Source organism: Lathamus discolor, chromosome 19, assembly GCF_037157495.1.
Source record: "Lathamus discolor isolate bLatDis1 chromosome 19, bLatDis1.hap1, whole genome shotgun sequence".
NCBI lineage: Eukaryota > Metazoa > Chordata > Aves > Psittaciformes > Psittacidae > Lathamus > Lathamus discolor.
In genome coordinates this window covers 189691-307884 of record NC_088902.1, presented here as the reverse complement: position 1 = coordinate 307884, position 118194 = coordinate 189691, and the positions used below count along the sequence as shown (strand labels likewise).

Here is a 118194-nt window from a genome sequence, read left to right as displayed (position 1 = left end):
ACAGGGAAAGCTCCAGAGGAGCCAGACCCCTCTCCTCAATCTCTGCAGCTCCCATCACCCTCCAGCCCCTGCTGCCGGTCCCCCTGCCCAGCCACACTGCAACGGATGCACGAGCCCAGACCCAGGCTGCTGCAGAGCATCCTCTTTGCCTTGGACTCTGTTGTGTTTCCACCTTCCAGCCTGATGAGCAGAGGCAAGTGCCCCCCCTCCTCCCAGGCAGAGCTGGTGATCTCGGACGGGGTTCAGCAGCTTTGTCTCACCCATATCCACCCTGGCATTTCGGGCTTCCCGTATCTGGCAAGGTTTTCCCTGCAGCTGCATTCACGTGGCATTTCGGGAAGCGTGGCATGCCTTCCTCTCACATGGTGGCATTTACGTTCTCCTGTGCAGTGGCCTGATGTCACATTTAGAGAGGCAGAGTGAGCAGCTAAATAGATCAAGCTGCATCTGTGGCTAGTTTGGGAAAGCTCAGAGTTGAATAAATGTTGGGGGGAAATGTCTCGACCCGGTTGGGTTACACAGAGAAATGCATTATATGCAACAACACAGCCCTTGAGTTGCCTTTGAAACAATCACTTCAGACAGGGCCACAAAAGGAATCAAGAGACTGGCTTTGGTTTGCACCAGTCAGAGGTTGCACCCACTGCTCATAACCAAGACTGAAATCAGTGCCATCATCATCATCTGAGAGTGAGCAGATGGAGAAGGGACGGGGATTTCCCTTCAGTGAAGCAGAAGACAAGCACCGAAGACAACACAACCACAAACATTTGAGACACTGGGAAGTTCTGGAGCGCACTGCAATTGAGTCCATTGGGTCAATTGAGTCCATTGGGTCGGAAAGGACCTTAAGATCATCCAGTTCCAAGCCCCTGCCATGAGCAGGGACACCTCACACCAGACCATGTCACCCAAGACTCCGTCCAGCCTGGCCTGGATTGGTAAGAGCGTGTTCAATACGTGTCTCGCTGTGGGATATTTCTGCCTGACGTCTGAAGATGCCAAACTCTACGTACACGTTTTTATAGTCAGTGTATACCTGCTCACGTCTGCCAAGGTGGAGCCGTAAACATATTGTTCAGCTGGGATAGAAATGCTCTTCATTTAGCTTTGATGAGGATCTATTTGAAGCTGATGATTTATTCTTTTTTAAATGACAATGAAGTCTGGAGAGGGAGCAGCAGCATCTCTCGATGCCGGTTCCGGGATGCCGGTCTGATACTGTTTACTCTCCCAGTTAATACGATAATGGGAAACAGCTCAGAAATGATTCAGAGCTTCTTGCCAGGAAAAAGGAGGTTGATCTGATTCCTTTGGCAACATCAATGTGCCATCTGTGCACCTTCACACGCCGCTTGGATGTGGGGATCTGCGGATACTGACGCTGTGAGCAGCGAGCAAAACCAGCATCCTCCCCTCATCTCTGTGTGCACAGAGAGGGGGACATTGCCCTGCTCATCAGAATAGGGACAGAGCTTTAAGAACTGGTTTAAATCTAAGGGTAGGAGCAAAAATTGAGCTCAAACTAACTTCAGACTCCTCTGCTCATGTCCAGCACAAGCAGTCGCCATCACTACGGTCTCCAGAACCCTGCTCCCTCACACTTCTTAGCAATGAACCCTGCCAAGGCTTCGTTTCTTGCACAAAGCAATAGCAGAAGCACAGCAGAAGAGCTGCTTCCCCAGTGGTGTGGGCCCGGCCGCTCTCGGCTGCACAGTGGCTGCTCATTCCCTCTGGAAGCTTTCTTGGGAGCAATCGCTCAGTTCCAGACACGCTTCTCCTTGAGCAGCCTGGCAAGACAGGGAGGGAGGAAGGCAAAAGTAATCCTGCATCTGGAGCCTAAGGTGCCAGTCCCGGCCTGCACAGGCAGCGGCACCAGAGGGGTGAAGTTTGAAGGTAACTCGTTCCTGTCCTCAGCACACGATGAACCTGCACAGCACAAAGGCCACCACGGCGAGGGTGAGCAGCGGCTGCTGCTGGCTCCTGTCCAGGGTGTCTGCAGGGTATCTCTGTGTTGTGTTGGCTCCATTGCTTCCATGGCAAGAAAATGGGGCTTGGTGTCCTGAGAAGGCACTGACTCCAAGGAGCATCACAGCTTATTGCACAGAAAGATGAACAGAGCTCTTTGAGGCTGAGTGTGTCCAGGCAAGCAGCTTTCCAGGGGCAGGACTGTCATCAAACATTGCTTTCTGGCGATGGGACTTCTGAAACACGTTTTATTGACCTGGAGTCTTCGCATAGCCTCAAGGTGAACACTCACGGCGTGATTTGGCAGGGCTGGGAGCTCTAAAAAGCCATTTCTGCTCCAGCAGCATCCGGTGGCAGAGACACATCAGATGAGATGGTATCGGGGGGACGTGGCTGTGTTGCAGCTATCAGCCATGCCCAGAGCCATTAGCTAAATAGCTTGTGGAACTCCGACCTTCCATTCCCCAGGCACCGGCATTTAACACGAGGCACAATCTCAATGAAGCTGCGGAAGTGGGAGCCCAGGGCCCACACCGAGGTACCTGCCCAAGGACTTGGCTCCACCGGCGCAGCCGAGCCAAGGGCAGAGGTGCAAGGCACGAGCCCTGTGCGCACAGCCCTGGATCGGCCTGAGGAGCCCGGCTTGTGCAGGACCGAAGGTTCCGGGAGCTGACGGCAGCAAATCCTGTTACCCAGGCAGGGGCCGACAGGGACGAGCGCGAGGCTGGGATTGGACCCATTTCACTTCCTCGACCTGATTGATGAAGTTGGTCCCTGTGCCCCCCCAGGGCACATGCGTTTCCTGCGATGCTGCCAATACCTCGCCTGCGGCTGCTGGCCGGTACTCAGCTATTGGAAGGATCCAGCTGCGTTTGCATAACTGTTAATGACAGATTTAATGCATCCTCCTTTGAGAACCAATGAAAATCAGCTGCTTTTAAGGTCTCGTTTCAACCCTCTGTGCCTGGACACTGTTATCACTGTCAGGGTGTGATTTCCATTAGGAAGACTGCGCTTTCCTCAAAGGCCAATAAAATGCTGGTGTCAGAATGCAGGGAACAGATTCAGATTTGGCTTCGGGTCTGAAGCGCTAAAGATTCCCGAGAAGCTGCTGCTCTCACACGCTCCTCAGCCACTATAACCATAGGAATTACAGCATTTCTGTATTAACATGAAAAGGAAAGCAGGAGGAGGCCCCTTTCAACGTAACCGTTTGCACCTCCAGGTCCTCCCTTGTGGCACTGGGTGTTTCCAGAGCGGAGCAAGAGTTTGGTCAGTGCCTGCAGTGGCTTTGGACAAGGGCCTGTAGGGACAGGCCAAGGGGAATGGCTTGAACCTGCCCGAGGGGAGGCTGAGATGAGCTCTGAGGCAGAAGCTCTTCCCTGTGAGGGTGCTGAGGCGCTGGCACAGGGTGCCCAGAGAAGCTGTGGCTGCCCCATCCCTGGCAGTGCTCAAGGCCAGGCTGGACACAGGGGCTTGGAGCAAGCTGCTCCAGTGGAAGGGGTCCCTGCCCGGGGCAGGGGCTGGGGCTGGAGGAGCTTTAAGGTCCCTTCCAACACAAACCAGGCTGTGGGTTTTCTGCCACTGCCAGGTCACTGATGCTTCCAAGTCCATAACATGCACACAGACCCACAACCATGAGGTGGGCAGGGTTTAGATGTGAAACAGCCCTGGACCACATCACACGCAGCTTCATCTCAGCCCAGTTTCCATCAGGGAAGAAGATGGCGAAACACTGAGAGAGTGGGATAAAAGGATCTGGATAAATCCCATGTGTGTGCACAGCAGAGACTGAACACATCCATCTGCAGCCGCCTTTCTGTGCGCTGTGGGCAGTAACACCTTGCAGGGAGCTCAGGAGGTCACAAGCCCAACCCTCCTTGGAACAAGCACAGGCTTTAAACCACAATTGTTTTCATGGAAACAGAAAAGCAAAGCAGAACATATTTAATCTCAATCTTCTGGAAGAAACAAGCGGAGCCGTTATCTGCAGTGGAAAATGAGGAGTTATAAACCTGGTTTTGCCTCTCGTGCGCTTACAAAGTATTTGCCTTATTCCAGTTATTTTTATGCCTCCCAGTGGAAATACAAGTAATAAAAATAGCAGTTTTTCTGTAACAGAGAAAACAAACCCCGTGGTGCCCAACTGTGCCTCGGAGAGTAAACGCTGCCGTGGGTTTATGTCAGGAGAAAATTAACACGTGGAGAGAAACCCAAGCGCTCTTTGATTCACTCCATCAGCCCCCGCGAGCCAGAGGCCTGCCGGAGCGCTCCCTTTGCCGGTGCTTCCCCCGAGGGGTCTCCTCTCCAGACGGGACAGCTCCTGCATCCCACTGCCCGACAGCACCAGGGCTTCGGCCAGAGTCTCGTTTACTCCTTGTCTCTCCTCCCCGCCAGGTGCCTCCCTGCCCTCTGGGCCTCTGGGGCTGGGTGCTGGTGGGGTCCTGCTGCTGCAGTACAGCGAATCCCAGCGCATCCTGGACCGCGATGCCAAACGTCCTCCGCAGATCCACAGCCCTCAACCCAAGTGATTTTCTAGCTAGAGACGTAGAAATCGGCATCAAAGTGCTCATGGGCAGCTTGTCCTCAGTGCATCCTCTGCAAGGAGCTCCCCTGGGAGCCCACAGTGGCATTTGCAATACCCCTGAAGAAGGAAAGAAGAAAACCCTTTGCCAATCACTTCAGTGCTTGATAACCTCCTTCCACAGGCGACAGCGGACAGCAAAGTCAATCCTCAATGACAGATGTGTTGGCAGTCGGCTCCGTTCCTGAGGATCCTCACAGAGCAGCCCCCAGTTCCCCCATCGGCCGTGAAGCATGGGGGACTTTTCCAAACCGTTCATTTCTGCTGCATCTTCTTGTCCTGCAGGAAGAGGAGCATCAGGCCCTGCAGTACGGACTAGGGGAGTCCCTGCCAGCTGCCCGTAGCAGAGCTGTGTAACAGAAGAAAAGCAAGAGGCTGCTCTCCCCAGGCACGAGGGTTCGCAGCCCAGCACCAGCACCCAGGAGGTGAGACATGGGGAAAGAGGATGGTGCCTGCCTCATAGCAGGGCTTTGCCACTGCTGCCGCCACCGCCAGCATCAACCCCTCTTGGCCAGTAGACTTCACTGTGTTGGTTTGTTTCTGGGTTTAACTCTATTTCCTCACTGATCAGGTTATTTCCCGAGGCTCCAAGTGGGGCAGGACACAGCCATTAGCACCGGCAGAGCCGTTCGCTCTGCAGGTCTGCTTAGATAAGAGACAAACACGCTCCCCACCAGGGCCCCCAGCCAGCGAAGTGCCCTCCACCATCACAGCCGGCGCTGCCGAAGGCACTAACAGCAGCCGTGGGCACACGAAGCCCCTGTCTCTGTGGGTACCTGCCCCCGGGATGCCGGTGGTCCCAGCCCCTCACAGCCGCCCTGCCAGAGCCCTCCGTCATCCCTGTGCAAACTCAGGAGCAAACAAGGCAGAGCACTGCTTAAAGGAAGAAGCGGGTGAGGGGATCGGCTCTCTGCTGGCCCTGGTGAAGCTGTGTTGAGAGCACCATCTGGTGACACATCCCATAGAGAGCCTTTGAAGAGCTAACAGTGACTTCACCAGACTGAGCAGAACGAGGGGTAACTCACAGCTCACGGCCTCTGCTTTTGTGCAGGACACGCCGCATGGCAGAAGGACGATTGTCCACAGATTGCTCTGTGCTTCTTAACGGAGTTGGGGCAGCTCTGACTTACCCGCACCTTCCCTGTGGCGCTGAGCTGATTAACGCTCTGATCAGCAGATAATCTGTCTTCATCCGGAAAGCAGAATCCATCTCTGGGCATGGTCCCTGCAGCGTGCGGTCAATAAAGACCCGCGGCTGCGACACCTTCCGTCCATAGCACGCGAGGGCCGACGGAGCAGGTGAATGACGGGCATCTGGGGCTCCCCGGAGACACGGAGTTCAGTTGGGCGCTTTGCATCTTGTCCTGAAGTCCACGGCAAACCTGCTGTGGAGGCCCACAGCACAGACCCTGCTGCAGAACCGCACTGAACACATCTCCAACCCCGCTTCAGGTGGATGGGGACCCCCGTATCAAACCCACAGCTTCAGCACACCCCAATGGCACATTCCAGCCCCTACTCCCTGTCTTGTGATGCCACCCCTGGAATACTGGGTTCAGTTTTGGTCCCTGCTGTGCAAAAATGATGTGGATGGGCTGGAGAGGGTCCAGAGAAGGGCAACAAAGATGATCCAAGGACTGGGAAGCCGTGTGAGGAAAGGTCAAGAGCTGGGTTCATTCAGCCACTGCCCTGGGGTTATGGGTCTCTGACCTCAGCCCTCGGCGGCAATAATCGCAGGCACACACTTGCCTCCGGAGCTGCAGGCGTGGGCTCTCCAACGGCAGCAACCGGTGAGAGGGTCCAGGGGCAGGCCCCGGCTCTTGGCAGTTTCAGGATGGGAAGGTCCCCCACGGCAGGAGCACCGGCAGGGACCTGCAGCACTGACGCGCTGAGCAGCGCAGTCCGCGCGGCTGGAGCAAGCCAGGAGGAGCTTAGGACGCAGAGGGAGGGAGCCAAGCGAGCCGGGGGAAGCAGGGGCTGAGTGAAGCCAGGGCGCTGAGGGCGGCAGGTCCCGGTCCAGCCGCACCGGCAGCGATGGAGCAGCTGAGGCTCCAGCAGGGGAGCGGCTGCGCGGGCAGGGCCGGGCTCGCCGGGCCGAGGGGAGCGGAGCAGCGCCCGGAGCTCCCGCTGCTCCCCTGCCAGCAGCTGCAGAGGGCGCGGAGCACCCCGAAGCCAGCACCGCCTCGCGTAGGCAGGGCTTGGTCCCGCAGCAGAGCCCGGCCGAAGCACAGCGGCTGAGGTTCAAACCCTTGCTCCTTCGCTGCAGGCACGTTGAAGCGCTCGCAGGTGGCCTCAGAGTCAGCGACGATAACTGGGCTGCAGTGAACGCAGCCAGGCCTCTGCCTAGAAGACAGCTCTCTCACACGGTAAGAGACGTGATACCAAGCAGCCACAAGCACTTAAACAGGGAGAGAAAAATCCAACTTCTTTAAAGCTACAGCCCAAAGTCAGGGCTCTGATGTAACGGACATTCTGCAGTCAGAGCCTTTGCCAACTGCAAACACTATGAAAGCACAAACATACCTTCGAGGTGGTTGGCATCCCAGGACACGAGACCTCTCCCATGGCTTGAAGGAAAATCAGTCAGAGGTCATTTTAGCTTCTGTGCGTGCTCACTTCACCTCTTGCAGCTCTGGTCAGCTCGAGTCCAGTTGAGATCGATGCCTGGAAGGACCTGCCAGGGTCCAGACTCCTGTTAAAACAAACCGGACTGGATCCTACTTTAAATTGTTCAGCTCTAGCTGAACAAGGCCATACCCCAAGGTAAGCCCAATTCTGCCTTTAGGTTGGAGACGGTAAGTCATGAGGCTGCTTCAGTAGCAGTACAAAAGATGGGTCGATCAGTTGGAGGGAGCAGCTCGAGGCACTAAACTGCAGCTCAAGGGTATGTAACACAACAGCGTTGCTTGTGCACAGCCTTTCACTGCATGCAAAACAGAGGATGAAGGAGAAACCACCTCCTCCTCACTTATAAAGACTGCCACAGCCTCACTCCCAAGATGAGCACGCTGACCCCAGCTACACATTCACTACAGACTCATTTCCAACAGGCAGAATGCACCACGAACCTCATAGAGCAGAGAGACAGCAGATGAGGAGCATCATCCAGCTCCGGGTGGGATGTTAACAAGTTTGCTCAGCTCCCTTCGCATTTCTCCAGTGCTTACTGGGAGCAGAAGCAATGCCTCAGAGCCATCCCCTATAGGTTGTTGTCTGGTCTGTTGGGTCTTTGGAAAGCATCCCAGCTCCTGGAATGAGACACCCATGAGCTGCACACCTTCTGCACCAGTGTTCATAGCATCCCAGCCTGGTTTGTGTTGGAAGGGCACTTAAAGCTTCTCCAGCTCTAACCCCTGCCACAGGCAGGGACACCGTCCACTAGAGCAGCTTGCTCCATGCCCCATCCACCCTGGCCTTGAGCACTTTAGGATGACAGGAGCACAAAAAACACTAGAGAAAACCTTAAAATACTTGCATCTCATGAACTAGGAGTAGATAAAGGTCATTTTATGGGTAAGTAAGCACCGAGTGGTGAAATTCCAGCATCTCCAACACCTTTGAATCAAGTTTCAGTGTTATCCATCTTGGAACATTACGCAGCTTCGGGTGGTCACACCTGAGCTGCTGCCCTTAAGCTTTCATCATGGTACTTCCACGCTGCAAGCACCAGAAAAGCCTTTTGCCAGACACGAACCAGGATCTAAGGACCTAACGCAGATGCGCAAAGAAGAAACTCAAATTGAAAGAGTCATTTCTCTAATTTAATAGAAATAACCAAAACAAAATGGTTTTTAAACAATGCTTTAAACTGACCTAATACAACTTCTACAGCACATTCCAGAGCACTTAACAGGAAGTATTTACAGGCAGGTAATGTATTAAATAACCAGGTAAAGAAAAACTTTTTATTACACACCAGCAAAAAACACAGGAACAGAACAATTAGAAACAGTAACTCGGTTTAAAAAAAGTTCCATATGATTATTCAGGTAATACAATACCACAGAAACAGCACTTTTGTCTGAAGAATCATATTAAAAGATGAGAGGAGTTTACTATGTGCAAAAAAGAACCAGTTCAGTTACTGGAAGCAAGAAAGAATCAAAGAATGGTGTGAATTTAACCCTTCCATGAGCATGTCAACATGTAAAACAGGCTTTCAACTGCACGAGTCTTTATAGGCTTATATACATGTTTGATGGTGTCTGAACCGAAGGAATACCCCGTTTGTAGGCCATCAGCAGACATGCACCTCCTTTTCTGACACGTAGCTTACTCTAGAGTGGATGCTGCAACAAGTTGAACTTATAAAATGCTTTAGTACCTCTCCTCGTAGAAAGTCCATAACTCCTAAAGAAAACAGCCTTGAGCTGTAAGATCACTCAGTAGGAAAGGCCAGAATCGCATCTCGCACATTGAACAGTTCCTTTGTAATAAAGGTGGAAGTTACTGCATCCACACTTTGAGAAACAGGAACCCTCCCTGCCCGAGGATACAGCGTTCACGCTGAAATACGGCTGTGTAAACTGCGGCGCAGAAACTGGTTTCTAACAAAAGAAACCTCCATTATTTTACCCAAACACCTCCTTGTTGGAAAATACGGAACTTTCACCAGTTTGTAAACTCAAATGCCACACTCCCAACAACTCCTGGACAGTTGTGGTTTTAAAAGCTAGACGTGGTGATATCCATACAAGCCACTAGCCAAAGGGAAGGATGCCTGGCGTGCTAATAGCCAGCAGACAAAGCAGGTTTATTGCTTTTTCCAAGGAAGAGAGTAAGGAAAACAAATCCACAAGAGCTTTAAAATGCTGCTGCCATTCCCCAAACTTCTAAAGGCCAGCCGCTGAACTCGGTTACACAGAACACTCCATCTGGGTGGATTTTAAGGCCTAAATTTAAGGATTTCTGTTTCACAACTCCTTAAAATCCACCCAGATCTGCAGAAATGTCCATGGAACATTCCAGTGATCCAGCACTCAGTGTGCAGACAGTCAGATGCACCAGCAGTGGCGACATCCCCACAAACCCCAACCCAACTCTCAACATTTAACAGAGCATTGCTATTTTCAAACAGTTGGGAACATCTTTTTTGGATAATAACTCTGCCTTATGTGCTACAGACCACTTAATTCCAGGGCACAGCTTACTACAAGACCCGAACCTATTGAGCTAGTTAAATCATCACTACTCACTAGTAATTACATGGCAGGATACCTGCTGAGGTAATCGAGAAACCCACAAGTAGCATACCGTACACTTCTCACTCTTCTTTCAAAAGCAAGTTCTCTTTTACTTCTTTGGATTAACTTAAATGTCAGGGTCATTTACAACAGAAAATTGAGACACAAATGGGCTTTTTCACAACTGTCTTAAAAGAGAGCATATAGTTACAGCATGTGCCAGATTAACTTCTTGTGAGCAAGTCAGAACATTGTGACCATGAGGACAAAGGAGATGGGACCCAGAGTGCACCCACCGCACCTTTGGTCTGGAGAAGTTGTATCAGTGTAAACATGCTCTAATTCCCAGGGTGAGACACAATCACTTGCACATATTGCACACACATCATCTGGCACAAAGAAGATGCTGAGTAACAGCAGCCTAAACCCCATTAACCTGCTCTTGAACAAGTTGCATACAGTGTCGCACCAAAACCTTCATTTGACTGAGCAAACCCTTACCAGCTCTATGATGAACAAGTACAGACTAGAGGATCCACAAACAGATTAACAGAACTTAGCTAGCTGCAAAACAACCACTGAATTGTCCTGGGAGCTCAAAATGGAGGGGTGGGAAGAATAAAAGAGACTGTTGGCTTCCTTTATAAAGAAGAAACACACTTCCTTGCACAAGAAGATTCAACCTCTTGAGCGCTGATGAACTGAATGGAAAGGCCAATTCTGAAGTTCAGTGGGTTATGTGCAAGAGCAGGGCTTGAACCCTCAGCAAGGTCAAAGCTCAGCATCACTTGTGGCTTGCAAGTGAGCTAGTGGAATACCAGCAAGTGGCGGGTGAGCCTCTTCTATCTTGCTGTAGGGAGTGAACCTGTCAGAAGCTCTCCCAGAACAGACACCAGCTCTGGGGTGTGGTACCTGGAGTCTGCATGGCCAACAATGGCACCTGCCGGAGACAGGAGCATGTGCTACCCCTGAACTGCAGCTCTGTGGCTTAGCCTAGGGTGCCACCACACTTGTCCTATGCTCCGGTGTCTGCAGTACTTGAATCCATGACTGGTGCCTTACAAAGTAAGCTGAAGCCTGAAGGGACAGAACCTGCTTAAGTGCCATAGAAACTGCAACCCCGATAGAAGAGAATTCACAAAAATCTTATTTTCATTATAATTTTAATATTCTTCCTTTGCAAAATGAAGCTGTGAAACTAGAAATGCAGAAATAGGCAATATACAGAGCTATTAAATGAGCCTTTGTTAATACTAGTGTCCTATTCACATGTCATCCTTTCTATGGGCAAAGGTTTTGGTATTTGTTAATTTGCTTAAGTAGGTTTACTTTTCCTTTCACATACAAACTGGTAAAAACCCAACTGAACCTGGCACTATGTTAACACCTGAGAACTGAAAACAAAAAACCCACCAGTCTGAGTTTTAAGTGTTAACATCTGTGTAACCTAAAGACATGAGCTTGAAGGTACAAATACCTTCAGCTCCCTCGTTTATTATGAGAGGTACAGTCACAATGTACATATACTTTGTTCTTATAAAACAATTGCTGAGAGCATATCTCAATTTGATACACTGTGCTACAATATTTACCTTTACCATTATGGTAAAGCTTATACAACGTCACAGGAATTGCTCACACTGAGTATACCCAAACCCCTGTGATTTACCACAGAAGTGCTGCAGTCACACAAAACCTCATGGCAAGTTTACAGTCTGTCCACTTGAGCTTATCTGATGACATTATTTCGTCAGCTTCCTTTACTTAGATCTATGTGAAGGCCAGAAATTACAGTTCTTATTTCTAGGATGTCTGTCAGTAAAGGAAACAACTGTTCAAACTATAATTCCGTTGTGATGACCTAATTTGAGCCAGAAATACTGGAATGAAGGCAGTGTGCAATGGGAAGGCACTGCAGAGGTGCCTGCCACAGGGTTTAGGGAAACTGTTCTGTTTTCACTATTGACCAGAAACCACTCCAAGCCAAATCCTGGTCTCTGCAAGTTCTTTGTTCAATAGATGGACAAATAACCCAATCAGATTCATTCCAATTCTTTAGAGACATTTCACTCCTAAGCTGCTTCTGAAGAAAGTTCTGAGTAGTACTCTGATAAAAATAAGACAGAACCTCAAAATGAATGCAATGTTAGAAATAGCATATATTACAAATCTTTTCTTGATAGGAACAATTAATAAGAATACATATTAGCTTAAAAACAGGTCAGCAAATGTTGCCGATCTGCAAGAAATCTCAATTCACTATTTACAAATAAGACAAAGTGAATACAAGAAATTTTACACATTTGGTAGTTACTAGGTTATTGTCTGCCAAGTGGTCTATTTGAAACTGATATTTAGGAAGACTGGAAAAAACACCCCAACCAGTTACTACCTCTTCAGTCGATACCTGAAGTACAGAAAAAGAGCTGATAAATACTGGAGATGACATTCTGCCTCATTAGGGGGAGCAGGGACAGATGACATGATGCTAAGACTTCTGCCATTAAAATATTTTGTGTACAGGACGCATCATAAATATACCTAGCCCTACTGAAAAGAGATCCTTGCTACCAGTTTAGTCTTTCATCTGTCAAGAACTCACACTCCTGCACTTGCCAATTCAGAACAGTTTAATGATATTGTTTTTTTCTTTTTACTATACACAAAATGTTGTAAAGAAAGCCAAATTTAGGTAACTGGATCAAGACAGAAGATCAGTTATTCACAAAATCACTTAAATGAGATGAAAAAAAAAAGCGACTGAACAACACGCACTAAAGTTCATACAAAGAGGGGTGCTCAGGGACATTGCTTACAGTTTACACTGCAGTCCAGGATGAATGCAAGACACTGTAACTGTGTTGTTCCAGTGCTGTGGAACATTTTACCAAGGAGTCTTATCTGCAAATGGAACATCTTTTGTCAAATCTGCTTCTCTTCTACATTCATCCACCTCTATCTGTGAGACCAGGATGAGTGTGTCCCCTCCATTAGGAAAAGAAAGCATACAGTAAATCAAGAAAAAAAAAATCACAAACAAAAAAAAGAAATTAACCACAAAAAATTTACAATACAATTTTTCCCCTTTTGATGAGAATGCTTTTCTGTACAAGTGGGTTTTTTGTCACCTAATACTGTTTAAAAAGCTATCAGCTTCTTCAAGGTGGCCACTGTCGGCATGATAATATTCCAGGAACACTTAAATAACAGTTTTTACAATAAATTTTAGGTCCATATCATTAGATTACTTTATATGCACTGGTCTGTCATCTGATTTTAGGCGTTTTCTACGTGGCTGTATAAAATCTTCATCGGAGTCCTCAGTTATTTCACCATCATCCTCTTCCTGTTCAAATTCAGGCAAAGGCTGGAAGGTCCTGTCTGGGTAGATTTCTGGAAGTTTATCTTCAAAGTATAATGCAACTGCCTTCCCTGCCTGTGCTACTTCTGAATCAGCCTGTAAACAAAAGAAGACAGGAATATTCACCTGTTGGAAATGCACATCCGTTCACCAAGTGTGCATGGTCTGAAACGCTTACCTTCAAATTAATCTCTTGTGTTTCTGCATAAACTTGAACAACTTTCATCATCTAAAAAGGATACCAGAGTCAAAAAAAAATAAATTATAATCCTTCCTAAAGTTATGAGATTGCATAGGATTGGATGACTAAAGTCAGCCATAACAACAGAACAGTTTGTTATGGACTACACCTCTTTAGTTCTCCAACTTAGCAGAAGCAGGTTTAAAACAGTCTTAGGAGAGGGGCATGAAGTAAATAAATTTCAACAAAACACACAACTTTGGTACAAATAAGTGTCTCCCAGCCATTTCAGAACTGTGCTCTACTCCTGACTGCTTTCTTCAGTACAGATCTCAGTTGTCTGGACATTAATGTGGAGAAGTCTCACTTGAGAGAGAAATGCTCCATGAGACTTTCTTGGGGATCTTACCCCACTTTGATTTCTAGTTTTCAAAAGCATATGGCTTAGAGACACTAGACATGATAAGAGGCCAGGATGACCCATCTTTTGCCATAAGCTAGCATTTCAAACAGTGAGAAAAGTCCAAAGCACCTTTTGTTTTAAAAAACACCAACAAAACAAAAAACATATCCACGAGTCCTTGCTCCCTTATTTTACTCTTGTCCCTAAGAGATGCAGCATATTTTCCTCTACAGCAGATGCTTCATTAATTCCCTTGATTGAGAAGTTCACATAATTGCAACTTCTTCCACAGTGCTCATTAACTTCCACCTAATACAGAGACATAAGGGAGTCGAGGGTGTCAAAGTCCCAAATGCTTGTGAGCATTTACAGCATTAACCTTGATTTTTACTAGTGCACTTGTGAAACAGTTGAGATTTTAATTATAGGTTTGTGTAATTCCTTCCATTTACTTTTTCATCCAGGCAGAAATGCAGCCCAAACACTGCAAAACTCAGAAAAATACTGTCTGGTTTATGCATTTCTAAGGTCTGAAGGAAGCCATTCCTTACAACACCTTACTTTTAAGGCACTTCAGAAATGAGGATACCCTCTGATCGCAGCTCCCACTCTCTGTTTCAGCACAATACAAGCATTCTTTCTTTAGACTCAAAATATTTTCCCCATTGTTCCACCTAATAACACTGAGGTAATTCCTCCTGAAGTCATATTTCACATTAAGTGCAAATACATCATTATCAGATGGGCTCATTGCAAAATAAGTCAACTTCCCACATTCATCAGAAAAAGGGCTCCATACAAAAGTTATCTACTGAGAACTATTTTTGTGAGAGCCCAACTACCCATGAGCTAAAGCACTAAGCTTAATTGCAGCCACAATTAACACAATGCTTTGCAGGTACTAGACCCAGCAGAACAATCTTCAGAAAGGCATTTTTCCTCAAGTAAAGGAAGTTTCTTCAGTAAAGGTCTCCCATGTTTCATCACTGAAGGAGCAATTACCTGTATAGCTTGAGACAGTTTTAAGGACTGCTTAATTATCTTTATTACCACACTTCCTAAGCACTTCTTCAGTCTATTTGATGTACAGAAACAAGGTCACCCTGCTCCTCAATCATATATATCCATACCAGTGAATGCACTTTAAAAAGCACCTTCTGTTAAAACCTGATCTCCCCAGTTAGCTAGAACTGAGAGGTAGTTCTGTAACTGCATTCGTTTCATTTGCGTGTCTGATTCAGCATCTGCTCCATAAGCAGAAGTTAAAACTGGAAGCAGAGCCTTTAACTGGAGAAAAACATTGAAACCCATTAAAACAGATCTTCATGTAAAAAAACATGTACAGATTGGAAGTTAACATACTTCATTAAACCTTTCACAGTTCTTGAAGATCAACCGCACATCTGCCACAAAATCCTCAGGAGTCTGGTAGTGTTGGGAATGCTTCTTTTGCAGTTTCTTTTTCACTGTAGATAAATCCATTGGTTTCTTTATGATTTTATAGTAGTTTGGTATCTGCAAAACACAGTAATTTATCACTATGATGACTAAACAGTTCAGAGAAGCAGCTGAATTTCTTCACTTGTCAGATTAACAATCAACTAATCCCATCATGCACTGTATGCATGTTCCACAAGTGAGAACAACTGCCTTTCCTCAAACTGTTTAAGAAGTTCTTTCTAACCTTCAGTGTCTATCATAGCACAACAATGCTTTGCAATATAGTTACTTCTTTTACAGCTGAAACAGAAGTAGTTTCATTCCTTTTTAATTTAAAAGATTGACCAAAACATCCTACAGCATTTTTAATTTCATGGCTATCCCAAGACATTATGTTCCAATTCAACAACTGCTCAATGAAAGTATCTAACTATCTGGGTTTGAGACTAGGAGCAGAACCTCTGCATGGAGAAGCAACAGAATCAGCTCCTGTGTCTCTCAGCATCATGAAATACTGGATGACCACCAGAACTTTTAGGTTGATGAAGGGGGACATCCTTCAAGTAAAAGCTGCCAGTTCCTTCCTGAACCCAACTCTAGACTTTGAGGGATGTTATGCCAAAAATAAGTCACTGAATCCCAGATTGGTTTGGGCCGGAAGGGACCCTAAAGACCATCTGGATCCAAATCCCTGCCACGGGCAGGGACATCTTCCACTAGAGCAGGTTGCTTCAAGCCCTGTCCAACCTGGCCTTGAACACTGCCAGGGATGGGGCACTAACCATCACAAACCAATCCATCTAAACTATCACTAAATCACCAACTACTTTTCAGGAGACTCACCGAGGCTGGGACTGGCTCTTGAAATTCAATGCTCAGCTCATGACAATACAGGTAAAGCAGGAGACGTTCACATTTCTTAAGGAAGAAATAAACAGCTTCACATTAATATGCTTAATTTATCCTTGGCCCAGAAGTTCCCATCTCCCTGTTTTAAGCAGGTTTGTACTTTATCAGCTTAGTACTAGAAAACTGAAATGCAACCCTCACAAGTTTAACTATCAAATGCAAAGGTTTTTACAAATTCCCTGTTGAAATATTTTTATCTCCATTGCTTGTAATTCCTTTGGAGGAATTCAATTTCATTATGCACAGACTGACAGGATAAAGCTCAGAACAACTCTGACCATCAAGGTCACTACACCTTCTACAAGAATGCACCTCAATATTGCTAGCACCTCTCTCAGCATGAACTTCATGCACCAGACTCACATAGCTATTTATAAGGTTATATCAATGTTAAATGCAATGAACTTCTAATTAAGAACACTGAAGACATTCATCCATGTTAAAGGATGCATTTAAATACAAAATATGTGTTTACATGGAAGTTTTAGCAACGAAATGATTACAGTGCCAATGTGATGGAGCACTCCCACATTGTCACATCTGGGTACATGGTGACAGCAGAAAAAGTCCCACTACTCATGTCAGGGCTTTGTTTGCTAAAGCCACAACTATACTTAATTTCCTGCAGCCACAGCAAAAACATCTTCAAGAAGCAGGGGGGGGACAGCTAATGTGAGAAGACACATTTGCCTATGCAACAGATTCCCACAGATGTGAGACATACCCTTTGGTCCACAGGACTCAGGCCTTGTGCTGTTTTCCCTTTCTTGCTGTGCTGTGAATTGTCACAATCATATTCTACTTCTGGTTTGCTCAGATCTCTGCAGAACGTACATATCCACTCTCCACTAGACAGAAACAAATGCTGTTATTCCAGGTATCCAGGGACAAAGTCTCTTTAGTGATGACTACAAAGGTTCTTTTGTTAGCCCTAACAGATTCACATCTTACTATAGTAAACGCTTGGGATACCCAAAGATAAGAAATAACCCTTAATGCTCAAGGTAATTCTGCCAGTCATGGGCATTTTTCCTGCCCTCACATTTCTCTCCCAAGTACGTACTAATACTTCACAACACCTTCTTTACCATGACTTTAAAATTGACTCTCAATAACAGAATCTTACTTTGAGAGACCATGTGTTTATCAGATAAACACCGACCAGTTACAGGCAAAATTAAGCAATTCAAGCAGGCCTTTGAAATATCAGATTGTTTTTTACTGACAGGAAGTCATTCAGAACTAGCTGATGCTGAGGATGAAGCACCAGTTTTGACACCGTGTTGAGATATACCATATGAATGAAAGCACAGAGCTGCTCTCAGGAAACATTACACTCTTTCTGGTACCTTGGAAAGCTGAGGAGTGTCGGGACATGACAAGTCAGGTGAAACACCTTTGGGCACTTTTCACAGCATAACAGATCCCCTCCGTTTTGGCATACGGCACACCAGTCTTCATTTGGATCATCATCTTTGTTATTGCCTTCTCCTCCAACTCTTGCTGCTCTGTGCATTAAACTCCGCACTGGGGATTTTCCATTTACAAGGCTATGTCCAGACTGTTTGCAGCTTTCACTTAAATCTGCTGGTTCAGTTTTTACATGATTTTCAAGGCTTCCTAATGCTTCTAATTCACTTTCCAGATGCAAGTTAGTGGACAGTGGTGGTGTCAAGCTGCTCTCAGGACTGCTAAGCTGAAATGAAAGTAGCACATGAAAATCAGAGTCAATTTTACACGGGCATCTTTCTTCATACGTTGCAAGTCAAAAGCATTCCCACCATTTAGAGGTACTATACTCATCTTCCACAATACATGGCAAATCATGAAGACCTGATTCGCATACAGTATTGAATACTACTTGTTCACAAGTCCACCCTTTTCAAGAGCAGACTTATTTCTACTGATATAACGTGATCAAACTTTCAAGACAAACACACCAGTAAATGGTTAAAAATATACCTTCACTGTCACTAGGAAAAATCCCCAAAAATCCGTCACCCTGCTCCCAGTACATAAACCATATTAAATCACAGAATTTGATGCTTAAGGCAAGCCATTACATGCTGTTGCACAAACTAACTTTACCATGCAAGCACTCCTTCGGCCATCCTCTGTTTTCTCCTGTTTAACTGTTCCTGAGAAACTGCATATCTCTTCTTCCATCCCTGGCTCTTGCTTGACTTTCACTTGGTCAGACTTGAAGTTAATGCTTGTTTTCTCAGCAGTTCTGCCTGAGGAGCCACAGCTAGAAAGATATCAGTGTGTAAATAAGAGGAAAACTCACCACAGCTAAAAAAAGTGACTGTTTCCTGTACAATAACAAAGTCAAAGCATGTCAGAACATTCACAAGGTAGATTAAATTTAAAAGACAGCAGAGAATCATAGTGAAAGGGGTGAGGGAGGCAAATCATTGTCCTGCAAGCATTCTTCCATTACTGGGTCACAGTTATGTCAAAGCCATACTGACCCACTGCCAATTCATTATTTCAATTCACGTCTGATTTTTCAGCCTGGCAGTGTTAACACACTCACCTTCCTCTGCTCCCTGTGCTGGAGGTACTAGGTGGCCTCACAGGAGTGTGGGAGTTGGATAAACCTGCAAAGCAGCAGCATACAAGTTGACTTGGTACAAATCTATTTCACCTAATCCAAACAGTGCTGTAGCCCTCAGCCCATTAAGTCCTCAAATGTTGTCCACTGACATCCACCAATAAAGTAATGAAAAGCAGATTGTTTTACACTTAGGTTTTGAGAAACATAAGTTCCGCTGCTGCAACCATTCATTCACAGAGTTTTACAATAATCTTACAGAGAGAAGACTAAGAGAAACACATTATCAAATGAAATTGGCTTCTTACTAATAGAAATGGACATTTTCAATGTTTAAATAACTCAACATTAGGTACTGGTGACTTACTTTGTTCACATCTGTAACGAAAGCTCTATCATCCATCTGCTACTATTAGTGTGACCTTGCTGAAATGATATTCCCGTGACTAAGAATCATAGACCCACAAACTGGTTTGGGTTGGAAAGGACCTTAAGATCATCCAGTTCCAACGCCCTGCCAAGGGCAGGGACACCTTCCCCTAGAGCAGGTTGCTCCAAGCCCCTGTGTCCAACCTGGCCTTGAGCACTGCCAGGGATGGGGCAGCCACAGCTTCTCTGGGCACCCTGTACCAGCGCCTCAGCACCCTGACTGGGAAAAACTTCTTTCTTATATCCAACCTAGATTTCTCCTGTTTGAACTTACACTATTGCTACACTCCCTGATGAAGAGTCCCTCCACGGCATCCTAAGCTATTCTAGAAACTTACTTCCCAAACCTCAGAATGGTCTAGCCAGTCATCATGGTAACATGTGATAAAACAATGTAGTCTCTACATGTATCTGGAATACGGCATTCATGTCCGGGCAGTTTCTTACTATAAAGATATTTCTGAAGGAGGGTAACATCGATATTTCCAGAAGAATTTATTTCTGAGCAAATTAAATTCTAGCAGAACTTCCCTGGTGGCAGGAAATGGAAGGTAATTGTTTTCAACTTAAATGCCAGAAATACCCATTTGCTTTTTAGAATCATTAGAAATCCCCATCACACTCACCTGATGACCCTGGCGATAGAGCTGAAGGTCCTGGGGAGGGATTCATGGTACTTGTGGGTTGTGGGGGTAGGTGGCTGCCTGTGATATATCTACTTAGAAGGTTATCTAAGCTACTTGAACCAGCATCTTCAAGCTAAAAAGAAAAACCAAAAGTCTGAATCAGTGAGGCCTAAGTAAACCTTTCAAATAGTTCCACATCTTCCAAGTGGGATCAGTATCTTTACCAGAATTGCACCCTCTGCCCACAAGGTTTCAGGACATCAGCAAACATTTCTATCAGTTTCATATAGAGATAAGACTTTCAAAACAGAAACTCACAGTCAGAAACTTAAAGTGAGATTTCTCAATAGCTCCCAAATATCTGAGTTCTTCCAGTATGGTCATCGGCTACACTTACTCTAGGTCATTCCAAACTTTCTGGTTCCCAGATGCTCAGTGTGTTAGTCATACAAACGGTGGTCAGTCACATGAACTACCAAATTACTAATGTGATGAGTTATTCCACAGTTAAGATACTAAGGGAAACCATGAACTAGTTTTACCTCAGGATGATGTGAAGTCTTGCTCCCTCCCACTCACTTTTACACAGATTTTGATACATTTAAAACATGGGTACCCTATTACTTACTATCTCCTTAAAGCTTAAAACTATTAACTGCAAGACAGCATAACTGCAAATGATGTGTTTGAAATCCATGACAGCCATAAACAGGTATAGAAAAAGAGCATCTGAACGAAATTCTGCTTTTTCAGTGTACCCAGAAGCTGCATGCCTATATTTTACACATCCCACTACCAGAAGTTTCTAGCTTGGTGTATCATAAACTTTGGACACATACAGGTGAATCAGTCATAACCGGTTGGTTATACTTGTGTTTTGTTCTAGTGACTAAATGAAGCTTCAGCACTGCACATAAACCAGATTCAGATGTGATCCTTTTTCCCCCTTCACTATGTTTACATGCAAATTACTTGTAGCCTTGTGAGAAAACATGAACATACAACCCCCTGAACATGACTCTAAGAGTTAAACAAGTTGCTATGGTATTACAGCAGACAATCTACATGGATGTAAATGTTGGATGTAAACGGCTTCTTGCACACAAGGAAATTATTAGAGCCACTCTACTGTGGTACAGAGGAAATGGAGAGGAGACAGACAAGTAGGACAGGGGGACACCTTTTCTCAGTACTTCCTACGTTTGAGTGCTATATTTAGGGACATCACAGAGAAGTGCCACATAACTTTAAATAAATCTCCATTCAAGTCATTCAACATATGTAACTATTCAACTTTTCCAGTGGTATCTTTGCATACAGTAGTCTTGTGGAAGAAAGGAAGCAAACACAGTAGTTGGGATTAACTAATCCAAGTATCAATTTCACTATAGGACAGCCATTAAGTAGTGATTAATCTAAAGATTAAAACATGTCAAGCAGGTCAGCCCTGTATAGTGAAATAAGTTACATGCACAAGTCAAGGGCTGAAGATGTTAATTCTTTAACTCTAAATGGTAATTTATACCATTCCACAGACAAGTACCAATAACCAAATAAAAAAAGAGAATGGAAAGCAGATCGTTACTTCACCCACAGCCTGATCTCCTCCACTGACCTGGATGGGTGGGATATCTGGCAGGGAAGGTAAGTTCTCAGGGTTTGTCACAGAAGGAATGAGTTCAATTGCAGTAACGGACGGACTCGTTGGACCACGGTTTGCACTCGCCATTGTTGCTGTAGTGGGACTGGTTGGATTAATAGTGGTGTTGTGCACAGAAACAACTGGAAAAGGCCCCGCGTGCCCAGGGTTAGAATGCTGCAGGAAAAGAGAAGAGACCATGACTGCACTGCAGACAAATCAGACAGACACTGCATGTAAAACGTGCATTATAGGATAGTCCTCAATAAAGAATTAGGGGGGAATATATAAACTTACATTTCTATCAACGTAACCTGATAGCACAGAATGCAAAGCAACTGCTGTTTTTATTTACTTGGAAAGAAAAAGCACTTTATGTGGCTAGATGTTTAAACATACAGCACGTATTCCACCAAATCATGTTCATATATAGTTACATTTTCTTAATTATTTCCTCCAAAGACAACTTCAGAGTCCACATGTCTGTCTACAAACTTAAAGAGTAATTGTTTGAAGTATTAGAGTAATTTTTGGTTTTCCAGTCACATTAACATTCACCGTCAAGAACTTCCATTCTGAATGGTATGCAGAGCTCTGCATCATGCTTCAGGTTTAAATTTAAAATCACTTTGAATTTGGTTTCATTAGAAACCCTCGACTACATCACTTTGAGCTTCACTACTCTTTGACTGTTCTCCAGGAAACCTAAAAGCTGAATGTCACTGAAAAATGAAAAAGGAAATGTTTTGTTTCCCGGAACTAAAATGAAACACAAACATTAGAACTCATTTTCACTCCTATGGTTTGGATTTTCTGATGTTCACAGTACAATATGCCACATGAAAAAGCACGTGTGTAGCTGAGAGTTCTACACGCTACATAAACACATTTACAGCTGAAGGTATCATCTATTGTAATGACAGATTGGCACAATGGCACAAATGAAGCGTGTACACAGGATATACTTGTCTTTGAAGGTGAGGCTGCATCATGGAGTATTGTGGTCCATTGTGGCGTGGTATTCCTGGTATACGAGCAGCATTCTGAGCCATTCTCATCTGATGTGCTTGGAAAGCCCCACAGTTCATGTTACCCCTCTGCATGGTCTGCATGCTGATCAACCTGGGAGGCTGCAAGGGTTTTTTGGTTTTAAAATTGGTGCTTTGAACATGTTAAAAAGAAGCCAATCTCTTTCCACAGTAGGTTTATTAGTTAAAAACATCGAGAAAAGCCAAGAGCTGTCACATTTCAAGTATGGCAAATTTCAAAAGAATTTCATGTTCATAAACGGCTTTGTAGATTAATATTTGACAGAGCTATTTTAACTCTCAGCGCTATTGTAAAACACGAAATAACAACATACAAGATACTTACCTGCTGCTGTATGACTTGTGGACTCGTCTGCCTGGGAACTGACCCAGTTGGCTGCGCCATCCTCATCTGCTGCATCTGCTGATGCTTTTGTGCATACACCTGCTGCTGCATATGCTGAAGGCGAAGCTGCGCTAGATTGATTTGTCCTGGAGCTTTGTTGACATGGTTTGTTCCTGGAGGAGTTTGTCCAACAACTACATTAGGAGTGTAACTAGGAGCTGGTTTATTTTCAATGACAAGATTACCTAAAGAAAGCCAAAAGAAGAACTAGTAAACAATTAAATCTCTATGATCATCCGAAGGTTAACAAATGCAGAATATTCAGATGTTTCTAACATTAGTTTTGCTAATAGGAAGAACAGAGCAGATACAGAGTAACCAGGGCTGGATGAGTTATGTCAAGAGAGTTTTGGCCTTCTGAATTAAGAGATGCATTGCACTCCAACCCACTCATGTTGGATGAACACCCTCAATTCAATCTAGTTTTTCAAGTAAGTAGTTTTTCAGAATAAATAGACACCATTTTCTCACCTAAATTGACAACGTTCTTGGCCCAGAACGTAGGGTCACAATGGAAGCGGATTGCTCCATTGGCAGCCGGGACGGGATCGCAACGCGCCTTTAAAATATGCCGTAACTGGAATGTTATCTAATGCGAATCAGAAACAACAGTGGTGAGAACAATGAAATAAAGAATGAGGACATCAAGAAGTGTGTGTTTGCCCAGCTAGATTAAACTGCTGGATCACCAACAAGGAATGTCAATAGCAAGTTTAGTTCCTAGCTTGAAAATTCACAATTCACCAGGAAAAACATCCCTTGTACAATTAGTTTTTTTACTCAACTCAGAGGATTATGGAGAAGTGCTGTTACACAATACTACTACAATGACTCAAGTAAAACACTGAGGTGCCTTTACAGAGCTTGACCCCATTCCCTTCTATGATCCTATTGTTAAGTCCTTACTTTACAAATGAAAAGCGGTGTGCAATTCAGGAAATTCATTCCATTATTACAGAGGGTTTTTTTTTTCTGTTTTGTTTTAATTGAAGCATGAATAACTCATTGTCTCTTCCATGGATATAATCTAGTGAAGCTACAGGATACTTCAAACACTTTTGACTGAACATTCTCTGTACTGCACAGACAAATTAAAGGATGTTTCCTTACCAGCCGTTTACTGTATAGCAAAGCAGTGCTGCTCCCACTTGCAATAGCCCAATTAGTAAAGTTCATCACATGCTTCACTTGTCTGGAAAGTCCAGTGATGTCATTCTGTTGTTGTATTAACTTCATCTGTCTCTCCTTTGTTACATTCTACAAAGAAACAAAACCCTGATTACAATGGAAGCTTCAGACTTAAGAGGAAAATGTAAACTCCTATAACAGGTCTTGGAGCAAAAGAAAACTGTCATAAGAAAAGCAGCTTATGCTAATGCTCATATTCAGAGGGGCTAGAACCAGCAAGTTTGCTATTATTCTTCTCTACCATTCTTCACAAAGGTATCAAAATAAAGGGAAGCTCAATCTTCAGGACTGGGCAACTGTTACAACCTCACAACAAAAGGCAATTTTCCAGTGGAATTTTCTAGCCTGTACCAAATGCTATGTCAACAGAAAAAGCTAAAATTCAGTTACTCGTCTAATGTTAAATCCTGTATTTCAGTCCTGATCAAACACTCTTTTCTTCCAGGAATATTTTATGTCATTGCCAAATAGCTGTTCCTTAACCAGGAGAAATCTACTGTAATTAAGTTGGTCTTATTTTTTTCAGTCACACCATGCAGACTGGCAGCGTGCTCTGCACTAACTTCTGATGGATTTCCTCTCTTCAGATAAAAACTGAAACCATAAGTTAAATTTCTACAGATTCGAAGTGAATCTAATTATTAATCAGAATATTCTGGAAAGTATGCTTAAAGTCACTGCCTCCTTTACAATGACAATCTGTAGAACTTAAAATACCTTTACATACAAACACGTATAACTACCACGCCTCTGAAAACCTAGGGGTACTTAAAGGGTCAGGATTTGTTAGCAGTCAACACCAGTTGTGAGAATTACTAAGGAAACAAATACTAACAAGATCCTGCCCCTCTACTCTGCTCTTGTGAGACCTCACCTGGAGTATTGTGTGCCATTCTGGTGTCCTCAACATAAAAAGGACATGGAACTGTTGGAACAAGTCCAGAGGAGGCCACGAGGATGATCAGGGGACTGGAGCACCTCCCGTATAAAGACAGGCTGAGGAAGTTGGGGCTGTTGAGCCTGGAGAAGAGAAGGCTGCGTGGGGACCTAATAGCAGCCTTCCAGTACCTGAAGGGGGCCTATAGGGATGCTGGGGAGGGACTCTTCATCAGGGACTGTAGTGACAGGACAAGCAGTAACAGGTTAAAACTTAAACAGGGGAAGTTTAAATTGGATATAAGGAGGAAATTCTTTCCTGTTAGGGTGGTGAGGCACTGGAATGGGTTGCCCAGGGAGGTTGTGAGTGCTCCATCCCTGGCAGTGTTCAAGGCCAGGTTGGATGAAGCCTTGGGTGGGATGGTTTAGTGTGAGGTGTCCCTGTCCATGGCAGGGGGGTTGGAACTAGACGATCTTGATCTTTCCAAACCTAACTATTCTACGATTCTATGATTCTATTAGGACACCAGGAGTGAAAATGACTACCTGTCACTTCCCTGCCTTTTTCCCCTGATGCCACCACCCTATGCAAGCAAAAGGAGGAAATCTGATTTTAACAACAACCAGGAGAGGAAGTCATGATGTAAAGCTACATCAAACACATGGCATCAATTTGTTGTGTGCTCAAGACAAATTACAGACCTGTCCCTGGGAATTTACACTGTAAAGAATAACTTTAAACATGGAATATAAGTTCTCAATAGGGAAAAGGAAACAGCAAACAACACTACTAGTTTTTCTCTTAACTGTACCTCAAGGTGCTGTAAGAGGGATTTTCCCTTTTTATTGATCTCATTGATGAGGGTGAATATAGCCACTTTGATCTCCTGTTCTACCCGCTTGTTTGTTTCATTTACTTCTTTTATCCTAAAAAAGAGAAATGTATTGTCAGGCAGTCAATACTTAACATCACTGACCCCTGGAGAGTGAAGGAGCAACTTCTGTTATTGAAGGAGTTCTGATACATGCAAAACATATAGCTTGTTTGATTTCTAAGAGAAATAATCACTAATCAGCTTTATCAAAGAAGCCATCTAAAATTTCAGGTTTGGAAAAAAATGGTATAGCCTGAGATCAAGATGGTGTCTCAATTATAACTTGGGTTTTACTTAAAATTATATGAAACAGACCTTGTGGTTTATATGCTTTATACAGAGACATACCCAGCCAAGACGTGTGCATATGTACACGTCTATATTTATCTCTATATCATGTCTCTTTCATTGTGAAGAATTTATATATGATGCCATAAGCTTTTATGCTATTGTATATTAACCAGAAAGGAAGCGAATCATGAGTTTCAGATTGATTCCTCCACCTCACCCAGAAAATCCTGTAACAAAAAGGTTATTACATGCCTGTAAGGCATTACAGGCCAATACACAAGGACAAACAATTCACTAACAATTTGCTTGACATTAGGTTATATTCTCTTGTGCTTTATTACTACTGCCCTTCTATCTCTTCATTTCCATCACTGCCATTCTTCCTCAGTTTTAGTGTCTTCACTATTCTCAACTTCAGTCTCAAGCAAATCATCTTGAGCTCTGTCCACAGAATTCGAAATAAAGCATTCCTTAAACCTCACTGCAAATTCAGGATTTACTTGATGCTGCCTTAATCTACTGATGACATAATGTTGCAGGAGGATTCTCTGCTTCACTTGTAGGCGGCAGAGCACACCACCTTGCATGAGCCAGTCTGAGTGTAAAGACTTCAGCTGTCCTTTTGTGAAGGGCTTCTTCACTCCTAGATCAAGCATCTGAACTTGCAATGTCATTCATCCTGACAGGATCACAAGACCAATATTTATTTGGCTGACATCTTCATGATAGGTGTTAAACGCCCTTTAAGGCACCTTGGACACAGGTTGTGCTTTTTCACAGCACAACCTGGTCTTCAACAAGCATTCAACCAACCCCTCATTAAGTCAGTAGACATCCATCCTTGGCACCTACCAATTATTCCAGGCAGTTATTCTTTCTACCTTGTTTTATGCTTCACAATCACATAGGATGGCAATTTCATACCATCTGCTAACACTGACAACATTATTGTAATATACATTTTTTTCATTCTCTGAAGATTTATGATAACGGATTTTGTGCCCTACACTTCAACACTGAATAGAATGGCAAAGTAGCCTACTGTCTCACTTGCAAAATCCATTTGGCTCAGTGGATAATCATGAGCTTTACACAACCCAACCACATGCTGCAGAAATTCACTGAATTTTCAGAGAAGCCAGAAACTCTTAGGCAAAACCCACCATTATGTGTTACTCATATATGCACCAGCCATTACTGGCCTTGAATTCTTATCACAGAACCTTTCGTGAACTTCCCTGTGAGGGTGTGGCAGCGCTGGAACAGGCTGCCCAGAGAAGTGGTAAATGCCCCATCCCTGGCAGTGTTCAAGGCCAGGTTGGACAGAGTCTTGGGTGACATGGTCTAGTGGAAGGTGTCCCTGCCCATGGCAGGGGGTTGGAACTGGATGATCTTAAGGTCCTTTCCAACCCAAATCATTCTATGATTCTATGATTCCTTGACCTTTTAGTTTAATTATTTCTCATTAAGCCGAGTCTCTGTCTCTTCTTCAAGGATGTAACAATTCTACAGCTTGTCCTTCTCCTTCACGATGGTGTTCACCTTTGGGAAACTTCAAAGAGTTTCATTCTGAGTCAATGCAAAGAATTTAATTTCCATTACTTCCACCTTCACACACTTGCCTCTGCCATGTTCTATGTTCTCCTTCCCTTGCAAGTCTTTTGGGGATTTTTTTAAATGTACATGTTACCACTAGGAGTTAAAAATTTGCAGCAGAAGTTCCCCTTCTATCTTCGGGGCACTTCCTTCTCCCTTATACTTCCCATCTCCACGAGGTGTCATTCTGCAAGTGACCTAAAAGGTGCAGAAGGCTCATGAAACCACTGGAATCACAGTGGAATTCCCTGACCTCCAGCACACCACATCACCATGAGAGGGTGAAAAAAACAGCAGTGATCTTGTGCTCTTTCCATCCCTATATTCAGTGTTCTACCTGACATTGAATTTAAACTCATTCTGGAATTCTTAAGTTAAGCTACCTAAGGGAAAGCTTGTCTTCCTGTCAGTTAATGACACTAAGTTTTGCTTGCCTGCTTAAACCAAACTAACCACAATTTCCTACTCAATTTCCAATACCACTCAAGATGCAAAATCAATTAAAATGTGAAGTATTATTCTAGTTCATCACTCATCTTAGTACGCTGCATTCAAAAGAATGTAATAGTAACAATTCATCATTTTGGGTACTCACCTATTCTGAACTTGGGCAGCTGCAAAATTTACATAGTTCTTCTTCTCAAGAAGTTTGGCCAATAGGTTCTCAATTGCACCCTTCTGGTTCTGAAAAGCCTCTTCCAGAAACTGATACCTTTTCAACATGCAAAAGATAGCAATTACCAAGGAGGAATGGGCTGAAACTCAAGAGTTCCAATTTAGATGTAAAGCTTTTTGAAAAAATATGACAAAACACACAGAAAAATCAAACTGTGTACACCAGTGTGTAAGATGCTTCAGTACTGATAAAATCCTTTGTAAGTGTCCAGAAGACCGAACCTCTATGGGCCACATTAATTCCAACTACACGGGGAGACAACATGCTGCATCGTTTCACCAGACAGCAAGCAATGGCGCCCCAGCTAAAGCAGACAGCAGAAGCTTCAAAGCTTGGCAAATCATTTTGCTGGTGTTAGATGAGAAAAATGCACTAATAGCTTAAACATACATTAAATGATACAGAAAACCCGTATCACAGAGAACCATTTTTTCCAGTTGCTATTATACTGCTCATATTTGACTGAATTAGCTTAATCTGAAAGAAAACAGTCCTATTTAAATAAAAACTTAAACTCTTTGGTACTTCCATGTGAAGAACATATCATTCCCTTCCAAGTCCTTCAAGCAAACAGCTTCTATATCAAAGGCACCTTCCATTACTTCATCTGAAAAGAGTGCAAGTAGCTACATCAAAGGAAACTAATGAAATTAGTTGCATTTTCCTAACATACAAGAGGAATGAACAGTGCAACAGAAGCAGAACACCGAAGCTGGAAATGGCAAGGCGATTTAGGTAGCTCCAAGAGTTTTCATCTTCTCTGGTTCTTCCCAACTACCCAGAGATTCCCTTCAAGCCCCAAGATTCCTATCGGTCACTTGCCAGTTCTTGTCTTCACTAAGCAAACTTCATGCTTTCTACAGAAATACCAGCAATTCTTTCACTTGAACATCTGCACTGAACACTGGACCACACTGCTACTGAGGTGGTGATTCACCCTCCTTTCATGCAAACTACTAGGATTTCAGGTAAGAAGTAAACAGATTAAAACTAATCTTTGTTTCCACTTTATTTAGTGACCTTCATAAAGATCTCAGTTGTACTTCATGGCAGATGAAGCAGGCACCCTAACCACCTGTAATTCACATCTGCAGACAGAACTCATTTTAAAAGCATATTCTGCAAGGTAGCATGTTAATAGCAAAGTATTCTCTTACTAGAAGACAACAGGTCAGTAGAACAAGATACATCTATTAGTTAGCATCATGCACAAAACAGATGCAAAGAAACCAACTACAACAAGTTAGTTTACATATCCTAGGAGACCACGCTATTTTGGACACATCTTTCAGGGTATTTATGATCAAGTCCATAGAATAGGCTGTTAATAATAGTCATTTCAGAAGTAAAAGCTCTCCTTTAAGCTGCTGTAGCAGTCTATGAGAGCAAACACTACTCTGGAAAATACACACTAAATTCAATATTGCAACATACTGATAATCCCTTTGACAGAGAAATCTCCCTTGCAGATTGACTAGCAAAAGCAGTGCTTCAGTGGCTGATAAATACATATTTTATTCCCAGGTTCTCTATTACAACACTGCAAACTACTTTTTCAAACATTCAAACAACTCTACAACACAGCTGCTAAAGAGCAGGAAGTTTTAATGGATCTTAAGAAGTTCCAACCTTTTTCTACCAGCAAGCTCTGGAAACAAACCCCAGCATTTCTTTTTACTTGGAGTGAGGCAACGTTCAACAAACTAAAACCATGCAATTTTTCCCCTCTATACCGTAAGAATATATTCATCTATGATGCAAAATTTATACCTTTACAAAAATACCCTAAATTGAACAACTGGTGCCTAAGAAAAGATGCCCTTTTAAGAAATTACCTCATCCATGACTCACTATTTCACTTTCTGCTTCTTTATAGCACCAGGTATTCAGGGCTGTAGCAATTTCTATTCAAGTCCTGACAGCACTGGTAAATGCCAGTTAACAATCACACCAAATCACCTCAGCCCATGCTGGTTTGAATCTGCTCTTACGATACTTCACGAAGCTCAGCCAACTGATGGCTCAAAGTTTCCAGCACTCCACATAGGTTCTGCTTTGCAAGGGATCATTTCAGCCCAACAAAGAGTACATACAACAGTATTTAGGACATAAAATGCCATTTCATCCTCTGAGAAGCACACCACAGGAATTAAGACATGGTAATATTTGTACCTGTGTTCTTTGTGTTCCAGTAACTGACAGTCTCTGCATGTCAGCCTGTCACATGTTTCACAGAAAAGTTTTAACTGCTCTTGTTTGTGGACAGGACAGAAAACAGGACGTTGACCAGATGCTCCCACGGCCTCTGTTTTTAAAAATAAACCAGTTTTGCATTGTAAAAATCAAACTGACACCATCTGAAGAGCAAAGCAACTCACTTCCAAGCTCAGTAACAACCAAGAATGTGGACAAAGACAACTACAGACCTGTTCTCATGCTAAGGTTCCCACAAATAGGTTCTCATTGAAGTATTTACAGCGCCAGCTGTTTATAGCTGTTTCTGCTTTATTGTATTGAAAGAGAAAGAGAAATTCCTCTCTTATCACAACCACTCAAGACACTGGCACCTGTAAGAATGCAAAGCCTGTACACAACACCAGGATTGTGTACACATGGTCACAGTTAAACTGTGTGCAATTTCACCAGACGCACTGAAGGATGGATCAAGCCTCACAGGCTTTTACACTGTCAAACACCATTAGGTTTTCTAAATTGTTGCTTCAAACCCTTTATAAAGCTCATTAAGTCACATGCAACTGAAGTGGTAAATGGAAAGCAAACATTGCCCATGTTAAGAGTTACTTAAACTCCAGCTGATCTGCTTCACTTTTCCACTTAAGCAAATAATAGACGATAATGTCAAAAAGTAGTTCTGAGTTTACAAAGAAGTGTTGCACAGTCTTCTAAGGATACTTTGCGCTTAGCACAGAGGAAAGCAGCCTTTGGAAGATACAGCAGGTAAGGTTTAAAACATGAATGTCTTAAATGTCTTAAACATGAATGTCTCCAACATTTCTGAAGCTTGTTATATCATGCAAGCTATTGCAAAGAAAAGAGAGCTCATGAATCTACAGCTGACACTCAGGCATTTAAAGTCTCCAGGGTGTATCTTTGGTTCTTATAAGAAAGAAGGAACAAGCTCCTCCAAGAAAATACTGAATTGCCATCCCCCACAGTCAAGACAGTTACTAAGGATCACTAGGTCAGGTCAAAGGAAGGCTACATTCTTGCCATATGCTACCACACCAGCTCCAGGCTGGCTTCCCACAAAAACCAACCTACATTTCTGATACAAGGTGTATTTTATTGGAACAGTCAATTTTTGGCACTTCTGCCTCAGGTTTAGTGAAGGGGAAGCAGAGCTACAGTATCACTTTGACAGCGGCAATACAGCACTCCTAATGAGGAACATCAGTAACTTTTTGTAGGGCCCTATACTTTGATTTCACCTTAAGCGTTTCTCATGTGGTAGGATTAATACGTTTAAACTTAAACTGATAATATTTCTTTTTGAACAACACCCAATAAGACATACACAGAAACCTCTCCAGAAATGAAGGGTTTTTTACAGAGCAAGTGAAATAAGATCACTAAAAGAACTAAGCTCAATAGCAAACTTTAACTATTAATCTGATTTTGATGAGAGCTGGCAGAAAGCAAAGCAGTTACCCTTTTGAAATGGCACAATGAAACAATCATGAGGATCTTAATTCCAAATGGAGAGAGAGCAGAATGTGAAGATCTCTCCTCAGTAAGATCAGTCTTCATGTACATTCAGCTTATGTAGAACGCCTTTAAATCTGAATCCCATTTACAAATAATGCCTTCTAAGCTAAAATTCAGCTTCCTTTTACCTGTTTTGGGAATGCTTTCCACATCACCTCAGCAGGTTATAAACAACACAGAGTCAAATAACAGTTTAAGAATTAAGTTCTATAAAGCTGTACTTCTAACCAAAGTGCACACACACTTCACACATTAAATTTTGTTAACCTAAAATACATTTGAACTCCACATTTACTCAGCAATATCAATACAACAGTAACATCACACTGAATATGGCTATGAGCTTATCTGTGCATACTTCTCTACTGGGAGAACTGTAATTGTTCCTTATACATTTTGCTGTAGTTGGTTAATTTCCTTAGCCGATGGATGTGTCAGTACTCTCCAGATTTAAATCCTCCATTTAGTTATTCTCCTGAAGTAAAGGATTATTAAGAATAGATCTAAATTCTTTCCAAAGACTGCTCTCTCATTCTCTTCCTTCTGTACTTAAGATATTTCTTTCCTTTGGACATCATACTGTACAAAGTGTGAGTAAATAACCTACTTGAGTTTAAAATTTCATTATTCCTCAATTTTAAGAGCTACAAATTCTGCACTGGCAGCTTTTTACTAAACTTTTCCGAAATCTTTGGAGAAAGCCATATATACAGTTGGTTCTTACTCAAATAATCCTCCCTGTCTCTTTTTATATGTGCTAAAGAAAAAGAGCTTACTACAGTGATACCCACACACTCACCTGAAGAAACATCCTCTTTTTTTCTGATCATATGATCTTTAGTAAATTTTACTCGCTGATGAGCTTCTATGCAAGTCTTGCACAACCATTCCCCACACTCTACACAAAATCCAACAGCACTAGCATTATCTTCACAGCTTGTACACACCTGTGAAGGGAAACAGGCAGTTACCATCATTTTCCTGGAAAGCATTAACATATATAGACAAAGCCAGCAAGTGAATTCCAGCAAGCAGGAAAGTGCCATACCTGTTCTGACTTCTCATCAGAGCTACTTGGTGCTTCTGACGTGTCTTTTACAAAGTAGTTATCCACCAGATCTATCTGTCTGCATTCTTGGCGGCATATGGGACATCTGATGACACCAACTGCAAGACAGAAAGTGTTTTCCAATTTTAAGATAAAGAACATAAAAAGCAACACTCCCAGAATCAAAAGATCACAAGAATGAAAACAAACCCCCCAGACTGCTCATTTCACTTGGCTAAATTGGAACAGGCTTCCCAGAGAAGCGGTGGAATCACTATCCCTGGAAGTGTTCTCACACCATGTAGATGAGGGCCTCAGTGCCATGGCTTAGTGGTGGCCTTGGCAGTGCTGGGGAATGCTTGGATCTGGTGAGCTTAAAGGTCTTTTTCAACCTGCTTGATTCTGTGATAAATGAACAGATTGCACAGTTGACACTACCCTTAAAAGCAGCCATTACCTAAAGGTAACAGTTTAACCTAAAAAGCACCCCAACAACAACAAACCATGAACAAGAAACCCCCCCCAAACCACATGCACCTCTCTTCAGAAGAAGCTCCATTTCCTAAGATGAGGGTGTGGTAATTTCTACATCATACTCGGGTTTTACTACTGATTTCTTCCCCCCAAAGTATGTATAAACCATGTATTTTTAGCCCAGTGATTTGTTCTTCCCAAGCAAATATCTTCATTTTCTCCCATTTTAATTTGATAAACTCAAGACACATGTTAATAAATTTTTATAACCATCTATTGCACAGTCTGTTTCAAGATAAGCATTAGGAGAGGGATGCAGATGAGTAAGATCAACTACCTGAAGGTTACAGGGGATTTTCCAAGTAGTGTTTTGCAGGGAAGGCAAATACCAAAAGCCACAATTTGACAGCAAAAATTCCTCTCACGCCAACTACACCTACCTTTCTGCAGGACATACAACACTTTGCACATATAGATGTAAATGCATACACACATAGCATTAACACCAGATATAATGAGACTAGTTCCTTTCCAGTATCCAGCTTTGTTATCCTCTGTAATTGCTAAACTAGAGCTTTAAGTCCTCAGTGGAGCACTAAAGACGCTGCTACATGATCCAAACTGACATTTAAAGATCTTTTGTGAACAACAGACATTAAAAGTTTGAAAACCTAAGTTACCTCTGAGGTAGTGGTTAACACCTAGTCTTAAATCAAGTTGCTATACAACTTCATTGTCATCACCATTTTCAAGGAGAAGCTTTCAAAGCAATTGGGTATTTTTATACACAGAGACACCTGAAATGACTTTGGAAAGTAAGTGTAATTAAATGATGCTCAACTCCTTTGTGGATATGCAGTTAAAACAGCAGGACTTACTTCAGGGAGATTAATTACATTAGTAGTAAATGAGTTAATTTTTTCAAGTGCTAAAATTAACAATGGCTTCAGAACACACTAGATTCACTGCAGAGCAATATGAATCCAAGTAAGAAGTCCCTGTATCATCAAACCAAACATGCTTCAAGTGCAGGACGTGAAAAATAGCCAGTATTTCAGTACCTACACGTACAAAAGCTTTCACATATACAATGAAGCTTCCACATATGCAGAGCCTTGAGGTCTTCTTGCTACTCAGAGACAACATTCTTTAGGGAATACTGTAATGAAAGTCTATCTGCTGATGTGCATATACTTACAGACCAAAAGTTTCTAACCATTAAAATGCTTCATCTAAAACCAGGCCACAGTTAAATCTAATTTTTAGTGCTGTCTTGGGCTCACCACACAAAAATCCTGCAGGAAGCACAAAAGCACCCAAGATCTATAATCTTTACACAAAGCAAAGTCAAACTCCACCAAAGCAAAGCACTTCCTGTAAGGCAGGTTTGCATTTCAGTTTTAAACCAGATAAATCATTAAAAGCGTGAATAAATTCAAGCCTTTTAATGTCAGAAGAGCAACACAACTGGCAGCCCATGGGCTGGATTTAGACTACGGGTAATTCTACCTTGCCCGCTGCATCTCTCTGGAAGGACACAGGGAACAGGGAGTCCACGAACACTGTTGACAGTCAAACATCCACATTCTGCAGCTCCATATTCAAGCACACTTTGCACACCAGGTACCCACTGGCATTCTGCACATATCTCAATACATCATAACCCTAAGACGAGGCCTTGCAATTCTTATTCAGCATATACGCTTCATTTTCACATCTCAATGCCCTCAATTATTTTCAAAGTAGCTTTCCAATATTATATGAGTAACTCATACTCATGTCCTGCTCTTTGAATCTAATATAAGCCAAATTAATGCAGCATCATTTGTACTAGAAACCACATGGAAAAGACACAGATGTGGCTGATTTTGCAAGGGAAGAGGGAAAAGCAGATAAAGATCATGCTGAAATAACACACACATAGAAGAAAACCAGAAGGAAATCCTTACCTGACAAAAGTGGAGGTCATTTGCTATCTAATGAAGTTTATGGCAAGGATTTCATGCAAAGGCATTTTAGGACAAGCTATGGCTCAAATGTTTACATAGCCTACTAGAAAAACAAGGTTCCATTGCCAGTTTCAGTCTGAAATACTTCTTATGTAAGAAAATTGAAATAAAGCACAAATATCATCCTGCAGCAGAACTTACTGCACTGCTTTTCTGCACCATTTAAATTAGAAGCTTAATACTGATAAAAACCAAACCAAACCAACCACCCCAACACAAATGTATTTAGCCCTAGTACACACATTTCCACTGTAACCCTGCTTTCAGAAAGGGCATGTACCTACATCCAAAGAATGTATCCGATAGCGCACAGAAAAAAACAAACCACCCTATTCTTAAAAGATCAATCGAAGTTGAACTAGAATCAGACACATTCATAGAAATTAGGAAGCTCAGACTGGTTTATGATCTCCCCCAATCCAAACTATTACCATAAAGATACCCCACACTTTCAAAGATGGCTTCAAAATAGTACAAAGCCACATACATCAACACTCAAGAGGTTAACGGCAGCAGTGAAGAGTTGAGAATCGGCAAGTTTCTTTCACACTTGCCATTTCAAATCCCACACAACTCAGTTTTGCTTAACCATAAAGCAGAAATGCTTCTTCCCTGGCAAAAATACTAGGAGATATAGTAAGTATTGAGCACATGACGTGGAACTCAGAGGGCCTGTTTTGAACAGCAGTTCCCATCTGATTTACAGTACAATGGCATCAAAATACCTTCATCAGCATTAACTCCAGGAACAGTTATACTTCAGGTGCCAAAAAAAAAAACCAAAACAAAAGCCCCCCCCCCAAACTTCACCGTCCACAGCTGCTCTTGTGAGAAATCCAAGAACAATCAGCCTTTGGACCTCAAAGGCCACAGAAAGTAAGGAACTGTTTTACAAGAGCTGCAGGTAAGGAGTGGACTTCCAGCTTCTTACACTGCATTGAGGAGGACTCACATCACCAGTTTTTCTACTTGTTTAATCACAAACCTCATAATAAGACCTGTAACAACCACGAGTACAAACACACCATACTTGACATACACAGCTGTATGTAAGATGTTTCCCCTTCCCTGCCATTTCGAGTCACACTGTGAATTACATCCTATTCCCAGTCAATTGTGCAGTTCAAATCAGATTCTACTTTTTGTCACACACTTCTTCAGACTTTATCCAGAACAGCAAAAACACTCAATCACGTTTACTGCCCCTCATCTGCTGCATGTAGCATAAATCAAGTTTTGTTTCTCTCCTCTTACCCTATGTGAGGCTGATTTCAGTGAGAGCAGGAATAATTTCTTACCTGAAGATTTGGTTCGAGCACCACCAGTTCAGTACGTATGAAAAGCCCGCCTTGCATTGCTAACCCCACTCAAAGAGAGGTAGGTTTGACTTGCTACCTTCTCGCATCATGAGCCATTCCTCCCTCCCAGAGTTTACAAAGCCTGCAAAAGAGCCTTCATCCTTGCAGACCTTTATAGTGTTGTAACGATAAAGCTTCCCAGTGCAGGAAATATTTGCAAGCACTCATGCGATTTAATAACTCAAACTTCCGTCTGAAGTTCCGACTTGGCACATTTGCAGTCCTCCAAGGAACGAATCTCTGCCAGGTTTCATTTACTGGCTGAGAGCACCAAGAGTAGTTACTACACGTGCATAATATTTACTTCTCACAGAAATGTAAGGGTCCGAATACGCTTCTGTATATCTATACATTAACAACCTTGTCCTAGTGTCAGGGGTTAGACCTTGAAATAAACCCTCCCAGGTCAGGTAAGTGACATAATCCCATTGAAATCTATCAGAATATAAATAGATTTGGAAGAAAAATAACTGCTTTGAAGGTCCACTCCTAACTCAGCTTTTGCTTCTGACAGACAATCCTTGCTTGTACCACAAATGTCACACATTGACCTGACAACACGCTATATTTAGTGAAGAAAACCAATTTATACCAGTCACAGACATCTATTTTTATAAAAATGACACATGCTCTAGAATGTTACCAGACAAAAGCGTCCTTTTAAAATACACTGAAATTACATTTAGAACGAAATCTAAGTTTCAGACCAAGATTTTAATAAGCCCAGATGAACTGAACATTTCTCAGGACTTGGCCTTTGCTGGGCTCCAGCAGATATAAATCCATGACCCTCACTCATCAATACAGGAGAAAGTCAAAGAACCAAGAAAATTCAGGTGATGTATACTAACATTTCCTAAACCTAAGACAGTATGCACTGAGACAGCTTAAAGCAGTCTATTTGATGCAGGAGTTTTCAGCTTTTGAGACTGAAAACACAGTAACTACAACTATATTCAGTTCAAGGGCTACATCACACTCTCCCAGCCATCATACTGGTTTTAGGTCCCCCTCCCAAGCCAAATTAAAACTACTTCCTGCATAATTTCAGGTGTGACTAATATATGTTTCTAAATACACAAACAGTGGGTACAGGAGTTGAATTCAGCTATCAAAATAATTTACAATACTAGGTATTACAGCACTCAGTAGTAAATGGATTGCTCCTCAGATTATACATACGTGCACATTAAGTTGTGGAGGTTTCCCTTAGGCTCCCCAAAAGCATCCTCCAGCTCTTTTTTAGCCTAATGCAGATTGTGCCATTCTCAGGGAGCTGGGAGAGCCACATATTCCCTCTGTTGAGATAATCTTCTTACAAAAGATTGTAAATATCTCAGTGAGGCAGTGAAACCTCCAAACAAGTCTCTTCCCAGGAGCAGCTGCAGTGGTGGGTGCAGAACAAGGTGGTTTGTGGGATCTGTAACAGTCTGAAATCTCTAACTTCAAAGTAAGCCTTTTTCAAAACACTGTGATACAAACAGAAGGTGGCATTTTCTTGTAACCTGTTCACTCTGCAAGGAAGAGCGCAGCTGGACAGCTGAAACAACAGGCTTTAAGCAATCAGCTAGCCACCAAATAAACACACACTCCAAAGACCTAGAAAGTCATAAAGCTGCATATGAGATGTTACTTTTTATGTTTAACAAGTGGCATAAAAGTATGCTTTAAACACACGAAACAGAACACTTTTTTTCCGCCAATATAAACAACAGCCAAAATAATCTCTCACTAGTGCAATGGGTACGAACCCACCAGTGACTTCTCTATAACAGAGCCAGACACAGCCTTAGATTGTGGTTTTAAATTTTTGTCAGTTTCTTAAACTTTCGGGAATTGAGACCATTCTTCTGTCTTCATCAGCAGTGTCTCTCAAGGGAGTGGCAACAGGGTAGGAGAAGAGATGCTGATATAGACCACAAATTCCTGCCTTCGAGCATCCTTGTTTTCCCCAAGAGCAGCAGCATGTTTTCACTAGGAGAGGACACCGAACTGTTCTGTAGGTACTGAGGTTGCACTCAACTCCTGGTAAGTGCCTTCCACAGTTATTACCCAATCAATACACGTATCTATTACTATTAATACTGACAACTCTTACAGAGCAAAATCTAAATATAATTAACAAAGAAACCAGGAAAATGACAAGAGAAACCCTGGTTCTTTTCCACAGCACTTGTAATTATGTTATCTAGGTGTAGAGACAGTAAAATCGGCAGACAAATTTAAATGCATATAGAATAGTACAGCAAATAAACAAGAACTGAGAGCCCGCAGTGAAGTGTAACCTGTTCCAGGTATAGCTACAGGTACCACTTCTCATTAATTTTTCCTTCATGAAAAAATACCTGCTCGTGGTTAAGGAGACTAGAGAAGCAGTAGAAGTGGAAGTAATAGGTCGTGACCATCAAAACTCATACCAGCAGGGAAGGAACCTGCATGATTAAGCTACGTAGTACTTCTCTGGATGCTGAGAACACTCATTTTGGACCTGGCTGACTGGTAAGCGCTTAAAGTGCCATTTAACTGATTCCATTTACAAGTGGCAAGCACTGTCCACAAACCTGCATCTTCTGTCTGGTCAATGCCTCGTTCTTAAGTGACCTGCTGGGCTAATGCATTTGTGCATGCAAACATGCATGCATTTCGTGCATAATGTGCATTTGTACCACCGTGACAGATCACACACGTCTCTATCAGCGTAGTTTCCTGGAGCAAAGATGCCCATGATGCTCACATCACCCAAAAGTTTTTGATGCATCAACCTAAAGGGGAATTCTTACTTCAAAGAACAGATTAAAGCATTCTTAAGAACTAGATGATCTTGAGGTCCTTTCCAACCCTAACTATTCTATGATTCTATGTAACAAGAAGTGAAACTCCAGTTTACACATACTTCAGAACCTAAGGCTTTGTGTTGTTCCTACACTCGTATCCTGACAGACACACCAAGATGCAGATAATCCTGCTGATGGCCATAAAATCAACTTAGCTTCAAGTTCTGTACCTTTCATTTGCACCTATAGTGCAAAATATAAACTCTGGAATTTAAAAAGAGGGATCACAAGACCAAGTGCTTTAGTTACTGCATTTATGAGCAACATTGAATTCATCAGCTTTTTAAAAGCAATGGACTTTCAAAAACCACATCCTAGATGAACTGCTTCTGGACAGTCTGGATGAAAGCATCACTACCAAGCCAGGTTAATTACCTCACTATGCAACACAGGAAAGGCTGAAGTCTTTGCTAAAACCAGAAAGATGTCACCAAACAAGGTCTCACTGACCACAAGGCCCAATTAAGAGTTGCAAAACCACTTCCCAAGGCCCTAATTTGGTCTGCAGACCCCAGCATGGGAGTCGCTCTATGAAGAGCTTCAGAAGCTTTTCAAATCTATCTCTGAATGCTTTAAAAGAAAAGGAAAAATCAAGCTGTGATTTCAATACACACACTTGGAAGGAGCAGTTTACACTCGTTCCACGGCACAGGAGTTATACATGTGTACAGCACACAGGCACAGCAAGTCAAGTGACAAACAGCACTGCAGTGGTTTAACTAGGACCACAGGACACACGAAACCGAAAGCAGGTGTACTCCACACACCACTGCCAAGCAAGCCATGTCATACTGTAACAACAGTGAGTTACACCTCACTCCAACAGTATTTTTCCTCGAGTACTGACCAGCCGAACACTCCCTCACAGACACGCACGCCTCTGCTGGAGCACCCCTGAAAGCCAGAACACAACGTACAAGGCAGCTCACGCCGTAAATCCAAGACCTCCCAAGTTTCAGCCGTCGCTTACAAACACGGAGCAAACTGCTGATGGGCGTGGTAAGAGAGATCCCGGAGGATCAGAGCAGCAGCGGCAGCGGGCACGGACGCAAGCTCTGTCCGTAGAGCTGTCAAACGAGGCCGAGACAAACTGCGGGCTCAAGCCCGGAAAAGCTGAAGCTCGCTCGACGCCAGAGGCAAGAACCCGCGAGTAACGCGGAGGAACCTCCCGAAGAAGCCGGCAGCGCTGCCGGCTTCCCCCGCGCTCACCTTGCTGGATGTCGCCGTTCGCCCCGCCGGGCACGGGCACGCTGAGCTGCCGCTCGGGCTCGGGCAGGCAGCGCCGGCAGAAGGAGTGCAGGCAGGGCAGCAGCTTCGGCTCGGCCTCCCGCCGGCTCTGCAGGCTCTGCGCGCAGACGGCGCATGTGTCCAGCAGCGAGAACGGCCCCGGCGCCGCCGGCGTCAGCGGAGGCACCGGGCTGGGGCCAGGCCCGGGAACGACACCGGGCCCCGCCGCCGCTGCCTCGGCCTCGGCCTCCCCGAGACCGCGCTCCACCGCCGCCGCCGCCCCGGGACTCTCCCGCTCCTCAGGCGGCACGGCGGCCGAGGGGGAGGCGGCCGCGGGCTCCACGCCGCCGCCTCCGCCCGGCCCGGCCTCGGCAGCCCCCTCCCCGCCGCCGCCGCCTCCTTTGTTTTCCGCCATGTTTCCTCCTTTGAACCCAGCTCCCCGCTCCGCGCACGTACGGCGTCACCACGCGCCGTGCGCGCGCCTCACGCCACGGAGGCGGGGCCCGGGAGGCCGTGCGCAGCGGCGCGTGCTCCGGCGGCGGGTGTGGGTGGGGCGGGAAGGGTCCGGAAAGGACCGGCCGTGACGCAAGCGGGCCCGCCCCCGCGCCTCAGGGGTTATCTGCCATTGGTCCGTGCCAGAGGCCTTCCAGCCAATCGAAAGAGGAGGCTTTAGGGCGAGGGGCGGAGCCTGCAGCAGGGAGTTGGCCCCGCCCACCGGGGCGCTCCTGGGGCAGCAGCGGGCGCAGGGGGGACCCCGCGGGCGGGGGGTGCGGCTCCCGCCGAGGAGCGCGGTGAGGAGCCCTCTGTCCGCAGCGAGCGTCTCGACGGCGGGAGCCGTGACCCTGCGGCTGATGGCGGCGGAGCACCGGGGTCAGCGGAGAACGCGGGCGTGGTCCGGTGCTGTAGGACCTGCAGGCAGTGCGCCGTGCCGGGCTGCGGCGGAGAGAAACGCAGGTGAGAAGGTAACGAGGTTCCGGTGACAGCCGTGTAGCACGGGGCACAAAACCCCGAGGGAAAAGGGGTGTGAAGCGGCTGCAAAGTAGGCCAAGGGGAATGGCTTGAACCTGCCCGAGGGGAGGCTGAGCTGAGCTCTTAGGCACAAGCTCTTCCCTGTGAGGGTGCTGAGGCGCTGGCACAGGGTGCCCAGAGAAGCTGTGGCTGCCCCATCCCTGGCAGTGCTCAAGGCCAGGTTGGACACAGGGGCTTGGAGCAAGCTGCTCCAGTGGAAGGGGTCCCTGCCCGGGGCAGGGGTTGGGGCTGGGGGAGCTTTGAGGTCCCTTCCAATCCAAACTAGGCTGGGATTCTATGAAAATCCCTCAGGCATGGCACAGTCCGACTGGCACCCCTCACATGCACAAGTACCTGTGCAATGCTGTACACCCTGTCCCAGCCTCTCTCCCAGGCTGGCATGGGTCAGTTACAAACACTGTAACAGCAGCAGCCTCCTCCCAGGCTCAGTCTCCCACACTGGTTTCAAATTCACATACATCAGCCATGCAGTGCCAGTCAGTGGGTTCAGTGAACAAGGCTTACTCTGCTGACTGCTCGCAGGCTGCCTTTTGAACACATAGCAAAAGCCATCCAGATAGCAAAACCGTGTTTATTAAAGGCATAGGGGAAAATGTAAAATCATGACAAGGTTTTCCTTTAAGAGCTCCTACATTTGGTGTTTAAAAACAAAACAGAAACCAATTAAAATACATTTAAGTGTGCACATAACTCATTTAAACAGCATTTTGAGTCCTAGAAATGAAAACAAAAGAAACAATGAAAATAACATCACACAACTGCAACTCGAGATGTCTACAAAGACACAGCATCTCCAAAGGTTTTTGTGTTAACCCATGCTGCAGTGAGACACCAAGGGTGAAGTCACTGGAAGTCTTGCTGGATGTTCTCCTTGTTCGCCTCACCGTGCTGCTGTTTGATTTGTGAGATTTCGTTTTCCAGCTGCACGATGGTTCGTTCAATCTCATAGTTTTTACTGACAAGAGACACCCATCTGGAAGGGAAAAGAAATTGAAAAGCCTTTAAGTTTTATGTAACCACCCTCTGCTTTAACATAAAGACAATTACTGTTCCAAAAATCATAAACACATGGAATAATGCAGTGTTTTTCTCAACACATGATAAATATCCATCAGTAGCAATGGTGGTTTGAACAACCCAAGTGACAAAATGTAGGTTTTAACCCTGTCAAGATTTTGTATGTAGAGACTTACTAGAATCAAACCCAGTGACTGCCAGTATTTAAAGAGTTTAAAAAATAGTTTAGACACTCTGAAGGAGCTGATGTGCCCTCCTTCCACATCTGTTGCTCACCGATTCACTCAACTGTAGTAACTCTTACACAGACCTGAATTACAAACCCTTTGTGCAAAGCAACAAGCAGTTTTCCCATGGTAACGTCCCACAACAGTACAGAAAGATCACAGACGCTCTGCATGGAAGAATTCCAGGCAGAAGCTTTACTTGTGGAAGGTTTAACAGAGAACTTGAGATACTCACGTGGATTCCATTTCTCGGAGCTTGGCCCCAGCTGTGAGTTGCATGTTCTTTCGTTGCCAGTTCAGATCCTGAATGTTTTTCCTGGGGAGAAAAAAGATGGATTTCTTTTTATCTCCTTTCTTTACAAGCTGTAATTTCTAATTTAAAAATACACCTGATCTCTAGAAGTACTATCATAAAACATTTGTGTAGCCAGGGCTGTAACTGCAACAGACAGATGGAGAAATCCCAGTACAGAACCCTGAGACAGACAGATAGACAGATAGATAAAAACAATAAAACCACAGACACAAAACCTCCACTGTACTACAAGCAAAACTTCCAACATTCAGACCTACTGCTTGAGGATGGCAGGGTCAGATCTGTTAATTACTGTCATTACTTTTTTCCTGTGACCATGGCAGCAGCACACACACAAGCCTTGCACAGCCTGGGGGAAGGGGCTCACTTTCCTTCCAACTTCATTCTGAAAAATGTAGAAAAAAAATTACTCACCTCAACTTCTGAAGCTCTTTCTGGGCTTGTTCTATCATATGAACCAGATGTCTAAGAGCAGAATGGAAGCAAAGTGTTAGGAACACATACAGTTGCTGGATCTGACCCATTTAAGTAAGACACAAAAAGCCACCTCAGTGCAACCATGAGACAACTTGTTCTCGGTGCAGTCTGTGCTGCTCACTCCTTGGGGCCCCCAGCGTAAGAAAGACATGGTCCTGCAGGAGTGAGTCCAGAACCTGTGACTGTAGCTACCCCATCCCTGGCAGTGTTCAGGGCCAGGCTGGACGGGGCTTGGAGCAACCTGCTTTAGTGGAAGGTGTCCCCACCTGTGGCGGGGGTCTGGAACTGGATGAGCTTTAAGGTCCCAACCAACCCAAACGTGTCTGGGATTTTATGATATGTTCTGATGATCCCCACTGATGAACACAGGGAAACACCTCAACCACACAGAAGCTGAAGCCAGAACCCCAGCAAGGTCTCACAAAGCCTTACTCGTTGTACACCTTCCAGGCATTACAGCCATGCTGCGACATGAGCTCCAGGTTCTCGATGCGCACGGCCTGGTGCTCCAGCTGCGCCATGGAGTTGTTCACGCACTCCTGCCACGCTGTGATGTCGTTCTTCTGCCCGGAGGACGGCGCCGGCAGCTCGTACCTGCAACAGACCGCCCGGCCGCCTCAGGACGGGCCTCGGCAGGCTCGGCTCTCGGGCCGGTGGCCCCTGGCCCTGGGGCCGCCCCGTTTACCTCTTCATGCTGAGCAGCTCCAGGGGCTGCCGGGCCGCCAGGCGCTCGAACTCGTTCCGCATAATCTCGGTCTGCGGGAAGGCGCGGGTGAGGCGGCGGGGGGAGCCCAGCCCGGGGAAGGGGCAGGACACGGGGGAGCTCGATCCACCTCACCTCGAAGGCGCTGAAGTCGTGTGCCGGCAGGTAGCTGAGGTAGTTCTTGGTGGGCCGGTACCGCCGCGTCTCCTCCTCCACTAGCGCCGCGGCCTAGCGCACACCGGCCGTCAGGCACCTCGGCTCCCGGCCCAGCCCGCTCCCGGCCCAGCCCGCTCCCGCCTGCCCGGCCCGGCCCACGCTCACCGCCTCCCGGACGCCCGGCGCCTCATAGCCCTGGTCGAAGTAGGGCAGCGCGTCCACCACAACGTCCCCCGCCACCAGCCCCGGGCCCGCCATGGTGCCCCCGGGCCCGCAATGCGCCTGCGCGCCCCAGCTCAGCCACGGCGCCGCGCAGCACACACGGCCCCGCCCCTCGCGGGCCGGCCCCGCCCTCCGCCCCCAGACCCCGCCCCTCCCGGGGCCACCTCCCGCCCTGGCACCGCCCCTCCCGGTCCTAGCCCCGCCCCATCGCAGCGCGGCGGAGCAGGCTGAGGCACGAGCGGGTCCGATAACGCCGAGTTCATGGTTTAATCAGGCAGGAGCCGCCCCCGGCCCCGGCCCTCCTGCGGCCACAGAGGAGTCCGGCTCCGGCCGCAGGGCAGGCGGCACCCGGGGCCTGCCGCTGGCCCGCAGCGGCAGCAGCGCCCGCTCATCTCTTCTGGAGAAACTTCATTTTACTGCCTGTGGAGAAGAAAGGGACACGAAGGGCTCAGCATCGCTGAAGGGGCAACTGAAAACAACACAGGAGCACACACTGCAACGAAGAGGCTCTGCCCTCTTCCCCACGCAGTTGTTTGGTCAATAGCAGAAGTCTTGGGGGTGAGGGTGGTGAGGCGCTGGCACAGGTTACCCGAAGAAGTGGTAAACAGAACCTTGAGCAACATGGTCTAGGGTGAGGCATCCCTGCCCGTGGCAGAGGGGTGGAACTGGATGATCTTAAGGTCCTTTCCAACCCAAACCATTCTATGATTCTGTGATTCATTTCAATAAATACAAATGAACAAAAAGCGAGGGTGTCCCTTTACCAAGACTGCGAAGGATTTTGTTCATTCCAGTCGGTTCAGTCCCTGGAATACTCTCCAAATACTCCAAAGCGCGGACCTCAAACAGGCCTAAAAGAGAAAAAATAGAAACTGAGCTATTCCATCTTTTAGCATGTGACAGCTTGTGTCATTAACAAGGAGGTTATAAAAAGGAAATCATGGGTATGATGTAGGCTACAGGATGAGAGAGGAGAGATGTAAAAATCCTTTGCTTCAGCCCTTGATTAGAAGGGCCAGAGCTACCACTGGCACCAAAATGCCAATGGGGTAACTCGCCAGGACAAAAGGTGTCCTAAGAGTTAAAGTCAGCTGACATGATACTCTGAATCTAAAACAAGAAAGCAGCCCCACCTTTGACCGGGCTCTTTCTCAGCTCTCGGTCCTGGATGAAGCCTGCAAACATCTGTGTTTCCATGAAGAAGTGCAGGAAGTGACGCACGTTGCGAGACACGTGAGACTTGCGGAACAGCTCCCGCTGGAACACGCGCTCCCCTCTCTCTGTGACGTTCATGTGCAGGGAATAGTGTCCAACGATCTCCACAAAGAACTGCACAAAAGCCTCAGAGACCAAGGAGTTCAGGGGCACATCACCTGCAAAGAGGACAACAGAGGGGACCTTTCACTGCGCATTCATCACTTTGGTCCTTCCTTTCCTGCAAGAGGAGCAGCAGTTACTTTTCAGGCTGTCTCAGACATGAAATCCCAGATGCGTGTTTGATACCAAGGAAGCCAAGCTCAGGTTCCACATCCCTCTGGTGCTGTTGCCCCAGCACTGGATCAGGACTGCAGGGGGGGTCTCCCCAGAGTGCAGCAGCAGGGCAGAATCCCCTCTCTGAGCTGCTGCTCACACTCTGGGGGTGCAGCCCAGCACAAGGGGGGGTTCTGGGCTGAAGCGCACTGATGGGTCACAGGAAAATACCTTTCTAAACTGTGTATTTCCTCTCACTCATTTTCCCAGCTGAGCTGTGGAGATTTGCTAATGTGAAAACACTTGTCTGCACAAATACCTTGTGTGTCACTCTGCTGATGAGACAAGATTTCACTTCGTTCTTCCAAGACTTGGACAAGAGCAGCCTGGAGTTTATGGGGCAGGATAGCATCTTCATCTGATACCTAAAGGGAAAAAAGGCCGTTTTGAGAACCTTCTTGTGCTGCACTGATGAGAAATACTCATAACATGGCTAAAACAGCTTGAGGGAAGTTACTCTGTGATATGGTTTGTCTTGGTGGAGAACACACATTTGTCTTGCAGCCACAGAAATGAAAACCATTTGCTAAGCACCCTCCCACTAGATCCTCCAAATCCTGTTGGAGTCACACACACAACATGTGCTATATCCATGACACAGGCTCACGCTTACGATACTAGTGATAAAACACACAAAACCAACAGAAAATAAACCAAATCCTTTAATACCTTTCTCCAGTTGCAGGCTGCAATGCAAAACAGAACAGTAAGGCAAGGAAAAGGAGATGCAAATATCCTCCTGAACTAGTAACAGTCCCATACATTTACAGCAACTTGTGATGCAGAAGCACATGAGGTGAATTTCAGTGGAGAACCGCAAGTGAACTGTGATGACGATCTGTCTCCTCAACTATCACCCTGGGGAGAAAAATCAACCAACCAAAGGAAACCCACCCCAGATAGATGAGAGAGGAGAACATGCACACAGCCAGACAGAAAGCAGAAAAGAGCCTTAGTGGTCCACTTCACATAATGAACCCACTCATTACCCCTGTTGAAATCAGGCTCAGATAAGCAGCATCTTTGGCTTCACAGCGTTCTGCACCTCATGCAACTTCAGTCTTACAACAAGAATTTGTAAGCCTGTTCCCTTCTCTGTTGGTCAGAAAGGAATGCCAGATACTTCTTCAGCCACTGGAGCTTCCATATGAATACCAGCTTTTGCTGAGGTCTTGTTCTCATTTTCTTTCACTGGTGCCTTTTCCTGGCATATAACCCTCAGTGACTGCTCCTGTTATTTCACTCACCTCTTGCAAGAACTTGTCGGCACAAAGATCAACAATCAGCACCTGGGGAAGGATGTACAAAACACACAGACTCTTATAACCAGGTATGCTGCTGTATAAAAAAAACCCTTTTCTTTCCGAGTGCCAGAGGATGTCACACACCCAACACAAACTGCAGCCTGTCCATAAGGACAGTGAATAGTATTGATCCTTGACACCAGTGGGACACCCTGACATGTACCTGGCAAGTTCACCAACCTCAGCAAAGTCTGAGAGTTTATATTAAGACAGAACCCACAGAGATTATTCCAGAGGTCAGCTCATACCACTGCCACTGGCCCTATACTGTGCTTCACCCAATTCTCACCTCTTCTATGGGCAGGTCCTGGAGCTGTGGTAACGAGCAGGAGAGAATGCCAATTAGGAATGGGGTCGGAGAGCACACAATATCAATCATAGAAGTTGGCAGGACTGGTATGTAGGTGTGTTGCCAAGTGAAGGGATAAAGCGTTGCAACTGCAGCATGGCCACATTTAGACAGAACGCTAGAAAGGTAAGAGAAGCACAGAGTTGATTGTCAACTTCTCCTTCAGTACCTGACTGCAGACACAGGTTAGAAATGCTCAGGGGAACATAACTCACACACATTTACACATCAGCACAAGCCCCATGCATCCACTTTTAAAGGCAATTCTGAGGAGCTAGGAATAGAATCAACCCAGACTAAAGAGGTAAAGGAAACATTCCTTTATCTCCTGTCTCGGGTAAATAGTATACTTCAAATTCCAAGCATGCACGTGTTGTGTGAAAAGTCTGCAAAAGCTTGTAAATGTCACTATTTACAAGTCAGACAAGCTTGCACACGAAAACAGCCCCAGTGCAGAAGAAGAGTGTCCCTCAGAAGCAGTCACTCAGACTCTGTTTTTACCTTAAGTTATCAGCAACAAAGATCACCCTCCTTTCCAGCAGGAGAGATGCGAAGACCCGAATTGTGTGAGACACACTGAGACACTTGAAGAGGCATTCGAAATCAACGTGTTCCAGTCGGGAATCCAGTGGGCGGCAGAGCTCCAGCACCTACAGGCAATCGGAGATGCAGAGCACTGGAGGAGAAAAGCCACCATAGAGCCAGGCCAGGGGAGGGGAAGCCTGGCTAGAACATGGAATGGGGGCTCCCTGCAAGTGGAACCCTGCGGCCTGGACAGTCCAACTGCCCAGAGGACTCCCACACAGATTTGCTCAAGGTCAGGCTGGACAGGTCTCGAGTGACATGGTCTAGTGTGAGGAGTCCCTGCACATGGTAGGAAGTTGGAACTGGAAGACCTTGAGGTCCTTTCAAACCCAAACCATTCCATGATTCTATGATCTTCAGACTGACTTTTTACTGGCAGCATCTCTCCACAGGTCAGTTCGCAAAGTGCCGCTGTGCCCCAGCACAGCAAAGCCGCTCCTGGTTTCCATTACCTCATTTCCTGCTCCTGGCAGGAAACTCCTCACAGTAATTGTGCGTCCAGGAGCAGGGAAAGGCGCCTCCATGACACTGCGCATGAATGGGTGCACCAGGGCTGGGGACATCTCTCGCCTCTTCTCTACTTCATCTAAAATCTGCAAGAAAATACATTAGACATTGGTTTAATGGCTGGCTGAGGCCAGAGGAGATACCAGCCTCTGTCAGAGTATCCCATGCCATAGCTACATGTGAAGGCTCCAAAACAGACTCACAGCCCTTTCCTCCCTCTCTTGGAATCCCTGTGAAAGCTCCCCTCAAAAGTCTGAGCAATCAAATGGGAATAGATGCCTGTGAGTACAACTTTCCATTCTCAAATCCAGTCTCTTGTTACTGTAAGGAAATGTCTTGTACGTGGTTAACTGAATTATCACAAGTAGTTAGAGGACTAAGAAGAGCAACACCTCAACCTCCTCCCCAGTAATCTTTCTGAAACACTCTTCTAGAAACTCTGTGCTCCAATGATTAGAAATGAGCTTTTTTCTTATCATAAGCTCGCCTCCTGCTATTCTTCTGCAACAGCAGCTCTTCACGTGCAGTGGCTTTCCCCAGGCTCTACCTCTTTATCTACTCTCCTCATAGCGACAGGAAAAACAAGCTAAGATTCCCACCCCCCAACTGATTTTCCATTTCCAAGTCATGGAAGAAGAGGATGAAGAGGCACCATCAGTCTTATCAGGCTGATGAGGAGCCACTTCCTGACAGTAATTTGGATGAAGGAATAGTTATCTGTGTATCACCTGACAAGTCTCAGCACTGGCATCATTTTATCTGCCCTGTCAAAGCAAAGGCCGTGAGGAAGCACCACGATCACTAAGCAATTCTATACCGGACAGAAGCACACAGTTATTTTGTGGAGCTTGCAGGTTGTCAGAGACTCTCAAGTCCAATAAGAAGTAACAGGTTCCCCCCACTTCACCTTGGAGAAGAGGTTGAAGCAGCCCAGGCGGCTAACAATGCAGTACACCTCAGGAAGGCGCTTCCCTTTCCCTTCTGGCTGAAAGACAACAGGAACAGGTGAGAACAGGGATGCAATAAGGCACCTAGCACCTACACTGCAGTTGATTCACACAATTCCTTCTGCTGGAGCTCCCTTTAAACTTCTGACTTAAGATTCCTGAGGAATGTTGAGTTCCAGGAGCTGTCTTTCAAGCCCAGAGCCCATTTCACTCTACAGGGGCATCATCATGTTCCCTCCTTTACTCATTCAAAGTGTTGGTAACATCAGCAGCACAGGCACTACGTAACTCACATGGAAAATGACTGCTGAGTCACATCATGCACTTAACTGTGCATTTATCAATGCATTCTTTACCCTCAACCCAACACACAGATGCTTACCAGGAGCTTCCTGCAGTACCCAAACCAGCGGCTGCCATCCTCTCCCGTCAACACGAAAGAAAATGTTTCACTGGGGAACCAAAGAACAGTGAGGGTTGAATTCACCAGCCAGGTCAGAGACCGACAAAGCTCACAGACTACAAGCCATTTTCTTTCTGGTCATGCTGAAGACCCCTTGCTGTGGTTAGCCAGCTACTTTGATCTCTATTCAGTGTAGAAACCTGCAGCCCATGGACTCCCATTGAACTACTACAGCTCTCTTCCTTCCCAGCTGCTTCTCTGTTCTGCCAAGGAACAGCAGAAGCGCTTGGCCTTGAACAGACATTACAAACTTCCTTCTTGCAGGAAAGAAGGGGCTCAGGTAGAAACAGCAATTCCCCTACCACTGGCATCAGGGATACAGCCTTTCCCATTTTAACTTGCTCTGCAGTTCCTCTGGTCCAGCACACTGGCACCTACCTAAGCTTTCAGCATTGCCTGTTTCAGGCATGAGTATTCAGAACCAAGTCTTTACCTTTTAAGGTCTGATGCAGGAAACCAGTCTTTGGGATCTGGAAAGCAGAATTTGGGAATGACCTTTAGCCTCTCTTCAGTATCCTTTGACTGTCTGAAGGGATGTTCAGTCTGGAGGAGTAACACATGCTTTTGAAGTCACTTAAGTGTGGTGCATAGCTTCAGCATTTAAAACAGTGGGAGACAGTGTATTCCTGATACTTCCCAATGCTGAACCATCAGACAGCTAATGCCCAAGTATAGGAGAACACATTCTGCCTGTAACAGATTTCCAGTTCCCTCTTGGATCTTTCCTGCTGATTGGACCTTTGTAAAATTACCCACCTGGTAAGAAGTCTTGGTAAGAAGTGAGTAAGGATTTATACGCATGGCCAAGTTTACTGGGGAATAAAGCTAGAACTGATCCCCCCAAATGATGGATGTATCAGCTTGCCTCAGTTCTATTCCTAGGAGATCTGAAGCTTCAGATGTGCAGATCACTCAGCTGTGAAAACAGTGTACCTATATCCCACTTACCATGAGAGGGCTCAAGTCAAACCCCTCAGTGACTACAGGACAACTTTCCATGCTCAAAACTGCCCAGAAGGAGCAAAAGGAAGGATTTTAAGTAAGAGAGATCATATTTAAGTAGGAAATGGCCTTGAGAAGTTGAAAGTTTATTGCACAAAGCTGATTATAGACCCTGCACCCTCAGTCAGTGCATCCAGGTTATTCCAGTGTCCCAAGCTGTGACAGCATGAAGGAGCAGCCTGGAAAACAGCACAGCATTTTCAGAGTAACAGTTGTACAAAAGCATTGATGTCCTTGGGCACACAGCCCAGAGAAGAAGGTGACAAGCCAATTACTTGGAAGCAAGGCTAATATTACAAGGGAGACAAATCAGAACACCTCCACAATTCCTGGGCAATGTTTCCTGCACAATCCCAGCATGACAGGCTGTCCCATGTAAAGGAACTCACCAGAACACTGCAATTTGGCTGTAAAAGAGCAAAGGGCTTCATATTCCACACCTGTATCCTAACCAGTGGCCTGCTTTACTAGTGAAGAGTTTAGGAAGGGATACACACCATGAGAGGAAACAAAGAGCTGCTGAGTGTGTTTTGTGGGCAGGTTTCCATGCAGCTCCTACCTTGCTGGGAAACTGCTGTATGATCTGTGGCATGTAGGTCATCTCAGAGGCCTTCTTGTGCAGTGACACCACCACAAACAGCTCAAACAGCTGCTGCTCCTGAAGCTCTATCAGATCCCTCTCCAAAGTCTGGTAGTGTGGGTTCCTCTTGGAGGTTGACCTCAGCAGGCACCTGTGTCGACCTGAAGAAAGGAGCAAACCCAAAACCAGGCTGTGGCTACCACTGCCAAGCACCTATAGGTCACAAAAGAGGACTTGTCACTACCTTTAGAGGGGGGAAGGGAAATGGGTGCATTTGCCTGTCACTGCTGCACTCTATGGGACTTAGGACTCCTGCATCAGCTCCTCAAGCACAGAACTCTTCCAGACAGGGGAGCACTGGCCTTGCAGCAGCTCTACAAATTCCTCTTAAAATCACAGAATGATTTGGGTTGGAAATGACCTTAAGATCATTCAGTTCCAACCCCTCTTGGCTGATAGCTTGCATTCTCTTGCTCTTTCCACACATCTCAGAGCGACAGGCCGTGCTAAGGATGAGGGAAACCCAGCTTCACCAGTTCAATAACTGCCAGGCCTCAGGCAGGCAGGGCTAAAGTAGCATGGGCATCAAGAGAGGCAGAGCCAGTTTCCTGGCCAAGGAACCTCCAGGCTGGGATGTCCTGACAGGCAGCACCAACTCACAAGCACAGGCACAGCACCCTGATGTAAGAAATTCCTGTGGCCCAGGCACTGTGACACATTGTGGACAACTCTGAAATCAGGCAGTGACTCAGTCACTGTATTTCTGCAGAGACTCTTCACATTACTCTCAACATAAAACAGTGGAACTTCACTACTGACTCCAAGTTAAGGCCTCACCTATGCTCCCCTCCAAGCAAATGAAACATCTGAAAGTATGGATTTTGAGTCTGTAGTTTGGGCCTATGATCAAACTCAGGACTGCAGAACCAGACAAATAGCCAAGCGATTTCTCCCCAGAGGAAAGGGCATTTCACAACTATATACATGTAGAACACAACCATGGGAAGGAAGTAGGGTAAAATAACCTCAAGTGCTAGCAGCATAGGTGATCCAGAGACAACGCCCTGCAAGACACAGTTAAGTGTGACTCTACCAACCCAAAAATGAATCCAGTTCTGATGACTGGTAGATTAATGGCATAAAGCCTCAGAAGGGGCAGAAATAGAGGTTGATTTGCCATAACAACAGCTCCCAGCCTTGGCCATGCTGCCTCTTAGATATTCCCTTTCTCTGTCTTGGCAGAAGCCATGACAGAAGCAATGACTAGTCAGTGTGCTTATCCCAGTAGAGCCTTAGCCAAATGTGTAGTGCTATGGAGATGGGACCAGCCCTCGTGATTCACTCACTTTTTGACTGATTTTCCGTATCACTTTCATTCCCACTGGTTTCACCTGAAACACACAGAGTTTTCATTTATTAGCCATGCAGAAGGAAGATGGGCAACACCCAAAGTTGGGCAAGAGAAAGAACTTTACACTCATCACACCAGCATCGTTCAGGACTGCCCACCTATTCTGCTCAAAGCAGCAGCAAAGAACAGCTGGGACTGGGCAATGTGCTACAGCAGAGCTGATGCCATGACCCTGTTTCTAGTAAACCACCTGCAGGTCGGCTGAACATAGACAAACAACAGAAACCAAGTGGCTATTTGATACCACGGTAAAAGTTAACAGAGCTGCTGAATAGAATATACTATAAATAAAGGCCATACCATGGCTACAAAAATCAGAAGAACACAAGAACCTCACTTTAGAGGCACAAAAGTGATGAGTGGAGTAGTCAGAGGTGAAGCAACCTGGGGGGTTTGTTCTGCTTTTTTGAAACAGGACTTTTAACCAGCAGCCCAGGCTCAGATTACAGTGAATCTGCCACTTGTGCCAGTATTAAACTTGGGTTAAGCAAGTGTTCCCAATCTGACCAGTGCTGAAAGCTCAGCAATTACAGCTGCAAGACATGGGCCAGCACTGTTGGGTCAGCCCAGCAGGAGGTGCAGGAGGTGGTGGTGCCAGGCATGTCAGCAGTACCCCAGGATGTGCAGGAGCTGTGCTGCTCAAGAGGTTTATGGTGCTGGAGACTCTATACCTTTCATTGGAGGTGCTTCTCTCCCAACAGCACTGAGCAACTTCACCCTCTTCTTTCCACGCTTAGAATCAAAGATCTCCTGGATTTTTAGTACCAGCTGCAATCCAAAGCAGAAGCAGAGGTTAACGTGGAGGTCCAGAAAAGGGCTCCCAGGTGCCAACAGGACTGCAGCCCAACAGCAATCATCTAGCACCACAACACTTGGAAAGGCTGCCCAAGTCCTGCCAGTCTGAGAGACTGCTTGCTAGAGTACTTCTAGCACAGCTCAGTGGATACTGAATCCACACAGAATTTCTGCTATGTGAGAGATTCCCATTAGCACAACTCAGAGCCGACACCAAACTGTATAAGCACTCTGGCATCAGATCTCCATTTTCTATTAGAAAGGCCAACTACAAGAATATCTTCTGAGCCCTCCACTACAAAGGACTCTGAACTCTGCACGCCCTCAAGCATCCCAATTCTTTCCAAGCCCAGAAAAAGCAGAGCACTCTGACCGTAGCTTAGGGTTGGTTGCTTGCTTGCTTTTCAAGTGAAGGTAGATGTCACACAGCTACTGAAAGTTCTCCAAAGTGCAAATCAGGCCCAGAACAAGGCTGCTCTAACACAGTCCTTGTCCCAGGGTAGCTGCTAAAATGGAAGGATTACGCGTCTTTGTTTTGCATAAGTGAAGAAAGGCAGTGGGACAGAATAGGGACACCACATATCTGGTCCAAAGTCCTAATGCTTTCTGTTACTCCTGTCACTGCCTCCCTGGGTTCCCCCCTCAGTTGCCAAGTATAGATGCTGTAGGTGGCTCTGGTTCTGTCTGTCAAAGGAAGAGTTATGGGAAATGCACTAAGCAGGTCAAGTCCATTCTTGTCTCAAGTTAAGAATTCATTAAATGCTCCCACTGAATGTAGGAGGGTGGGGCCCAGCCATTTGTCACCACAAATGCTGCATAAAAAGGAAGATCTTCTGCAAGAGAACCTGTTTTTCAGCTCAATCCTTTATCCCCAGCTCAGCAAACCAAGCTTAGGCTCTTCTCCTTTTCAGATCTATTCCTCCCCATTTTCTGCATTAACCAGTCCCAGCACGAGGAGGTTGCAAGGAGGAGAAGAGCCCACAGCAGAAAGCAACTCTCCTGCTGCATAACCTGATTTCTTCCCCCTCCTGTACAGCCTTACCTAAAGGATTTCTGTGGGAGTTCTCTGGTTTTGTGCAGCTGAGTCACCAGGGAGAGACACTGGGTGTGTTTATGTGTTTCTTAAGAAAAAACAGCTTTTTTCTTCTTACACTCCAACCTTCTCCTCAACCTCTCGAGCAATCTTGGCTCGATTCCTTCTGAGCAAAAAGAGTCAAGTGTGCTTCCTGCATGCAAATTGCTACCAGATTTCTGGAATAGGTTTGCTGTTGTAGAATGTTGTATTTTCCCCCTCCAAACGGAAGATTCTCTCCATTACAGCAATGCTATAATAGTGCCATCTTCTTCCTGATTTTGCAGGGCTACAGTTCATTCAAAACCAGACAGAAGTTGTTTGTTATCTGAAGCACTTCATGTTTGAACAGTGCTGTGCAGCTCTCCAGCTCTGCCTCTCGGTCTTGTGCAATTTGAGCAAATGCACCCGATTTCCAGAAGAAATAAAGATCGGCAGAAGTTTGATTATTTTTCTGTGGCAAAAGTAAGTTGTTACCATTTCCACAACTGGAATTTGGGGCCTATGCACAAAGTGCTCCGCAGTGGTACCTGCAGCTAAACTTCTAGAGCACATTCTGTGCTTTATCACTGAGGCAGGTGAGCTGGTCACTGATACTGCTAGCTAGAAAGATTCCACACGTCAAATGAGAGTTACAATGGAGTCATCTATTGTGAACGTGGATTAAAAGCCTTCCTCTAGCCTCAGAAGCACATGGCACACAGGTAGGAGGGCGCAGGAAGAGGTAGCAGAGGGGTAGGAAGCCTTTGTGAAATGTGCTTGTCCCTAAAAGCTACTCTTCACCTTTAGACTACGAAATAGCTGCAAGGGTATGTTCCTGATGGCAAGTCAGGAGCTCCAAGCCAACACGCCAAGTAACCAAGGGCCCAACCAGCTCCCTACAGCAGCCCCACACTGTCAGCCACTAACAACCCAGTGCCTGGAGCAAGAAGATAAGGGTCAGTCTGAGAAGTCATCAGGAGCAGGAGACATGTACATACAATTGTACAGAGCTGGCCCTCTAGCTCCCAGAGAGCTTTCTCGCATTCCTGCACCACATTCAGCACAAACCCAGCATCACCACACTTCATGGAAGCAGTAGCAACAAGGCTTAAATGACAAAGCACAAGGAAGAGCTCCTGTTCACACACAGCACTGATTGCCAGGTGAGCACCCAGTGCTCCATTTCTAGACTGTTGGCCAACAAACCCACCACTGCCCAGCTAGAACTGACACTGGTTTCTGATCCCCAAATACCTGCCCTGCTACCTGGAGGGGAAATGGTTTGAGCAGGGCCACTTGTCCACACACACAGCAGGGCCAACCAGCATTCACCTGCCACGATCACTTACAAAGCACTTAGAAGGTGCTACAAAAGCAGCAAGATTATGAAATGCCATGCAAGAGGTAAGGTTTCACACTTTAATCTCACCCAGGGCAAGTTCTTTCTCCTGCTAGCAGCCTCTGCTGCTCGGAACAGCTTCCACTCAGACAGTGTGACAGGCAGGGTTGTGTCCTTCACCATTTTCCCTTGGAAACTTGACTGGGAGGGCTTTGGCTCAAGAGTCTTGCGACTGAGGAAGGGAGGTTTTGGGGGAGGCTAGAAAACAGCATCAGAAGAGATGGTTAAGCATGGGATTAACCTTTAGCCCAAGGAGTCAGATTATAAATGATGAACTTCCTGCAGCCTCCTGCTCTACCAACCTCTCCATCCCACCCCACATACTCAAGCATCTCATCAATACTCTCTTGTTCATATTCTTTTGCTCCTTAGCAGCTTAATCAACTGCCATTGCCATGGTTGCTCGTTATCATTTACACCAATAACAAACAATAAAACCCAAGGTAAACCAATGATGTAGCAGCAGGAATGTGGAGCCAGGGGAGAGCACAAACAGGGCCCTGGTGAGGATGACTTTCTGTAAAGACATGACAACTTAATCCCCTCATCCTACCTTGGGAGCTCTACTGGTGCTCCGGGGGGGTGGCAGTTTCCAGACAGATGGGACCTTCCAGAGGGGTAAGGGCAGAGCTCCGATATCTTCATATGGGTTCTCTTTTGCAGGACCTAGAAAAGCATTGGGGGGTTGTGGAGTCTCCTACACTGGAGATATTCAAGGCCCGCCTGGACAAGTTCCTGTGTGATGTACTGTAGGTTACCCTGCTCTTGCAGGGGGGTTGGACTAGATGATCTTTTTAGGTCCCTTCCAACCCTTGGGATTCTGTGATTCTGTGATTTAGGGAATTTAGGAAAGGAGATCAAGTCCTGCACTCTTGCAAGGGATGTAAGCAGAGACAGGGTGCAGTTGCCTGCCAAGATTTAACAGGGCCCGAGAGAGACTTGGTTGAAGATGGGTTAGGTTCCTACCACTCAAAGACCCTTCTAACCCATTACCATCAACCTGGCAAACTGTGCATGGATTCAGCAAAACAAAATACTTCTACCACTGCAGAGAAAGTAGCTCTATTGCAAAGCAGCTGATTTTGACAGTGTTCACAATGATCTCTGTGCAGCACTCGAGCAAAGCATTTGAAGAGCTTATAAATCAATTTAGCACAGGCCAATTCTAGAGCTCTTCCATGACACCTGAAATCAGGCTGTTCACATGCAGTTACTTACACCAACAAGGAACCCCAGATGGGGAAGACTTTAAAAGTCACAGAGCTGGAAAGGGCCTCAATGCATTCTCATCTTCATTCCTCCCTCCCCAACAAATTTACTACCCTTAAATAAAGCGAGTGCATCCCCCAGAAGCACAGGCACATACAGATAATGTCCTCATAGATGTTGTCTTCTGACTGTGTGTAGACAAGCCTGGATCCTGTAGTGCCATTTGTCTCTTCTTGAAGCCTGTGGGACTTGGTGGTTGCCATTCGGTTGCGGAAGCCCTGGATGTCCTCAAACTCAAAAGATTTCCTAGAGGAAAACCAGTGTAACTTCTTCTAAAGGCAACTGCATGTACCAGTGAATTGCTGTCTCCAGCCCACACAGAGCATGGTCTCCCTGGGGCCAGCAAGCACAGGGATGCTTCAGTCTGGACTCTGATTTCTAAGTGCTGAGGCTTAAGCCCAGGCAGCAGCTCAGCCCCACACAGCCACTCACTTGCTCCCACCCAGTGGGATGGGGGAGAGAAGCAGAAGGGTAAAAGTGAGACAATGCTTGGGTCAAGATAAAGACAGCTCAACAGGTAAAGCCAAAGCTGCACACACAAGCAAAGCAAAGTAAGGGATTCATTCACTACTTCCCCTTAGCAAGCAGGTTCAGCCATCTCCAGGAACGCTCCATCACACACAATGGTGACTCGGGAAGACAAAAGCTGTAATTCCAAAAGTCCCCCCCTTTCCTCCTTCTTCTCCAAATATTCGTTGCTTTTAACATACGGTGTAGGATACCCCTTGGCTCAGTTGGGATCAGCTGTCCTGGCTGCGTCCCCTCCCAGCCTTTTGCCCAGCCTGCTCACTGGTGGGGCAGTGAGAGAAGCAGAAAACACCTTGAGGCTGTGATGACTGCTCAGCAACACCTACAACGCTGGTGTGTTTTCAATGCTATTTTCACCACAAATCCAAAACATAGCACCACACAGGCGATTATGAGGAAAATTAACTCTATCCCAGCCAAAGCCAGCACACCGAGTGAGTCCTACTCACTTACGCTGGGAGATTTCTAACTTAAACACGAAGTTAGAGGCTCCATGGCCAAGCACACTCCAAGCAGGTACCAAGAGTCCCATCCTGCCAGAGAGGCAAGAACCCAAACCACATTTTGCAGACTAAGCACTTGCAGCAGTCCTCAGAATTAGGGCACTGCTTTCTACTGGAGCTCACCTACTGCTTCTGTGAACGTGTTATCATGTTCATGAGCTTCAGTTCTCATACACTTGGCCGCCACTTCAAACTCATGGCACAGAGATCACAAAGGAGCTGGCAGGGATTTAGCCCATCATCATAAAATCTGGGTTGTTGCTGCATGCCTGGCCATGGTGAAAGGATGTTTCAGGAGTCCTAGTCACATCTCCACCTATCATGTGCACATTCCTCTAGCACAGCAGCCCTAGGCAGCTCCTCTGTAAGCAGAAGTAGCATTGAGCTAGCTCAGAGGTGTTTTATTCTGCAACAGGGACCTGTGGATGGGGGAAAGGGAAGAATAGCCAAACCTGCTGCAACAGGAAAGCTGGAACGTTGAACAGGCACACTGCATAAAGAGAAAGCTATTCTGTAATCCATAAACTGCAGCTAAGGACAAGCTCAGGGCAAGAAGCAGGCAGCACCCTCCTTGGGACCAGCATATTGTCACTCAACTCTGTTGAGTCACACACCTTAGGGTGTGGGACTAACATCTGTTTGGAGCTTTTGCCCTTCTTTGCAAGATTATCAGGCAGTGGAATAGGTTGCCCAAAGAAGTGGTAAATGCTCCAACCCTGGCAGTGTTCAAGGTCAGGCTGGACAGAGCCTTGGTGTAGTGTGAGGTGTCCCTGCCCATGGCAGGGGGTTGGAACTGGATGATCTTAAGGTCCTTTCCAACCCAAACCATTCTATGATTCTATGATTCTGTGATTATCAGCAGCAAAAGCAGTGCACAAGCAATGATGGAAAGGGGATGCTTTCATCCAGAAATATCCTCTCTCCATCAACAACACTGGTACTAGCACTTGTACAAGGACACTGTGGCAAGCAAGCTGTTGGAACCCATCTAGAAACTGATTTAAAGGAGACACGAGAGATGAATCGCTGTACCTCTGGGTTCTCCCTCTGATCCTCCTGCTGGCTATTCTCTTCTCAGTGTTGTTGGAGGATGACACCGAGTCTCCTCCATGCTGCTTTTGTACAGGAGCTTCCCTGGTAGCACTGGCATCACCACAGCTTCCAGCACCCTTTTCTGCTAGATAGCGGAAAGTCCTGCGGGGCTTGGGTGGTGGGACAGCAGCAGGAGGTGGTGGGACAGCAGCAGGAGGTGGTGGGACCTCCTCTTGCCCCTCGGCCTCAGAGTAAATGTTTTTCAAGCTCCTCTCTGCCCTGCAGAGAGATTCTGCTCCTTTGACTTTAAATTCTCTTTCTGTGGAACAAGAGCTCCCTTGCTTCCTCTGAAGGTCCAAGGGAACTGGTGGGGCTTTGCCAGGCAGATGGGGATCTACTCTCCTCCACAGAGCTTGAGAGGTGTAGAAGTTCCCTGGGGGCAGTCTTGCTTCTGGGTCAAGGAGGCCAGCTTGCAACTCTCCTTCCTCCTTGGCTTGGGAAGCTAGGCTGTACGCACAGGGCTTGAGGTCACCACAGCCACCAGTCTGCAAGCAGCCCCGTGCATCTTCCCTGAAGTCCAAGCCCAAGCTCTTTGGATCTTTGGACCCAGTCCTTCTGCCCTCCTCTGCATGATCTGGCTTCACTCTGGGCAGAGCGTTGCAGCTGGGATCATACTTGACTCCAAAGTCTTTCAGCTGCTGTTTCTCATTGCTGGAGCACCCCCGTGTCCTCCCCTCCCACTGGGAGATCTTCTGCTTGATGTTGCGGCAGTGGCTCCGGGAAAGGGTCTGCACAGCAGAGCGGGAGAAGCTGTTGTCCACTGACCCTGCTGGGTGCATGGCAAGTGCCAAGGCGCTCACAAACACCCCATCTCCAGCCTTGTCCACATCCACCTGTGTCCCGCACACATCAAGCTGGCATGAGGCTCCAAAGCAGTCACTGGTGTCCAAGGGCCCCTGGGTGTCAGCTCCGCAAGGACAGCCTGGCAGCACAACCTGCAGAGAAAGAGAAGAGCAGAGCCATCAGATGAGCTCCAGCCATGCACATCACTGCTGCTCTGGCAGTTGCTGAAGAACATTACTCCCCAAATCACATGTTCCAGACTGGTTTCCAGAGCACGCTGCCCACAAAGCCTGCTTGTGTAGCACGCTTCAGGGAGGGCTAACAAAAGGGAAGAGGGGTCCCACTGGCTTTAAAAAACCAAACACAACACCACAACAGGAACAAAACCCAGCCAGGGATCCCAAGGGTCCAAACTCAAGGAAAGCATTTAACAGCAGAGGAACACAGCAACACAGCCTGTCTGCAGCAGGGACCTCAGCCAGCCCCTCTGCTGCTTGCTTGGACCGCTGCAGGCCAGGCAGGAGTGCTCAGCTCTTCCTGATGCTCTGAGCACCTCGAGCAGCACACAGCAAACCACTGCAGCAGGACGTCTTTACAAGAGCTCCCAACACAGGAAGGTACCACATCAGCTCCAGAGAAAGGGAACCCCATCTACTTCTCCAGAGAGCCAGCAGCAACAGGACAGCTGCTGCTTCATGCAGAAGGACTAGGCCAGTTGTGATGACTGGAGAAGAAGTTCCTCCTCCCGGGAGTGTGCTCCTGCATCACAACACAAGTAAAAACCTGTCTGATGTTCTGCTTGTCAACACCTGACCTAAATTTGCCATCAAAGGGACTGGAGGGCAGTGCTGCCCAGCCTGTGGCCTGCAGCCAGGGCAGGTTTTAAAAGGCGTACAAGAGGCCAAAATGCAGAAGAAATTGGTGAGTTCTCACGCTGAAGAGGAAAACAACCCTGTTCAGATCAACAGAGGAGAAGGAATGCTAAAGAAACACTCTAACTTCTACCCAAGCAGAGCCTGCACAAACAGGAGCTATGCTCTTTGAGACTACCCCAAGGTGTAATTCAGAGGATAGAGCAAACAGTCCTCCAGGTAGTACAGGACAAAAGGTGGGTGAAACTGCCAGGAGAACCTGGGTGGCTACACAGACCCAGCACCTACAGGTTCAATATGACTTTAGTACAGACACGTGGTGTCCCCAGCCTCGGAGCCCTCTGGCTCTATCTGTAGCTCTCTGGGATCCCCCATATCCTCAGAACTCCTGACCAGCACCAAGCCTGTCTCTGAAGAAGGGAGGTGAAGCCACCACTGCACAGATGGCCCCAGTGCCAGCTCCAGCACGGCACAGCATCCCCTGCCCACTCCTGCCAGCGGCGAGGTGCAGGCAGGCCCCTGCTGATGGCACCACAGAGGGACAGGGACAGGGCAGAACAAGTTGAAGAATGACACAGAACACACAAAATCCAAACCCCACCTACCCCCTGTCCCAACCCCCTGGCCTGGTACTGCAGAGTACCCCTGGGGTACTGCAGAGCTCCTGTGCCCCGCTGTGAGACCCTCTTCCTGCCCAGCCAGGCTGCTCCAGGCAGCAAGGGGCCCCTCCTATAAATAGGCATTGTTTCCAACACATCCTGAGCCAGAGCAGAGCCATCCTTCCTCAGTGCCTGCCTGCACAGCTCTGATTAGCAGACAGGAAAGCGACTTTCCCCTTCCCTACAACCTTGCAACTACTCTCAGTGCTGCTCGTGAGGACCTGAAGCATAAACCAGCAAAGAAGCAAGAGCTCTGATGGGGAAAGCCAGGTTAGCAGAGTGAAACAACCTCCTTTCAGCCAGTACATTCAGAGGCACCTTTACTGCCTGCCATGTCTTCGAACACAGGACCACTGGATGAGGAACTCACGAAGGGACAACTCACACAGTGACAGGACCCCAAAGGACCTTGCAGTGTGGAGCAATGGGCTTATTCACAGGATTAAGCACTTCAAGGCCACCATATGCATTGATGGAGCACGTGAAGCTCCATGCTGACAGTAAGTCCACGTGGCTCCCCTGCTTCCCAACAGCACTGGCAGCTTTCCTCTCTGAATACACCCTGGGGTTCAGACCAACAGCCTGGCAAAACATCTGCATGCAGCATCCATGAGGCCATCCAGGCAGAGCAGACTGAGCAGCCCTGTTCCTCTTTCTAGTTGGGTCCCTCCCCAGAGCATGCAGGGCTGCCTGTGCTCTGGCAGGTCAGGTCTGCTGGCTGCCAGCCTGCCCCAGATCCTCCTTCCAACCACTCACATGGGTAACGGTACAATAACAAGTGCATTTGCTGTAGTTTCCTCAGCCAGTCTGACACATTCTGATATAGAGCCATGGTCCAGGTCAGCCTGGTGCTGCTGACCTCTCCTACATCAGTGCCTCCATGATGAGGCACAACCAGCAAGTCCCAGCCAGCATACAGGTACTGGTGAGACTCTGCAGGGCTGCCTCTGGTTCTGCTCACTGATGAATACCCAGAGTTCAATCAGTCCACCTAGTGCTCAAGCAATCACCCAACTACCATCCAGAGCTACGCAGACCCATATGCAGGAACAGGATCCACACTGAGCTCATTTCCTCTCCTTTGTAAACCTACCAAGTAATATTACTTCTCCTGCCAGTGAAGCTCCACACACTCCCTGGAGAAGCAGTACTACTTAGAAGGTGAAGCCATAAGGTTCACTCACCTAAGAAGCTGTTCAGGTCTCTCCAAGGCATGTCACTGATCTTTGAACCACCAGATACAACTAGAAACACGCAGCTCCTGGCTCATTTTGAACACAGAGCATAGAGCACAAGCTTAAAGCACCCACCGCTCTCCAGCTCAGCACTGCTCCACCAGCCACAGCCCTGGACTGTGTCTTCCGAAATAACCATCCAAGGAGGAGAAGAGTGCAGCTCTTCACCTGCCCAGGCTTGCAAGCTGCTATCAAGAACTAGGCATTTAATCTAAGCTCATTACACGAGCCAGGGCAAGAGCAGAGACTGATCTTTGGTGAGGAAAGAGCAGACCGAGATGGTCTGATCCAAGCTAATAACCCTCAGATAAGCCAAAACCCAGCTTAGGGACACAGAACTGGTAGAGACCACCCGGGTGAGAAAGCCAGCACTTGCACCCCAGGGACCACACACCCCATTCCTTTCACAAACCAACCAGATGTAACATGACTGCTTTCCTCCTGACCTCTACTTCCAAATTCTTTCAGTGGCTTCAGGATGCTTCACAGTCTTTCCACATAAGCCAAATGCATCATCTCTACTGCCTGAGCAGCTACAGCAGTTTGGTGTAGTTGAGAATGCTGAATTATTTCACTGAAAGTGGGGTTCGGGGTGAAGAGAAATACAGTAATTTCCAGACAAAGCATCACACATTTCTCCCGAAAGAGAGCCTCTTGGATCCATGCTGTTTGAACACAGCTCCCACCTCTTCAACCCAAGCAGAATGAGGCACGCTCACACCGCATGATAGATAGCCCTGACTCTTTTTTCCAGTTCTGAGAGCCAGAGAGCACACGAAGCATTTTCCATGCAACGTCTCAAGACAATTCCATTTCCTGAAACCACACACTCCAGGAGAGAATGCTGCCACTGCTCTCCAAGAACGAAATACTCCGATGCTGAGCTCAAGCCCACTCCTCGCAGGTGCTGCTGGCACCCCACAACCCCCCTTACCACCCTCATGCCAGTAGCTGATCAGCTAAACAAAGGCACTAACACACCACCTTACCTTATCCTGCTGCACCACGGGCATGAGAACACACAAATCACTGCCTTGGCAAGCCCATGCAGTCCTGAAGCAATCCCTTGCTCCCTTTGTGAGAGCCGTGCCGCTCCAAAACCACCCAGGAGACCTCCTCCTCACCAAGCCTCCTGCGCTGGGAGCCAAATAAAAGATCGTTTCTGGTCTCCTGGAGCCTAGGGAAGCTGCCAGCTCAGCGCTGGAGGGATGAGGGGGCAGCCAGCACAGCTGCAAAGACCCCTTCTAGAGTCTTCAGCTACTCCCATTCTGTTCAGCTCCAGGACGAACCTGAACTTTTCTGAACCAAACCCTTGCCATGCTGATGCCTGAAGGACATGGGCAGTACCAAACATGCAGATTTTATATCAAAATAAGTAACACTTCAGGAATGCAGCATGCTTAGTCATTTCCATCTCGAAACAAAGCAGCTCTAGCTATTAACTCATTCAAAGATTCTGCCTGTCATGCTGAGAAACAGAGCTCCACCTCATCAGACACACAGCCCCTGGACGTAGTAAACGTGATGTCAGTCTTAATTACATGGCAAAAGGAGGTTAAGTCTGACCTCTGCATGGGTCCCAAGACTTTTGCACTGAGAAACAGAAGGATCTTTCAACTTCCAGTCTGTTTTTCAAGTGATGAAATCGAACTTCTTGAAAGCTTTTACCCATGCTAAAAGCCAAACTGCTTTAAGCATGTAAGCCCTGAAGGCTGCTATAGCAGAGGACACCCGGACAGAACCCACAACACACTATTTTTACAGTCATGGGTTTTAACCTGACTCACAGGATCTGAGCTCTCGGGTTAGCAGGACTGACTCACATTATACCACGGGCTGGCTCCATGCCCCAGGAATGCCGCAGCTTCACACAAGAACTGAGACCCAAGGTAGGGACAAAGGAAAAGTTAAACAGGAGTCATCCTGGAGCTGTTTCCTGGTGCAGCTGTAGGAGGTGAGATTCCAGGCTTCCCTCAGGGCTGGCATCACCATAAAGCCACCGCCACCTTCATGTTACAAGGGCCACCACAGGCATCCTGCTCAGTGCCTTTCCCTCACCACTGGACCAAACTCCTGCATCCCCCCTCCGGCTGACAGAGGGCACACTGGCTTGTTCAGCAGGTTCTCATTTCTCTGCCCCACTCTCCCTTCCCACGCAGCAAGGTCACCACTCACTCCCCATCCCTCCTTTCTGTAACTGACAGACGGGGACAGCAGAAATCACAACCACCATTGCCCAAATGCACATCTCCAGGAGCTGGTTTTCCTGCAACTCTTCACACTCCCATCATTAGGGCTGATGCAAGTCCCAGCTGTCAGGAGAAAGAGTTCCCACCACTCCTAGGGCTTTATCAGAGTCGTGGTAGCCAGATGACAAACTGCGTTCAGCCACGGTAACGGGAACAGAGAGCTCTATGCAGTGACCAGGAAAGGCAAAGAGAGGCAGGTCCGGCACAGCAGCCTACACACCATGCCCTCAGGCAGCCCTGCCAGAAAGGACCTCTGCAACACCTCATGCCTGCACACCCCCGTGCAGCAGAGCACAAGAGCCGAGTGCCACCTGAACCACCACAACTCCTGCCCTAACGAAACCCCTGAGGATCACAGCGTGGCTGAGCCGGGAAGGGACCTCTGGGGCTCAGCTCGTCCAGCCGCTGCCGCAGCGGGGCCGCCTACAGCAGAGGCGTTTCCTGACGTCCAGAGGGATCTTCCCGTGTCCCAGGTTGCGCCCATCCCTGGAAAGCGCCCGTCCGGGTTGCCCTGGGCGCACACCGATGTCATTCCCACACGCACCCCGTGCCCTCTCCGAGCGGAGCAGGACGAGGGGCCGCGGTAGAACACGGGGCTGGAGACCCAGCTGAGCGGGCACCCACATCCTGCGCTCAGCCCCTCGCCCTGCCCGCGGGGCAATGCTCCGCGCGACCCGGCACCGGCCCTCCCGACCCGGAGATGGCGAGCCCCGGCCGCAGCGCCGCCCCCCTCCGCGGCAGAAGCCGCCGTGGCGCTTCCTTGCCCGGCCCCGGCAGCCCCGGCCCCGGCAGCGATCGGAGCCCGCGCTGCTCCGCCAGCACGGCCCGCCCGGCCCCACGGGCGGCCCTGAACCCCCTCCCCGGGCCGCCCCGCGCCCCGGCCCCGCCTCACCCGCAGCCGCCTCCCGGCCCCGGCCCCGCTCTGCCGGGGCGCTCCCGGCGCGCCCCGAGCCGCCCGCCCGTTGCCGCTCGCGGCCGCCGCACGGGGGCGCTGACACCGCCGCTGGGAGACCCGGCTTTACTGCGCGGCCCGGCCCGCGCCCGCCCGGGGCCGTCCGCCAGCCCCGACCCGCCCCGACCCGCCCCGAGCCCGCCCCTAGGCGTTCTTGAGGCACTCGGCGATGAGGTTGAGCTCGTAGCACCAGGTCTCGTAGCGATAGGCCATGCGGATCTGGGCCACGTTCGTCTTCCGGATGTCGTTGCCTGGGGGCCCCTCTTCCTGGTAGTTTTCACCCAGGAACTTGGCTTTCTCCTGTCAGAGAACAGGACAAGCGCTGCAGAGCCCCGAGGCACCCTGCCCTGAGCGCAGCCTGCAGCGGTGCAGCCCTGTGTGCAGCTCTGGTGTCCCCCCCATAAGGACATGGAGCTGTTGGAGCAAGTCCAGAGGAGGCCACGAGGTTGATCAGGGCCAGGAGCCAGGCTGAGAACACTGGGGTGTTCAGCCTGGAGAAGAGAAGCTGCGTGGAGACCTCAGAGCAGCTTCCAGTGTCTGAAGGGGACTGCAAGGATGCTGGAGAGGGGCTCTTCATCAGGGACTGGAGCAATGGGACAAGGAGTGATGGGTTCAAACTTAAACAAGGGAGGCTGAGATGAGCTCTTAGGCAGAAGCTCTTCCCTGTGAGGGTGCTGAGGCGCTGGCACAGGGTGCCCAGAGAAGCTGTGGCTGCCCCATCCCTGGCAGTGCTCAAGGCCAGGTTGGACACAGGGGCTTGGAGCAAGCTGCTCCAGTGGAAGGGGTCCCTGCCTGGGGCAGGTGGCTCGGACTGGATGAGCTTTAAGGTCTCTTCAAGCCAAAGCAGTAACAGGTTCCATGTGCTGCAGACCTGGTCCTCATCCCCAGGCCTCTGGGTCCCCTAGAGGGGCACCCACCTCATGGGACAGGCCGCACTGCAGGAGGCTGTTCCTGGCGATTTCGCATATGTCACAGGTGCTGAGCTTGAAGACCTGGGCAGCGATGGCATACTCCTCCATGAGGGCCTCCTGCAGGAACAGGCTGTGTTAGAGGCCCCGCTGCAGCCAGGGCCACCCCAGCACGCTGGACCCTCTGCAAACACTGCTGGCTTCCCAGAGAAATGAGTCCAGGGATCAGCTCCCGCTGTACCTTGGTGTAATGGAACTGCATGGGGTCATCTGTAGAAAGGGACACCATGAGGCCCTTCTGGTGGTAGTCGGGCAATGGGTTCTTTGCGTACTCCAGGAAGAGGCTGTTGTTGCTGAGTGGGGACATAGCAATGGGAATTTGGGCAAGGAAGTACAGGTACTGCAACACAGGGGTCTGCAAAGACGAGCAGAGTTGCCAGGTTAGGAATAGAGTTGCTGTGTCCTTCACCTTTCCGGGGTCCCTCCTCAATCAGCCCAGTGCCCCAGCTAGGAAATCTAACAAAGAGTTCACATGTGCAAGAGACAGACAAGGGAGCAGTCCTCCAGGGAGCACAAGAGGCCAAGTGAGTTGAAACCTGTCTGATTTCAGCACTCGGCTGGCTCCAGTGACAACAGACATATGCAGTGATAGGTCTGTGAGGCTGAACCTCTGAAATCTGAATATGTTTCTCAGCTACATCCCCAAACATGCCTGGAGAACATCCCTCCATGCCTCAAGGAACCCACAGAATCATGTAACATCTGCCTGAAGCCAGGCTGTGTCAGTTTAAAGCAGAGGTGCAATTAACAGAGCTACAGTGGATGCCAGCTGTGTGCATGTACTCCTCTGCCATGCCTGGGCTGCTCTCTGACAGACTACTCCACTTACCTTCTTGAGGTTGAGACCATGCGAGATGTTATCTGCTGTCATGAAGGCTGTAAGCAGATGTGTGATGGCCCCGGCTTCCCCACAGTGTGGACGGAAGAGGAATGTGTTCATGCCACGCTGCCTAGGCACATGAAAGAAGAACTCAGAGCAAGCAAGCAGCAGGGGCAGGTGGCTGTGATGCAAGACTCCTTGACTTCAGGTCCAGCTCTGCCCCCAGCAGTGAGTTCCCAAGAATCCAGCTTGACCTAGGAGCACATTACTTGTGATCATTCCTCATCTTGAGCAAGCTGCTCTAGTGGAAGGTGTCCCTGCCTGTGGCAGGGGTTTGGAACTGGATGAGCTTTAAGTTCCCTTCCAACACAAACCAGGCTGGGACTCTATGATCTGTGCATGCAATAGATGCATCTCTGCAACTCCAACGTTTTCACCCCAGTTCATCACACTTCCTACAGAGGAGTGCTTGGATGGCTCTGGGACATAAAGCTCCAAACTACACTGGTGGCAGAGCATGGGGGACCCCACTTTTCCACACCAACAACCAAAGAGCTGAGACAACTCACGAGGCAGCCCTGCTTCTGCCAGCCCATCACACATCCCTTATCAGATCCTGGGCCTCACCTGCGTAGGTTATTCAGCACCAGGATGTTGGCATACATGTAATATAAATAATAGGTGTAGGATGGGTTCTTCTCTGAAGTCCATTGCTCTGGCTTTGGGCTTTTAGTGCAGAACATGTGTCCACTATGCTTGGATTCATCATCCACGCTGTCGAAGCCAGTGATCTGCTTGGCAAGGCAACAGAGAAGCTGCATCTCAAAGCTGCCCCCCTCCTCACGCTCAGGCAGACCAGCTTACCCTGCCCCACTGCAGCTTGCCATCACCCCGCTGCAGCCTGTAGCCCTGTCCCACCCACAACTGGCCACAAGGCCCCAGTGATGTTTTCCATGGGTAATATCCCATTTCTTGTGCACAAACAGGAAAGTGAATGTTCATCACACCCCGACAACATCATCAGGTGGCACTCACGTGGCGTAGAAGGACACTCAGTTGTTTGTGGGCTTGAGGGTTGATAGTTGCCTCAAACACAGGGACAAAGATATTTTCCAGCATTTTCCCAAAGTGTGGGAGGAAATTCTTAGACCTGAATACATCACTGTGGACACAGACAGGGATCAGCTGCTAGCAGAGGAACATGTCCCACTGTCCCCACAATCCCTCCAGGATAAAAAATGAGATAGAGTGCACTTGTTCAGCCTGGAGAAGAGAAGGCTCTGGGGAGACCTCAGAGCAGCTCCCAGTGCCTAAAGGGGTTACAGGAAACCTGGAGAGGGGCTTGGGACAAGGACCTGTAGGGACAGGCCAAGGGGAATGGCTTTAACCTGCCAGAGGGGAGGCTGAGATGAGCTCTTAGGCAGAAGCTCTTCCCTGTGAGGGTGCTGAGGCGCTGGCACAGGGTGCGCAGAGAAGCTGTGGCTGCCCCATCCCTGGCAGTGCTCAAGGCCAGGCTGGACACAGGGGCTTGGAGCAAGTTGCTCCAGTGGAAGGGGTCCCTGCCCAGGGCAGGGGTTGGAGCTGGGTGAGCTTTAAGGTCCCTTCCAACCCAAACCAGTCTATGATTAGGCACAGGGCTCTCTCAGACCCACAGCACATACTAAATCCTGGGTATTTGGATCATCCACTTCATGTTGGGGGAATAGACGCGGTGTTTGGTGAACCAGCTGGCTAGCTTGGGCCACTCCTCAGCTGATCGCCCATAGATTGAGAGGCGAGGCTCCATGTACTGGTACTTGGCATCCTCCAGATCACATCCAACCTCCTGCAAACCAGGATGCAGTTGCCTGGGGACCCTCCAGCCTCTGAGCACAGCAGCACTGCAGCTTAACTGTGCTCTTCTCTGTACTCTCACCTTGATGATGGTAGCAAAGTACTCGCCATCGATAGCATTGTCTGTTTTCAGATAGAGGTCACGCAGCTCACTGGCACCCACGGGGTTGTACTTGTCATTGAACTTGTCAAAGCGCTGGAATGTCTGACGTCCCTGGGGAGGGAAGGGTCAGGGTAAAGGCTACACACACCTCTGATCCAAACAACCCAAAATGGGGAAGCCAGGAGCTGCTGCATCCTGCCACAACCACTAAGATGTCATGGGTGCACGGGAGGGGAAAAGCTGTGCTTACAGGGGTGGGTAAGTGTGACCTGAGAGTGGTCTTATAGTAAATGCGCTACCACTTACAGCATGGACATCCAGGGAATCCACTGTCAGGTCATAGGGATGCAGATTGAGCTGCTGGAAAAGCTGTTTCAGGGTAAGCTGTTTGCCCTTGGCATCATAAACTATGCGGTCAGCATCCACAAAGTAGGATTTCTTGATAAAACGCAAAAGATGCTTCTGGTTCATGCAGGCTGCAGCATGGATGTGTGTGTCCACCTGAGAAACCAGAGGGACAGCTACCTAGTTTCAAATTGGGATGCTCAGGTACCATTACAAGGAGGCCAACAAACCCCATATATGAGCCCAATATGTGTGGGGAACTCAGCAGATGCACATAACAGGATGAGGCCAAGAGCACCCCAGTCAGCGCCATCCCATTAGCAGCAGTAGGTGCCACAGACCTTGACTCTAATATGCAGTTGTCAGGCGGGGGATGGCACTCAGACAGCTCATCTGCAGAGTCACCAGGGCTCTAAGCTTTGCCATTTACCTTCCGGCAGTTGTAGAAATCTCGGTGGGGGTTGTTCTTCAGCTCTTTGACCTCATCCATCTCATTTAGCATTTCATGCAATTGAAACTTGGATGAGAGGAACTTCAGGCGCCGATGAGCATAGGTCTTACTAGTGAAAGCAAAGGGCAGAACAGTGACTGGGCTCCTTCCCCCTCAACATAGGAGCATGGCACATCAAACACTAGGATGCAGCCTTCTCCTGAAGTGGGATTGCTCATGCTGGCCTGGCCCTGCTTCCCTAAGGTGCTTCCCCTGGCTCTATTACAGAGCTTCAAAGGAAGGCCTGGCCAGCTGTGAACATACCTGCAGAGTGTGTCTCCAATCCCTCAATGCTGGTTTCGCCTAAGACCCCAATCAAGATGGATGACAAGGGCCAAGGACACTTTGGAAACCAGCAGGCTGCAGGTATGTCATCAGGGGTTCCTCCCTCTGCCCAGGAAGAAGGGGCAACCCTGGCTCTGCCCTGACCTCCTTCTGCCTGCTGAGGCAGGACCTGTTCAGCTGCATCCAGCAGTGCTGGGTTGTGCACTTACACAGGCCCCTGTGCAATCAGGGCCAAGAGGAAGTTCATGTCATCAACGAAGTGCTCAAGGCTGGGGTAGGGCAGATCCTTTGGCTCATTTCTGTCAGCTGCTGCCTTGTCTTCATAGACATAAACTACACCATCCTTCATCTGAATGTGGTATCCCAGGTCCTCACCAAGATTCCCAGTGTCAAAGGGATCTTCTCCATCCTTCACTGGCGAGGTGAACACTGGACCAAAAGGACAATACCATGAGGCACATGCTGCCAGCCAAAACCCCATGAGCCTGCCCTGCTCCTCCACCACAGGCAGAGGGCAGAGACATCCCTGCCACTGAAGAGGACCGGGGGAAGCAACTCTCCTGTGCAGCACTCCCACAACCCTGCCCGCCACATAGTGAAGCCAGAGAGGAAACCCCCCAGGTACCTACATGGGCCTGGGCAAGCATCACTCGCCCTCCAGTCCTTGCCCTCGATAGTGCGCAGGTACTGGGATGGGGTCCTGGGGAACCTCTGCATGGACTGCTGCATGTGCTTCTCCCGGATGCACAGCGCACGGTACAGGCCTTTGCAGACAAGTTCAAAATCTTCCACTGTCACCTGCAAGAGAGTTGGTGCTGAAACAGCCTCACAAGGGAGCCTGCCTGCCTGAGAGATACCTGGTGCACTGAGAGAGAAAGAGGACAATTTTATTCACAGCAATTCACAGTGTTCAAGGCCAGGTTGGATGGAGCTTAGAGCAACCTGCTCTAGTGGAAGGTGATGATAGCAAAGTCCTAGACATGGCAAAGGGAAGTTCCTCTTGCCAGAACCAGTGAATTCCCCATCATCATCTTTTACATTCCTCGCTGCAAACTGAGATGGAAGCAAGGTCTGGGCAAAACACTAGAAGCTATTTTTGGAGCACAGGCTGTAACTGAAGCAAGACCAACAACATACACTGACCTAATGTGTCAATAATTTCTGATTTACTGCACAGGCAAGTGCTTTGGGCAGTCAGGAAAAGTCAGAGTGGCAGCATTGAGATTACTGTGCAGCAGCTTCAACCATTCTGGGATTCTGTAACATGCACAGATCTCAGACAGTTGTGTGCAAGCAAGTGCAGGCTACAACAGAATGAGCACAGCCCATCTTGCCATGCCCTCCCCTCTGCCCTGTCCAGACAACCCCATGGGGAACATGCACCACTCCACAGGCTCCTACTAAGGAATGCAGCTCTGGACCTTCCAGGGACATAGCAGGGTACCATGAGATGCTCATGAGACAAACTGAGCTGGGAGACACAGACTAACCCCACTGCAGCTCATACAGACTCCAATTACACTGGGCACTACTGAGGGAGAGGCAGCGACTGTATGAGGTGGTGGTCACCGTGGGGAAGGGTACAGCCATGCAAATACCTACCCCAGAGGCGTAATCCCCTGTGATCTGTACCCGCTGGAAGTCAGGCACAGTCTGGTACAGGGGGCAGGTGGAGATGACCTCTTCGATAGTGGATAGTTTGGTTACAGACTTCTGAGCCACAGGCACTGCCAACGCAATCGTCTTCATGCGGAACAAGCGCTTCTTCCTGCCAGGTAGGAGAACCTCAGGCACACAGCACTGACCACAGCCACATTCCAGCTGTGCACTACATGAACCATCTCACTGGTACTTTCTAAGCATCTCCAACAGGCAGTGCCAGGAGTAGGGTCACAGCACACATAGTAGCCACAGACTTTCAAGCATGGTCTTTAGAAGTTGCGCCTTTCCAGAGAAAGGTCTCCAAGTCTCCCTCTCCAGCAGCTCCGTGGCCATTTCTGTGCTGACACCTAAGAAACAGGCCCTTGGTGTCCTTCTGTCCAACAGTGGCAACAGTTGGAGAGGAAACCCTGAGGTACCTGAGAGGTGCCCTGGGATTACCAAGGATTTATCACAGGGATGGTGTGAGCTGTTTTCACAGGCACTGATTTATGTTCCCCAGCTCTGGCTGGGGACATGCAGACAACACTCCTCTCCTTTCCCCAGTTGCCCTGGTTGTTGCTCACCGCTTTTCTGATGTGACAATGCTCTCCTGATGTATCATATGTTCTCTCATCTCCTGGCGTGAAATAGGACAGATCTCTTCCACATCAAAAGGAGAGATCTCTTGCCTGGTCTCCTCATCTTTCACCTCAGAGGCAAAGACCTTCTCTGCGAAGGAGCGCAATGCCTCATCCATCTCTGAAGGGAGAAGAAGAGTGCAAGGTCACACAGGCATCTGGTTTGCAGCCACCGTTAACAGCCTCGTGCAGCATCTCAGTTCTCAGCTAAGAGGTGTCCTTAGGACACCTACGCCTCCATGCTGCCTGTAAGACTCTAAAGTTTGCAACAAGCTTAACAGAGCCTGGGCCACATACGGAGGGCTGGAGACATACCTGGATACCTCTGGTACAAACCACAGTTCAAGAGTGACACAAAAGGCCCAGAAAGCAGCCCATCCTTGCAAAGGGCACTGATAAGAGCATGCATAGAGACAAAGAAGGGAAGGCTGGCAGAACCCTTACAGCTGTAGGAAGCTGAAGACCCACTTGCTCCACAAGGAATCCAGCCAGGATGATGACAAGGTATAGATGGAGACAGACAGAACCAGCAGCTCAAGCACTTAGCTCCCCCCATCATCTTGCAGCTGAAGAGCTCCTAGCTGGAGTACCCTCTCAGCCCATCATGTGCAGTGTGCTGCAAAGGTGCCAGCTAACACGCCCCTATGAAAGCCACCGCTGATATAAGGTTGACTAGAGCTTTATGAAGAAAGAGAAAGAAAGTTAAAAGCTCTTCTACTGCCAACAAAATACCGTAACACGTGAACCTCAAGGGCTCTTGTGGTACCAGCTTCTGGAAGTGCACATTTGGGCAGTAATCGAGCAGGTTTTGCCAGCAGCTGGCAGCTCAGCATGAAGCGTAGCAAGGAAAGATGCTGAAAGATGAAGGACACCACCGGCATCTCAGACAGGACACGGTCAGCGGATGACAATCGAAGCAGACAGGACTGACAATGTGAATAAATGAGGTGAAACACTGGATCTGTCCCCTCATGGATCAAATCCTCTTGGAGCAGGATGCTCCAGCCTAAAGTAAATTTAAAAGAAGTTACTTTAGGCTGGATCTCTGTTAAGAAAAAGGGAAAACCAACCAAATAAACAACAAAGGTGTGAAGAGGCTCAAGGGAAACTGCAAAATGTTTCACTTCTTGCCCCAGTGGAAAGAACTCCTTTACGAAATGTTTATCTCCTGAGCAGGAGCTCAGGGCTGCAAGGACAATGTTTAACAAATAGCTTCGTATAGCAAAGCAGCAAAAGCTCAAACCATTCCATAGAGGAGTGAGGGGCACAGCTGGCACTGCTGAGAAACAGCACCTTCTCCGGCTGCTGGGACATCACCATGATCCTGTAACTGCTGCTTGTTTCCAGTGATCATGTCTAGGCAGTAACACAGAAAAGCATACAAAAAGCCTGGAAATACTCACCTTTGTCTTCTGCTGTTTGAGATAAAACAGAAACAAAACGAAACACATGTGATCAGCTCTTCAAACTTTAAGCCTTTTTGCCTAATCATCACATCAGTGATTATAAAGAGATGAGTGAAGGAAAAGTTTAGCCAAAGCCTTCCACTTGCAAAAGAAAGAACAGAACTTGTCACTTTGTACAATATAAAGATGGAAGCTCTGTGTTGACTGTTCCACAATAGCACTCCAGTGGTGTGTGCACAACGAACCACATGGCAGACGCCATCAGACCTGAGCTCTTTGGCAGAGCTTTTGCACTGCAGCTCTCCAAGGGAACAGCATTTCCTAGAATCTCCATCACCTCAGTCAACACCATAAGCAACTACAAGATACCCGCTCATCTAATAACACTGAGCTGTCTTAGAATGTCTCCCCCTGCACCTGGGGATGCAGAAGAGCACAGGAAGAACTGATGAGTGCCGAGCAGCATTCTCCTACTTAACAGAGAACAAATGTTTCAGTGATTCAGAGCACTGGGGCTGCTTTGCTGTTTTTTCATCCATCTCCTTTGTGAAGATCAGGGTGGATGGGAACATCAGAGATGCCAAAGTTCATCCTCCAGCTGCTTGCGGTCACATCTCCACTTACCCACTAATGGGATCAAATTGCTGAGACAGTTGCACAGATTTTCATGCACAGTTATAGTGTGGCATCAATATTTTGGGGTGCAACTCATGCCCTTTGCATCTGACTCAGCAAATTCAGACTGGAGCTCTGGCATCACAAATCACCAGCTGCTGACTTGCCAAAGCCCAGCCAGCAGAACATGCACTCATGGCACTTGAACTCCATGTATTCATTTGCAAACTAAGCATCCCAGAAATGCCTGCTTTGACCTTTCCTCTCTTTCGTGGATGAAAATGACAGTCATGAAGGTCAACAAATTCCTATTGGTGTTACAGGGCCAGGCTTTGACACAAGCTTCACACACCAGGACAGTGTCTATCACACCACACAGCACTGCAATTCTAACCTGCTCTTATCAGAACTGTTTGGTGCTGATCCTCCTCTGCAATGGCATCACATGTCCCTCTGTGCTGTTCTGCACAGCCTGGCTGGCCCTACGCCTGCTGCCCAGCTTGTGTTCCCCCTCCCTTGGGACCACAGCACCTCAAATCATCTGAGCTTAGCCAGGTTGACCAGAGACTCCTGAAATCCCTCTGTCCCCTTCCACAGTGATTTAATGATGTTGTTACAGGATCCAGTGCACTGCAGGAGAGACAGCATTTTTATTCACTACAAACAGAGCAAGATTTAAACAATCCCAGACTGGTTTGGGTTGGAAGGGACCTTGAAGTTCCAACCCCCTGCCATAGGCAGGGACACCTTCCACTAGAGCAGCTTGCTCCAAGCCCCATCCAACCTGGCCTAAACAATAATGTTTCTTTGCTGCATCATCCAAACAGGAAGAAAACCACTCAAAGCCCCCAGCAAAGTGCCCTGGGCTGCACAGGTACCACCAGACCCACAGGGGCTCCAGCCTGCCCAGTGGTTCCTGGCCTCACTACCTGCAGTTTCAGACCTACCTGGGATTCTCAGATGGGACATCTTTGCAGCAAATCTGCAGAGCCTCAAGTAACACCCTACTATAACAGAGCACAAGCGGGTGACTGACTGCACAACAGCCTCACACTGATTTTACTCCTTTCCCTTGCCTGTAATCAGACTCTCCTGCTCTAAAAGGAGAAGGGAGGTCAGCTCTAAGCCTATTTAAAGTGCAGCCACAAGCACTTGCACTGAAACAGGTGAAGCCAGGGCTCAAATTTAACTTCTTTAATGGAGGCTTTCATTTTATATTTAGCAGAGTAGGCTGAGGTTTGCATTGTTTTCATCAGCACAGGGGATGGGTACAAATGATGTGCTCTCGCTAATCAGTGCGCTGCTCAGAGAGGATGTTTCCTGAGAGGGGTTTTAGCAAAGGAAATGTCTTCACATCTTCCCAGCCGAATCAATCAAACAAAAGGGAAGTTCATGGAACTGTTTTGTTCCTGAGCTTTTCAGGAACTGCTGTTATAAAACTGTGTATCTTAATAGTAAGGGCGATCCTCAGTTCTGTATGTGGTGAGTCATAACCAAGGTGTATCTCACAGAGACCAGCACTCTAGTACAACCGAAGGTGCCACAAGAAACTGCTGTTTAAAGCTACACATAGTGCTTGGATGCCGCAGAGCAGGGTTTCAGTCTGGGAAGTACTTCTGCTTGCTTTAAGCAGATTCTTCCTAGCATCCAGGCATTGAGGGCTGTACCCAGTCCTCTAGGGTCTCGTCAAATCTACTGCAGATCTCTCATGAAGTTGGAAAACAGCTCCCCTCTGAAGGAAATGACCACAATTTGTAGTGCACTGCATATTGCCAGGGTAACTCTGAGCTCCTGACTCAGCTCAGCTTCCTGGTGGGAAGCAGAAAACCCTGAGCAGGTCAGAGGGATACAATAGCTTTGCTTTGAAACAGTCTTTTCCTGTTGGTTTCTACTTCACTTCTTGCTGGAGCTGACAAACTGCACTGAAATCGGGACAAGCCAAGCAAAGCTTCTGGGCTACAGGCAGCAGAGGCTTGCTGCTCAGTTCAATGTGACTTTGGTCATAACACTGAATGGAACAGAAAAACCAGCACTCCTGGAAAAGCCAACACTGGTTGGAAGTGTATGTGCATGTAAAGGCTTCCTGTGCTGGATGGCATAGGAACAGCTATGAAAAGGCTTTGTCCTCGATGGTGGCTGGAATGGGTGACTTGCATAAGATACAGATCTAGAAATAACCAGTCATAGACTTTGGCTGTAGGTGCATGGGAAGCTCCTGGCAGAACTATTCAGTGAAGTCAGACGAGCTGAGACCCGGCCCAGCATCAGACAACGTCCAAAGAATCCAGAAACTCTCAAGGGTCACTATTGGATGTGCACAACTTCAAACGTGCTGGGTTACAATGAAGAGATTCTCCAGAACTGAGGGAGTTTTAGCTTGGCTTCCCATATGTTCATAGAATCCCAAGAACATAGATTCTTCCCCCCCCCCCGCCCCAACATTTGGACGTGCAGCCAACGGGGCAAAGGTGGGACGCTGCCAGAGTCCTCATTTCTAACACCTGGTCTCATACCTGCTGGTAGCAGTCTTCAGTTTCTGAATTACTCTTGTTCTTACTCCCCAGATTCTGAGCTCCCAACACCAGGTTATTGTGTAACTGTTCCATTTAAGGTCAATAATGGCTTCTGCTGTTTTGCTCCCCCACAGGAACCTTTCTGAATAGGTCAAGACCTTGGGATTCACATCTGAAACCAAAGTTAACCTTTCGGGTGCCAGGGTCATCCCTTCTCAGGAGGTCTCTTGATCCCACAGCTTTTTTAATCACGGGGTCGATGTAGTTGGGTTCATGGTAGAAATATGAGTAAAGCTTGAGTATGTGGTGCTAAAGTTAGATCTGAGCCTCTTTAGGCTGAAGTACTGAGTACAAACAAGCCATCTTCTTGCTCTTTCTCAACTGCAAGGGGATTCACACCCCGAGGCTTCAGCGCAGCTCTAACCCCACCCCTCCCCATCTTTCCATCTGAGCTGCCTCCATCCCACCTCAGCCTGGTCAAAGGAAAAGGCCAGAACTTTGGAGCTGAAGGTTCCCGGAAGCCCAGCAGAGCAGCCCTGTCACAGGCGAAACTGTCCCTGTAGAAGCCTGGGGCAAGTGTTGGGAGAAAATGGTTTCAGTTCCTGAAGAGGAAAAGTATTAACAGAGGGGGAAATCCCATCATGCCCGGATGCGCTGTGCCTTTGACCAACAGCTCCTTGCACTAAGGAGCCTCAGCAAGTTCTCTCCCCACATTCCCTTAGTCACTCCCTACACAGATCCCTCCAATCCCTCCAGGGCTGTTTAAATCAACCTCTGCTCTGGAATTCAGCATAAGTCAGGAAATCCTGCAGGTGTGAGCTGGTTTGTAGGAGCAGATTGTCACAGCTAACCTTCATAGCGGAGGAAAGCTTTCCTAACAAGCCAGGAAAATCCCTTGCTTTTAAGCACTCATCTGTATATTCTGAATCTCTCCTTTTGGAACAGGCAGCTGCTACTGCAGCTACACAGTCCAGAGAGTTTTATACCCTCTTCTTAAGTTCCTTGCACAGAAAAGACTGGAGTCTGGGTTTCCAGAGGCCTGACACAGTGGCTTAGGAGAAATATATTCAAAGCACAGTTACTGCATGGTCCAACCCCTTATTGCAGGAAGAAAGCCAAAAGGGATGTATTTTAGAAGACTGAATTAAGCATCTTAAAAGCATGATTTGGACACAGCAACAACATTGTAGGTGATTTCACTCTTGGAATGCCAAGTAAAGAAATTCTTCCTCCCCCTTTCTGACTCGGCAATCATCCTTTCCAAGGGCAAATACAGCAAAAGTAGGATGAGGGACCCCACTGCAAATGTGGAGACTGAGCACTAACTCAAGGCATGCACAGATTGGTGAAGTCACTAAAACTGGACTGTGGAACAAGCCCATGGCACAACTCAAAGCCACTCTCACTGCTTGCTCATGCTGTAGTGAACATACAAATAGAGATGTTCGTGCCACATTGCAGAAGGGACAATCCAAGGAAACCCAGATCCCACCGGGAAAGCAGAGAGTATCATGGTAAGCTTTCTGTGAGCCAGTTGTGGACCCCCCATGCCCAGCTCACCTCCAACAAAAGAAACAACCAAAGAATTCAAAGTTTTATTACTTAAAAAAGTTATTTAAGAAGCAAAATAATTTACTTCAATTCAAACCAAATGAGATGCATTATTGGAAGCAAATAATTATACAAATTAACAAGTTAGCCCTTGAATAAAAGTCCAGATCCCAACAGTTCCCTACAATCCTGGAAGTTACACACAAACACTCACTCAAGGCTTGGGGAGTTAAGAGGACCACGCAATTCAAACTCCCACTACTCTCCTTCCCCACATAGGCTTGAAGCTGCTTGAAATCCAGTTCTAAGTCACTGCACTAAGCTCCAATGGCTGCAGCATCACCGTGACCATCCAAAGTCCAGCTGATGGCAGAAAGAACAAAATCTGAGCCGTGTTGTTTGAACAAGACCACAGCGTGGGGACACGAACAGGAACAAGCCACGGAGTTCCACTATCTCACAGTTAAACAGCTGCTCATGGGAACCTTTGTTTTCTTATTGGCACTTGTAATTTTTCAACAAGAACTTTACCCTTTTGTTGTATTTTACCTCAGTTGTTCTTGCCCATTTCCCCCGGCAGGATGGGGCAGTTCACCTGGCACCAACACACGGGGTTGCTGTTAGTTCTAAATAACACCTGGACTAAATCTACAAGCCCCCCTTTCCCAGGGACTTGTGCAAAAACTTCTGTGCTTAAATTCTGAATCATTCCCCCCAAAGCTCTTGGGGGGTTTGTCCTTCCGCGGTTCTCTCTCAGTTGCCACCAAAACCAGGGTTCTCTTACAGACAGCTGGAAACGAAGCACAAACCCTGAGTTTGTATCACTGTACATCTGAAACTAAAATCATGCAGATGGGAGGGAGCACAGCCTGTGTGGATCAGCTCTGCAGCATCCCCTCTAAGGCTCCAGAGGTGAATCCACACTGAGCCATCCTTACCAGATCATCTTCACTTCTAAGATTTTATACAGGCCAAGAGAAAGGGAACCCCAAAGCCAAGGCAGATGCGTTTGCCAGTTCTCAAACAACTCCGAGAATTCACAACTTGTGGATTTTTCACAGCAGATTTTTGAATGACAACTATAACATGCCCTGCAATGGGGAGTTACGGTGATGAACCTTCATCCAAAAGAAACAGTTTTCCATACATGACCACACAACCTCCAAACATCCAATGCCAGATGAAAAAGGTTTCCCATGGTCATAGGCTCCGACCTCTGCAGTCCTGTTTGCCAGGAAAGAAACTCCCAAGTTTCTCAATAAGCAAAACCCGTCAATGTAGCCAGATGACAAGATCTCACCATTCAAACATAGTGCAAACTCCACACTGCTGCCTCTCCTGTGCAACCAGACGTGTATCCCAAAAGCTGCCATCTTCCAGATGCAATTTATTAAGTAGAAAACAGCGTGCCACTCACGTCTTCAGAAGCAGACAGTCATCTGCTGCCACAGTGCTGAACGCTTTCATCAATCACTTCTCTTCTTGCACCAAATAAACCCTGCTTGCTGCTTACAGCCAGGACAGCTTGCAGCGAGGGTAATTCTGTCACATTTAACTTGCAGGCATGAGATCATCTTCAGATGAACTCAACCTGACTCACCATTTGTGTGTGTTGCTGGAAAATAATGTGTTGTGTGAAAACATTGTGGGTTTAGTTTTTCATCAGTGTCTCATCAGTCATGGGTAAAACAAACTGCAAAAAGTACTTATAAGGATTATCACTGATAAAGAAAACCTGATGCAGATTGAGCCTCTTCCATTCCAAGAGGATTAAGAATGTAAGTAGTGGAGGGAGCAATATTAAAAGGAACAATTTCTTCTCTCAGCATTCACTGATTTCTAATTTCCATTTGAAACTGAGAACTCCAAGTGAAGGTGTAGGAATCTGACACCAAACTGAATTAAGCCTCCTGCAATGTCTCTGCTCACGCTGGTTCAGCAGGCTGACTGCATGCTCCCTCTGTTGGCTGAAGAATCTTTACCTCCAGATACCAGCTGGGAATTCAGCTTTGCAGTGGGACACACTGACTGACCACACGGAATAAAGCCCCATAGCACGAGAACTGGGGAAAGACACAGTATTCCGAGGAATGCTGGTAGGTTTTGCAACACTGACCACACTTGTACGTCCCTATTATAGGAGGTGACGACATGTTCTAGGAAGAACTCACCCAGCTGATGCAGGAATTCTCCTGTACAATTCTCTCAGAACAAGCCCAGAATTCCTGCCGGTAAAACACCACCTCCTGCAGTCACTGCTGAACTCGCTGCCTCCCTCATTTTGCAAGGATGCTGCAATCAGAAGCCAGCTCTGTTCCTGTTCTAGCTCACTGCTTTCTCCCCTCAGCCTGGGTGTACATGACAACCACTGCACCAAGCAGAGTCAGCCTGAAATCCCACACCTCTCCCTGACACAGAGACTCTCCAGCTACATTTTACAGAGAGACAATTTGCAGAGACTGTGTTTTACAGTCTGCTGGTAAGAAAGTAATTGAGAATAAAGTAGTCTGCAAGTTACAGAGCTGAGTAACAGCTGTGCAAGTTCTCTAACCTCCAGTTATTGGATTAACTATTGAGATGCTGCCCATAAATGCTGGCAGTTAATGTTAAAATGAGCATCTGACTAATTTGGTCCAACTCAGAAGAGATCTGAATGCTGCAGAAAAACAATACAAACAGTTCCACCTACAAAGAAAGTAAAAACCAGAGGCAGGATGTCCCCCTCCCTAGTTCAAGAGTCTTACAAGTGCTTGCTGGATCTTCCAGTCTACGAACTCTTTCATTAGTATCCTGTCAGGTAAAGGTATCACCCACACAAGACTCGCCTGCTTCAGACAACAAGCTCCCAAGAAATTCCAGTCCTTGGGGTTTTCCTCAACCCAAGGGAACAGGGGAAAACTTCCAATCTTCTTAGCAAACAGGCACTTAAGTAAGGAAAGAGAACTCCTTTTTATTACAGAAAATGAAGGATCAGTTAAGTGGTACTCCTGGCACAAAGGAGATGTTGCAAATATACTGTAGGGGTGGGTGCACAGAGAGCAGATACCAATCCGATACGTGACAGGAGCATCCATGGTGGCAAAAGCATTTCTGACATAAGCTGCCAAGCAACGATCAGTGCTACTCCTCTGACAGTGCTGCAAATCAGAATCCAATTGAAAGGGGACAAACATCGCTTCTAGCTTTTTACTCTAGAGGTAAAGTGTCATCTTTTTCACAGCATTTAGTCTCTGTAGTTCACTTTTCTTGCGACTGGTTTTCTTCTTGACCAAACCCAGATAACACAGTGAGAAAAGAATCCCAGTTCATCAAGAGATACGACTGCTCTGTTAGCTGAGCAAGGAGGTAGATGCCACAGATGTTCTCTTCAGATGGAGCACAGAAAAGGACCTTGTGCTATTTAACTGGTACCAAGATTCTGGTCACTGGCACCAAAATACTGCAGGGCATCAGCATGAGACGCAGTACAGTAGCATTGAGACTTGTCCAGCAGCTACATCTGAACCACGTATTCTTGGCATCTGGAACAGAAAGGCATCTCTAATTAGCTGCTCTCCACCTTGTGATGTGCAGAGCAACGGTCCCGAACGCATCTGCCTGTTTTTATGGTGATGAGCAACATCTTTCAGGTAACTGCTGGAAAGAACTTCAGCTGGGGAACTCCTAAAGTTCATTACTTGCATTATTTTATTTGGTTAATCTTCAAACAGTAAATACTCCAGAGCAAAGCATCTCAAGCTGCTCGGGGTCAATCAACCACCAGCAAATGGTGACTGCAGAACTGTGCACATTCTCTTTCTAGTTCAGGTGCTTCTTGTGTATAGAACAGAAATGACACATTCTCCAAATAGTCAGAATGATTTCCCAAAGGAAAAAGACACTGACAAAATGATACAGAAAACCCAACAATGATCAGTAATAAATGACTGACACCAAGCTCACCTTATCACATCACAATGCAGGACAATCCCATGCAGCCTTGATTCCCATCCTCATTGCTGTTGAGCTTTTTCATCCGGTACTGCCGGATCTCTCTCACCAGTGTGTAAAAAGCATCTTCCACGCCCTGAATGCAAAGGATCCAGGTAAAGTATTTTCTTCCCTGAAGCTTTTGAAATGACTGTTCTTTGCATCCCAGAATCTCTTAACATAGTTGAAAGACCTACCCGTACAGGAAGAGTAGTAGCCAACTTATCCTATAGCTCATAAGAAGGAGAAACTAGCACTTCAGTCCCAAACTCTTGGCTTATGATCTTAACTCCTCCTCAGAGGCAAATACCCAGAGGAACAGCCATTAAAGGAAACAAGGCAAATTGTAACTGTAGAGGGGTCCTGTGCAGGAAAATTACTTCTTGACTCGTCATCTCTGGCTTAGGATTCTTAGGATTTTCTGGCTGCTGCTTAATAACTGCAGCTTTTCTGCTTCAGTCCACACTGTTGTGGGTAGAACCAGGCTGACCAGACAGAGCCATGTATCCAGTGCAGCTCTGAACAAACCTATTTCTCCACTGGGGAAATCCTTCTGTAAACATAATCTTATAAACAGCCTTTGTTAAGAAGCCAAGAAAACTGAACAAGTCTGCGATGACTAATGGCAGTCTGACCATGCTCTAGCAAGAGCAGATCATAGAATCATGGAATGGTTTGGGTTGGAAGGGACCTTAAAGCTCACCCAGCTCCAACCCCTGCCACAGGCAGGGACCCCTTCCACTGGAGCAGCTTGCTCCAAGCCCCTGTGTCCAACCTGGCCTTGAGCACTGCCAGGGATGGGGCAGCCACAGCTTCTCTGGGCACCCTGTGCCAGTGCCTCAGCACCCTCACAGGGAAGGATGAAGCTCTCTTTACAGACATGAAGCTGTGGCTGCCCGCAGTACATGGGAAAATGTGAGACCATTCTGCATTTATCATGCAGGAAGAGGTCAGACAAGAACAGAAGCATCTTACCTGTCTTGTTTTAGCAGATGTTTCTATGAAGGGGATTCCATAGCTTTTTGCTAATTCTTGAGCCTGTTTTGTGTCTACTGTTCTCGTGGGCAAATCACACTTGTTCCCAACTAGCACCATTGGCACGTCATCCGAATCTTTCACTCTCTTGATCTGTTCTCTTAAAAAAGACAAGTTTTTAAAAGTTAGGAACTGTTTTCTAAATATACAGACTTGTTTAGTTCAGTATTCAACCAACCTTGTGCTACAAAAATAGATACTAAAGCTGGACAGGACTCAGGGGTTCTAACCTACAGCAATATGTCAAATAATTTCCTACACTTCATCTTCTTGTCCACACGTAACTCCACCATTTGCCTCCTTGCCCATTTTCTTAGAGATCATGTTCTGTGGGCTCTAAATGTCACTGGATTAAAACAACCACCGAGATAAGTGCCCCATTCTCAACAGACTACTCAAGTATTGACAGAGAACACAGATAAGCTTGAAAAACTTTCTCATATAACTGAGAGGTTTAACATTTGTCTATTATTTACTCGTCACTGGATTTAAGAGCAAATGGGTCTCCTGCCTTTTCCGCTCTGCTCCGGTGGCACAGCCCCTGGTCATACCTGTAAAGGTTAATATCAGCAAATGATTTACTGTTGTTAATGGCAAAGACACAGAGGAATCCTTCCCCAGTTCGCATGTACTGGTCCCGCATGGCGCTGTACTCCTCCTGCCCCGCAGTGTCCAGGATGTCCAACAGGCACGTCTCGCCATCGATAACCACCTGCTTTCTGTACGAGTCCTGGAACACACACAGGCAGACTGTAGGGTAAAGCACTTCTTGACTTCTGTCCGCTTCAGGCAGTTTTAAGAAAAAATAAATATAGTAAGAATAAAGAGAAGCGTGAATCAGGAGCATTTCTAGCCCTGCCTGATAAAAAGACACCAGCACTAAGAACTGCCAGGAATTAAACTGTTGCTCTAATCCCCCTCAATGTTTCTGACTAAAAAGCAGAGTCCTGTCTGTAAAAAATTCCTTTAGCGGTGGAAAAATGATAAACACCATCACTGCAGCACCATGACTGGAATCTCCAACCTACCAATTGATGACTTCTTTTGTTGCCATTGTGCCTACCTGCACCCTGCCCTGGGCAGCAAGGAGTGCGACAGGCAAGGAGTGCGACAGGCAAGGAGTCTTTGAAAGTGTCCTGGTTTTAGCTGTAGCGGAGTTAATTCTCTTCCTAGAGAATCCCTCCTCTGCCGGGAGGAAGCAGGGACAGGACACCTGACCCAAACTAGCCAAAGGGGTATTCCATGCCACAGCACGGCATGCCCAGTATATACAGTGGGGGGAAGTTATCCAGAAGGGACTGATTGCTGCTGGGGCTGGGCTGGGTATTGGTCTGCAGGTGCTGAGCAGTTGTATTGGGCATCACTTGTGATTGTTGTTGTTTTTTCATTTTCCCTTTTACTTTTATATTCCCTCCCCTCGCTGTTTTCCTTATCACTGTTATCATACAGCCCTTTAGTCAATAAACTACTATCATCTCAACATGTGGGTACTACATTAGAATCATAAAACCAACCAGGCTGGAAAACCCCTTTAAGCTCATTAAGTCCAAACCTTCTCCAGCACTGCATTTACCAGGTACTCATGCGATTACAGGTCCACTTGTGCCTGCAGCTCCTGAGCCACGCAGCGGCTGCAGCGCAGCGGCTTGCTCCGAGCGCAGCCCGGTGCATAACGGGAAGAAACCCTCCTCTCTGCCTCGCCTCCCATTGCTTCTCGTTAGCAGAGGCAGCGCTAAGATGAGCGCTCGGTACCGATACAGCTCAGCGGCCAGAACCCTCCCGCTTCCCCTCCGCTCCCCGCGCGGGGCCGGCGCCGGCACCTTCCAGCCGCAACCCCGGCGGAACCAAAGGAGCAAAGCGAGCGGCGGCCGGCCCGCCCCGGCCCCGGCCCCGGCCCCGGCTCACCTCGATGGTGGGGTCGTACTCGTCCACGAAGTGGTTCTGGATGAGCTGGATGGTGAGCGCGCTCTTCCCGACGCCGCCGGCGCCCACCACCACCAGCTTGTACTCGGTCATCGCCGGCACCGGCGCCCCGCGGCGCCGCCCTCCTCCGCTTCCGCCTTCCGCCGCGCCCGTTGCGTCACCACCCGCCGCCGGAAGCGCGGCAAGAGCGCAGCTACTTCCGGAGCCGTGCTGCCGGCGCGGCCCTCCCCTTCCCCTTCCCCCCCCCCGCCCCGGCGGGAAGGAAGAGACGGTGGGGGAGGGCGGGTTCGTTTTGTCTCAAAATCAGTAAAACTTTATTATTCTATTTCCATTCTTTGCCATTAACAGAAAAACCTGGAGAAAGCAACGTCCGGTTTACAAAGATAACGCGTCTCCCCGAGAAACCCCGACAGCGAGAAGAGAGGTAACGTGACGGAACGAAAACGACCCCGGAACTGAACGAACGCAAGCCCCGGACCTCGGCTCGGTCCGGCGGTAGCTCCGGATCCTGGCGGGCGAACAAGACTCAGACCGACCAATCCGGTTTCTTGATGATGACGTGTGACGGGAACATGGGGGGGGGGGGGGGGCGGGGGGCGCAAAATAAAGCACACAGAGATCAACTATCCCACCTCGATGAAAGGCTCGGTACAGCTAGTATGGGAAGCCTAAAGGAGTATTTATTCTGTTACAGTACATGGTGCTGGCTGCAAAAAAATAGAGAAAAAAAAAAGTATTCACTTCAGGCACAACTTCGTCCTTTGTTTCAGATTAAATCAGTCAAGGAAAAGGGGGGGTGGAAGCTGCAGTGTTGGAAGCAGCAGATTTGTGCATTGTTTTCAGTATATTTAAATTACCACACTGATGGCACACCTCAGCCTTAGGAAATTCTGCACTGCACGTGGTTCCAAACACTACAAACACAAGGTGAAGCTCGGAAAGAGGCTCTCATTGGGCTCTAAAGGTCACTGGCAAAAGGACTGAAGTTAAATGAAACGGGAAAGCACTGGAACATTTGGCCACCAACTTAAGTTATCTGAACGTTCAGAGAGATTTGCATCAAGTTGCACTGATTCCACCCTCCCATGGTCCTTGGGAGTGGAGCAGTGAGCTGAAGGGAGCCTCCCGCTTCCACCAGGAAGCTGACACAACGCAGTCACGCACTAAGGCATAGGAACACCTCAGCCAAGATAACAAAGCAGAGAGAACTGTAGTGCAGAATTCCGTAAGGTCTACCCGAGTCGAGCTCTCTAATAATGTTTACTCACAGAGGCAACGTAGATTTGCAGTAACCAGTTGCGTTTAAATGCACCATTCAAAACAAGCTTCTAAAATGTGATACTATAAAGGCGCCACCTTAAAGTTCTCCAGAATGCAACTGTGCATAATTTTAAAATGGTTTCATAAATTTATTTTAAACATAACATGAGAAGGTGTTAAAACCGGTGTAATAGCTTCTTAGAATTTGGAGGAAGGGATTAACAGGGAGATATTCAGTACCCTTCACCAGCCCCCAGCACTCAGCCGTATATCAGGGATGGGCTTTGAGGATCAGTCTATAACACCAGCTTGGCGGATCTTTCTCTCTGCACCAAATCCCTGCAAGGAAAACACAAACAGGTAACTTTTAGCTCCAGCCTCACACTTTTAAAGTCAACCTGTTCTCTTCCAATCCAGGACCGACAGAGCACGCTTCTTCTAATTAGCCACGTTTGGCTTCAGAAACACGGACAATGTGGGTTCTGTGGGTTCCTGGATGCCCCAAGAGATTCCAGCCATTTCACTTCCGTTTATCAAGTGGTGGCAGAACCTCCTGTGAAAGCCAAATTGATGTGAAGACATTTCACTTACTACCTCCGAGAAGGGGAGCAGGAGGTTTATAAACAAACCTGGGGAGCCATCATGTGTTAGAACATAAGCAGCAGCTGGCTGCTTTGATACTGCATGCTCTTCAAACCACAGCATACATGATTGATTGACACAGGGGACAGCACCCTGACATGTAGAAATAATCTCATCTCTCATAGCAGGCGAGTCATTCACGACAGAATGAAGGTGGACACTGCACTTCCAACCATTCAGGTTTCCAACAGAGGAGTCAATTTTATGTCATTCAGGTTCAAACCCAAACTGCAGTTACTCTACAGTGCAGCCTTTTAATTTACATACCTTTGAGTTATCCGGTCCCCGAGGCTGACGAAGAACTGTGAGCCGAGGAGCATTGGCATCATCCAGATTAATGCTCTTTAAGCGATTAACGAGTCTGTCAGGACGTGGGGCAGCAACAGCCTTCGCGCCTTCACTGTAACAGAGTCAGCCACAGAGAGCACAGGTCACTTCCCAGAGCTGGTACGCACTATTCACTGTCCCCATTAGTATCACCCATCCTGTGCAAAAGTAGACCTTAGTGATGCCACACAATTCTGCTTCAAAACCACTACTTTAAGCACAGGGCTACAAAATAGCAGTAGCTCAAACTCCTCAAAAGGGTATTCTGTAGTGAGTAGAGGTGTTGCATTTACTCTCATGCACATCTAAATAGTATTTCCTACATTTGTTTCCTTTAACGGCAACAATAAAAGGCTTACAAGTGGCCAGTACATAATGGCATAGCATCAACATCTCTAAATAATGGCAGCTCTTGGGTGAGAGGCTCTCACTGAAGCCAGAAGTTCAGAGCTCCCAATCTAGGAACAGCTCAGTTTAAAAGAGCCTTGCAGCAGCCTGCTGTGATGCAGGCATCATGCCAGATTAAGTCCCTTGAATTGTAAATCCTCACCAGACACGCCACACGTTACAGGCACTGCATTTTCCTGTGCGCTGGTTCAGGATTACAGAGAACTCCACTTCGTCCCCAGCCTGCAGCTCCACACCATCCTGAACTTCTTTGACATGGAAGAACAGCTTTTTGCTGTCACCCACTTCATAGTTAATGAAACCAAACTGAAAACCAACATATCACAAGGTTATTTTTTTTCCTCTGGATCTAAATAGATTCAACGATTTACTCATTATTGCGGTTTAATGACTTTTTGAAGTGGAAATGCAATTTCTACACTGATCAGAACATTCTGCTGGAAACAATACTCCTGGAAGTCTAGGCACTCTTGAGTTGGTAAAGTCACATTTAAACCCCAAAACCTATAGAACAGGTTTTGAAACCTGCCAAAACCCTGGCAGCATTCTCAGTATTGAACTGAAGAGTGCTGTTGCACGTTCTTTTCCAAGACTCCTCCTAGTACAGCAGAAACCACCCCACTTGTTGGTCTGTCTCTGGTGTAAGTAGTCAGTTACTCCCATTTACCATTTTACTTGGAAAAACTCACCCCTCTGGCAATGACTAGAGCTTAGTGCTGCAGAATAGCTGTAAAACCAGAAAGCATCCACAGCATTTAGTTTTCAAAGAATTGCAAGATGCAGCTGGCCAGGTTACGATTATCCTTCGTGGACTGCAACCACTGTCTGCTTAATGCTGGGAAGCAGCTTCTGGAAGCCGAGTTTGCACCATTTTGTTTCGTTTTGAAAACCCTTTTTTTAATACCCTGTTCAGCAAAAACTAGTTAGAACAAATTTCTAGGACATCCCTGAAACAGGTATACAGAATCAACTGATTCTGATCAGGAAATGCTGCCCAGTAGCACTAATGAACCAGCAGAACCAAGTACTGTGTTCACCTTCCCTGAAGCCACATGACACAGGTTTGCATAAGCCAGTGCTTGGGTGACACAAACCTGCTTCCCTAGAACCAGCACACAAAGCGATCCATCCCTGCCCAACAAGATTCCTGGATTAAAGTGCTGAAGTGGGTTTTCATCTGCTCTATGCCATGTTAACTGGTATTTCCTGTGAATATGCATCACTCACCTGATCTTTCACACATTCCACTGTGGCTCTGCGGAATGGTGTGATGTTCACAGCCATTGTCTGCCCATTTTGACCAAGAACACAGAGCTGAAACTTTACAGTCTCTCCCTTTTGCAGACAATCACCTTTGTTTGCCATTCCAACAATTCCAAATGGATAAACCTCTCCCTTCATCTCGCCTAGAGGAGGAAAAAGCACAGGACAATTGAGAGGCATCCCCTCCTACCTGAGGGCATTCAGAACTTATTTCTGATATTAGAAATGCTGCTTTTACTATCAGCTTAGTAGTAGGAATATAGTCTGTAGGGTATCTATCAACATCTCTATTTACAGTTTATTAAGCTTCTATACTTCTTGTGCATTTGTGAAAGGAACTCTTGTAACTTAAAATCTTACCATCCTCCATGACTTCAATCATGCCCTGGTATTCAGTCTGTGTAGGATCTACACTCCTCAAAGGACGAATTACTTTACCAGAGTAAACAGTTGGATCAGCTTCTTCAGTGATACCATTCACTGAAAACAGACAATGGAAGAACAGTATGTTCTTTTCATATTTTAGTGATCAATAACTTCCTCTTTTTAAATTAATTTGCACTGCAAGACACTGAAGGCAGTGCACTATTACCCACTAGCACTGGAATAGATTTAACACAGCAGTAATGACAGCTTTTCTAATCAAGACCACACTGATATTTCAAACTCTGAAGCAGAAAACCACTAGTTTCTTGTGAAACCAGAGACCACTGAATCAAAGTATTTTACTTTTTTTCCACTACATTCCCATTCCCCACATATTTTAACCATCCAGTAATCTTCAAGTATACTTTTTCTTTGCCCCCAAGTCCTTAATAACCCCAGCTGCATACCTCCTGCAAGGCACAGCACAGGTAGGGCAATCATTAATTTGGTTTGTTCTGCCATAAGCTCTCCTGTTACAACCCTTCAGTTGAGAAGGACAAAGTACAATAAAGGTCTAAAGAGTTGCTACTGTCTACAGGACTGTTGGTCTACACTTGTCTGTTCTCTGGAAACATAAGCAACAGCTTTCAAGAAACCTATGACCACCATGTTAAGCATCATCCTGTTGATCTAAGCTGCAGCGGTAAATGGATTATTAACAAACTTTACCCATCCACACCTACCAATAGTCTTGTAAGCAGAAAATACCAGGTAGAGTCTTACCTGCATGTGTTTTGTTCACCTTTTCTGCACTAACTTTGTTTCCTTTGCCTTTTGACAAACTGTACTCAACAGTGTCTCCAAGTTCCAGGCTATCAATATCACCACAGTATTCACTAGAGAAACAGAATTATGGACAACTTTCCTTTAGTTATGTAATAACATATGTAAATGTTGAATGAGTATCACAAGTTGATCAGAAACTATTTAACTAGTTCAGTACTTCCCATTTCCATGAAGCATTTCAAATATATAATTAACTGTATTTTGTGGCCTGGGATTCACGGGGATAGAATACCAAGGCTGCTGACTAACAGAAAAGCCTGAACCAGTCCAGCAAAGATAATAAATGAAACTTGAGACACCTAGCACATATGTGTGTGTGAAGTCCAGATGGGTTTAACAGTAAACCCAAAAAACTCTGGCCCCCAGCTAAACAAACCCACACAAACAAGCAAGTAATAATATACTGTCATTCACCTGTAGTGGAAAAAGATCTCCTTATCATGATTCGCTGTTTCAATAAATCCAAAGTTATCTTTCAGGGCTGCCACATATCCCAAAAGCCTCTTTGAGCTGTAATTGCGTCCTAGCATTCTGACGGAAACAGCTGTCTGCAAACCAGTTCTCTTCACTTCACACACACAGAACTCAACCTGTTGAAGAGGTGCATGTCAATACCAGATAGAAAAAACCCAAACCAACCACCACCACCAAAAAAAAAAAGCCCCAAACCAACTAATTTCAAAGCTGTGTAGCTCTAATCAATAACTACACTCACCAGGGAAGCAGTTTTCTAGCCACTACACTCACAGAAGCATCTGTCAGTCGTTGACATTTACTACATTCCAAAGAGCAGCAGTCACAACTAGCAGTACATGAAAGGTAAGCCAGCCTCCAGCACCCATTATAGATGAGAATCATTCTGTTCCTGAGTTGCCTCCTTACACTACACTTACCATTAGTAGCCCCAGTGAACACGTAGTGAGCTTTACCCACTTGTTTCAGGTTTTTACAGACAGTACTCAGTGCCTTCCTAGTACAGCTCCTGAACACTGCCAGTTTTTAGGCTGTTCTTCCAGATCTCCAAGCTCTTTTTCCCTTTCAATTATCCCTCATGCCAAGTTGCTCATAATGGTATGTTCTCCCTCTTCACCATTCATCTCAAAATCTCCATGCCAATTTCCTCTCAGTTATTCACAACAGAGCCCAGTGTCTTGATGGTAAGAATTCCTTGTTTTAAAAGTGTCATTTACGTATTAGGACACTATTTTCACATATATACCACCAGGTTTCAGGATATTATTCTTAGGTATACAAAATATTAAGCATCTCAAACCTAGGACAGAGGAAACCGGTAACATTATGCAGATGCCTTGTCCTTTGTTCCAAGAGGGAGAACAAATCCAGTAACAAGGCAAAGAGAAGCTCCACCTCACACTACACAGAAAAAAAGTATTTCCCAATGGTATACTTAGTTATATTGCCTTATCTCCTATCTGGGGATTAGCAGATCCTTCCACATCCTTGGCCTGGTAAGGAATGGTCAGTTTTACTCCACAGTCATCATAAACAATTATTCCATCCTCAGCCTCCTAAAAATAAGACATCAGAATTCAGCAATCAGTGTCTCATTTGTAAGTGAGCAAGTTTCCTGTGTACAATTCAAGCACTGCTCATTTGAGCCACAGTGGTTTGACAGTAACTGGTGAAAAACACAACAGAGCAAATGACTCTAAGAGGCTTTAAATGATACAATAAAGGAAAGAAAAGTATTATTACTATTTCCAGTAAGCACTTATTGGCAGTTTAAGTACTCTGGTATTTAAAACAACCTAACAAAGCAGAGGTTCTCCTCTAGCCCTAGAAGCCTTTTTTTTTTTATTCCATCTAGTATCTCACAGAGTAGAAGGTAGAAAGAAACTTCTTATCAAAGTTCCTGGAAATCATCCTCAATAATATAATCATTAATGATTTCTTTCTTATCTTGTTTCACACAGGTTAGTTGTGCTGACTGCTGTTGTCGGCTATTCAATGTATTTCATATTTATACAGGAGTAAGAGTGCTTCAAGAAATAGAATTAGATTTTTCAGCAAACAGTCTCAGGCTCCAAAGCCAGGGATGCAGAACAGGTACTCCACAAGCAGAAGAGCATTAGCAAGCAGAAGCATTACCTTCTCTTTGCCTTTATTTGGGCTAGCGGCTTTGGCTGGAGTGGCTTCTTTGTCTATAGTGCCCACAAAACGATGGTCTGATTGGGTGTGGAAAGAAACCGTGCCCTTTGGAAGCTTCTTAATCCTTATAGCATGATTTCTTTGGGCAGACAACATATCCTGGAAAACAGGATCAATCTGACTGTAGACAGACTGTATGTAATACCTTTTAAAAGTAAAAATTTCTTAGAAGTATTAATCTCACTTACAGGAACAACAGTAAATTCTACTTCATCAGAGATATGGAGTTGATTCCCATCCATAATTTCACTGAAGTGAAAGAACATGCGAGCATCCCGGTCCACACATTTAATGAAGCCAAAGCCATCTCTCATTGCTGCAATCACACCCTGGTAACAGTCAAAGGGACAATTACAGTTTTAGTACTACATGACACCTGTCTGCAGGTACTCCGTGTGTGTCTGAGGAGTACATAATAAGCTGGACACAAGGCCTGAATCCTATGAAAACACTGGTTTATGCAATATGATGCCTTGCAAACTGTTGTGTTAATGGCTATGGTCAATCTGAAATGCAAACAAGTTGTACTTACCTGGTTTCTCAATTTCTTCTTAAGAGTGACATGGAAAAGATTAAGCCATTAACAAGGACTACTACAGTTAAGGAACCTGGCACTACTAATACACAGAGAACAACTCTACAAATTCATACATATAAAGCACGTAAATGCAAACTAAACATACAAGAACTTACATAAAGAGAAAATAAAAGCAGTGGTCAAAGGGAAGTTTAAGAGAAAGCCCATCAGATTTCCAGACAAATGAAGTTGCTGAAAGAATTCATTATTCAAGTCACGAAGAACTAAAGATCCTGCCAGAGGCACAGAGCAAGACAGAATTCACAAGCATGCTCAGTTCAACCCAGTTCCTACGGAGCCTATAGCAAGTCTTAGGGAAGGTTTGTAAGACTTAAATGGCAGCGCAAAGATAATTTCCACCTTTGGGAACATTCTCTTACACAACATCCTGAGCTTTCCTAGCTCCTATTCAGCCAACACTTGTCAGCCCAATGAGAACTCAGTTCAGGCAGGCAACTATATCTGGCCATAGTAGAAGCCTAAGTCTATAGGACAGAAAGCCAAAACCCAAGAGGCTGAAGTTCAGTGGTTTTCTAAAATGAAAGGCTCCCTAATCACAGCAGTCTTATCATGCTGTTATGTAACTGGTCTTGAGTCGAAAAGGAAGGCAAACTTACAGTGTAGCAGGAACGGAACCAGTAATCCAAATTACAGGAATGAAAGATACTCTATAATACTGATTAGCACATCGATCTTAGTCTTATATCTAAGGATTTCAGAAAAGGCAATGGAAGACACCAGTGATTTTGACACTGAAGTTATTACTGTTTAAGACAAAACCCTCCCCATGTTTTATTTTCATTTCCCCATAAGAATTAAAAGAGATACTTGCCATTTCCCTAGTTTCATTAGTAAACTGGAAAGTATTGGGAAGAACCTCAATATTGGTGGCTCGTTCCAGTTTGTCACGTCTGTCTGTTGAAATATTGAATCGAACGTGGTCACTTTCCAGCAAGGTCACCTTGGATTTTGTATCTTTGTCTCCAAATGGAAGTTCTTTAGGAATCACAAAGTCAACTTTGATGCGGCCAGGTAATGGATCACTCTATAGGCAGAACACCCAACAGAAGACATTAGTACACCTGGAAGAGTTAACATAACTGCAGACAGCACTGGTATTTCTGCCAGCTATTCTAACAGAACTATGGATGACACCATGTGCCTGCTGGACTCAAACCACTACGTTCCGTTTCTACCACTCCTCATTTGAAATTTGCTGTCCACAGCCAAATTAAAGGTGTCTTTGTTGCGGTTTGCTGGTTTGCGTATTTTATTTAAAGCACTAAGCATGTTATTGCCAAAGAAATCAAGGCTATTTCAAGAATTGAGTCTATAACCATGCTTACAACAGTTCCAAAAAGCAGAGTCTTACCAAGTGTTCAAAACACACAAGAAACCCCACCCCAACCCCTCCCATAACAATAATGCAGACCGGCCTAAAGCCATAAGGGAAGTGCTCTTTCCTCTATGGCAAACATTAATGGTCAAGTTATCTGTCAAACAAGTCTTTAAGTGTTAATCTTCACAGTAATCCTCAGATCAGGCATTTCCAGTAAGTATTTTCTCCCCTTTTCCCTATTCTTTTGCCTTAAAGATTCATCCTAAAGCAATTACATTCAATGGGAAGTATGTGAAACATTAAAGAAAACACTCCCCTGTGTAGCAGTACCCCAGTTCTTGCTTTTCATCATCTTTAGAAAAATTATGTACTGTGACTGCTATGAGTGGTTGTAACAGGTTAAGCCCAGACTTACTCCTTCACTCTGATACAATGCTTATGCAGCAGACTGTTACAGGGAAAGGGAACTGCTGGACTGGAATTCAACACAAACAATAAAACATTTCACATAAACTTCAGTGAATACTGAAATTCACCTGGTTTTTGCTGGGTACTTTTGGAATTACTTTGGTTACAGTTCCTTCAAAATGTTCAATGCTGATATCTTCAAAAATGACAGTTCCTTGAGGCAGCAGTCTAACATCTGTTGCAACTTCTTTACCCTAAAAGCACAAAATCTGTTAGACACCCATAGAGATGAGGTAAAAAGCCATTCTCCCATGAACCTCCTCCCTCCTCCTTTTACAAGTGAATTTGAGAAAACAGACAGCTGTCCAGTTATGCTCTAGCACCTTGTCTTCAGTTTTTACTGGATTTCATCTTACATTTCTGTCTTTGATTGTAAACTCCACATCATCACCAGGCTGTAAGGCTTCTAGGTCACCTTTAAATTCACTATAGTGAAAGAATATCTCCTTCACGACATCACCCCTCTCAATAAATCCAAAGGCTTCCTAAGAACAGAACAGAGTGTTTAATAAATTGCCTATTCTCTTAACGTAGCAAGTTCTACCAAAGACAATAAAAGACTACGACACACAAGTATAAGAGATTCATAAGTGCACACAGCAAACAGACAACCATGAGAAATTAAGATAAAAATGGAAATAAATAGGACTTAATTTGTTAAGATTTGTATCAATGATCAGCTGTTTCACCCAGTTTACACCCACAGCTCCAAGCTGTTAATAGCTCTTAGCGCCCTAAATATATTACTTATAATACCATTTTTCAGAACAGCGTTTCATTTTCTAAGGAAACTTGAAAGCTGAAGCACCACTTACTTTCATGGCACAGACTACTCCTTGACAGCGGGCTTGTTTCTTTTTTAGTAGCATAATGTTACGAGCACTTACAGCACCAGTACTAGAGAGGAAAAAAAAAGTAAACAGAGCAAACCTGAAATAACTTAAAACTGCAGCAAAAATGAAGATTATTTCATAACGTCATTTCAGTTCTTGGAACAGGCATTAATTCTGCCTGCCTACTACCCCAAGTACAAAGACAGAACAGCAATACCAACTTACTGTTTATTTGTATCAATTATAAAGTTGATTTTATCTCCTGTTTCCAGCTGTACGTTTCCTTCAACGTCCTCTGGGGTGTAAGTCAGGTAAAATACTTCCTGTAAATTAACATTGACTGACATTATTACTTAGTATTTGCAGAATAGCAGTTTCAAAGTAAGATTAACACAGTTTTAATAACAATACCTGCACTAAAAAAGCTGAGTTGAGAAAATGGAAAATGCTCAAACATGGCATGCAAAACCATTCCTTTTTCCCCATCATGCTGCTTGGATGAGTTTTTTAACAAGCAACTTAAGTTGAAAGGTTTTTATGTGGCCATCTTGAAATGTCAGTTTCTAAGCTTTAGTCTTCAAGGTAAGGATACATGAACATTACAAACCCAGCTTCATTAAGTTTCAAAAGAGAAAAAACAACTCTGTGGCTTTATATAAAGTTCTCCACAGATATAAGCTAGCAAGCTGTGGAATTAACATTTCTGCTTGTAGTAATTACCAAAGCATGGGGGGTTTTGGCCAAGAACTAGAGCTCTTAGCAATGTCAGCTGTCTACATTATAAATTGCATCACATTTTTTGCTCATAGACCACAGTGATGGACCAGCGAAGAGTTCAAGTAAAATATGTAAGCTTTACCCCATTACGTTCGTAGCATACACTCCCTGTTGGACTCTGACCCGGGGCAGCTGGAGATTTACTCTCTAAATTGTGAGGAACAGCGCACACAACCTACCAGCCAAAAACAAATAAAATCCATTGCTAGTCATTTCAGGAGCAGCACTATTGAATACAACATGAATCTCAGTATCCCCTACTATACACTCATGGATGCACTTCTAGTGTGCAACAGGGAATGCCACGTTGCCAAGTTTCACTCTTACAGAACATCTGGTGACTGTAAGAATTGTTTGGAGCTAAGGAACAGCTCAAAAAGAACCTCTGATTTTTTTTACCAGAAAAAAAATATATTTCAGTGTAACAGTACACCATATTTGGCTAATATGCATGCTAAATGAATTTAGCCTTCAGTACTGGAGTGAAGCATGGAAATTACGCATGTATAGCAAACAGGCACTAACTTGTCCATTTATTCGTTCTTCAGGTAATATTTCTGGTTTTATCTTCACCAATTTAATAGCAATGGGTTTTCCAGTTCGGCGGTCAGAAGACACTTCAAACTCAACATCATCTACAAGACAAACACACAATAATGGCGTCAGTTTTGTTTAGGGGTTTTGTTTGTTTAAATCACTCTATGTTGACATGCTAATCCACTGCTTGTAGCCAAGCACAAAGTAAAATCTCAGTAAAGTGTGTAGCCAAACATAAAGTAAAAACCTTGCTTTTGTTACCAAGCAAGGACACACTATTTGCAAATATTTCTCTGGTTATTCACTCCTGCTGCTAACAAACTACTCTATTGCAATGGCTTGCCCCCAAGTTATTCCATCCTCCTGTCCTGCTCACTGTAAAGCAGAGTTCAAATGGAAGTTCAGACAACATAACACATGCCATTCAACAGTTTAGAACTTTCGTTGCCACGTCACTCAGTAGCATGAAGTAGCAGCCTGCCCATTCTGAAACACAACTGGCCATCCTCAAACTAATTCTAAAGAAGAAACACTTGTTTAAGTAGATTCTTCCCCAGTCAAAGCACTTATTTCCATCTCAGTTATACAACTCTGACCTAACACCATACCTCTGCCACAACTACATTAACGGAAGCTGCACAAAGCTTAAGTGTTGCAAATGTCTCTCATCAGGAGTGGTGGGTTAATTCAGTTGTCTCTTAGCCCACCAGAAGCAACAGCACCCATCTGATCATGTCACAAGATAAAAGTGTTTTCTATGGCAAGTGAAAGAGCCTGGTCTTCACTCAAGAAGCTCTGGAAGTTGCCTCATTACCTCCCACTTTGAGCTCCTGTAAGTTGCCATTATACTGGGAACAGTGGAAGAACAGTCTAGCTTGCCGTTCTGAACACTGAATGAAGCCATAAGAGGTCAGCAGTTTTTCTATAACCCCAGTCTCACGCAGCGCTGCCGAAGTACCATTGGGGTACCCGTTGTGTCCATTGTTGTGGAGCAGGTTTGGATCAAAGCTCATCTGGTAAAAAGAAAACACAGGGAGGGAAAAAGCCACAAAACCCACTTATTGAGTTAAAATAGGTTTGTTTTCTCCATGCCCACATAATACAGTAACTATTATTAACAGAATCACAAACAGCTTGTAGAAGTTATTGTAACAAGCAAATTCTAGAGCACCAAAACAGTCCGCTTTTGCAAAACAATCTTTAGACAGGCAACATACTTACAAAACAGGCCAGAAATACAACACCAAAATAAATATTGTTTAGACCAAACCAAACTTCTGACTTTCTGAAGCACTGCACCTCAAAGTAACTCCCACATTCACTGTTTCACACCAGAGCCAGGAAATACCTGAAATATCTGTTCTTCCAAATTAAGCAGGTTTAGGAAAAATGCAACAGTTCTGAACCAATAGATTCAGCTTCACATCCCTGCAAAGTTTGTCCCTACTTTGTTCAGCCTTTCATACCTAAAAAAGGTTTCAAGTGCTTAATCATTTTTGCAGTGTTACGGAATTAACACCCCAATAGTTAGATTCCCACCATCTCTCCACATTGCAATCTTGAGGCAGCTTCCACAGAACCTGCAAACCTAGAACCAACAGAGTTTAATTGTTTTAATCCTTTCCTACTTTGCCTGATGTAATGTACTATAATTTGCTACCAGCTTTAGGGATGTGTCTCTTCAGGCACATCTGACACTGTCAAAAACTTTAGGAGAATGAAAAATAATCTATTTCAACACAGAACCATAATACCAGTGCAAGAACACATTGCAACACGGTAGTTTATAAATATGAAGTAAAGTATGTAACTACTATGTGAACATCTAGTTCACAGCCAGGTTAGATATCAATTTTATTGCCACCATACCCAGAATGATAGCCTATATACTGTCCCAAAATTAAGTAGCCAAGTGATTACATAATGTCTTCTTCTAGAAGACAAACAGTAAAATGCAGCATTATCTGTTAAACTGGCACAATAAGCCACAGTGTTACAGACAAGCAGCTACTCAATCTCTTGATTTTAATCTAAACTGCCCTCTTAGTTTACAATCAGAAAATCTCAAGTATCAAGATACCCTACAAACCTGCACTATCTGGCATAAAGCAGTACTCTCACATGCTCAAGTCAAAGTACAAACATGTCATAAAATAGTGACTCAAAAACACGGGCCCCAACAGAGACCCCCGGAGAACTCTCTTCCAACCTCCTCAGCCTCTAGCCAGCAGACAAAGGCAGCCAAGGCTTTGCCTAACTGAGCTAAAAACCTCCAATGGCAGAGGTTCCACCACCTTTCTGGATTAACTGTTGCAGTGCTGTGCTACTTTCCCAGCAAAGATGTCTCATGTGCAGCCTGAGCTGCTCAAGGGTGAAAGTCACAGGTGTTGCCTCTCCCTTTATGCAGTGGATTATGTTTAAAGGCCCCATTTTTCTCAGAATATCTAACAAAAAAAAACCCACCAACTATGCAAAGTTGCTCAGAGTTAGACTAGCTCCTGTCACCATCACTGCAATATATAAACCATACGAGCATTAGTAGCATAGTATTTCAAGAAGCATTAGTAGCATAGCACAAAGAACTCATCATCAATATTCTAAAGTCTGACATCTTAAGTTCAAAGATGCCACCCTGAGGAGTGTATTAAACTCTGATGTAAAGAGAAGGACACATTATAATATCAGCAGCCTTTCCAGATGCTTGTCATATTCCCAGACCTGTGCAAGCATGTTAAAAAAGAGCAAAAAAAAAAAAATAATCAAACACAACATCCTTTTATATAGATCACCAGGAGTACTGTCATAAAACTGTGCTTTTAAGAAGCTTCTAGTAATAGGCTACTACCTATTAATTACTTGGACCTACAATATAATGGTTCTCTACTGCACAATGATGACTGCCCAACTCTGCCAACAGTTCACTCCCAACAGCTGACTTCTAAATAAGTAGTTATTTGAAAAGAAGGGATATGAATCACAACACTACCATTACTAGAGGACAGAAATATTAATAACCAGCTCTCTAGGGTTATAAGCATCATTAACTAGAACCATATTGCAAGTACTATTAATTTGTTATACTACTACAAAGCCAACAAAACTGTAAAAACCAACATACATCCTGTTGGCAACTTATTTCCTATTAAGTTCTGAAATATATATATAACCTTTATATATGCACACCAACCTCGCAGCGATATTCAAATATTGCACTTTCAGTAGTATTAGCCGATTCTTCTGTTTCAGCACAAGTTTCTAAGGATGAAGACTGCTCTTATTTAAAAAAATAAGGAAAATGATAGAGAAAGAAAAAAAGATAGCAAGAGAACTTGATCTATTAAGCTAATAGAGAATACAAGTGCTGCTGCCCTTGGCAGTTTTCAATACAGCACTGGAGAAAAAGACTACTAGCAGCGTTGGGACGTGCTCTTTTGAAGCTGTTGAGTAGGCACAAACTTCTTGTTTCAGATCAAGCCTTGTGTCTTCAGTGTAAGTTTCCTCTTCTTTGGTCTTGAGTTGTTGCAATGTGGTATATTCTTTTCCTGATCTGAACTTGAAGCAGCAGTTTCAGGTGGTAAATTCTGTTCTGTTCCACTTCATACTGCAGAAAGGGAAAAGGCACAAAGTATCACTTTAAAAAGAAATTCTACATCAGCCCAGGTGTTCCTACAAAGAGGTGCAGTTCCTCTACCTTAATACTGCAGGTGTGATCCATGCTAGGCAAGACCGGCTTACAGATATATTTGGCATTCCCATTCTCAGCTTTGTTTTACAAGAAACTACCTCCAAGCCAGTGATGTGGCATTTCCCATTCTAAGCTCTGCATGCAGTGGGGCACTTCAGGAAAGGTACAACTAAAACAGCAACTTCATTTGATAATACAAGTCTTAATCCTCCTATCAATTACTTTATATTCTGCCCCATACTTCAATTACTAAGTGCTTGCACAGACTTTCAGTGTAGCAGTAGGGCATCTGTGTGGGAAGGAATAGGTTTTGCTGCAAAAGGCAAGTCAAGGACTAACAATATCTGAAGCACCTTTACCTTTGTGTACAAAAAAACCAAACTAAGTACAGATGCTGTATGCACCCTACACAGTATGTAAGAACTGCAGAGCTATTATTTGGACTTCCTAAGATAGCACCTGCAAAATACTTATCACATATAGTTAATTCTTGTATAGCCAACACAACAGAGAAGCCTCTCCACAACAGTAACTAGATTACTTTGTGTCTTCATGAGAAAGTGCTACTATGAATGAAACTGAATCTTAAAGAAACAAACTTTTTTGGAAGAGAAATAAAAATCAGTTTTGATTTGAGTTTGTTGCTTACTTAGTAGATACAGGGGAAAAAAAGTGGGGAGATTCTTGTAACTATGACTCTATGGATAAAATACAGTATTCTGCAATAATCTAAAGGTGTAAAGCATCAGAACACAACTTTTCCCAAACCATTTCACAAGCCCCACGCCGAATGAGAAAAAATATGAACAAAGTCCATTTCTCCAGTGCAGTGGGGAAAATGGATTTCACAATTTACATCTGCCTCTGAATTCCCTTTAGTGAATCTGAAAGGGTCAACTTATGTGACTGAAACATGAATGTAAAGACATTTAACTTTCCTCATAGTGAAAACGCTGACTGCAGGCAGCTATTACAAATTAGAACTCTAAGCCCCAGCAGCACACAATGGCCGTGTGCAAACTCATCACCCAGTTTTCACACAAGTTGGTATTTCAATGACCTCTCCTCCAGATGAGGCACCTTCTTTTAGTCACCACTCTGAAAAACTTCCATGTGAAATAAGTTCTCAGACGACACCACACACAGGAATGAGGTTAAATAAGGAACTGGATGAGGGTGGTACAAACCAGTATCTGGTTTGAAAGATTTGCAGTGATACATTCAATTATAAAAACATACAAATTAGAAGACATGAACCTACTGCAAAAAACAATAAGACCACTAAACTTTGCACAAACCTCCCTATTAGATTCATGCAACTGTTACCAGAATCTCTTTCACAATATTAGTATTTCTTGGACAGCATTTCAGATCTCAAATGAGCATCCCTTTCCCTGCCCAAGTTGAGGAGGAACAAAGCACACATACACTGTATCACAGGAACTGCACAAAGTATCCCTGTAATTCTCTCTCATCTAATTAGACTGATACTATTAGAGCTCTATTAGAGCTGTAACTATCACGTTACATTTCTCACTTTCCTGGACATAGAATATATAAAATTTCCATAGACTAATCGAAACCCCTCTTCTGTCCAAAGACAACCAAAGCTTATTGTATCAGGCAATGGAGTCAGGCATCAGCTTTTCCCTCAAAAGCCAGTTTGATCTGGTAACAAGGCTGGTTTACCACAGTTCAGAGGGTTGTCAAGCAAGCACAACTCAAGTAAAAAAATCTCACTGTGTGTGTCTGCCTCAAATTCTTTACTTTTTAATTCAGCTGCTATAAATACTCCTCCAAATGGTAAACACTCGAAGCAGCTGCCCAGCCCCCAAGTCACACTGGGTTCACATTTGTGTATTTACAGCTGAAAGGATTAATGCAGACAGGGCAGAGCCGTACACATCCTGTTCTTGAAGCCTTTCAGGTGCACATTTTGCTAACTGACAGTCACATAAAGCTGGCCACAGCTTCAAACAGGCTCACAGCAGAACCTGCTGGATTACCACCACTCACCAGGCTCACAGCAGAACCTGCTGGATTACCACCACTGCTTTATCTCACTTTTTCTTCAGAAGAAATGTAACTTCAAGAACATGCATTTTACTGGATGCAATGTGTGCTTCTGGAAACAAAAGTCTTTTACATGACTATAACCAAGTTGTCTAAAGACTCTGTATTTTTAGTATGCACACACAACAGAGCTCTTAGATACTTGGAGATAAAACTATTCCACATATTTATGACTATCAGAAAGCAGCACTAAACACTAACTTGAGTGTCCCAATCGTTACATGGCTGCTACAAGATCAGACACCAATATCTATCTACTGGGTCAGTGAAGTCAATTTTACATCAAAAAAACCCTCAAACATCTATGGGGGTTGAAAAAAGTTAAAGAACTTCCAAAGACGTTTTGTTCCAGTATCTAAAAGGTGGCTACAAAGAACACAGAGACTCCCTTTTGACAAGGGGTTCCGTGGAAAAGATGCGGAGTGATGGGCATAAGTTCCTGGTGAGATTCCAATTGGACACAAGCGAATTTTCCCCAGTGAGAACAACCAGCCATTGGAATAACCTCCCCAGGGAAGTGGCGCATTCCCCAACATGGATATTGTTATGATTCAGCTGGACAGTGTTGGGACATCCAGTCTAGGTCATGGTTTGCCTAGAGAGGTTGGACCAGATGATCTTTGAGGTTCCTTCCAACCTGGGATTCTCAGATCTGCAAAAGCACATATACATACAGAATCGTTTACAAAGATAGCCGTAACCCCCCCAAACCCGTTCTCTCTCAAAGGGACGTGGGAAGAGCCCCGCGCTCGTTACTAACCCAGATAACAGAGCCGGCCTCAGGCCGATGGCGGCTCGGCGGCCTCCAGGGCCCGGCGCGGCCCTCCCGGCTGCGCTGCAGCAAGATGGAGGCCGCGGAGCAGAGCGGGGCCCGGCAGAGGGGCGGTGCCAAAAGCAGCCCCGGCCAGCGGCGCGTCGAGCGGGGGCCGCGGTGCGCGGGAGGGGGCCAGCACACCGGCCGCGGCCCGAGCTATGACAGCGCAGAGGCCGGAAAGGGGCCGAACCAGGCACCACCGCTCCCCGGCCGCAGGGAAGCGCAAGGCCCGGTGGAGGGAGTGGCCGCCGCGCCGCCCGCCCCACACACAAAGGGGGGCGATGGCGGCCGCTCCCCCACACACAAAGGGATCGGGGCCTCGGCCCTGCGCCGGGCGGGGCTGGCGCGCAGCACGCCGGGAGCCGCGGTCCGTGCCGCGCCCCCCCTCAACGGACGCACCACCCCGTCCCCAGGAGCCACAGCGCCGGGACCCCGCCCGGGGCCTGCCGGGACCCGTAGTCCCCTCGGCACCACCCCCGGGGCACCCCGGCGCCCGGCGGCCTGCGGCCCCCAGGACGCCCCGCAGCTCGCCGGGTCGCGCTGCCCGCCGGGAAGACGAGTTCCAGCAGCGCCCGGGCCCCGCCTGCGCGGCCGGACGGAACTCCAGCCCCCAGGAGCCCCGGCGGCAGGGCGTCTGCCCGCGGGGCGCCGGGAAGCGTAGTGCGCACCCGGCCACGGCCCAGCGTCCCGCGGCCACTGGCACAGCACCCACCCCCGGGATAGGCGGCCCGCAAGGCAGGTGCCCGCCACCCATCCGTCCCCGCCGCGCTCCGCACGGCCGACGGGAGGTTGCGGGCACCTCCGCCCCGCTAAGCCCACTGCGACAAGGGACCAGCGGGAGGCGGACCCGGAGGTGCCCTCTCCGCCGCTCCCGGTTGCTCGCAGTTGCCCCCTCGCTTGCCCGCGGGCGCCGGGAGCGGCCACGGCGCCCCTCGAGCCGTACTCACCCCAACAGCTCAGCGCCCCCGCTCCAGCGCCGCCATGAGCAGCACGGCACCGCACGTAGCAATAAATCCCGGCCTCTCGCGAGAGCGGATGGGCGGAGCTGCGCCTGCACCCTCAGCACCCTCCTCGGTCGCACGCTGCGCATGCGCGACTGACAACCCGCCGGGGGTGCGGGCTTGTCCGCCTGAGGGAGCACAGGCTCCAGCTCGAGCTGGTTCATGGATTCCCGGAGTTGGTTGGGATGAAGGGACCCCAAAGCTCCTCCGGCTCCAACCCCTGCCCCGGGCAGGGACCCCTTCCACTGGAGCAGCTTGCTCCAAGCCCTGTGTCCAACCTGGCCTTGAGCACTGCCAGGGATGGGGCAGCCACAGCTTCTCTGGGCACCCTGTGCCAGCGCCTCGACACAGGCATTTCAGGTGACGTTGAAACATACAATGCAGCACTGTTGGTCATTGTAGTATTCAGATGAGGTAAAAAATAAGGGGCGAACAGCTTGGGTACATGCAGAGCAGACGGATTCACAAAGCACACCACAAATGAGAAAAAACTGACCACTGGGGTCTTTTATTCCCTCTTCAACAATTTCTAATAGAAAATGATTATATACAAGATTACTCCTGTACAGAAATCCCTTATATCTACCAAACAATCTTGCTGGATAATCCAAAGTTTTGCAAGAAAATGTCTCTTAATAAGCACAGGGACATAAATCACCTTCTTCATCTATCAAAATTTTCACTGGGGACAAGTAGCATAAAAAATTAAACTAATACAGGAAACAAGATGTTTACTGTTCTTGGAGGATTATTCTTTGACCACAGGTAAGAAAGACAAGTCTTTATGTAAAAATGTCATTAAAAACATCACAATACTGATAAATTCCTACAATAACACAACTCTAACTTCACTCAATATAGGATTCTGCCATAACTATGTAACATCTGGCACTAGACTTACCTGTGAGGTAACACTAAAAACCTGTCTATATGGTTAGTTTTGGTTTAATTTTGAGGCAGAACTATACAGTCTTCCTGAAGTCCAAAGCAGTGGGAGGCTGAAGAGCGTTGATCTGAAAGCTCTGTGCTTGTACAGGTTTAGAGCACACGCCTTAAGCTCACAGCCAGCCAGTACATATGTGACTTGGAGCACTGGTAAAAGCTGGAAAAGGGCTACATATACAACCAAAATTAAATGGATAAATGTCCTTCAGAAATGCACAGGTGTCAGAAAGAGTCGTCCCCTCTGCTTTTCACCCCTAAAACAAGGTAAAGAATGCTCCTTAGAGGAGTTACTAAAGTGCTCTCTTGGCTATCTGCTGTTCTGTTGACCTGCTTCTAAGCAGCTGTCCAAGTAACAATGTCAACCCAGGCAAATACTGAGTGTCAGCTCTTCGGAGCAAAAAAAAAAAAGCTCTGCATGCCTGCTTTGTGCAGGCAGGGCAAAATGTGTACTGCCTGGGTTTGAACAATCTCTTATTCCTTCTATCAAACAAAATAATCACAACCTATATTATCTTTATCTACTGGCAAGGTGGATCTAAGTGCCATCTGCACAGCTGGAATTATTAACTAAAGCTCATTAAAAAATACAAACAGGAGAGGAAATAAACTATCACACAAGAGTACACATCAAATACTTCATAGTTACGCATCTGCATGCTGCAATTACTAAGACGGAGCAGCAATGCAAAGCCTGTGACATCAACAGTATGTAATTTCACCAAAATGCAGAGAAAAAAACCCACACACTTTGAAAGACAGAACAAACATACAAAGAAACACCTGAAAGAACAAACCAAACCCCATCCTTGCAGGGTAGTTTCATAAGTTTCTGAAGTCAAGATCTGGAGATAAGGTTATTTTGTGACCTAAGCTTCACAGTCAGGCAGATCTTCTCTCCCCACCTCAAAAGATTCTTTGCTGATTGACAATAGTTCACGCAGCTCTTTGTTTTCAAGCTGCAAAATCAATATTTTTGCTGAAATAGAAATGAGCTAATTCACAATTAAAGGATAATCATCTTTCAATAGCCCGCTCCTCCACAGCTGAGTAAAACTCATTTTGTAACATAAACATTAAGGCAGTGCTAGCAAGAGAGGAACCACATCATTTACAGCTAATATTTTGCTTCTGGCTACATATGTGCATGTGTACATGTGTGTAGACATAATATATATTATTCAGTCATTAGGAACTTGAAAATTAACAGATCGTGTTCTGCATTTCCTGAACCCCACCCCCAAAGTTTTGATTGCTATAAATCCTCGACACATGCAAGTCCAGAGTAAGTTTAGGCACTCCCAAAGCTTGATCCTTAGTACTTGTATTTGTTCTTACCTCCAACTGAGCTAGTTTCTCCCGAACTTTAAAGAACTGATCATCATCGACTTGAACAGCTTTTCTCATCACCTCTCCCATCTCACATATTCTGTCTATCTGACTTTCAATTTCCTGAAAGACATAAAAGCAATATATTCAATATGCTCAGGCAAAAGCAGCAGCAATTTATCACTTCTAAATCCATTACTTTCATTTTCTTGATTTTTTATTATTTCCCTGTTTCGAATTTTAATCCTTTCCTCCCAAGCACCTGCAACCCTTTCTAACTGGTATAATATTTAAAGACGAACATGTACCCTCTCATCATGAGTCATTAGTGAAAACAGTGAAGAGAATTACATCAGACAGCAAGATAAGGCACCTTTACTTACCAAGATGGAAATAATTACAAGTGTGACAGGGACTGGGGCAACAGATTCAGGCTCATGTGAACACAGAATGCAGCAAATTTCCTATTGCTTTATTAGAAAAGCCTGACTGAATGAAGAACACTGACCATAAAGGCAAATGAGTTTCATGACTAAGTAACTGTGAAGTAAACAGCCTCATCTCAGCAGGATGCCAAGCAAGGAAAGTAAACCATGTAAGACCAGAGCTTCCCGAGGCAGCCTGTACAGAACACATCTAGACACAGCTCTAATCCTTTGGGAGATGCATTTTGTTGAAGCTCAGAAACACACATGTAAAGAGCATTGAAAAATTCCAAGAGGTCTGATTATGTAGCAACAGCTCCTGTTTGGAGAGTATTCTGTTTCCAAATACAGTATTCAGAGAGGAACTCAAATGTGCAAACACAAAAATGCTGTTAAGTGGCAAGAATCACAGAATCACAGAGTGGTTTTGGGTTGAAGGGACCTTAAAGCTCATCCAGCTCCAATCCCCTTCCACGGGCAGGGACACCTTCCACTACAGCAGCTTGCTCCAAGCCCTGTCTAAGAACTTGGAAGTTTTTGAAGCATTTTAATGTAACAAAAATATCAGGTTATCACAAAGCCCTTTGGGGAATACCAGATAAAGTGATAGGACAGAGGTTTTTTCCTCTAAGCATCTACTGCCTCTGGAAGATAAATATATCACCAGAGCAAAGAATTCGGTTTTAAATTCTATGATTCAGGAAATATGTAAACAGATTAGAGCATCTAAAAGACATCTGGAGGAACAAGAAAAACTTGGATTACTTAATCTGGGAAGAAAGAATTGCTTTGGTTTTCCCTAAACAGAAAGATGGTTACAGCAAGAATTTAGCTCTTGAAAAGACATTAAAAGGTTGTTACTGTTCTCCAAGTGCTGGGTGGGAAAAAACTCATGGATTTAATCTGAAGTACAGAAGATTTTTCCCCAGTGAAACAAAAGCAGTGACAGAGAATAATGACAGAAGCTTTGTACAAATGTTAGGTCTTGATAAACAGAGCAATTCATGCCCCTAAGCAAGCATTGGAAGCAAGACATTGTTGAGCTACTTCAGAAGACCTAAGCGACACAAACTAGAGAACAAGTTGCCATGTGTCGGTGGCAAATACACATGCAAAGAGTTAGGCTAGCTCCAATACCAATTAAAACCCCACAAGATATAAGATGTCACTAGCTTGAACCAGCTTGCTGTTCTCTAATCACATAAAAAATGCATCTTAACAAATGCTTAACTGAATTCATAAGTTTAAATGGGGATTTAATGTTATTACTAGATACCTAAACATAAAATAGGCAGCATTTTTCAGCAGCCACAGCTCAGAGGTCTGAAGTCACTGATGAAGGGGAACTTTTAGGCCACTGAGTATGCAGATTTAAAAACATTTGGGAGTGATGGTCTCTTAAGAATTAAACACACTGCATCTCACAGAGATTTAGAAGGATCTTCTCCCTCTGTTAAAATTCCTGAACAGGAACAGTAACAACTCTGATGCCTTTGATTATTGTATAGAATCACGTGCATTAAGCTTAACCCAGGGAATTCAGGACCTAGTGCATAAAGAATAAGTGTTCACCCCGGCTGTGAAAGGGTTGTGCTTTTCAGTGTCCTCTGTGATAACTGTTACAACCATTAACAGTTGGAATCTCTATTCCTGGAAAAGGAATATAGAAAAAAATACCAGCAAAGAGAGACAAGAGTTTCAGAAAATGTCTTTTGTAGCAGAGATGTTCCATGGATGGAAACAAATGTTGTACAAAAGCAAGAGACAGGGAACAGGTGTCTTGAGCCCTCTTCTGACCCCATCCCACCTTACCAAAGAATTAGCCTGATGAACGTTCAAGGCTGGTTCAGCATCTTCACTTTTTCTCCCTTGCAACAGCTGTAACATCTGCTTTCTGTATTTGCTCATGATAAGCTCCAATGCATCCTGGTGCTCCTCCAGCGAGATCCACAGCTCTGCAAAGCACTGCATCTCATTGCCACAAACTACAAGCCATTTTCCACAGCCATGTCGGTGGTTGCCCAGTTTCCTGGTACCAGCTGCTCCCCTGCTTGGTGCTATCCCACCACTCCCCTTCCCAGCGCAGCCCCAGGGCTCAGGCCTGTGGCCACTGGCTGTCTGGAGCTATCAGCTGGCCAAGGGGCCATCCCAACAGCAGTTGCCACTTCCAAGGCATAGAAACACAGAATGACAGAACAGTTTGGGTTGGAAAGGGCCTTAAGATAATCCCCTTCCAACCCCCTGCCACAGGCAGGGACACCTTCTACAAGACCATGTGGCCTGAGGCCCTGTCCAGCTTGGCCTCGAATGCTGCCAGGGATAGGGCATTCACCACTTCTTTGGTGCACCTGTCCCAGGGCCTCACTACACTCACAAGGAAGAACCGCTTCCTTATATCTAACCTAAATCTCCCCTGTTTAAGTCTGAACCCATTATCCCTTGTCCTATCACTACAGTCCCTGATGACGAGTCCCTTTCCAGCATCCTTGTAGTCCCCTTCAGACGCTGGAAGCTGCTCTAAGGTCTCCACGCAGCTTCTCTTCTCCAGGCTGAGCAGCCCCAATGTTCTCTGCCTGTCTTCACACAGGAGGTGCTCCAGCCCCTGATCATCTTCGTGGCCTCCTCTGGACTTGCTCCATGTCCTTATGTTGAGAACACCAGAAGTGCACACAGTGCTGCAGGCGGGGTCTCCGGAGAGCCGAGGGGCAGGATCACCTCCCGGGACACCCAGCGGCCCTGGCAGAAGGCAGAACAGACGCGCTCCCCGGGCCCCTCGACAGGCCCCGCCACACATCACACCCCACCCGTCCCCAGCGCACCACCCAACACGGCCCCGGGAGCTCCAAACACCCCTTCCCGATCCCCCCTCCCGGGTCCCGGCACCTCTCAGCCCCCGGTGCCACCGCGCTCACCCCTGTTCTCCCGCTGCAGGTCGCGTATTTGCGTGTTCTCCTGGGACAGGAGGGCGTGAGGCCGCAACCGAGACAAGTCGGTCCGCTCCGCCGCGGGGCCCTGGCCCTGCTGAAGACCCGGCAGTCAACCCGTGCCTCCCCGCAGCCACCCACGCCGCCCGCGCCACCGCTCTCACCTTCTCGGCCCACGCCGCGCCCGCCTCTCTCATGGCGGCCACTCGCTGGTGCAGGACGGCGGACTGGTCGATGAGCGACTCGGCCGCGGTGTCGTGCTCCTTCAGCCGCTCCAGCAGCGTCCGCGCGTCCGTCAGGATCTTCTCGATGGTGCAGCTCATGGCGACCGGCTCCTCAGCCCCACGCCCGCCCCATGACCAGCAGCGCGCGACCCCGCCGCTTCCGCCCCCGATTACGCGGCGGGTCCGCGTGTGGGTCCGGATCCGGGTTCGGGTCCCGGGCCGGGCCGGTGCCTCGACGGGGAGCCCGGGGCCGCCGAGCTCTTTACTGCTGCGGGCTGGCTCTTATGAAAAGGGCGGGCGCAGCAGAGCCACCGGCCCCTGCTCGACGCCCGCGACCGCGGCGGCGGAAGCTCAGCCCTGCGTTCTCTCCGCCCCAGAGCGCAGGGGCGCGGCGCGATGCGGGCTCGCAGCGGCGGCGCTGCTGGGGAGCTCGAGCGAGCGGCTCCGGTTCGCACCAGCGCGATGGGAGAGTAGCGTGCCCAGGCAGCCAAGGAGCCCCCAGCATCCTGGCCTGTTATCACCACCAGAGTGGCAGCAGGGCCAGGGCAGGGATTGTCTCCCTGCACTGGGCACTGGTGAGGCCGCACCTCGAATCGTGTTCAGCTCTGGGCCCCTCACTACAAGAGAGGCATCGAGGTGCTGGGCCGGGGCCAGAGAAGGGCACTGGAGCTGGCGCAGGGCTTGGAGCACAGCGGTGATGGGGAACGGCTGAGGGACCTGGGCGGGTCAGTCTGGAGAAGAGAAGGCTCAGGGGGGACCTGATGGCTCCCTACAAGTGCCTGACAGGAGGATGGAGCCAGGAGGGGCTGGGCTCTGCCCCAAGGAACAAGGGATGGGACAAGAAGAAACGGCCTCAAGCTGCACCAGGGGAGGTTTAGGCTGGATATTAGCAACAGTTTCTTCCCCAGAGTGTGCTCAGGCACTGGGACAGGCTGCCCAGGGCGGCGCTGGAGTCACCGTCCCTGGAAGTGTTCACGCACCGTGGAGACAAGGCCCTTAAGTGCCATGGGTTAGTGGTGGCCTTGGCAGTGCTGGGGAATGGTTGGACTGGATGAGCTGAAAGGTCTTTTCCAACCTGGTTGATTCTGTGATTCTGTGTCCCTGACCCGGGGTGCTGTTATCTTCTCCACTACTGCCTTAGACAACGCATGATAAACCCGGGCTCAGGGCTGCTGGGCTGTCTGCTTATCTTGTGCTCCCGTGTGCCCCTCTTCACTGCAAACATCCTCCACTCCAGCTAAAATAACAAACTGTGCAATGCTGACTTGCTCCTTTGGTATTTATTTGCTAGCTAAAGCTACTGTCTGTGATCTGTAATGTCCTTGATGTTTGGCGTAACTTTGAGCCACAAAACTACTTTATATCACCAACTTTATCAATCATGTTTTCAGCAATAATGTTCCCATGGCACTCCCTTTGACTTAAGTCAAAGACTCAAGACTCACTCAGACACACAAGAAAAATCTAGGATACTTTATCAGATGAAGGTTTCTGTGGGATCCCAGAGATCACCAAGCCCAGTGCAGAAGTGCTGAGCAAGAGAATTTTATATAAGCAACAATGTCAAAACATTCCTACAGTCCAGAAGAGGACAGAGTAAGCATCTGCATTTGGAGTGTTTCATCAGAATCAGATTAGTAAGTGAAGTGGGATATAGATTTTGCAAATTCGGGAAGTATAATGCTGCTTTATAGTAAACTGCAGGAACTAAAGGTCCAGACCATGCTTTACACCATGTGTTACCTTCTGGGCCTTCCTTATTTTTCTTTTTGTTAGAGACTACTACAAAGTTTATGAGAATTCCTTTTTTGTAAGAAGGCAATTCACGAACATTTTTCAACCCTGCTGTGGGGGTTGGAACTAGGCCAGGTTGCTCAAAAGCCCTGGTGAAGGATCATTATACCTCAGTAGGAGCTGCATGTGGATTGTATGTCCAAATCTCTGGCCTGGCCTGTCCCTTGCCTTTATACTCCTCATTTAATAATCACTTTTCCCTGGCTTTAGAGATGACATCCTGGCCTTCCATGCCAAGTAGAGACAAGCAAAGGAGACAAGGGCCAGCACTGCTCTATCAGACTTTTCAATTCAGGACCAGTGTAGTCCCTTTCTGGGATTCAGGCTCTTTGAAATAAAATTGTAGAATGAGAATCAGTAGGTCTACTACAGCCACAAAGCACTTAAGTCTTGTGTTCTCACTCTGGGATGTGGCTCATCCCCTCTCCAGCAGATCTTTTGACACAGAATCATTTGTTCAACTTCCATGGGACAGTAGAATAAGTTAGTGTGGCGCCAGGACACTGACTGATCCCAGTAGGACAAAGCTCCTTGATTTAAATGCTGGGAATGTTTGTCACCAGAAGTTCTAGTATGGAGCAAGAGACCTTAAACAAATCAACGGATGAGCTTTTTCTGAGTAGTGGTGTCTTATAATTCCTTTGGCTTATCATATCCATTCTGTATAAACTAAAGAGAATGTATAAATTTGGCCTCTCAAACTTTTTAGTGTTTAACTTCAATTCGATTAAACACTTATGTATGTGTACAAAGTGAAAAATGAGGGTACAAGAGGTTAATGCTTTAATGCTTTTAATAACTCTTAACCACATGGCTGTATTTTGTCAAACAGAACATGGATTTGTTCTAGCAGGAACAGTATACGCTAGATAGAAGCATGTTGAGGCTCTCCAAAACAGCATGAAAACCATTTCTAGGCCATCTTTGAAAAATAATTCATTATTTTTATGTTTTAATTTTAATTTTATAAGTAGTATTTATAGTATTTCTGTGATGGAATATACGGGTTCTTGCTCACAGTAGGAAAGTAAAAAAGGAAACCTAGCCAGACCTGGAACAGGTTCAGGCATCAGTACAGAGGATGTGAATGTGCATCAGGTGATGCCCGTAACTTACCCAGGAGCTGGAGGTGGAGTAAATGGTGGATGATAATGCCCAGAGGAACTGATGGGCTGAAAATAGCAACATCCGCAACAGACCAAGTGGTATCTAAATGCTGGAAATAGATTAAAGAATAAAGGGCAAGTTTCTAGGATAATTCTTGGGTTTCAGGTAAAATCATATTAATCCTAAGTGTGGTCAGCATGGTTTGAGAACCTGTGGCTAAGTCTCTGACAGATCTCACACCCCTGTTCTGCAGACACTGGCTTTTCTCATGTCCACTACAAGTCCTTCCTAGAAAAACTTGGTATCTGACAGCCAAATGTATCAGCAGTTCCAGTTTGTTTGCAAAGGCCTCTCTCACCCCACACCCCCAACACTTTTTACTGCTGGCTTTTAGAATCGAGTGCTGGTGTTAACACAACCATCAGCTACTGTCACAGTGTCACTGGTATTGTCCTCCACAAAATCCGCAGCACACTAGGCCAAATGAATCCTCCTGTTGTACTTCCCAGCCTGTACTTCCAGGTGGATTACTGCTGCATAAACCCAGAGTCCATCTGTGACAAAAACTCTTACCCAGAAACTCAGTCTTATTGTTCATCTCAATTATCCTGCTTTGATGAATCTTGAAGAGTCACCCACTGCATCACAGCACTCACGTTTATGAGTCTAATATTCTTTTTACTATTAAAACAAATGTCCTTAAGATGAAATCCAGGCTAGAAAAAAGGGAAAACATTATTGCTGATAAATGGATATATCCAGCTTTTTAAATCTCTCAGCAGTAAGACTCCCCTGCTGATAAAATGCTGACCAAGGGATTCCACGATAATTATTCTGGAATGCTTAATACATAATGTCAAGATATTCTGCTTTTTGGAAATGAGGTCCAGGATTTATCTTCTCTTTGCTGTACCTACAGAGAAATTCTCAGAACATGTGATCCAACAATTGAACCCACCACGTTCAACAGATACACATCCCATTAAAACAAACCTTTCTCTCTGCTAAAGCCAGGAATGCACACCAACATGCAGAAGTGCCAGTCAGGAGGCTTTGTGCCTTCTCTCACCCAGGGTTTGGGTTCATCCATGCCATGAAGAACATCCCAACAGTGCCAGAACCACTGCACGTTTGAAGATTAATAAATAATCCAGAAGAGGGTGAACAAAAGTTTGCAGGTTTTCCATGAGCTCCTTAACAAATTGTAAATGCATGTGGCTCTTGGACTACTTTTTCTTGCTATCTATTTGTCTACCAGTCTATTTTATGCCTCTGAAACATTTTATTTCTCTAAAACAAAAATAGGTAAAGGAACATTTTAGTACCTCAGCTGTGTTGTTAAAGCTCAACTTTCTTTAATATTGTTCTGAGAGTTTACAAACTTAATCCCCTGATGATAGGATATAATCTGTATTTCAATATAACCTTTAACTCACATATAACAACAATGTTGTTATTTGCAATTAGCAAATAGTTTTCCCGAGGCTCCCAGTTTAGTATTTGACTCTCGCTTTCATCATTTAATGATTTACAGTAATGAGCTGGAACATCAGGATTTTGTACTGAAATGGCCAAAATAGTTGTCCAGGCATTGTTGCCCTCCTGTGACAGAACTCAGATGTTTTTGTGGAGAGTTAGCCAAAAGCAATATACAATGCCATGGCTTCTGTTTCATTCTTACTGACAAACAACAACAAAGTGACTGTCAGGACTGGTAGTCAGAGCCTCAGGAGCTTCTGAAGGGCTGTTACTTTGCTGAGATTGTGCCCTTTGTTTAAGTTTTGTTTGACAAGTGCTTTATAAATGAGCAGAAGAGGTGGTTTATGTTTCATTAATGAGGCTGATAGTGGTTAATTACTGAAGTTACATAAACAATCTAATACCAGATGAAGCCAAGCGGGTCAGTTATATAGAGAAGATCCAGCTGGAGTAGATATGATTTCCTTTAACCAGTTCTTTGTGCGACTGTAGTGGGCTCTCAGGTCTCCCATTTTTATTGTCACACAAACTTTTGAATAGGAGAAGGGGCCTGTTAAAATAATATAGATGTATGTATTTAACGTGGACCAGTCACCTGGTGTGAATCACTGCATGACTGGACAGCATTTGGGTTGGAGCAAATGACCACGGGCTAATGCTTAACGTGGCACTGCACTTGATTTCTACTATGACTAAGTTTTAGGTTCCTATATTCTTACTTTAGAAATTGAATTTATTCTGAATCCACTAAGGTTTATAATATGGACAGAAGGGGGATTAGTTACCTTCTAAAAAGCTGAGCTTCAGACTTGAGTTTCCTGAAGGCAATAGGCTTTAAATGCCCGTGTCCCTTAGGCACATTTGAGCAGCTTACCAATAAGGTATCGTATCAGAAGAGGTACTAAAAAAAAGTCAGTAGTATTAAAAGCTAAAGGAAATAGTTCACAAACCCCTGCTTGTTTTTCCAGCTTTCATGGGAAAGGCTGAATAACTGGATGAAAAGCCAATAGTGTATGTGAAAGATACTGCTGCAAAAGAAATCCGAGTTCTAACAATTGTAACATCTTCACTGTTACTACTGAAGTTTTTGTGATGTCTTAGTAAATGGCTGTATAAGGCTGCTTTTACCAGAAAGACAAATGCTGATCATAATGAAACTTAAAAGATTATTATCTTTGTCTGTACTGCGTAAACAGTACATTCCAGCCCTCTGTCACCACACATCATCAATGTCGGGCATTTGAAAGCTCAGAAAGCCCTGTAAGATGCTCAAACAACACCCATGAGTCAATCTTTTTTGATCCTGAAAGTCAGACTCAACCATTCACCTCCAAAGACTAAGATAT

The 118194-nt window shown here is 46.3% G+C and overlaps 7 protein-coding genes across 17 annotated transcripts; all 7 read right to left on the bottom strand.

The window, feature by feature from the left end:
- Nucleotides 1–10881: 10881 nt before the first annotated feature.
- On the bottom strand, nucleotides 10882–41400 carry TRIM33 (tripartite motif containing 33). 3 transcript variants are annotated; one of them, XM_065698175.1, is made up of 20 exons: nucleotides 40872–41398; nucleotides 32988–33106; nucleotides 32739–32886; nucleotides 30386–30518; nucleotides 28133–28249; nucleotides 25588–25702; nucleotides 23822–23968; nucleotides 23183–23300; nucleotides 22652–22896; nucleotides 22243–22407; nucleotides 21254–21454; nucleotides 19639–19771; nucleotides 18566–18629; nucleotides 18118–18277; nucleotides 17379–17725; nucleotides 16754–16877; nucleotides 15964–16038; nucleotides 15043–15195; nucleotides 13275–13325; nucleotides 10882–13192 (listed from the first exon to the last, which is right to left on the bottom strand). In XM_065698175.1, exons 1-20 carry the CDS (start codon nucleotides 41302–41304, stop codon nucleotides 12980–12982), a joined length of 3261 nt encoding a protein of 1086 aa, XP_065554247.1. In that variant the 5' UTR covers nucleotides 41305–41398; the 3' UTR covers nucleotides 10882–12979. The 3 variants fall into 3 exon arrangements, with proteins under 3 accessions (XP_065554247.1, XP_065554249.1, XP_065554248.1); XM_065698177.1 differs by lacking the exon at nucleotides 22243–22407 and having other exon boundaries at nucleotides 40872–41400; XM_065698176.1 differs by lacking the exon at nucleotides 13275–13325.
- A 1069-nt stretch (nucleotides 41401–42469) lies between these two features.
- On the bottom strand, nucleotides 42470–45128 carry BCAS2 (BCAS2 pre-mRNA processing factor). The gene is made up of 7 exons (XM_065698040.1): nucleotides 44980–45128; nucleotides 44794–44886; nucleotides 44641–44711; nucleotides 44388–44549; nucleotides 43893–43943; nucleotides 43398–43478; nucleotides 42470–42891 (listed from the first exon to the last, which is right to left on the bottom strand). The coding sequence occupies exons 1-7, from the start codon at nucleotides 45070–45072 to the stop codon at nucleotides 42762–42764; spliced, it is 681 nt and encodes a 226-aa protein (XP_065554112.1). The 5' UTR covers nucleotides 45073–45128; the 3' UTR covers nucleotides 42470–42761.
- Nucleotides 45129–45279: 151 nt separating this feature from the next.
- Nucleotides 45280–67125, bottom strand: DENND2C (DENN domain containing 2C). 5 transcript variants are annotated; one of them, XM_065698038.1, is made up of 19 exons: nucleotides 67045–67125; nucleotides 60295–61289; nucleotides 58329–58477; nucleotides 57516–57628; nucleotides 56993–57160; nucleotides 54386–54482; nucleotides 53650–53694; nucleotides 52283–52464; nucleotides 51155–51264; nucleotides 50641–50710; nucleotides 50219–50296; nucleotides 49257–49397; nucleotides 48721–48869; nucleotides 48160–48337; nucleotides 47814–47855; nucleotides 46826–46931; nucleotides 46170–46409; nucleotides 45801–45887; nucleotides 45280–45456 (listed from the first exon to the last, which is right to left on the bottom strand). In XM_065698038.1, the coding sequence occupies exons 2-19, from the start codon at nucleotides 61131–61133 to the stop codon at nucleotides 45425–45427; spliced, it is 2826 nt and encodes a 941-aa protein (XP_065554110.1). In that variant the 5' UTR covers nucleotides 61134–61289; nucleotides 67045–67125; the 3' UTR covers nucleotides 45280–45424. The 5 variants fall into 5 exon arrangements, with proteins under 5 accessions (XP_065554110.1, XP_065554106.1, XP_065554107.1 ...); XM_065698034.1 differs by lacking the exon at nucleotides 67045–67125 and adding an exon at nucleotides 64893–66747; XM_065698035.1 differs by lacking the exon at nucleotides 67045–67125 and adding an exon at nucleotides 64320–64838.
- A 111-nt stretch (nucleotides 67126–67236) lies between these two features.
- On the bottom strand, nucleotides 67237–77264 carry AMPD1 (adenosine monophosphate deaminase 1). The gene is made up of 15 exons (XM_065698128.1): nucleotides 77196–77264; nucleotides 74174–74348; nucleotides 73551–73716; nucleotides 72578–72746; nucleotides 72158–72377; nucleotides 71604–71733; nucleotides 71135–71329; nucleotides 70808–70939; nucleotides 70554–70717; nucleotides 69928–70054; nucleotides 69520–69683; nucleotides 68902–69022; nucleotides 68254–68427; nucleotides 68022–68132; nucleotides 67237–67404 (listed from the first exon to the last, which is right to left on the bottom strand). The coding sequence occupies exons 1-15, from the start codon at nucleotides 77215–77217 to the stop codon at nucleotides 67249–67251; spliced, it is 2226 nt and encodes a 741-aa protein (XP_065554200.1). The 5' UTR covers nucleotides 77218–77264; the 3' UTR covers nucleotides 67237–67248.
- A 5978-nt stretch (nucleotides 77265–83242) lies between these two features.
- NRAS (NRAS proto-oncogene, GTPase) lies at nucleotides 83243–87400 on the bottom strand. The gene is made up of 5 exons (XM_065698614.1): nucleotides 87222–87400; nucleotides 85868–86046; nucleotides 85257–85416; nucleotides 84255–84378; nucleotides 83243–83833 (listed from the first exon to the last, which is right to left on the bottom strand). The coding sequence occupies exons 1-4, from the start codon at nucleotides 87330–87332 to the stop codon at nucleotides 84259–84261; spliced, it is 570 nt and encodes a 189-aa protein (XP_065554686.1). The 5' UTR covers nucleotides 87333–87400; the 3' UTR covers nucleotides 83243–83833; nucleotides 84255–84258.
- A 1224-nt stretch (nucleotides 87401–88624) lies between these two features.
- Nucleotides 88625–106676, bottom strand: CSDE1 (cold shock domain containing E1). 3 transcript variants are annotated; one of them, XM_065698610.1, is made up of 20 exons: nucleotides 106571–106676; nucleotides 102239–102652; nucleotides 99866–100064; nucleotides 99040–99149; nucleotides 98597–98689; nucleotides 97963–98060; nucleotides 97720–97801; nucleotides 97261–97389; nucleotides 96973–97098; nucleotides 95930–96142; nucleotides 94709–94849; nucleotides 94461–94619; nucleotides 93773–93880; nucleotides 92766–92941; nucleotides 92289–92401; nucleotides 91500–91619; nucleotides 91104–91282; nucleotides 90019–90182; nucleotides 89409–89541; nucleotides 88625–88838 (listed from the first exon to the last, which is right to left on the bottom strand). In XM_065698610.1, the coding sequence occupies exons 3-20, from the start codon at nucleotides 100062–100064 to the stop codon at nucleotides 88791–88793; spliced, it is 2391 nt and encodes a 796-aa protein (XP_065554682.1). In that variant the 5' UTR covers nucleotides 102239–102652; nucleotides 106571–106676; the 3' UTR covers nucleotides 88625–88790. The 3 variants fall into 3 exon arrangements, with proteins under 3 accessions (XP_065554682.1, XP_065554683.1, XP_065554684.1); XM_065698611.1 differs by lacking the exon at nucleotides 106571–106676 and adding an exon at nucleotides 105570–105659; XM_065698612.1 differs by lacking the exon at nucleotides 98597–98689.
- A 429-nt stretch (nucleotides 106677–107105) lies between these two features.
- SIKE1 (suppressor of IKBKE 1) lies at nucleotides 107106–112828 on the bottom strand. 3 transcript variants are annotated; one of them, XM_065698461.1, is made up of 5 exons: nucleotides 112409–112828; nucleotides 112233–112338; nucleotides 111133–111275; nucleotides 108905–109018; nucleotides 107106–108525 (listed from the first exon to the last, which is right to left on the bottom strand). In XM_065698461.1, exons 1-5 carry the CDS (start codon nucleotides 112565–112567, stop codon nucleotides 108436–108438), a joined length of 612 nt encoding a protein of 203 aa, XP_065554533.1. In that variant the 5' UTR covers nucleotides 112568–112828; the 3' UTR covers nucleotides 107106–108435. The 3 variants fall into 3 exon arrangements, with proteins under 3 accessions (XP_065554533.1, XP_065554532.1, XP_065554534.1); XM_065698460.1 differs by having other exon boundaries at nucleotides 112233–112341; nucleotides 112409–112827; XM_065698462.1 differs by having other exon boundaries at nucleotides 108458–108545; nucleotides 112233–112341.
- Between the last annotated feature and the right edge of the window lie 5366 nt (nucleotides 112829–118194).

Coding starts and splice junctions, on each gene's coding strand:
- TRIM33 (XM_065698175.1), bottom strand. CDS start 41,304: ATGGCGGAAAACAAAGGAGGCGGCGGCGGCGGGGAGGGGGCTGCCGAG. Junction 22,897..23,182: donor CAAGAACGTTGTCAATTTAG/GTGAGAAAATGG, acceptor GGCTTTCTTTAG/GTAATCTTGTCATTGAAAAT. Junction 18,278..18,565: donor AGCACAGGGAGCAGAGGAAG/GTGAGTGTGTTA, acceptor ATATCTTTCTAG/CTGTGGCTCCTCAGGCAGAA.
- BCAS2 (XM_065698040.1), bottom strand. CDS start 45,072: ATGGCGGGCCCGGGGCTGGTGGCGGGGGACGTTGTGGTGGACGCGCTG. Junction 44,712..44,793: donor ACGACTTCAGCGCCTTCGAG/GTGAGGTGGATC, acceptor GCCTTCCCGCAG/ACCGAGATTATGCGGAACGA. Junction 43,479..43,892: donor AAAGAGCTTCAGAAGTTGAG/GTGAGTAATTTT, acceptor TTTTCTCCCCAG/GAAAAACATTCAGGATCTGA.
- DENND2C (XM_065698034.1), bottom strand. CDS start 64,916: ATGCCCGTGGTGCAGCAGGATAAG. Junction 47,856..48,159: donor AGGACCTGCCCATAGAAGAG/GTGAGAATTGGG, acceptor ATCCTTCCCCAG/GTGCTGATTGTTGATCTTTG. Junction 46,932..47,813: donor CCGACAAGTTCTTGCAAGAG/GTGAGTGAAATA, acceptor TTTTCCCTTTAG/GTATCAGATGAAGATGCTAT.
- AMPD1 (XM_065698128.1), bottom strand. CDS start 77,217: ATGTCCCATCTGAGAATCCCAG. Junction 71,330..71,603: donor ATTTCTACAACTGCCGGAAG/GTAAATGGCAAA, acceptor CTGGTTTCTCAG/GTGGACACACACATCCATGC. Junction 68,428..68,901: donor ATGGTCTCAACCTCAAGAAG/GTAAGTGGAGTA, acceptor TCGTCTTTGCAG/ACCCCTGTGTTGCAGTACCT.
- NRAS (XM_065698614.1), bottom strand. CDS start 87,332: ATGACCGAGTACAAGCTGGTGGTGGTGGGCGCCGGCGGCGTCGGGAAG. Junction 86,047..87,221: donor AGTACGACCCCACCATCGAG/GTGAGCCGGGGC, acceptor TGTGTGTTCCAG/GACTCGTACAGAAAGCAGGT. Junction 85,417..85,867: donor GCTGATATTAACCTTTACAG/GTATGACCAGGG, acceptor GTCTTTTTTAAG/AGAACAGATCAAGAGAGTGA.
- CSDE1 (XM_065698610.1), bottom strand. CDS start 100,064: ATGAGCTTTGATCCAAACCTGCTCCACAACAATGGACACAACGGGTAC. Junction 96,143..96,972: donor AAGTACCCAGCAAAAACCAG/GTGAATTTCAGT, acceptor TTCTGCCTATAG/AGTGATCCATTACCTGGCCG. Junction 94,850..95,929: donor CTAATGAAACTAGGGAAATG/GCAAGTATCTCT, acceptor GACTGTTACCAG/GGTGTGATTGCAGCAATGAG.
- SIKE1 (XM_065698460.1), bottom strand. CDS start 112,567: ATGAGCTGCACCATCGAGAAGATCCTGACGGACGCGCGGACGCTGCTG. Junction 112,342..112,408: donor GCGCGGCGTGGGCCGAGAAG/GTGAGAGCGGTG, acceptor CCGGGTCTTCAG/CAGGGCCAGGGCCCCGCGGC. Junction 109,019..111,132: donor TTCATCAGGCTAATTCTTTG/GTAAGGTGGGAT, acceptor TATGTCTTTCAG/GAAATTGAAAGTCAGATAGA.